Consider the following 144,179-nt stretch of genomic DNA (forward strand, 5'->3'; position numbering starts at 1 on the left):
TAGGGAGGAGGAGGAGGAGTTGGAGAACTGAGAGCAGACACATCCTTGGAGAGTCTGGGAACTCCCTCTCACCAGTCACTTAGAATTCAAGAGCAAAGAGCGTAACAACGTTTGACTCCTGAGACCTCCTGTAGGGACACAGCACAGGGTGTTGCTGGGGAATAAAAGGGAGGGGATCAGAGTGAGCAACGTCATCATGGCGTCCAGAACTAGATTCGTTGCCTTGCTCCACAATTGCTGAATAAAACCATAAATACAAACTTCCTTGTTTCTTCTTTGATCCTGGAGGCTACTGGGGGAGGAGAGAATCCATCGAGTCCAACATTCAAACTGCAACACCATTGATTCAACGTGTGCATGCTGCAACATGCCTGCAACCTGTATGATTTCTGCATGTGTTTGTCAGGTATTGGGTCTGGCTTTCATGTTCCCTTCCTCTCCCCTTCTAACAAAGCATTATATTACTATAGCAACACTGAGTATATATAGATGTTACAGTCAGTGTTAAGATGGTGTCAGTGTGCCACTTCACTTTACTGCTTACTGTAATGTGTGCACAGACAATCTGGCAGTGCAAAAACAGTCACATCTTCAAAGCGTAACTTCTTCCAGAAGAAGAATGGGGGTGGAGATATATAAACGTGGCACTAGCTTGCAAGTACAGCGCTGGGCTTTGTATTTAATCTGGAAATCAAGAAAGAGTCGTACATCTAAATAATGTATGGCTAATATAATTATTTTGAAAGCTCTGCAAGAGGGGATGTCAGACTCCTGATGGGTTCACATCAGGGTTTCCTTTCATTATTCGCCTCTCGTTCAATATTGCCCCTTCACTATGGATTGCATTGATTTTGTAATCAAGAAAAGTAGTCATGTGGTGATTTTTCTTCCTGGAAAAGAGGGGGAAATAACAAGGGTGCCACTCTAGGAGAAACTGTTTGGGGAAACTATCTGTAATCAGATGCTTGAGGCTGGAAATTAACATTAAGCTAATTTGTTTCCCGCTAGAAGGATCAAAATATTATATTTCCTTCTGCACAATGATCCAAATAGAAACATTGAGAATTTGGGCACAGTACATGGGGAAAAACCAAGTTTATACTGAAATTTCTCAGAAAAAGCAACACAAACCACTAAATATTAGGGGTCGTTCATACTTCCCCTTGTTCCCTGCCTGAAAAGCATGGGTCCAAGAAGTTTGGCCTCTGCCCTGCAACTTCCCCCCAGAAAACATATTTTCCTAAAAACGTTCCATAAAGAAGACCCCACCATTCAATAAGTATCTTGCATAACTCTAGCTTTAAAACCTGCTGGTCTTTATTGTGGGAGTTTATAGAAATAGTGGACATTTGCAGGGACTCACTGAGGGAGTGGGGGGGGGCACAGTTCTGGAGGAGTAAGGCAAATGCCACTAGAAAAACAACTAGTTAACTTGGCTGCTCTGGGACCGCAATCTTTTCCTGGTTTTCTGATCTAGACATTTACCTGCAAAGTTTGGGTAACTGTAACCTTAGCAGAGTTTGCAAGTTCTTGGTTGCTGGACAATGCACAAACTTCTTCCTGACAGGAAGCATTCCAGACAGGGATGTACCATGGGGCAGCTGCTGCGGTGATGGCCCTGGGTGTTTCTGGGGGATGCTGGGAGGGTGGTATGAGGAGAATGCAACAGACAGGTGCCCTTCAAATCAGCCTATGAAGACACACTCCCCCCCCCCAGTTCCAGATCACTTGTTTATTGAGCATCCATCCCAATTTGTTTGCACAAACTTTGTGGGAAGGTTAGATGATGCCACGCCAAGCAATTGTTATGCCATACTTTCCAGAACATTTCCTCATCACTTTCCTTATTGTAAAAAGTGTGATTTTGCCATTCAAACTGAAACAGGTTTGTTGCATAAGAGCATCATATCACCTTTAACTAAGCATCCTGAATTTGCCTGCATGTTACTGAATATCACCTGAAAATAGCAACAGTTTGGAAGCACTCATAAAGTGGTCAGTCATATGGGAGAGGTGAAGCACTGTGGGGAGCTATCTGCTCTTGCACTAGTCATGGAAATGGTCACATGACATAGCTGTCAACGTTTCCCTTTTTTAAAGGGAAATTCCCTTATTTCGAATAGGATTCCTCGCAAGAAAAGGGAAAAGTTGACAGCCATGTCACATGATTCTTCAGTAATCCAGGCATACCAGTCTCCAATTAAACTTCTAAAGGCAACAATTTGAGAATCCTAAAAGCAATTCCCTACTCTCAAACTAATAATTTCAAGGTTGCCAAGCCAGAATGTTCAGCCACTGGATGCCTGGGCAAACAGGAATGTTTTTAATTCTCTCCTGATGTCAATAGGCAGGGAGTTCCATAGTGTAGCTGCTGCCACGCCAAAATATTGATTTATTACATCATTCCAGTTATACAGGGTCACACACATTAGCTGCTGTTGAAAGCAGGGGAACACTGGCTACTTTGCTTTTAGCACCCAATCCTGTGACTCCTATTTGTAGACTTCATACCTGGTTGTTGCAGCGTGCAGAATCTCCTTGCAACAAGTTTCTCCCAATAACTTCTTCCTCCTACCAGCCTCATCGCCTCTTGATACTGTACTATGCTCCTTCCGTTCCTTCACCTGTCTGCATCTTGTGATCAGCCACCTTGGCATCAGCAAAGAAACATTTTCCTTCCATCCATCTAACTAGCTTGTGTAAAGGAGCTGCCTCACCATGCAAAGCACAACTTGCGAGCCTCCTGTCTTAACTTTGCACTTGATAGTCCACTGCCCCCCCCTCCAAAAAAAAACAACAACACCTGATTTCTGGGAGCTTTCACTCCAGCAGGCAAACATTCTGTAACAAAAGGCAAACACGATGACAATTTATTTAACCAACATGGCTTTTGACTCCCAGCACTCTCCATATTCCAGAGAAGATGAGCCAAGCTAATGTGACAAGGTCAGTGCTTTCACTTGAACTGTGAGGATCAAAACATTAGTCTTTTGGGAAGCTGCAGAAAATGTCAGAAAGGAGAAGAAAATCACTGCACCCTTTTCCTGACATTTCCATGCCAGATAAAAAAAAAAACCTCCATTTGTTTCCTCTACTGGCTAGTAAATATAATGGCTGGGGACTATAATCATTGGAATGAATTATTATATGCCTATGTTGTGTGTACATCATCACTATGTATGTTTTGTAGCATGTATTTATTTATTTGTTACATTTAGGGAAGTTTTTAATGTCTGATGCTGTATCGTTTTTAATATTCAGTTGGAAGCCACCCAGAGTGGCTGGGGAAACCCAGCCAGATGGGCAGGGTATAAATAATAAATTATTATTAATTATTATTATATTATATCTCACCTTTCCTCTAAGGAACTCAAGGGGGTATCCATGGTCCTCCCTCTCCCTGTTTTATCCTCACAACAACCCTGTGAGGTAGGATATGCTGAGGAACAGCAACTGACCCAAGGTTACCCAGTGAGCTTCATGGCTGAGTAGAGACTAGAACCCTGGTCTCCTAGGTCTTAATCCAACACTACACTACTGTGTGTGATGGATGGGAGATACTCAGGACATGATACAGTCCACTCAGGGTGCAGAGAATCCTGGGAGAATTCAGTAGGCTTATGTCTGTCCACCCCATTCAGTCCTCCATCTTGCCTCAAGTTGAAGTAGCTGTTGAAACCATCCAGAATGTGTAGGGCAACCTTCTCAGACCTGATGCATCAACCTCGTGTTTTGGATTTCATCTCCCATTATCCATGGCTATTGGTCATGGTTAGGGTTCCAGCCATTACTGGAAGGCACCAGGCTGGAGAGGATTTGAGCAGAAACTCTACTACATCAAACCAGTTGGGGGATGGGGATAAGTAGTGTCAAGTTATGTCTGCCTTCGCTTTTGACTGAGTTGTAAATTTTGAGCAGGTGTTGCTCATTTTTAACGAATCCAGCTATTCTCACTTGACTGTACCTTTGCATATTGGTTTTAGAAAGCTAATTTCGGTCACTGGCGCATAAACTGGGGAGATGGCTTGCCAAGAGTAACCCACAGATGCATCTTGACAGGTCCTTTGCCTGATGGGGAGGAAATGGACAGGCCTCTCCTCCCTGCACTCAGCCAATGGGCATTTTCAGCCTGTGGATCTTCCAAGTTCTGTCTTGTGTCACAACTTGCCAGAAGCGAGAATGGGGGAGGTCATCTGGTCTGCCTTCTCTCCTGCGATTCTACAACTCACTCAGCCTCATTCAATCTGGCAGAGCTTCATAATGGCCTTGTTCCAGCTACAGAGAAGCTGTCAAGCGGCCTCCCCACTCTCTTGAGCAGATATGGGAGATTCAGGCCATTGCATTCCATCTCTTCAACCATCCACAACCGTCAAGGAGAGATTCGTATGTTGTTAAGGCCAAAAGTGGGGGCCGCCGAGGTCGGTTATCTTGGTTACTCTTATTCCACATGCTGTGGAATGAAAGTCAGTCTCTTCCACTGTATGCTAGTGGAACTACTAATATCGGAATAATTGTTTCAAAGATGGGTGGGTCCTATCATAGACAACCCGATCACAACTGGGCTAGCCATTTGCATACAGAAAACTAAAATTCAAAAGCAAGTGGTTAGAAGTGGCCCAATCTGTACTATGAAATTCTAAAAGAAAGAGAGCCAGTGTGGTGTAGTGGTTAAGAGCGGTAGTCTCGTAATCTGGGGACCCGGGTTCGCGTCTCCGCTCCTCCACATGCAGCTGCTGGGTGACCTTGGGCCAGTCACACTTCTCTGAAGTCTCTCAGCCCCACTCACCTCACAGGGTGTTTGTTGTGGGGTAGGAAGGGAAAGGAGAATGTTAGCTGCTTTGAGACTCCTTAAAGGGAGTGAAAGGTGGGATATCAAATCCAAACTCTTCTTCTTCTTCTTCTAAAACAGGTTGTCATTTCCAATAATCAACCTCTCCTTTCCTTTCTTACTAGGTGGGTGATGGAGGGAAAGCCTCATAAGGGCAGCATTTGCCCCAGTATTCAAGATCACTGAACAATGGGGATCATAACCAAGTCCCAAGACACAGAGCCAAAACCTACAAACCAACATAGCTTTAGTCAGGTGGCTAGTCGAAGTATCTAATGAAAAAGAGACAGCATGATCCATGGGCGAAGACCTTCAGAACACACTCAGATTCACAATATGTTTTATAGGCATCAGAGGGCCTATTTATTCATTTAGTTAACAAAACTTGTATACTGCTTAATTGTAAATTAAATCTCTAAGCCAGGGGAAGGCAACCTGAGGCCTGGGGGCCGGATGCGACCCAATCACCTTCTCAATCCGGCCCGCGGATGGTCCAGGAATCAGCGTGTCTTTACATGAGTAGAATGTGTCCTTTTATTTAAAATGCATCTCTGGGTTATTTGTGGGACATAGGAATTCGTTCACTTTCCCCCCCCAAAAAATATAATCCAGCCCACCACACGGTCTGAGGGACGGTGGACCGGCCCCCTGCTGAAAAAGGTTGCTGACCCCTGCTCTAAGCAGTTTACAAATAATACAAAACGTACATTAGAATATGGGCCCAAGACCCCTTCCCACCTGCCCCCAAATCTTCAGTCTACATACCAGGGCGGTGTGTGAATCGGCTTGCAATCTGGAATCCCATGAAAACTGGTTATTCTGAGAATGAACAAATCACAGAGATATTATATTTAAATGAATCTTTAGAATCGCTTACTAGGCAATCTACAGAGAACTCCAAGAAACTGACTGAACTGACAACAAGATTGGATTTGAACACGACAATAATATCGACTAATACAGACTCTATAAACCGTTTAATTCAGGAAAGCGCAGAGACGAGGAAAATAGCCGAAAGCGCGAGGACCACGGCCGAGGAAACCAAAGGGAAATTTGTTCCTATTGCAAAGAAGGTACATGAGCATGATGAAGCCCTGGCCCTTATGGAACTCGAGAGGAAAGGCAAGAACTTGAAACTGAGACTGGTACCTGAGGAGGAGGAGGACAAGCTCGGGGAATTTCTTACAGACAAGTTCCAAGAATTCTGGAGTGAAGAGTTGGGAGAAGAGGAAGAGGATTTTACAATAACTACAGCCTTCCGGATTGGAAGAAAGCAAGGCAAGAAGCCAAGGGATTGTTTAATAACTTTTAGATCCAAGGAAGAGAGAGATAAAATATTGAACCTACATTTCCAGAGGGCATTGGTTATCAAAAATTCCCAAATACAGATCTTCAAAGATATTCCTAGATACTTTTTGGAGGTGAGAACACAATTTAAAGACCTAGTCGACATATTAAAACAAAACAACATTCAATTCAGGTGGGAATTCCCACAAGGACTGTCCTTCAACTTCAAAGGGAAGAAAACTAAAATAAAAACAATTCAAGATAAAGAACACTTTTTGGAGAGAAACTTTGAGGACTTTCAGAAAGGAACTGTAGAGGGGGGAACACTGGACATTACCAACCTATCGTTTGGATTGAACCAAGCACCGACGGACGAGGAACAAGAACTTGGAGCAGTGGGTGGGAAAAGTACCCAATAACAAAAATGTCTCTGCAACTTCTGAGTTGGAACTGTAATGGTCTAAACCATCCCCGAAAAAGAGATCAAGTTTTTCATATACTAAAGAAAGAACAGCTAGATATAATTTGCTTGCAAGAAACCCATATTGCCAGGATACACAGGAAACTTCTGATAAATAAGAGATTAGGATTGGAATTTGTTTCCTCGGACAAAGTTAAGAAAAGAGGGGTGGTGATTTATGCCAAGGAAAAATGGGAACCAAAAATGATCTTTAAAGATGATGAAGGAAGATACCTGGCAGTAGAAATCCAAATTCAAGGAGAAAAGATTTTAATTGTTGGAGTTTATGCACCTAACGAGGGGAAGGCAGAGTTCTTCAAGAAGTTGCATGAGACTTTAATGGACTTTATGGACCTTAAAATTATAATGATGGGAGATTTCAACGGAGTTGTCTCCACAAACATGGACAAGGCACAAAGGCAAGTAATATCCAAGGATGGGAGACTACCAAAGACTTTTTTTGAACTCACTGACACCATGGACTTGATCGACATTTGGAGAACTAGGAACCCTCTGGAAAGAGAGGGAACCTTTTTCTCAGAAGCAAAAATGACCTGGACTAGAATTGATCAAATTTGGATTTCTAGCAGTCTGGCACCAAGAGTGAAAAAAACAGAAATCTGCACAAAAACCTGCTCCGACCATAACGCAGTAAAGATGGAAATGAAATTAACAACGGCTGGAACCTTCAGATGGAGAATGAATGACACCCTATTTAGAGACGAAGAAATTTATCAGAAGGCCCAAAAAATATTGAAGGATTACTTTGAGATAAATTTGAGAACGGAGGTGGAAAAAAGAATAGTATGGGACGCAAGCAAGGCCGTGATGCGTGGATTCCTAATTCAGCAAAATTCAATAAAAAGGAAGAAACAAAATGAGAGGAAGGAAAAGATTTTGAACCAGATAAAGGAAGGAGAAAAGAAACTGAGATCTAAGCCGAAGTCTCAAGAGATCTTAAGAGAAATAAAGTACCATCAAATGCAATACATGGAGTTGATGAATCAGGAAATAGAATGGAAGATAAAGCAAATGAGACAAAGGACATTTGAATCGGCAGATAAATGCGGGAAACTGCTGTCATGGCAACTGAAAAAGAGGCAAAAATTAAACACGGTGACATCCCTGGAAATAGATGGGAAAATCATCAACAAACCAAATGAAATAAGTAATTGTTTTCAAAGTTTCTTCAAAAAACTTTATGCACAAGGGCCTACAAATGAACAAGAAATAGAAGAATTTGTTAAAAAATATGGACTACCAAAGATTTCAGAACAAAATAAAAGGATCTTGAATGAAAAAATTACAGAACAAGAAATAGAGGGTGCCATTCAGAACACAAAACTGGGGAAATCACCAGGACCAGATGGTTTGACTGCAAAATACTACAAAGATCTCAAAGAATGGCTAACACAGCCATTGAAGGAAGTATGCAACCAGATATTAGAGGGGGAAAAGGCTCCCGAATCGTGGAAAGACGCATTCATCTCACTTATACCGAAGACAGAAACTGAGAAACATCAAGTTAAAAACTACCGCCCTATATCACTCTTGAATGTGGATTACAAAATTTTTGCAGACGTTTTAGCAAAAAGATTTAAGAGAGTTTTGATGGAGGAGATTCATAAGAACCAAACAGGCTTTCTCCCAGGGAGACATATGGCAGAGAATGTGAGGAACATTATAGACATTTTGGAGATGCTAGAGGTGGACATCAATAGGAAGGCAGTGCTGATCTTTGTGGATGCGGAGAAAGCCTTTGACAACATTTCTTGGAAATTTATGAAGAAGAATCTCCATGGGATGGGGGTAGGTCAAGGGTTTGAAAACGGTATAGGTGCAATATATTTTGAACAAAGAGCGAAACTAATTGTGAACAATGTGGTAATGGATGAAATACCAATAGAGAAAGGTACACGACAGGGATGCCCTATATCCCCTTTACTGTTTATATCGGTCCTGGAGGTTTTGTTAAATATGATCAGTAGGGACCAGCTGGTAAAAGGAATACAGGTCGGATCTAAACAATATAAGTTAAGGGCATTTGCAGATGATTTAGTGCTAACTTTGCAACAGCCAGAAGCTAGTACCAAAAGAGTTTTAGAATTAATGGAGATATTCGGCCAGGTCGCAGGATTTAAATTGAACAAACGGAAAACAAAGGTGCTGGAAAAAAATCTAACAAAAGAGGAGAAAGATAGGTTTCAAAGTGAAACTGGGTTGGAAATAGAAAAAAAGGTCAAATACCTGGGGGTGAATCTGACATCAAAAAATGTGAATCTATTTAAAGATAACTATGAAAAATGTTGGACAGAAGTTAAGAAAGACCTAGACATATGGTCCAGGCTGAAACTTTCCTTGTTAGGCCGAATTGCTGTTATCAAGATGAATGTATTGCCAAGAATGTTGTTTTTATTTCAGACGCTGCAGATTCTAGACAAAATGGACTGTTTCAAGAAGTGGCAGAAAGACATATCTAAATTTGTCTGGCAGGGCAAAAAGCCCAGAATTAAATTTAAGATTTTAACCGATGCAAAAGATAGAGGGGGCTTCGCCCTGCCAGACTTAAGACTTTATTATGAATCAGCAGCCTTTTGCTGGTTGAAGCAATGGCTACTTCTTGAAGACACAGACATTCTTGATCTGGAAGGATATGACAATAGTTTTGGTTGGCATGCATATCTGTGGTACGACAAGGTAAAGGTTTATAAAAGTTTTAAAAACCATATTGTCAGGAAAGCATTGTACAATGTTTGGAATAGATATAAGGATTTATTGGAAAGTAAAACCCCTAGGTGGTTGTCACCAATGGAAGCGAAAGCAGTGAAAAAAATTAACATGGACTCTAATTGGCCTAAGTATTATGAAATTTTAGAATATGATGGCGAGAAACTGAAGCTACAAAGTTTTGAGAAGCTAAAGCATAAAGTTCGAGATTGGTTACACTACCGTCAGATAAATGAGATGTTTAAGCAGGACAGGAAACTTGGTTTTCAGAAGGAGAGGTCAAAGTTAGAAACAGAATTGTTAGAATCCAATACTAAAAATCTATCTAAAATGTATAATTTGCTGCTGAAATGGAACACACAGGATGAAACAGTGAAATCAGCTATGATTAAATGGGCACAGGATATTGGTCATGACATTATGTTTGATGACTGGGAACAGTTATGGACCACCGGTGTTAAATTTACGGCATGTAATGCCCTGAAAGAGAATATAATGAAAATGATCTATAGGTGGTACATGACCCCAGTCAAACTTGCAAAGATCTACCATCTGCCCAATAACAAATGCTGGAAATGTAATGAGGCTGAAGGTACCTTCTATCACCTTTGGTGGACTTGCCCAAAGATTAAAGCCTACTGGGAAATGATCTATAATGAAATTAAGAAAGTCCTTAAGTGGACATTTGTAAAGAAACCGGAGGCTTTTCTCTTGGGCATGGTCGGCCAATTGGTACCAAAGAAGGACAAGACATTTTTTATGTATGCAACCACAGCAGCAAGAATCTTGTTGGCAAAGTATTGGAAGATGCAAGAATTACCTACTCTGGAAGAATGGCAATCGAAGGTGATGGAATATATGGGACTGGCAGAGATGACCGGCAGAATCCGTGACCAGAGGAAAGAGACAGTGGAAGAGGACTGGGGGAAATTTAAAATATATTTAAAAAATTATTGTAAAATTGCGGACTGATAAGATGACAAGCGGTAAGAAACAAAGAATTACAGCTGTAAACCTTAAACTTCAAGAAAATGTAAAAGGGACTAGATTAAATACTGACTGATGAGTTGCTCGAAAAAATGGCAAAATAAGGATGTGGCGAAGGGAAGGCATGGGGAAGTCAAATTTTTGTTGTACGTCTTTGATGTTTGTGTTTTGTTTTGTATTGTCTTTAATATGTGTAAAAACCAATAAAAATATTATAAAAAAAAGATATTATATTTACAATACAGTCATACCTCAGGCTGAATGTGCTTCAGGTTGAGTCCTTTCGGGCTGCGCTCCACGGCAACCTGTAAGTAATGGAGCACGTTACTTCCAGGTTTCGCCACTCGCACAGATGCTCAAAATGATGTCACGCACATGCGCGGAAGCAGCAAAACGCGACCTGTACACGCGCAGACACACCATCACGTCTTACTTTCCATTCAGGATGCGAACGGGGCTCCGGAACGGATCCCGTTTGCATCCCGAGGTACCACTGTATAAACAATACATTATGTTACCATGAAAGACGTTTTCCCCACAGGATTCTCTTCTCTTCCCTGTGCTATGTAGCATCTACACAAAGCCGCTGGCAGAGATCATATGGGGCATTCTGTCTGAGACGTCATCAGTATTTGGGTGGCACCCACCTTTTTCTCTTATTTCATTAGATACAGGGGAAGCTGCTGATGTCCGGAATCAGTGTTTGTGCACAGTAATAGATGGGGGTGAACAAACTGAGATTCAATCTAGACAAGATGGCGGTTTATCCACCCAAATGAATGGTGTTCCACTCCTTCTGGATGGGCTTGTGCTACTGGATCAAGTTCACAGTCTGAAGGTGCTTATTCAACCAGGTGTTGTCGTCATAGAATTGCAGAGTTGGAAGGGACCACGAGGGGTCATCTAGTCCAATCCCATGCAGTGCAGGGATCTTTTGCTCCATGTGGGGCTGGAACCCACAACCCTGAGACTAAGAGTCTCATGCTCTACAAACTGAGCCATCTGCAGAACTGCCGCTCAAGTGGCCTCCATGACTTGAAGCACCTATTTAATCAGCTTGGGCTGATATACCAGCTGCAGCAGTACCTAAATGGAGATTAGTGGTGTCATGAAAATCGCTTGGCATGCCCATGAAATCATTTACCCCTCTCTGAAAAATATGGAGGGAAATTGTTGTTGCTTTGGGGGAATGTGGCAAAAAGAAATCCCCAAAGTTTTCCAGAGGTTGTGGCTTACTTTATTTCTAAATTATGTGCCTGAAGGGGAAAGTTTTGTCAACGTTGTTGTTTTTACTTTGTAAAAAGGGTTGCAGCAAACTTGCCTTTCCAGTGCCAGTTATAGAGACCTTCTGTTTTTACTGTATTTGTACGTCCACATTATTAACTGTTTTATTTATTCCTCTACTGGAAAAAGCCACAAATGTTTGCATTGCTTTCTGCTGCAATTTATATTATATTTTAATATTGAAATCTATTCTTTCTTCTACTTCTTTGTGATCAGCCCAGAGAACATATGTCATTGGGCAGTGTGGCAGATACAGTTAGCAAATAAGCAAACACCTAAAACCCTATTCAGATTCACCAGTAAGATTTCGCTTAGTCAAAAAGGGAACTCAGAGGCTGCCTTCTACCAAGTCAGACTATTGGTTTATTGGCCTCAGTATTGTCTCCACTGACTGGCAGCATAGGGGTTCAGATACTTCCCCCCAGCCCTCCTTGAACATGCTGGGGATTGTACCTTGGGCTTTCTGTATGCAAAGCAATTGCACCACCACTGAATTACAACCCTTGTCCATAAATTATCCCCCCAAATCATGGATCCAATTGAGGCTGTGCTTTTGCTCCCATGCTGTGTTTGTCAATTCCTAAAACTAGAAGCTAATGGTTTGCAAAAAAAAAACCCTTAACTTTAGAGGCAGCCAATTTCTATAGCTAGCAAAAACAAATTAAACATTATGGTTTTTGTATGGCATTATTCACTGAGATATTGTTCAAATGTGTCTTGCATCATCTTACAAGACTCTTTCTCAGCCCATGGGGTTTGCTGAACAGAGTGCAAGCAAACTGCATGGAAATTTCATCAGTGGGCTACATTAGATATTATCGCTTTTGTTCTCTCTGGATGATTAATTCCCACATCGCCTTTGTCTTGCTACTCACATCTCAGACTAATATGATTCCCCCACCACGATATAGCACGTGTCAATCTAACTAGGGCTTTCAGAGCTTAATGGCAGAAGACTGAAGCAAATCAAATGTATTATCGCTATTAAGAAGCTCTTGGGATGCATCTCATATGTTTTTAAACCATCACATATTTGGCTGGCTAGAAGCTGAAGCCACCCACCCACTACGGTGGGGGGTACATGTAGGGTCAGAAACAGAACGGGTTTATATATTGCTCTCTGACAATCTTCACCTTTTCCACAGTAGCCCAATGCAGAACAAGCTGAACACCACCTACCCAGTCTAGGGAATCACCCACTAACAGTGCCTCAGTTTCCTGGACTGAGCTTCAGTTTATTGGTTCTCTGCCAGTCCACTGCCAAGACCTGACACTGGTCTGGCACATCCACTGCCATGGATGCAAAGGAGAAATGGAGCTGTATTTTATCTTTATATTGTTGTACTCCATATCCCCAGATAACTCGTCTCAGTGGTTTCATGTAGATGTTCAACAGCATGGGGGATGAAACTGATTTATGTGGCACCCTACCTTGGGGGATCTACAGGACCAAACAGCATCACCCAAGCAACACCCCCTTCCCCAGAGATGGCCATACAAGTAGGACAGCTGCTCCAGAAGACTACTATGGTCAATGGTATTTTAAGTTTGTTTTGCATGCATTCAAGTTCTAATGGAATTGTCACGTTCTGTTCTTTGTGTGTTTCATTGTCATTTAACTCCGGCCTCTATACTTGTTGTCCCTTACACCCGTGCATTCTGAGAAATGCATCTTCATGCTCTGACTCTAGACCTCGAAGGCTTTTGCCACAATAAATTTGTCCGGGTTTATGCTGCCACAAGACAGTTGGTTCTCCTCTTCTACAAGGAGCCTATCTAGGTGACCGACAGACTCTGTATGGACCTGAGAAGAACCTGCTGGATCAGGCTAATGGCCCATCTAGTCCAGAATCCTGTTCTCGCAGCAGCCAACCAGATGCCTGTGGGAAACCAGCAAGCAGCATCCGAGCAGAAGAGCACTCTCCCCTCTTGTGGTCCACAGCAGCTAGTGTTCAGAAGCGTTACTGCTTCTAACAATGGAGGCAGAACACAGCCATCATGTCTAGTATGCAAGAAACTCATCTTCCAAAGATGAAATCTGTGTCTTCCCAATGGGCCCGTCATCATCAATGTGTTTCAGGTAGAAGAAAATGAGCCTGTTTGTCTATCATCCACCATTTCACTTGAAAACACTTTTCTGACCTTAAAAGGTAAAGGGGCCCCTGACAATTAGGTCCAGTTGCAGACGACTCTGGGGTCTCCCTTTATTGGCCGAGGGAGCCGGGGTACAGCTTCCGGGTCATGTGGCCAGCACGACTAAGCCGCTTCTGGTAAACCAGAGCAGCGCACGGAAACGCTGTTTACCTTCCCACCGGAGTGGTACCTATTTATCTACTTGCACTTTGAGGTGCTTTCTAACTGCTAGGTTGGCAGGAGCAGGGACCGAGCAACAGGAGCTCACCCCGTCGCAGGGATTCGAACCGCTGACCTTCTGATCGGCAAGTCCTAGGCTCTGTGGTTTAACCCACAGCACCAGAACTCCCCTATTTCCACACCAAGGGCTGCTGATGCTCTTGCCCATCCCATAATCTACATTAAGGGCATGTGCTGCCCACAACGTTCCAACATTGCTTGAACTCTATTTTATTATTCATACCACTGCTGTTTGTACGAGGCATTTCCTGTTACATCTGATGGCCACTAGGTGTCGCTAACTTCTTCTCCGCCGGCTTTCACGACTCTCGATGGCAACACAAAAGGAGCGTTCGTGCTCGCCTTAATATTTCTATTCCACGTATAACACTGCGTAGGCCACGGTCAAATGCCACATCTGGTTGTTCAGCAACGTGCCAGGCTCAATCGCAAAGGCAAAAAGCATGTTCGCTGTTCGTTTCCCCCTGGGACTGTTTGCGGAGGCATTTTTTCTAAAATGAATCACGACATCCCCTTTTCACATGGGCATCTCTCTCTGTGTGTGACTGCTAATGTGATGCAGAGAAAAGAAAACCAGAAGTATTTGTGCAAAGCCATCCAAAGACAAGCACTGCGTAAAAAATCCTGACTGTAATGCAGAGCTAAAGGTAAAGGGACCCCTGATCATTAGGTTCAGTCATGGACGACTCTGGGGTTGCGGCGCTCATCTCGCTTTACTGGCCGAGGGAGCCGGCGTACAGCTTCCGGGTCATGTGGTCGGCATGACTAAGCCGCTTCTGGCGAACCAGAGCAGTGCACGGAAATGCCGTTTACCTTCCCGCTGGACCGGTGCCTATTTATCTACTTGCACTTTGATGTGCTTTCAAATTGCTAGGTTGGCAGGAGCAGGGACCGAGCAACGGGAGCTCATCCCATCGTGGGGATTCAAACTGGCAACCTTCTGATCAGCAAGCCCTAGGCTCTGTGGTTTAGCCCACAGCGCCACCCATGTCCCCTAATGCAGCGTTACATCGGCATTAATAATCCTAAGCCAACCACCAGATCTGGGCAGATCTGATCCCTCCCCATGCAAGTACAGAGGGGCATGTGTAGAAGAAGTGGTGCGGGGGTCAGCAGAAGCTCCCATTCCTCCCCCAGCACAACCATGGGCTGAAATACTGCACACATCAAGGTGAATAGGAAGAACAGGACACCAAGTGAACCCTGTGTTGACTCATCCAGAAATGCTCCCAGACAGATTATATGCAAAGCTGAAAGAAATCCAATCAACGGGGCAGGACATTTAGAAAAGTCTAAATATGAAGCAAGAAACTGGAAGAAGTCAGCTTCCACTTCTGTTAACGGCCAGTGTGACGCAACGGTTAGAGTGTCAGACTTGGAGTAGGAAACCCTGGGTTCAAATCCCCACTTAGCTGTTAAGTTCACTTGGGCCAGTCACAATCTGTTCACCTAACCTACCTCCTCCCAGGTTTGTTGTAAGGACAAACATGGGATGTTGCATTATTCCACCAGTAACAAAGAATTCCCACTTCTGACATGGCTAGACTGAAGTTTTCCAAAATAGGGATTGTCATGCACATGGGCAACCAGCTGCCTGTCGCACATCATGATAAATCAGATATTATTTTGCACCAAAGTTCAGATACGTTTTCCTTCTATTCTTCTTACTATTTTTAATGTAATCATGAACTGAATGAGTGAATGTTTAAATGGATGTTAGCCATCAATAGCTTTCAGCAGTTTAGCTATCTCAAATAAACAGGACTTTGCCTCTGAGAAGATGAGCTACTTTCCTTGCAAGTTACGAATCAGCAAGGCATGGATTGGCGTCAATCAAGGCAGTAGTCTTACAAAAGCATCCTGATAGGGCCAGAGAGCCCTGTAATCATGATGCCAACTTGTCTCGTCAGAGTAAGCAGAGAAAGAGGCTCGGAGCAAATGTGTGGGGTTTTTTTGCTATCCCTGCCAAACATGTGTGCATGGATGAGAACTCCTCTTGAACAGATAGAACTAATAAATTATTGAAAACTGGCACCATTGCCTGGATCCCCTTCCAAACCCAGGCTACATTCATGACATGCTGAGAAGGACAGTGTTTTTGGTTTTTGTATGTGAAAGCACCTTTGCTATGGCTGCAAGTTGGTGTATAAGTCAACAATGGATACACGCATTGGAGCCCTGAAGGTATATTTACACTGCAAATGTACATCATGTTGTACCATCGTAACTGCCATGGCTTCCCTCAAACAATTCCAAGATTGTGTTCCTTAATGATGGTGTTGAGAATTCTCTGTCACCATCCCTCCTGCACACCCGCAGAGAACTACAAGTTCCCAGATATTCCCTGCTGTGCAGATATGCCAAGTGGCAGGAAAGTGAGTTGGCGCAACGTCTAGTCATCCTGATGCCAAAGGCACAAGTTACGCAGCCAAGGAAAAGCATCCCGTTGGGAGGTTCCCATGTTGTGGTCCACAACATGTTTTGGAAAGTTAATATTGGATAGAACAAGCACAGGATTTTTGCATTTAAATGAGTACAGCTCTGTTAGCGCATGACATCTCACGTTCCAAAAACTAACTTGACCCAACAATCTCTCCTTCCCCACTCCATGCAAACAAGTCTCACTGCAGCCAACTAAAGACAACCAACCATGCTCTGTCCTCCCCCGCACCTCTCTCACTGCCAAGGAAATATAATGAATGAATAGAAAGAGAATCTACCCAAGTGACGCTGACACAAAACCTCACACATACACTATGTAAAAGAATACAAGTTTGCCACCCACCTCTCTTCTCCCCCAACCTTATATTGTATACAACATCAATGTCTCACATAGGACATAACTGATTTGTAGAAAAGATACTATGACCTGAAAATAGACAATGCACGTGCTCTTGAAACCCCCAAAAATAAAAATTTTATGTGTGTGTGAGAGAGAGACTGCATTAACACTCCAACATATCTCACGTCTCCATTAAGTTCCTGGGGTGCTCCACAAACCATAGCTTTGGATTAAGCCCACAAAGAAAGTCAGCTTTGATCTCCCAGCATCAGCAAAACTCACCCACATATGCTAACCCTCCTGGCTATGGCTCTCCTTCCTAGGGTGGTAAGGCATCCATCCAGGTGAGGTAGGAAAAGGCCCACCCCACTCCTCCTGGGAGCATCTCCTGTTAGTCTCTATCACAACATGGCCATACCTCCAGTTACAGAGATAAGGATATTTAACTGGCCGTCAATCTGACAAAGAAACTAGCTTAACCAGTTCAGCAGTTCCTCGATCCTATGACAATATTTTCTCATTTAAAGCTGGATTTACTTTTTCCATGGAAAATCTGGTGTTTTTTTAAAAAACCAGTAACTAGTAATTGTAAATCTAGATGAAGGATGCAATCCTAACCCTGGTTTCAACTAGCCAACAAGGAGGACATGAGCACAACTGGCTTCTCCATCTTGTGACCCCCACCAACAGATAATGGTTCTGGAGATACTACATAGCCATCATAACTAGAAGCCACTAATGAGCTGGCCTCTGTGATAGATCTAGTAGTATTAATACTTTTGGGGGGGGAGGGGGTTGCTGAGGCCGAGAATTCCTGGCCTAGTTAGGCCACCTAATGATAACATGGCAGAAACGGTATTTAAACCAGGTACCTTCTCAGTTTATTGTTTCAGTTGCTTTCAGCCAGGGCCGGATTTAGGTTTGATGAGGCCCTAAGATAATGGGGCCCTTTGTATGTCCAGCTGTCCTTTGTCAACAACAAATTGTCACTGTTTTTTGTGTTGAACATATGCTATATGGCAATTTATGAACCTAATAGGTATCTAAAGCCATTTGCACATAACAAAATATGTACATCATAGGATCCTACACAATACAAAACACTGTTGCCATATGTAAGTTTTTTTTGTTTTTTATCTTATATTTTGCAAATGTACATCCAGGTGTTTTTCCCCCTCTAATTTTTTTTGGGGGGGAGCCCCAAGAGAGTGAGACCCTAAGCTATAGCTTGTTTAGCTTATACATAAATCCAGCACTGCTTTCAGCACATAGCAGTATCTCTGGCTTTCTTGTTTTTTAGTGCAAGGGCTATGTGTCCCCTCCACTCTCAGAGGCAGAGGCAGGATACTTCTGAATACCAGGTGCTGGGCCCTGCCAAGTGTGGCATGGGGTGCTGCGCTCAGATCGTGGGCTTCCCAGCGGCATCTGGCCGGCCAGATGTGAGAACAGGATGCTGCACTGACTAGGTGGGACCCGGCACGGCTCTTCTGGAGTCCTGGCGCGCAATACTAGCCCGCAACAACGATGCACTAAAGGCAAGAAGCGTAAGTGGGCGGAATGGATCTTTTCCTCCCATTAAGGAGGGGAAAAAAGATGGAGCGAAGGGTGGCCTGGATCAAATAGCAGCGCGTACACAGGGCAGGGATCTGGAATGCGCCGAGCTGGGAGCGGCGCGTGCCGCTCTTTGGCACCGATGATGGCTAGGGAAGCGCTAGCTTGGCTTTATTTGCGGAATAAAACCGCCGCGCCTCCCTTCTCAATCGTTGCTGGACGATCCCTCCAGCAAGCCCACGTGCAAACAGCCAGGGATCCCAAACGACTGAAGGAGCAGCGCGTCTAATGCCCCCTTAAGGTGCCGGCCCCCCCCAAACGCCTGCACCTTGTAAGTCCACCTTAAAAGCCAATTCATGGAGGGAACTGGGGCAGGACCGGACCATTTTCCTGAAGGAGGGGGGACCGCTCTTGCTGACCCCGATGCCAAAAAGACTGTCTCCGTCTCTCTCAGTCAGTCTTAAACAAACCCGTTCAGAAAAATAAATCCTGCCAATCGCTTTCTTCCCTCCCCGCCGCCTTCCCGCGCGCGTTTGAGCCCATTCTATTTGTAATCGTCCCGGTCGGCCTTTAAAGAACCCCACAGGGAGGTCGCTGTAGCTTTAAGAGGCTAGAGCTGGGCTGATTGGACGCGAACGGGGCGGGGGCTGGAGAAGGCGTGACTGACGGGGAGGGGGCGGTTTCATGACCATCTTCTCCTCGGAGTGCTTTTCCAAAGGGATGGATTTACTTTGAAGAGAAAGAAGCGCCAACTGGAGCCAGAAAGCGGCTTGTCCTGGACGGGCGAGGCTTGGGCCAAGCCGGGTGCTGACGGTGAGTGACTTCTGGGCTGCATAAAGCGCAATCGTTTTTGTTTTGTTTTCGCCCACCGAGAGGCGATGCATGTGAATCTTGATCAGAGTTCTGCTATCAAAGCTTGCGATTGTCAAACGCTGCACAACCTGTAACTTGCAGATCTCTCATTTCCAGAAATGTAGATCTCTCTTCGTATTAACTAGCCTGGCCAGTTATAATTCTACCCCTTCGAAGAGGTGCCAGTGAAGAACTTTGCCTGTGTAGTTCGCCTCTTTCCTGCAAACTATTTTCTGCTCTTTAAATGATTAAATATAGTTCTGTTCGGATGACCTAATTTGTTGGGCGATATAGGGAGAAGCCTCTTTTTTTGGTAACTGTTTAGCAGTACAGTTATTTGTGAGCAATAATAATTTATGCAGCATACTTAGGAATGCTCCCCCCCCCCCCGCGTCGGTTCTGTGTTTACTCAGAAGCATGTCCCATTGTACTAAGTGCGGTTTGTTTCCAAGCTAAATTTATACAGAACTGCAGCCTCAGTTGATCATAGTATATTTCACATGCCCGACCTTTATGCTTGGACTCTTCTCTGGCTGCTTTTGGAGATTCCTTTCAAGAATATACTTTTTTTTAAAAAGGGAAAATGCATGCACCTCTCTTTTCTAAAAGATCATTGGCTCAAAAACCGAAAGCCCCAGAACTGAAGCTATTGGCCTGAAAGGTACATAATAAAGAGCTGGAAACAAAAACAAAAAGCTGCTTCACAGCAGGGGAAGATGAAGGAAATGAATGAATAGCAAGCTTATACCACAGTAGCATGCACATTTACTCAGAAATAAGTCTCACTTTGTTCAATGGGACTTGCTCCCAAGTAAGTGGTTCTAGGGTTGCAGCCTCAACGAAGCTTTTTTTGTGTACACAAAGAACAACTAGCATACAGAATCTAATGTCCTGACTGAAAATCTGGTCTCTAGCTAGGTATGAAACAGATTTCATGCGGAAAAACCCAGTCAGTAGTTAAGCCAATTCATATAAGTAACAGATTGATTCTGTGTTGTGTAGTGTTGGGTTTGTCCAGAATCTGGCACTGTGGACTTGGCTAAGTGAAATATGAATAGTTGGAAAGTGGATTACCCCATCTCTGCCCAATTTCTTGTAGTTTACAGCCGAAGCCTCTGTTCTTCTGTTCTTAAAGCAAGCCCCTGTCAGTCTTATTTTCAGGAAAGTATGCATAGGATTGCAGCCTTAAGAAAGAAACTGATACTGGTCATTATTAATAGTTCAGAGGGGTATCTGTGCTTGACAATGTCAAAACAAGAAAAGAATAGTTTTTCAGTGCATCAGATGGAATCGACTCTCATCCTCAGAAGCTTTTGTCACAGTAAACTTTTCAGCCTTTTTAATGAGCTACTTTTTTTGTGTCACTCACAAAGTAATAGACTAATATGGTTATCCCTCTGAGGGTCAAAATGTGAAATGGATGAGGTAAAATAACCTTGTGATGAACTGCTTCTCTCAAAAAGTTGCATGTGACTTGACTCTTTGGCATGTAGCCATGTGACAGCATTGCCACACATCCAGCTTGCAACATTTAGGGCTTCTTTACACGTGATTTTCCTGCACAAATATGACTTGTACGTGGGGGGCGGGGGGAATTAGCACAATGTGTTATGCCTATTCTATGCATTTGCGTCTCCTGCACTGGTGTGCATGGAAACCGTCACCCCTTTGTCACAACAACGCTTCAGCCACATTGCAAGTGGAGCTGCAAACTTGAGCCTGTAAGAGGGGAAACTGTATGACTACATACGCCACATCACGGACATAGCCAGGATTTGGGGGGGGGGGCAGAACCAAGTTATCTGCGAGACAATTTTTTTATTTATTTACATGATTTAGGGGGGCAGCTGCCCTCCCTGCACCCCCATGCACCACATGCCATGTTTCTGCACTGCTTCCATATTCTCAGTTGGATCAGTTCAGAATGCAAATTATTGCTAGCCCATTTTGTCACAGGACTAAAAGGCACTTTTGAAACTCGTATTTGTGCCTTGCGTGAATGTCTCTGATGCATGGTGGAATATAGAAGAGATATGGAATGTTTGCAAGCATGTTTCCTTTTGTGCAGACAGGGGAGGAGGGCTGGTGAGAAGGCTAGAGAGGAGATGGATGGGAGGAACTATAGCCACCTCATTAAACTAGGAGACAGTTCTTGGACCGGTCACTATCCTTAGTTCCACAGTAGCCACTGGTACCCTCCAGGTGTGAGCTCTACTCCCATCAGCTAGCATGGCCAATAGTTGGGAATGATAGAAGTTGCCATCAGCAACATCTGGAGGGCACCATGTTGCTTTCCCTTGTCTTAGATTAATCTTTCTCAAGCGACTATTGTAAAATGAAGGAATGGATTTGGAAGAATGGCATAGTATAAGTAAATGAACTTTTAAACCAAGGCTTATTCATAATTTTAAATGCATTGCCTGTTTGTGGCTGGGTTTTTTGTGTTGTTGTTTTTTGTCTAGGAGTCTACATCACTTTCACAAGAAAGTAAAAGTATTTTGTGGTGGGGAGAGATTTCTCTGCAGTGATGTGGAATGCCCTCCACTAAGTGGAGCAACTTGAGCCAACACTGATTTAGTCCAAGGTTTTAAGACATATTTGTTTGCTCTGAGTATTCAGTCTGGATTCTTTAACCTGCTCTGCGATTGGCGGATTTTAGCTGCCTTAATTTGCTGTAGCTACATTTAGTCACTCTGTTGTATGGTTGCCTTATTTGTTAACTTAGTATCCATTGAGAGGAATGTGGGTATAAGTATTTTCAATAAATAAAACACAAAGACTTTAACACACTGGAGGATCAGAAGATACATATATCAAGTTGTTTGTATGCCACGTTTCCACAGTTTATCCATGTTCAGGGTGGCTTACAACATGAAAATAATAATAATAACTGCAACATAACAAAAGCAGTCATAATCAGTAAACCAAACATCAAAAATACGCAGCCAAACTGAATAATTTCCACATAACTCACAACAAGATCTAAAATAAAGATACAAAAAACCAACAAGAGTGCAACAGCTTCTGTTTTTGTCATTGGAGTCACTCAGGGCTCTGCCATCCCAGGCCAGGTGGGAAAAGGCCTGCAAGGCAAGGAGCAGGTCTTCCAGGACTCACAGCCAAGATGCCTCACACATGCACACAAGAGTATCAAGTCTTGGTGAAGAGTCGATTGATACAACTAAATAGATGGTTCATTTTCCCCAAAGACAAGAGATGTATGAAGGAATCCATTGTGAATGCAGTGTGTGACAATCAAGTCAAGCGTGCTGTAGTGAATAGAGTGCTTGACTGGGTTCAACTGCTGATTCAGCCACTAAGCCATACAGTATTTCACTAACCTGGGTCCTCCCAATGTTTTGGACTACAACTCCCATCATCCTTAATCATTGGCCATGCTTCCTGGGACTGATGGGAGTTGTAGTCCAAAATACCTGGTGGTCGCGAAAGGCTGCACTACACTCCTCGGACAGCCTTGGCCCATTTACTGTGTCCTAGCCTAACCAACTCACTGTGTTGCTGGGCGGATGAATTAGGATAACCTTCCATGGGCTGCCCTGATCTCCCTAAAAGTTAAATAGGACCATATGCCTCACTTGAGTCTTTCTGTTCCAAGCTTCCTGTGTTCCTATTACTCCCCCCCCCCCCACACACACACCTTTATCATTGGAACATTCTTGCATGGTAGGTTATTCTTAAGCAAGACCTCCTAGTGAGATTCATGACTTATATAGCTATTAGCTTTCTTGCTTTCACAGGCATTTATGCCTTCGTAGTATTGTATGGTGTGTGCTTTTATGTTTTCCTTTTTGGCAGCTTGCATTCTGCATGTTGCCACCTTTTATTGTTCATTGTGCTATGCCAAAAGCTGTAATCAAGTTTGTAATCTTCTAATATCTATTGTACTGCCCCACCAAACCAGTTGGACAAAATGTTTCAGATTAAGATATGAGCCCACTTGCCAAATGAGGTCTCCTCCTGATATCCTCCCGCAGGGGTGGGGACCCTGTGAACCTCCAGATCTTATTAGATGCTTACAAACTATGGATCTTCTTCCCTGAAGTTAGGACAACTCTTTGCTCTAAATATTTCCATCCTGCCTTTCTGTGAATTCTTCCCATCTGTTTGGAGGTGGTGTAAGACCCTCCTTATCCATTTAGCTCTGGATTTTTTAATTTAAAAAAAAAACTGTTTTCTATAGTTCTTTAAGAAATTATGTAGTGATGTTGTATTTTCAGTTTTAATTCGGTTTTTTAAAGACATTCACTATGAACAACTCTGAATTGCTGTGAAAGTGGTATAGAAGTATTTTAATTTTAATGAAACATATTTCCCTATTAGGAATCAGTCCCTTGATAATAATAATTTTTAAAAATGCATGTGTAGTGTTAGGGGGACTCTGTCAGCATCAAAAAGAAGCATTTATACCCTAAATATATTCAATACAACATGAAAGGTCCTGACCCTGAAACTGAATCTTCCCATAACATTTGCTGGAAATCGATGGACATTTTAAATGGCTGTAAAAATCCATTTGTGTGGGGCTGGGTTTTAGGATGGATGCAATTAAGAGAAATTAGCAAGGGAAAAGTTAACTGGCAAAGAAGTCCAATCTGCCCACGGCAGTGAAATACTCTCAGTATGGAATAAGGTGTGCTCTACAACTGCAGCTTCTGCTTGGGACTAATGAGTCAGGCAACTAATGAATAGTTACCATGGGTACACGCACAAAAAGTTGCCACCCCCTATTATAGGGGGTCATATTCATCAGCCCGGAGTTGAGACCGGGGAGGTGCCAGACCATTGTAATGGAGTGGATGAGGACCTATAAGCTGAAGCTGAATCTCAACAAGATGGAGATGCTGTGGGTAGGTGCTTCTCTCGTCTGGGAATTAGGTAGCCCATCTCTAAACATGGTTACACACACACACACATATGTAGTTCAGGAGCACTTTAGATCCTGCTTTGACCCTGGGTGCCCAGTGGTTTGCCAGCTATGGCCATTCTTGGACAGAGCCTGGCCATAGTAATCCACACTCTGATAATCTCTTGGTTAGATTACTGCAATGCACTGTACGTGGGGCTGCCCTTGAAAATGATTCAGCAGCTACTTCAGGTATGTTAGTATAGGAATGATGTTTCCTCTTTTTTCCTGCCTGCTGTCCTATGGAGGAAGAGCATCTCATCAGAATTGGCCCCCAGAACACTCTGCCTGCTGAAGGGGTGGCCTGCCAACTATTCTTAAATTTTGGAAAATACAGATAGGAGCTTATGAAATATATACTTTGTGGGTGTTCTAAATACTGAAGGTAGAATTCAACTTCACACTGTTCTAATCGTTCATGCCTGCAGAAGCATTCCACCTTCCAGACAGAACAATGCTCCCCCCCCCCCATATGCTGTTCTGGGCTTCTCCCAACCGTTGCCCCCAGGGCCAGTTGCAGGAGGGAGGAAAGCCTCATGATGCAAGTAGAAGTCATTGCACAGGGCTTTTGCTGATGGGGCTGGTTAGGTGAATCTTGCCCTCAAATTCTTTAGATATTACTAATTTGCCTGTCTCCTAACTTTGAATATTTTATTTTTCAATTCTGCTAAAGCCCACAAGAGTTGTCGGTTTTGCTATGTCTGGACAAAGAGGGTTGTGTCTTCAGCTTTGGATTGGTGTGACTTTTGCTGGTGGAGCTGCATTTGTTATAACCATAAAAATGGACAGAAACAGAAGGAAGTTCACTCCCTCAGATCTGGGTTCCAACCCACTGACTCATACTCTTAACAGCAAGGTCAGAGGTTATCACGCAGCCTATAGAAAGAAGATGGGAGTCTTGTATTACTAGGTTCACAAAGCAACCCTATGCATGCTTAGTTGGAACAAAGCTCTATAGCTATGGACTGGGTTTCTTGACTATGTGATTTGATCACCCCTGCCTGATCAAGGTAGGCCCTAGCCCATCAAGACAAGCTTCGCCCCTCAATTCTGCTTACGCTCCAAGTCCTCCTCTGCCTGCTAGCCTATGTCCCTTTCCCCAAAGAGGGATAACTCTGCACAGTTTTCCTCTCATTGCAAGTGGCAGGAGGGAGGGCTGTATTTGGGATTACAGGACAGGGAGAGGGGGGCAAAGGGTTAAAGCTCCCCACCCCAGTGCCATGCATCCCAATTCGCTCTGTGTGCAGGCTATAAACGATGCAAAGGCAAGCTACATGTAGTTTGACCTTAAGTAATAATGACTCTGATTGAACTTCCGTGTAATCTGTTGCAGAGTGAGATCTTGTCATTCTTATCATATCAAGAATAGCTTTGGTGACCACACACACACTCACGACTTTATTTGTCCAGGAAGGATGTGAAACCCAATTTCTGTTTACTAGCAGACTTGCGGGCTGATTTCACTTACTCACAGTTTTACAGAGGAAGTGAACATTGCATAAAATAAAACGCCTTTCCCCTTTTTTCCTTATGAGAGAGAGAGAGAGTGCGATTGATTCTTAAACTGGGTGGAATATCCCAAGAAAGCGAAAGGGGATGGATGAACAACTGATCCGCAATCTGAAACAGCAAAGGGGTTTTGCTTTTTGCTTTCTCTGCCTTTATCGGCCTGAGAAATGTTAACAGTGTGAGGGTGGGGCTGCCAAAGAGACACCAGAGAGACATGAAAAAAATCAAACCTGATGGGTTCCGTCTGCCCAAGCAGCTGGACGCCAGCCCCGGCCATACGCAGGCTTGTGCTTTTAATTGGCAGCGGTGCATCGTGATGTAAGTGGAGAGCATGGAGATGATGAATCACGCTCGTAACTGGCACAGAGCCTCGCGTGTGCTTCCTAGCAGAAGATGCAGCAACAGGAGGCTAGGACTGCATGGAGCAAGAACTGCTCTGTGTGTGCCTCGGAAACTTTGTGCTATTCCGTGTGGAACAAAAAAGTCATTATTGAATGTGTTGATGGCTGAATGTGGGGGTAGGGTGGGGAATGAGGTACTCAGCCATGTGCTCACCCCCTACCTGAGTTCTTGCAAATAGAATTGAGGCAGGCAAGTATGTGTGTATGTCCATAATTATTTTCCATCTATATATGTAATGCAAGAAGAATAATTCAGTTAAAAGCATCCATCACACACCATATATCAAAGGGGGCATCCATTAATAATATGATCAACTCATTATTCTGAGTTCTCCGGTGTTGTAGTTAAAATATGGAACTCGCTTTCACAGGAGGCAGTGATGACCTCCAGTTTGGATGGTATTTTATATATATATACATATACATACATATATATATATATATATATATATATATATATATATATATATATATATATAATCTGTCAGTGGCTGCTAGCCATTCTGGAGACTGTGCTCTGCTTCCACGGCTGGAGGTGAAATCCTTCTGAACACCAGTCGCTGGAAATCATGCTATTGTTCTCAGGTGCTGCTTGCTGTTTTCCATTTGGGGCATCTGTGAAAACAGGAAGGGACTACTGCATCTTTAGGGATGCGGGTGGCACTGTGGGTTAAACCGCAGAGCCTAGGGCTTGCCGATCAGAAGGTCGCTGGTTTGAATCCACACGACAGGGTGAGTTCCCATTGCTCAGTCCCTGCTCCTGCCAACCTAGCAGTTTGAAAGCACATTAAAGTGCAAGTAGATAAATAGGTTCTGCTCTGGCGGGAAGGTAAATGGCATTTCCGTGTGCAGCTCTGGTTATCCAGCAGCAGCTTAGTCATGCTGGCCACATGACCCGGAAGCTGTACGCCGGCTCCCTCAGCCAATAAAGCGAGATGAGCGCCGCAACCCCAGAGTCGGTCACGACTGGACCTAATGGTCAGGGGTCCCTTTACCTTACTGCATCTTAAAATACCATACCATAGCACCAAATACAATAAAGCCCTTATTTATAATTGATTCATTTTTCAAAATTCAAATCCTGTCTGTACTTGAGGAGTTCACTGCTGGATCAGACCCAAATCCCAAACTGGTCCAGCACCATCCTGTTTGTCTTTCACTTATATGGCAACATATAAAAAGCAGCTTCTTAGACTCTAGTCTTCCTCTAGTCTTCCTCTGAGTTGGTCATAGGCTGGATGGACCATAGGTATATTGCAAAGCTAGAAGGAACCCAAGATGTTATCTGGCCAACTCTCCATCCCAAGGCAGAAGTCTCCACATACCAGCCAGACACATACTTCCCACAGTCCGGTATAACAAATCCAGCTTTCCAACATTTCAGACACAAGTATTTCCCATATCTGAGATCCCTGCAGCAACACTGATAGTAATATGTCATGCCAGCAAAGTGCAGGATCTGCTCCACAATGGTGTTCAGTGGGGCTTACACAGGTTTGCAGACTGAAGTCGCTTGAGAAGGGTAGATGATTCCTGCTCTTCCAAAGCTGTGCAAAAATGACAAGCTGCCTCAGCGTGAATGCCCTTTCAGTTACTTAAAACAGTCATTTGTGACATTTCGGTGTGACACAACTCTGTGGAAATCTACATGTGAAAAAAGGAAAAGAAAAAAAGAACAGCTGAGTTTTCCTTATGCAGAGTTTTGGAATCCAATGTATTTCTACTTGATTTCTGAAGATTGGTATGAGCTGTGGAAATAATAAGAGTAGAAGGGTAGATGAAAGTGTTTTTCTAGTCTGTGCTATAATAACACACACATATACGTGTGTGTGTAAGGCAAATCTGATAAGTAATTCACTTTCAAGGCTACAAGGGGATCATATTATCCACAAGCTTGAGAAGGAACTTGAAAGGTTAAGGAAACACCACTCAGAACTATTGCTTTAAAGATCAAAGAGGCCGGACTCCTGTGAAATGCTGAGAAAGTAAAGAACACGAGGGACTGAGTCCCGATTTGAAACAGAACTTGTGCAAAAGCAGGAGATAAGAGAGCGGGCAAAAGCAGGATGGGTTTGGGGACAGCATTTGTTGCAGCAGTTTAGACTTGCTGTGGAAATCTGGCAGGCAATGGGAGAGGAGGGGGGAAAGATCAATCACGCAAAACATGTTCCTTGTCTTTCTTCCGGAGTATCTGCTATGGACTCTTGCAGAAAGACCATCATATCCAGGACCATATTTCAAGAGGTAAAAATGCGGACACAAAAAGTTGTTGAGCTTTTTTAGGGCAATCACTGCCAGAGCCCCAGTTGCCAGAGCCTGAACCCAAACCACCCATGCACACACACACAAAAAAAATGGAAAACCCAAAGTCCAGAGCATTTGCTTTAAAATGTAAAATTCCCCCCAAATGGGCATGTAGGGCCCCCAAAAGAGGACATGTCCAGGAATTCCCAGACGTATGGCAACCCTACTTGGAGTCTTACCTGTTTTGTGGAAGGCAGCATGACAGTTGAGGCCTTCTGAGCTGGCCACATTGCGTTCCTAAATATGACTGGCAGAGATGCTACCTCTGATATTACCAGCAGCTACTGCCCATGATAGCTATGTTTTACCTGCACTGCCAGAGGTATTATGTCTCTGAATACCAGTTGCTGGGAATCTCAGGTGGGCAGAGTGCTGTTGTGCAGATTGCAGGCTCCTCACAGACATCTCACCAGCCACTGTGAGAATAGGATTCTGGACTTGATGGACTACTGGCCTGTTCCAGCAAGCTCTGTTTTCCCCTATTCAGCTCCTTAGAATCATTGAGTTGGAAGGGACCTCGGTGGTCATCTAGTCCAAATCCACCCCTCACACAATGCAGGATCTGCATTGCAGGATGGAATCAGAGTTTCCCTAGCAGATGGTTGTCTGCCTTTGCTTTAGTACTTCAGTAATGTGGAGCCTGCCACTCACTGAGCAGTCTGTCCCACTCTCTAACAGTTTTTACCATTAGAAATTTTCTCCTGATGTTTAGATGAAGTCTGTTTTCCTAGTATTCTTATTATTATTTAATTTATATTCTGCTTATACCCGGAGGTCTCAGGACAGTTCACAGAAAAGATCAACATAAAACCCACAATATATTTAATCAAAACAACGACCCAATAACATCCCCCCCCAAAAAAAACACATTTTAAAAAGGAATAGGATGTCAACCAGATCAACCCAAGGTCTGTTTAAAAAGGAATGTTTTTGCCTAGCGCCGAAAGGTGTACAATGAAGGTGTCAGGTGAACTTCCCTGGGGAGAGCATTCCACAGATGGGGAGCCACAGCAGAGAAGGCCCGTTCTTGTGTTGCCACCCTCCGGACCTCTCAAGGAGGAGGCACATCAAGGAGGGCCTCAGAAGATGATCTCAGGGTCCGAGTAGGTTCATATGGAAAGAGACGGTCCTTGAGATATTGTGGTCCCGAGCCGTTTAAGACCTTATAGGTCAAAACCAGTACTTGAACTGGGCCCGGAAACTAATTGGTAGCCAGTGCAGACCTGCTCTCTACAACATCTTAAGTCTGTTCCATCTTCTCCGTTAAAGCAGATCAGATATTTGAAAACTCTTGTCACATCTCCCGGCTAAGCACACCCAACTCTTTCAACCATTCCTCATTCAGCTATTTCCAGAACACTGCCCTGGTCTTCCTCTGGACATGCTCCCGTGTCCGTAAGGATGTGGCTCCCAGATTTGAGCAAGGTGCACCATGTGCAGCAACATGCAGCATGACTCTGCAACCTCCTTTCCTTTTCCTGCCTTAGGACAGTGTTTCCCAACCGGTGTTCCGCGGCACACTACTGTGCCGCGAGACTTTGCCTGGTGTGCCGCGGGAAAAATTGGCGGGGGGGGGGAATAAAGGGGAAAAAATTTATTCCCCCACCGCCAGGCGTGGGGCTGGGGCGGGGGAAGCCCGAGCTTCCCCCTCCCCCAGAACGGGACCCAGAGCACAGCTTTGGCATCGCTCTGGGAGCTTGCGGGGCTGGGGGAGGAGGAAGCCCTCCGCCAGCCTCCAAACCATGTCGGGAGACAGCGGGATGGCGCGCTGCGCCTCTCCCGCTGTCCCCCGAGTTTGCGGGGCTGGCGATGGGGAGGAGCAGGCTTCTCCCCCCGCCAGCCTTCCAGCCAAGTCGGGGGACAGCGGGATGGCGCGCTGCGCCTCACGCTGTCCCCCGAGTTTGCGGGGCTGGCGATGGGGAGGAGCAGGCTTCTCCCCCCGCCAGCCTTCCAGCCAAGTCGGGGGACAGCGGGATGGCGCGCTGCGCCTCTCCCGCTGTCCCCCGAGTTTGCGGGGCTGGCGATGGGGAGGAGCAGGCTTCTCCCCCCGCCAGCCTTCCAGCCAAGTCGGGGGACAGCGGGATGGCGCGCTGCGCCTCTCCCGCTGTCCCCCGAGTTTGCGGGGCTGGCGACGGGAAGGAGCAGGCTTCTCCCCCCGCCAGCCTTCCAGCCAAGTCGGGGGACAGCGGGATGGCGCGCTGCGCCTCTCCCGCTGTCCCCCGAGTTTGCGGGGCTGGCGACGGGAAGGAGCAGGCTTCTCCCCCCGCCAGCCTTCCAGCCAAGTCGGGGGACAGCGGGATGGCGCGCTGCGCCTCTCCCGCTGTCCCCCGAGTTTGCGGGGCTGGCGATGGGGAGGAGCAGGCTTCTCCCCCCGCCAGCCTTCCAGCCAAGTCGGGGGACAGCGGGATGGCGCGCTGCGCCTCTCCCGCTGTCCCCCGAGTTTGCGGGGCTGGCGATGGGGAGGAGCAGGCTTCTCCCCCCGCCAGCCTTCCAGCCAAGTCGGGGGGCAGCGGCAAGGACGCGCTGCATTTCAAAAGCCTGCCTTCAAAAGCCGTCCGGGACAGCAGAGAAACGCGCTGCCTTTCTCCGCTCTCCCGGGAAGGCAGGCAGGGGGGAGCAAAGGCTTTCGCCCCCTCCCGCCTTCAGAAGAGGTCCAGGACCTCTTCTGAAGGCGGGTGGGGGGCGAAAATCTTTGTCCCCCCTGCCTGCCTTCCCAGGGGCTTTTAAATCGCCCCGGACAGCGGAGAAGTCCTCCGCTGTCCCGGGCGATTTTAAAATGCCGCCCGCCAGCATTTTAAGATTGCCCCGGACAGCGGAGAAGTCCTCCGCTGTCCCGGGGTTTTTTAAAATGCTGGGGGTCGGAAGAAAAGCCCTTGTCCCCCCCCCCAGCCTTCAGAAGAGGTCGGGGGACAGACTGCGGGGAGAAATCAGGGTGGGAGTCACGACCGTGAGGCAGGGCTGCCAAGTGTGGCAGAAGAGGACACGGCCGTCGCACCTGTCCTTAGGTAGGAGCTTCTTCCGTGTCGACCTGCTGCCCTAAAGTCTTGGCTTTTTTCTTGGCTTTTTGGCGGTTGGCACAGAAGGAAGGCAAGGGGGAGGGGAAAAAATTGAAACTTACACTTTCGTGCGTCCCTCCCGGCGTGACGCTGCGCGCTGACGTCACGGGGCTGTAATGGTGGTGTGCCTCGATATTTTTTTCATGAAACAAGTGTGCCTTTGCCCAAAAAAGGTTGGGAAACACTGCCTTAGGATGCCCAGAGAGTTCAGCTGCAGCTGAACTGTTCAACATTCCCTGATATCCAGGCTTGAAACCCTGAGAGGTCTGGGTTGTTGGTTTTTTTAAAAAAAATCCTAATAGTTGCGGTGTAACTCAATACAACATTGTAATACAATTTCTCCCTGCCCTCCCCATCAAACTGTGGCAGGATGGGGGTGGGATTTGCTGCAAATTCTTCACAGATGGCATACTTATGTGGGAGTCTGCATTTCAAATATGTTCATGTTCCAGGCTGTTTTAAAAAAAGAAATAGAAAAAAGTGGAGATTTTTTTTCTCTCTGTGGAAAATAGATCTGACTTTAAAATGCCTCTTCTCTTCCCCCCACCCCCATTCCAATTAAAACAACCATCCCCTTTCATTTCTTTAAATACTTAGCTCTAATCTATACTATAGCTATTCCGAAAGGCTGTGTTATAATGTCACTGCCAGATTCAGCTCAGAAATGGTACCTGGTGGAAGGCCAGTTAAAAAACCTTTTTGTGCTTTTTTCAAGAGGTCCAAGTGCACCCATGGGTGCTAAAATGGGGAGGGGCGCAGAAAGTGCTGCTAAGTTAGTCACTAGATGGACTTGGAAGTTTCTTCTTGCTGTTCTTCTTTAGGAGATACAATAATGTTCTTGCCTGTCTTCCCGAGTCAAGCATCCTCTAAGCCTTACATGACCGGAGGAAGGAACTTCGACTTGGTTGCATCGTCTCCTCCCAGTAATGAAAACGCATTATTAAATTTGTATACTGCCCTTCATCCGCCGATCTCAGGGCGGTTCGCAACATAAAATTGCAATATAAAACCCACAAAATACATAGGAAAAATAAAAGCAAACCAATAATTCCCCTCCCTCACAACGTATTTAAAAGGGCATTGGATGCTAATCATCCAAAGGTCTAGTTGAAGAGGAACATTTTTTCCTTGCGCCTAAAGATCTATAATCTATAGCTGAACTTCTCTGAGGAGAGCGTTCCACAAATGGAGAGCCACTGCCACCCTCTGGACTTCATGTGGAGGAGGCACACAAAGAAGGGCCTCCGAGGATGATCTCAGGGCCTGAGTAGGTTCATATGGGGAGAGGTGGTCCTTGAGGTATTGCAGTCCTGAGCCATTTAAGGATTTATAGGTCAAAACCAGCACTTTGAATTGGCCCCGGAAGCTAATTGGCAGCCACTGCAGTTGGGCCAGGATTGATGTAATATGCTCAAACTGTCCTGACCCTGTGAGCGACCTGTCTCCTGAATTCTGCCCTAGTTGAAGTTTCTGAACCATCTTCAGAGGCAGCCCTACATATAACACATTTCAGTAATCTAACCTAGAATATTAGAAGAGCCCTACTGGATCAAGCCAGCATCCTAGTCTCACAGTGTCCAGCCAGTTGTCTTCCCAAACTCATCCTTCCAAACTCAGTGCTTTCTTTTTGTTGATGTTCATCCCCTTGTGCGTGAGTGTGTGTTTGCTGCCTGTGGTAGCTGTTTAGTTCTAGCATTCATGGCACTTTTATCAAGCTAGGAGTACCAGCACCTTCTCTTTTTTTCAGCCAACCCTCCAACTCATACCCTTCACCAGAACTTCCCAGAGTAGGCTACAGAATAAGAAAACAAGGCAGTAGAACACAACTCATAAACAGTCAAAAGCAGTTTCTGGAAAGGAGGAGAGTGCTATTGCCCTCATTTCCCATCGGTGGTCTTCCCAGAGACATCTGGGCTGCATAGACCTTCCATCTGATCCCCCAGGAAACCACTTATGGGCTATTGGCCACACAACTCTTCTGTGAAATGTGCACTCTGTTCACTCTTGAGAGACTGTTCCATGAATGTCTATATAGTATATAATTTTAGGTGCTGTTGTCTACTGTCAATAAGCCAAACTTATTAATGAGCAGCATATTGCGTAGAAGGCAGACCCCAGACACTGGCCGTTTTCCAAGCTACCTGAAAGAATGGTGCAAATAGGCAACAAAGCAGCAGTAATCCTGTTCAAATTTATATTCTCCACAGGAAAAATAGGATGTGGGCTGGTGGAGAAGCAATTTACATTAATCATCATCCTAGAATTATTCTACTGAAGGGTCTTTACAGCTTATGCTATTCTGGCTGTGAATTTAACTTGGCACCGTGTTGTCTGAAGTATAAACTAAGGTTGCAGAAAGGTGCCACAAGAATACCAAGTGAGGAGTATTTTATTACACTCTTATTTTCCCTGAGAGGCCCCCCACATTCCCTCTCCCCAAATCATGCTCTGTGTTGTGTTGTAAAAAGAGGGAGGCAACTCTTTGATGCCAGTCAGCGGAGCCCATGAAGGAAGATGTGGTTTCTTACTCACTTTTTTCCCCATCTAGCAAAACTGTTTTTAATTAAGCATTTGGGATTTGAATTATTAAATAACAGAGCAGTTTCTGTCTGCTTTTGTTCCCTAGCTAATGCGCCTGCCAGACCATTATTGACCTATTTTTTAAGAGATTGGATAATGAAAGCAAAATGGGGATGTTTTACAAACATGTGGCAGAGCAACCCTATCCCATTCCATATTTTAAAAAACTGCATGTGCCGGTTGTTTCAGTCAGACCTCCCCACTCCATCTCAATTTCAGCAGGGATATAAATTGCACACTACTCAAGGGACAGCTCTGGTTGCTAAAATCTTTTGCCGTGACTATCAACAAGCTATTGTCCCAAATTTCCGAGGAATATTTAAACCCCCATTTTCTTTAGGAATTCGCTAGGATGTTACTTTAGAACGTTCAGATGTTCACTTCTTATGTGGGTTAAGGTCCCCAGGAGATATTACTACATCACAAAACTTAATGTGGGAATAATGCCTTTAAATGGTTGAGATGGAGTTGAACGCTAGAACCTGTGTGATAGCTGCATCTATCAGCACTGAATTTTTTGGGCTTTCCTCCAGATCAAAAGCAAGCTAAATCTTCCATAGTGCATGGCTTTGAGAAAAATCACACATTTGCCTCAGTTTTTCCAAGTTGTTCTACCAACTCTTATGGCTTTGCCAAACACTTGCCACTCACAGTGTGGTTGTGTTCACTTGGGTTCTCTTTGTTTTGTGGGTCATTTCCCTCATATTGATGAGTCCATATTTGTAAGATGTATACACAGTGCATACCGCTTCCTAGTTCCTGTGTGCCAAATGTGTCTTTTACATGCCAGCAAAATAACAGCTTAACTTCCAATCCAATAAAGATGAAAGGAATTAAATGAACTAATAAGATTGAATTAAACAAAACTGAGCTGTTTTTAATTGGGTTACTACACTTAGAGCCCAACATTCCTCCAAGGAGCTTAGGGTGATATATATACCATCATCATCATCCATGGTTTTTCCTCCAGCACCCATCCATTTAATCCATACAACAACCTGTGAGGTAGGATAAACTGGGATAGCATCTGGCCCAGTGTCACCTTGTGACAGAGTGGGGACTTGAACCCTGGTGTCCCACGTCTCTTTGCTGTAATCGCTACACTACCCTGTCATTACACTTCTTGTAACTGTCATGTTACAAGAAGGGTTGAAAAGTACTTGCACAAGCAATTCCCCTTTCCACACTTTCGTCTTCAAAATATATACATAAATGGTGTATCTTTTATTACAGGGAAATGCAGTTTCCTCCTTAGTCACTAAAGGTCCATGTTGTGTTATGGAATGCCTTTTACTGTACCTTGGGTTTAAGTTAGGGATGGGCACAGATGTCAATTTCCATTTCTCCCGGTTTTTCCAACCTTCAGTTCTCCACATTTCCAAATCAGTTGGTGATTTTTCAAAAGTCCTTATGAAAATTCATCAGCATTTTGTTGAGAATTCATTCCTGACATACACATTTTTGCATGCAGTTTTGCCTAATATACGCAATTTTACAAAACAATTCCCACTAATACAATGCATTTCCGTATATTCTTTCCACCAATATATGTGTGTTTATGCATGCTCTACCCTTCTATACACAGTTTTGTACACATTACTTGACTGGAGAAGTGCATTTCAATCTTTGGAGAAGGTTTGTCCGTTTCAGCTTGCTTATTGTGTTGGAAAGTTCAACTTTTTGAATTTCTCCTCCACCCCTAGTAACTTTGGATCCTTTTCTTTTCCTTCCCTTGTTTACTATATATTTTTCACAATCAGCCTCCAGGGACTGGAGTCCTTCCACAAATATAAAATTGTGTTTTTATTTCCATTGGTTAAAATAAATGTGTAGATAATGTTGTTCACTTGGTTTGACAGTGAGTACTTGGAGGTACAAAAACTGCTGAATGTGACTAGTGGCTAAATGAAAACATGTTGTGGTAGGCCAAGAGCAATTCCTTTCTTAATCATCCCCCAAGGAGGTTTTGTATAATTTCATGTGTTTGTTTTAAAGGAACTCTGTTTTAAAAGCAGTGGCACGCGTCTCTGTTTCCTTTTGTGCTTTTTTTTCAGCAGACAGGATTTTCTATCCAGGAGCTTGTCAAGAAAATGTCAAGAGTGGGCCTTCTTGGGTTGGTGGTCAAGGTAAAATACATTACACTGTCGACATCCATTAAGGCCGGGAGAAAATAAACCTCTGGAGGCAGATCTTAGCTGTGTTCTTGAAGTTTAGAAGTCTGTTGAAGCACAAAAAATTGAATATATGCAGTTTTAGAGTGGGAGGAGAAGTGGATGTCCTTTATACACCTTCATGTGTGCACAATTGTTGAAACAGTTCCACATGCTGGTCCTAAAGGAATCAAAGATTAGGACCTTTTGATGGGAAGAGTATTGTTTTGGTTGGCCCAAAACATTTGGATGCCTGAAGTGGATGAACACACCTATTCCAAGTTTAGAAGCTGACTGGACTAGGAGTTGAGTTTGTTTTCCACACTGGTAGGATTAGCAAGTAGCACACCTGAGGATAGTAGGTTTGCTTAGGAGTTGGGTATGCTGCTTTAGACCAAATCAGACCACTGGTCCATCTAACTCAGTACCGTCCATACTGACTGGCAACAACTCCCCAGCATTTCAGACAGGGGACATTCCCAGCCCAGATGTAGAGGACTGAACCTGGGATTTTTCTGTGTACAAGGCAGGTGCTCTGGCTGTCAAGGTGGTGACCTGGCTGTCATCCTTCCCCATCCAGCTTTGGAGAGATGTAGGGCAGTCTCCGTGACATGCAAAGAATCAACGCCTTGCTGCTGCCCCTCGTCTCTCTGCCAAATGGTGGCCCAGTCCTCTTTTAGCCCCAGAAGCTGCTGATGTTTGTCTGCTCAGGAACACACACACACACACATTTTTTCAGCCCCAGATCGACAGCAAAACAGAAAGCAAACGTTTATTGAGCTCTTGTGGGTCACAAGTTGCAGAGGCCTGCCTTTAGTACAGCAGTCTCTGCTTCCCCTTTAAATGATGGTTCTTAATATTTAATGCGACTCTCTGAGGGCATGTAAGCAGCCTGAAGCCACTTTTCTTTTGTGAACCAACCCCTCTTGCCAATTGGCAGAGGGACCTTGCATTCATAACAATAACAACTTACTGTTACAAAGTGTATCCACTGGCAGTGTGCATGAACTTGTCACGCAAATAAGTTTTTCCTCTATACGGAATCTTCCATGCTCATCCTCAACATGCTGCTTTGAGTCTAGATCCTTTCTACCACAGTGGTGGCTGCGGCTACACGACACTTATGTGAAAACCGACCACATACCGTATTTTTCCATGTATAAGATTTTTTTACCAAAAAAAATAGGTTTAAAATTGGGGCTCATCTTATACATGGGTAGTGCTAAGGGGTATTTTCTTAATTTGGAGCCCCCAAAAATAGGGGGCGTCTTATACACAGGAAAATATGGTAATTAGGTTATCCATGCCTTTTTTGTCCCTGCACATCCCCCAGGTGAATGAAGGAGGAGGAAAGTAATTGTGATCTTGTGGCAGGATTCAGCTCATGAGTCCCATGAGTGGAAGCCCTCCATGGTGCGATTTCACCTTTCCTCCTCCATGCCCATCTGAAATTGACTATGTGGGGGTCAGTAAAACTACCAGAGTTGGGGATCTGGCGAGCTAACATGCATGCCCAGACAGAACAATCGACAGCATGATGTTGAATTTCTCCCTTGGTATTTGCACCCACCCACAACATGGGTGTGGGGGTGCACCCCCGTTGCTGGAAGCACATCCACTCCTTCAGACACAATGGATTGTAATGTAGAATCAACCTGCATTGATATTTTATTTCTGGATTGAAACTAATTTGTGGGGGGGAAAGCTCTTTTTGGGGATGTAAAATATGCAGTAGGTCTAGATTGTATGTGTGCGCGAAGCAACAAAATCAAGATGGCAGTGTACACTGAAAGTTGAATATAATGTTGTGTGTGTGCAGCCCTGTGCTCCAACACCTACTGATAGAACAACAAGCAATCTGTAGTTCTGTTATCTGTGTTTACAGGTGGCTTTTGTTTTACGAAATGCAGCTGCTTAGATTGCAATTTCACAGGAAGGTGGCAATGGTGGCGGTGAAACACATTCACCCCCAGCCATTTTCCTGCCCTCAAATTGTCAGCTCCAGCTGCTTTTCCTCCACCTGCATCTTGGAGATGCAGAACTCTTGCCTTGCACCCGTGTAGCACTAGAGCATGTACCAACAAGCTTCCAACAGGATTTGTGATCCTAGACTGGCCTTTTCTGCGTAGTTCCAAAACTATATTGTGTGCAGACAAGTCCATATAGGCCTTTCTGACAACTTGGTGATTTGCTGTTTTTGTTTGCTTGTAGTCGACTAAGGCTAAAATGGATTGAAACTTCCTTTGCAACAAGTGTGAGATGCCCTTGAGAGTCTGAGAACAGATGGAAACAGGGAGTCTTGAGCTTAAATAAGAATTACTGCTCTCAGAGCTGAAGGCACCTTTCTCAGTTACAGTTTATGTAAGTGATCAAGCCTGGAGCTGTTGCTAGGCTTTGAAACCTTCCAAGCAGAGTACAGAATTTCAGAGCTTTGTGGCGTTAAAAATGATTGCGCTTTGTCCCAAAGTAGTGTCTAAATGTGCTCACCTACTATGTTAAAATCCATAATGCAGATCTCCTGCCAAACCACAAAGGGCTAATGAAAGTGTTAATAGATGCACATTTGAGAGCCTGAGTTCAGCTACCAGTCTAGCCGTGGGATCCTGGAGCCATTCCTGTAGAATGAAAGGGTAGCTTGGAGGAGGTGGGGAGGGAGTTTACATTTCTGAATCACCTTCCCCGCTTCACATCAAAAACTTCCTGCGTTCAGTAAAGCTAGCACAGCAAGGAAAAGCCTGTACTCAGCAATAATAAATAAAATAAAATAAAATAAATTCAAAAATACATTTTCCCTTTGCAGGTACAGCCTGGGGTGGGGGGATGAGTTCAGCAAAGTGGAATAAGAAGTTGTCTGTGCATGGTACTGATTGGCTGGTGTCTGTGACATCATTAAGAAATTTCCCCATCCTGGAGGAAGTTTGCATGGAGAAGGGAAGTTGTGTTTTTCGGTGAATACATGACAAGTTAATTAATAAGCCTTTGTGTGGCACTAAAAAATATATGAAATAATGGATGCTTGAATTGTATGGGAGAAGCGCTTAGCCGCTGCTCAGTTTGCTGCTTTGCGTGCCTGTCATTTTGGTTGTGACACCAGGTCTTGCTGCGTGAGCTCTTTTTAAAATATTGCAGCTTTACACTTTCCTCCCATAAAGATCAATAGACATACTACACATATCAAGTCTTCTTTTTTGTGAAGCATCCAAAAGAAATATCCAAAATAGAGACAGTTGTAACAGTGATCAAAGGCAATTAAAACGTTTCCCCTTGATTTCCTGGTGTTTTGAGGAAGTTTGATCTGGAACAGCCAAGGGTGGCGAACAGGAGGGATTACTAATTCATTTACTAGAAAGCTGTGATTTCCAAGAGGGAACTTGCCCATTTCCAGGGATTGTGCTAAAAGGAAGGGCAGGGGTATTTTGGAATTCCAAGCAATTTCCTCCTTGTGTGGATTAGCTTTCTTTCTGTTACGTCTACATAGGCAGGCATATGGACTTCTCGAGTATCTGATTTCTTTCTCCTGCCTAGTTAATTCAAATCCACTGTGTCGGTGATTACTACTGAAATGAGAATCGCTTCCTTTGCATTAAGTACTTTCATTGAAGGTGGTATTTTTTATTGTTTAAAAAAGGAACAATAATAATTTTCTCCAGGAGCAAAATGGAGAATAATATTTTTTTTAAAAAAAAAATAATAATACTAATAATAAAGGAAGAAAGAATAGGGCACAGTGCAGCCAAAGTTAAGCCCTTTTATGTGTCATTTATTTCTGCTGGGGGAGGCCTAAGTGCAAATTTCACCCTCTCATTGAGATGTAAGGGGATTTTAAAAGCGCTTAATAAGAAAAGCAATGTGCTGCAATGGCCTGAGTTCTAGAACTGCACGCAGGGAACAGTGGGGCCCTCAGGGAAGGACCTTGGGGCAGAGGTCTAGGGCCACACTCAACAGGTGGGCCCTGAAATAAGGCAGGGCTGGCTTTTGAAAGTTACCATCTAAAAGCGGGCGCAGTGCGGATGGAATATAAACGCCTACAGGCAATTACCCATTTATTCATGTGTACATGCGACTGCGGGACGCGGGTGGCACTGTGGTCTAAACCACTGAGTCTAGGGCTTGCCGATCAGAAGGTCAGTGGTTCGAATCCCCGTGACGGGGTGAGCTCCCGTCTTTCGGTCCCTGCTCCTGCCAACCTTGCTGTTCGAAAGCATGTTAAAGTGCAAGTAGATAAACAGGTACCGCTCAGGCGTGCACTGCTCTGGTTTCGCCAAAAGCGGCTTAGTCTGCGGACAAACATCGGCTCTCTCGGCCAGTAAAGCGAGATGAGTGCCGCAACCCCAGAGTCGTTTGCGACTGGACTTAACTGTCAGGGGTCCTTTACCTTTACCTTTTTACATGCGACTGCACACATCACCGCAAAACTGGAAGTGGCATGAAAAAGGGCAAAGAAGAGCATGAAAATGGCGTCTAGCCATCCCACAAGCTTTTGCAAGTGCAATCCCAGGAGTCTCTTCTGTCCTCACACTGCAGGTCTCCTGGGAAATCTACAGACACTTGTTAGTTTTGCTAATTAACCTGTAAGCAGGAGGGGGGGTGAAATTGCACTCTGCACTCAGCCCTTTAGCTGCCTGTCTTCTTGGAAAGTTTGCAGTGCCGTGACACTCTGATTCTGCCTACCACAGTAATTTATGGTGACGTGGGTTTTATCGCCGAAGCTATAATTTTGTGTTTCCCGAAATAACTGTTAAATGTTCATCAAGGAGCAAAGGCCTTTGGCTGTTCCTTTGTGCAATTCCAGGACTGTGTTTCTTCTTAAACGCACTCCACATAGATGGCGAAGCAAGCAAATGCTGCTCTTTCAGCATAGATGGAAAGGGCATCAGGTGAGGAGCTCTGGTTCCCTTATGTGAGATTTGGGAGGTAGCGGGGAGAGAACAGCTGGCAACCTTAAAATGAGGTTAAGAATTGCCAGCACCGTATGAATCAGCCTTGAAGGGTCATTCACTCTTCACAGGAAAATGTACAGAAGTGTTCTCATTTCAGCCACCAAGTTGACTTGTGAGAATTTTAGAAATGGCGGCAGTGAGAGAGTGGGGGCAGGAGTCATTGCCCTTGTTTCGAAAGTGGAAGGATAAACACATGCTCATTAGAGTTCTCCCCCCACACCCTTTCCCTCATATGCACCCAGGGCTTTGGGGAAAATAAAAGAGCAGATTTAGGGAGAGGAGAGAAGTTTGGGTGCACAAGTGTAAATTCTTACACTAATGGAATGGGGGACTTGGCACTACTTTGGATATAAGCCATAGGTTTTTTAAAAAAATAAACCAGCCGAACTTGAATAGTCATTCAAGCCATAGTTAGGGACGAACAGACCATGTCAGTTTTACACATGTTCACATGTCCATTCTGTCCCATTTTTGCAGTAATTTGTGATTACTTTTTTTAAAAAGTGAAACCTTACAGTTAATTATATATTCCTCACAATCTTAAAAACATATTTTTTTCTCTCAATGTACACAATTTGAAACAGATGTAATCCTAAAATATGTGTTTTAATGCACTTTGCCACCGCTTTGAGCCAAGATCTGCATCTCAAAATTCAGAGAAATCCAAAGGATTGTTGCGTTCCACCAATGTATTAGTCTAAGACATTTGAATTTGGTTGGTTCATTTAAATGCAGGCTTGAACAAAGTTTTCCACTGTACTTAGCAATGGTTTTCAAACCTTTTGTCCTCCAGGTACATTTTCCACATAGTTCTGTCCACCGTGGGTACCTTTATGTACTTAGCTTGAAACCGCTATGGATTACACCAGTGTTTCCCAACCGGTGTTCCGCGGCACACTACTGTGCCGCGAGACTTTGCCTGGTGTGCCGCGGGAAAAATTGGCGGGGGGGGGAATAAAGGGGAAAAAATTTATTCCCCCACCGCCAGGCGTGGGGCTGGGGCGGGGGAAGCCCGAGCTTCCCCCTCCCCCAGAACGGGACCCAGAGCGCAGCTTTGGCATCGCTCTGGGAGCTTGCGGGGCTGGGGGAGGAGGAAGCCCTCCGCCAGCCTCCAAACCATGTCGGGAGACAGCGGGATGGCGCGCTGCGCCTCTCCCGCTGTCCCCCGAGTTTGCGGGGCTGGCGATGGGGAGGAGCAGGCTTCTCCCCCCGCCAGCCTTCCAGCCAAGTCGGGGGACAGCGGGATGGCGCGCTGCGCCTCTCCCGCTGTCCCCCGAGTTTGCGGGACTGGCAATGGGGAGGAGCAGGCTTCTCCCCCCGCCAGCCTTCCAGCCAAGTCGGGGGACAGCGGGATGGCGCGCTGCGCCTCTCCCGCTGTCCCCCGAGTTTGCGGGGCTGGCGATGGGGAGGAGCAGGCTTCTCCCCCCGCCAGCCTTCCAGCCAAGTCGGGGGACAGCGGGATGGCGCGCTGCGCCTCTCCCGCTGTCCCCCGAGTTTGCGGGGCTGGCGATGGGGAGGAGCAGGCTTCTCCCCCCGCCAGCCTTCCAGCCAAGTCGGGGGACAGCGGGATGGCGCGCTGCGCCTCTCCCGCTGTCCCCCGAGTTTGCGGGGCTGGCGACGGGAAGGAGCAGGCTTCTCCCCCCGCCAGCCTTCCAGCCAAGTCGGGGGACAGCGGGATGGCGCGCTGCGCCTCTCCCGCTGTCCCCCGAGTTTGCGGGGCTGGCGATGGGGAGGAGCAGGCTTCTCCCCCCGCCAGCCTTCCAGCCAAGTCGGGGGGCAGCGGCAAGGACGCGCTGCATTTCAAAAGCCTGCCTTCAAAAGCCGTCCGGGACAGCGGAGAAACGCGCTGCCTTTCTCCGCTCTCCCGGGAAGGCAGGCAGGGGGGAGCAAAGGCTTTCGCCCCCTCCCGCCTTCAGAAGAGGTCCAGGACCTCTTCTGAAGGCGGGTGGGGGGCGAAAATCTTTGTCCCCCCTGCCTGCCTTCCCAGGGGCTTTTAAATCGCCCCGGACAGCGGAGAAGTCCTCCGCTGTCCCGGGCGATTTTAAAATGCCGCCCGCCAGCATTTTAAGATTGCCCCGGACAGCGGAGAAGTCCTCCGCTGTCCCGGGGTTTTTTAAAATGCTGGGGGTCGGAAGAAAAGCCCTTGTCCCCCCCCCCCAGCCTTCAGAAGAGGTCGGGGGACAGACTGCGGGGAGAAATCAGGGTGGGAGTCACGACCGTGAGGCAGGGCTGCCAAGTGTGGCAGAAGAGGACACGGCCGTCGCACCTGTCCTTAGGTAGGAGCTTCTTCCGTGTCGACCTGCTGCCCTAAAGTCTTGGCTTTTTTCTTGGCTTTTTGGCGGTTGGCACAGAAGGAAGGCAAGGGGGAGGGGAAAAAATTGAAACTTACACTTTCGTGCGTCCCTCCCGGCGTGACGCTGCGCGCTGACGTCACGGGGCTGTAATGGTGGTGTGCCTCGATATTTTTTTCATGAAACAAGTGTGCCTTTGCCCAAAAAAGGTTGGGAAACACTGGATTACACAGCAAGTTCTGGGGTGCATCTAGGACACATACTTAGTTAACAAATGGGTGTCATTGTCCATTCTTATTCTGAAAGGCAACTCTAAAGTGCCCATTTTCTTATTTCCCATTTATCACTGATACCATCCCTGTAGTTCCACTGATTGCTTTATCCTAGACATATGTTGAGCTGCTGGCAATAACTATAGAAGTAGATAGAGACTGTGCCTCTAGGTCTAATGAACAGCTTTCTCATTCACTCCAGCATTCATCCCTGGATCTGAAACCCTTCATTAATAAGGCTGAAACATCCAGAGAAGCAAAAACCAATATTGATAGTCCATCCCTTGGCCTCCTCTTTGCCCACCAGTCTGCTGCAGATGCACATTGCAAGGGCAGATTGACAATGAGAGAGCGAGAGCAAGCTCCATCTTTTGAGGAAGCTTGCCCCTCGCCATTATTTGTTGTTATTTATTTATTAAACATATAGTTTAGCCTGACTTTTGTTGTATGATCCCATGGAGAGTTTCAATGCCATTAAAAAAAAATCCATTCTAAACAATTAAGAACATTATTTTATTTTATTTTTTTAAAACCCACTAACATTCATTCATAAAAACTAGCGGTGTGCCAAAAATTGTCCTTTTTAAATAATAATAATTAAAAAATCCCCATCTATTAATGAGAAAAAAGATTTAATCTGAAAATTCTCAAAGGGTGGAGAGAAAATGCCAGTGACATTCTCATGGATGGGATGCAGAGCTGTGTTGAGCTGACCCTACTTTCAAGGTGGCTGAGGGAGGTCTGTGAGTGCTGTTTTGTTCTGCAAACTATCTCTCCAGGGGTCTGTACTCTTAAGTGCTCACCTTCCCTGAAGACCTCAGCTGGATGGTACACCTGACAGCTTTTTGTTGGTTGTTTTAAAATGAAGATGTTGGGTTTTTTACTTTTAAAAAAATGCAGGTGGAACATTTTTGGGGGGTACGTAAAATGCAAAAGGAAAGACTTCCGTTAAACAGTATTAGTGAGTGCACCAATCTTAGGCGTTTGGTAGCCATCCTCCTTGGCTTTCCACACTTCCATTAAAGCTCAGGAGAAGATGCCGCAAAGTAACTCCTCCCATGGTGATTTTTGAGATCAAGAAGGCTGCTGAAGTACACAAAAAAACCCCTCAAGTGGAGAGCATGTGTGCCACCGTGCAACAAGGCATAATTAAAAAAACCTCATACCCAGTGAATTCTAAAGTACCATTAGAACGAGACCAAAAAATAGAAGCCACTTTTGAACTGAAATAAATCTTTTGATAAACTGGAGGGCAGGTTTCATCCCAGCAACTAATAAAAATGCTCCTTACAGCTCCCAGTGGCAGCTGCAGCTAATGTCCCATAAATGGCCAGGCAAACAAGCAGGTCTTTTCCTGGTGCCAATATGCTGTAAGCTCTGGCACCAGAACTGCTTCCAGGAGAACAATCCACAATGGGGCACCACCACAGAGAAGACCCTACCCTGTGTCACCACCAGGCGAATCTCCCTCAATGGTGCGATAACAAGAAAGGCCTCCCTCTGCCATACCAGCTATAAGGGGTAGGCTGTTATGGGGAGAGACACCTGTTTAGCCATCAAGTCATGACTGACCCTCACCAGTTTTACTTCCATCTCTGAGTTCTCCTGAACTCCTCTGGAGCTTCCTGCTCCTGTATAAGTTCGCAACCTGAGCTGAAGCAACAAGATTTCCTAGGGCTCCAAGCAAAGTTGCCTTGAGCTAGGGAAATGGGCAATGGATGGTATGTAAGAACCAACCAGAATACGCTGGAGACTACAGAATTGCGGACTAGATGAACGTAGGTCTGATTTAGGAAGGAGACCATCCCCAGGGACCCTGGCAATTCCGAAACAGGGGCAGGAAGGTGATGGCTTCTCCTGATTGGTTTAACCCCGATGTTCAGAGGCTTAGTACATCTGGGGACATGTGTCATGAACAAACAAGGTTGCTCTAAAGGGCTCACTGGTGATAATTTATCATTTCCATCTCCTGTGCAGTTGGGCTGGGACAGAGAGCAGGTTGGGAGATACAGGTTCGCAATGATTGGGTGCACTGGGTGAGCTCCATGTCCCTAGGGAAAGCCATGCGCAGACCCACTACTGTTGTATTGTTGAGGGATTTGGCTCCTAGTCTGTAACACTGGACGTTTCTCTCTCTTTTTATTATCAGCTTCATAGCCACAATTAAACAGCAATAGCGTCCTGTATCTGTTGCTAAATATGAAAGCTGCAGATTTTGAGAGAACCATCTGGAAGAGAGGAGGAGGAACACCGAGGCAGCTCCAGCTGCTGTTGTTGTATCTAAGTGTGTCCCCCCCCCCCTCGCAGGTTTCATAACAGGATTAGGCAATTTCAACGTCACACAGGTTACCATGGATACTGTAAATCATTGTCATGAGCAGTTTCTCAGCCGAGGAGTTTATACATACTCAGAAAGGCTCCCCACCCCCCGATAACTTTTTATTTCTTTTTTTGGCAAGATGAGATGTTTTGGTTCTGAGCTTCATGCTCTCTTCTAAAAGGCATGGACTATGTATTGACTTTGACCAGAAGGGAAAAGAAGAATTGAGGTCTCCCACCATCTTTTGTCTCCTGTCTCCCCCACTTACAGACCTTGAATCAGGTTTGTCTTGCAAATGAAGCCAAGCTAATCCAAACCTGGGTTAGACGCTGAAAATTTAGGGGTAGTGCTAAATCCTGGATATGGTAATGGGTGAAGGCAAGTAAGCTGAGGTCCAAGTCAGAGAAGACAGAGATCTTTGTGAGAGGTTCATCCTGCCCCGAGTGAGTGGGGTTCCAGCTGTTCTGAAGGAGATTGTGGGATTATACTTCCCTTATAAGGATCAGGTTTGTAGTTTGCAGATGACAATGAGACACATGTGGTCTCTCTGGAATGGAGAACTCTCTTAGCAGCTTAGGATGGGGTGCCAACTATGATCTTTCCTGGCTTCAGTTGTGTATCCAAGTCCTGGTACCTCCAAGTTGGATTACAACAGTACATGATTCTGCATTGAAAAGGATCTGGAAACATCAGTTAGCCTAGAATGGAAGTGGCTAACCTGGTGTCTTCCAGATGTCCTTGGACCACAACTCCCATCAGGTGAAGTCGACATGTCCAGTGGCCAGGGATTATGGGAGTTGTGGTCAAAGAACTTCTGGAGAGAACCACATGGGCTACTCCTGGCCTAGAATAAGGCTGTGAGATCGCTAACTGGGACTGGATGATACAATACAACCCTATTAACACCAGTGCTTTATCAGGCAGGTTACTACAACATGTACCTACTCAGACCTGAAGATCATCTTGCCAGAGTCTTAAGACATAACATGGAAGGAGGTAGCAGACATATAAATGAGGCTTTGTAGAATGATAGGTGGGAGTAAGTTGCACCATGGCCTTTTGGAAAGGAGAAACATGTAGTGGCCATTTTCTCATCTCTGACTTTTACGCCATCCTTATGGCTTCCTTGATTCCTTCATAGTACCTGCAGAGTCTCATCTGCATGACTGCTACCTCCTTCTGTGTTTCATATTAGGCTCTTATGAGAGCCAGGTCCATAGCTTTACTACCAGCTACCCTTTTTCAATATTCACCCCCCAAGTTTCTTTGTTTACCATCATCTTGACAAAGAGTTTTGGAGAACTCGAAAGCTTGCATGCTGTTTTGTTGTGACACAAGAATTCTCTCTCTTTTCCAGTTCTAACCTATCGGTACCATGGCTACAAGTGCTGTTCCAAGTGAAAACCTTCCCACGTACAAGTTGGTGGTGGTCGGAGATGGGGGTGTGGGGAAGAGTGCCCTCACCATTCAGTTTTTCCAGAAGATCTTTGTGCCAGACTATGATCCAACTATTGAAGACTCTTACCTGAAGCATACGGAGATAGATGGGCAGTGGGCCATTCTAGATGGTGAGCCACCTATTTTGAATTGATGGGCTTTCATCTGATGCTGCTCAACTTTTGTGTGTGCATAAATTCCATATATCTTACTGATTGCATATGTTATATCTCAGTGTAGATAAATAAATGAGGTGCAAGAATCAAGTGGAGCTATTCCGATTTGCCCTTTATTCCATGCAGAGTATATTTATCAACCTGCCTTGGTCTTTCTTCTCCAAATGAAAGTTATTTTAATGATAATGATTTAAATCACTGAAGTTTTGGTTTGGGGGGTCATGGCCAGAACACACAGGCGTTTAGGTCTTTAATGGAGTGTTTTGCCCAGGTATTCAAAAATATGTTTATCTTGCTAGGCAGCGTGCTACAGAGAAAATACAAAAACCACTGAGAGAGAGAAAAAAAAAACAATACAACAGACAAAAAGGCACCAGGCAGAAGTCAAGCCAAGAACACACACAAAAAGAATGAAACACTGGGATAGAAGTAGATTTTGCTAGAGACAAGTATAATGTGTAGTTAAACTGTGGAACTCACTGCCACAAGGTGCAGTGGTGGTCACCAACTTTGATGACTTTAAAAAAGGATTGGACAAATTCATGGAGGAGAAGGCTATCAATGGCTACTAGGCATGATGGCTATGCTCTGCCTTCCCAGCTGGAAGCAGTGAAACTTCTGTGCTACACCCTCCCCTAGTTCAAATAAAGAAACTCGGAAGTTCTCTCCTACCTGTTGTTCCAGGAGCGAATTTCAGTATATTAGCACTGTACCGTATTTCTCTCAGTACTGGCTCCAAGGTATGAAGGTGAGATTGATGGTATTTATTTGTTTGCCATGCTGCGTTCCTGGTTTTTCTTCAAGGACCTGAGAGGGGATTCAATTCTCACAACTATGCTATGGAACAGGTGAGGCGAAGAGAGAAAGAGAGAATGTGGCTTGTTCTAGGTTACTCCATGAGCTTTGTGGCTAGGTGAAGATTTGAACCCGCGTCTCCTGAAACACCCTCTTTATCAATCCATTGCACCAGCCCTTCAAGGTGTTCCCGAATTTATTCCTGAAATCGACTCAGCTACAGATTCACATTTTGCATTGTTGTTGTCATTGCTGTTTTTGCTTCAGATGACATGTGCACTTGAAAAGCACTCTTATGGGTCTGAAAAGAAATCCGACCCCCTCTTGAACTTTTACTTTTACTAGAGAACAATGTAGGAAAATAAAGGTAACCAAGGCAGGCGCTATTCATAAACTTGTGAATTATTATGCAAGGGATGTTTTTTGATAACCACTACCACTTTCTCTGCACGTAGCTATTTTCATCATTTCTCTCCTGGGGCTGCTTGTCCAGTTGCTTACAAACTCATTGCATTTGTATACATGCAATGCTTATGCACACACGGCTGGAATCCAAGAATTAATCTTGCTACACTAAATTAATTCCACCTTTGTTTTGAGCAGTTTGGATCAAACAACTTGTTTTAGTCTCCTGTTTTCTCCCACCGCTGCTGCAACCACCCAACATCTTCTGTCTATTTGCTGCTGAATCTGATGCTTACAGAGTATTATTATTATTATTATTATTATTTATTTTGCTAGAGGCCAGTCTGGTGCTGGTGCTCCAAATCTGAAGCCAAAGAAAAATGCTTTAACAAGACAGGCGAACAGTAGTCTCCTGAGCATATTGGCTCACAAGAACCTGAACACTGGCCCCCACCCCTGCAGGCAACCTGTTCATTGAGCCTCCATCCTGATTTGCTGGCACAAAGCTTAAACAGAAGTTAGGCCAATTTTTATTGAGCATTCATTGTGATTTGTGTGCAAGGATGTTAGATGACAATGAGCATTCATCCTGACTTGCTTGCAAGGTGTTTTATATGTCTTCCCATTAATCCTTCATTTGTTCCACACTTTTCACTTTCGTAACTGCAAAAAGTTTTGGGGTTGTTTTGTTTGTTTTAAAAGGGGGCTTCAGGGTAGGATTTGTTGCACCAGGGTGACAAATCCATTTTATCAACTTCAACTGTGGAAATCTAAAGTTGCAGCCTGTACTTTGCATCCCTCCTTCAAACTACCGGCCAAGTACAGTGCTACCTTGGTACTGGTAGGTAAAATAATGGGAAGGAAGAGGTGTGGCTTTTATTTTGTTTTAAAGGATGCTTGGGAGGGACCTTCACAGTCTTTTGATTTCTGGCTGGCATTGTAAGCCTACTTGATTGGAAACAAATTCCATCAAAATCCTTGAGACTTGAGCAAATCTGGTTAAGAGAAGGCACTATGCCCACAACGCCATAGTCATCCAGGATATTTAGAATTACAATCTTATGCATTTATGCTCTGGTACTAACTGCACAAGTATGTATGCTTCTGTTGGCTCAGAAGTGAATTCCACTTGGGTCAATTTAGCCTTCCCTTAAACAAATACGTGTAAGCTGGTTGCCTAAATTCTTCCCATAAGTTCTGTCAGCGTTTCTTGCTGTGTTTGGCTTGGCTCACCTCCAGATGTGCTCTAGCTTCACACCAAGATCACGCTGGTTCGTCTGCCTGGCTTCTGCAAAGATCATAAAAACAGCTTGGGAATAATCTAACCAGAAGGTTAAAGGGCCAGCGATCATTCTGAAAGCATTCATGCTTGCATAGTCGCTGTCACTGAGAAGCTGGTGCCTGGGTTTCTTGTTTTGTTTTAAAATTTGACTTCTAAACAAGCTAAACGGTTAAGGTTTTTGCCTCTATTCTGCCAGCCCTTTTTGCACCAGGGTCAGTGAACAGGTTCCTAGTTGTGCCATCTCTTCTTAGCACTCCAAATCCATGCTTCATCAGAAGTGAAATTATTTCTTCCCTTACAGAGGAGAGGGATAGTTTTGAATCCTGGTGTTTGCTTTCTTTGTATTAGAATCAATCCCTCCCCTCTCCCCAAAATTAGATCCCTTTCTCTCTGTCTTTGAAGGGGGGAAAGTATTGGCTGTTTCACACCACCCTCACAAGTTGTAAATCTTCTAAGGATTTCTCGTATCATGTGGTATGCCATCACATCATGGCAAATGCAGAATCAGAGCAACAGATCACAAATCAGCATAGCAGCGATTCAGAAGTATTGCACGCTGCTCTGATATTTTATGATACAGAAATTGCAAAGTCTTCCAAATTGGTTTTTTGTGCGTGAGTGTATTCCATAACATGTCTTTGACACAACAATAGTGCAACAACAACAACAACAACAACAATAAAATAATAATAAAATAATAAAAAGCACAGCATAAATGGATGGATTTACACTGGACCGTCCACACATCATTTTGCTCTATTATTTGTTCTAAGATGCTTCCCCAATGCTGCGTCATTATTGCTGTCTTGAGGGACGAAAAGTAAACCAAGACATTTGTGGTACAAAAAAAAATTTGTGGGATTTCAGTAGGATATTATGGGGATATACACTAATTAGAAATGGAACAGTATTTCCACTTTGAAATTTTGTAGCCACAGAAAGTATTGAAAGCAAGAACATATATAACCACCCCAGTACCATCACGAGCACAAATCATCATGAATGCACAATAAAAATCATATCTGAGGAGCTCTAAATAGATAGTGTAAGCATATACCTTACATATTGCTTTTTTAATTTTTAAGGGGGGAAGAGCTAATATCTAGGCGCCTGAATCTGCCTTTACTTTTCACCAAGCAATGAATACAGTGGACCAGATTCAACTAAGCAGTTGTCCTGGCAGAAGCAAGCACAATGAGTTCTGCTCGCGCATCAGGACTTTTCCCGCTCTTCCCCTCATCCTCCCCAAATCGTATTGGGAGAATTGGGAAAACTCCTAGAACAGTATACAGTGGGAGGAAAAGGGAGGTCATTTTGTCTGGCAAGCTTGCACTGACGGAACAATCACCTTAGCGCAACTTGTTGAACTGTATATCTAGTCAAGTTAACTTTGAAAAACAGAGGTGTAAACTTGCCTGGAGGCCACAGTCTTTGACCTGGAGCCTCTGTGCTCCCTAATCCCAAATATACAGAGGCTGGCTGTGGCTCCATAGTTTGTAGTGGGGGAAAATGCATTCTGTACATGCTCTGAGGCATAAGAACCTCTTTAAGGTTACCAGATCTTTTTCAATGAATCTGGGGACACTTTTCAACTTCAATGGATTTTGTATGGGGACTGGTTTGTAAATCCGGAGACTGTCCCCAGGAAACGGGGACGTCTGGTAACCTTACTTTAGATATTAAGGAGAAAATGTGGTACACCCTTAAGTGTTGATATTCCTGCATTGCAGGGGGTTAGACTAGATGACCCTCACAGTCCCTTCCAGCTCTGCAGTAATATGATTCTAACTGTTCCATTTGAAGCTTCAGGGTCAAGTTCTAACATGTCAAAATCTCCCTGCATTTGCAAAGCATTTCAGGATAAAGGCCAAGCTTAGTGCCTTCTCTGGTGTGCTAGCTTTCCAAGTAACCTGCTAGCTTGACACGAGGCAGTTTCAAACAACTCCACTTGTATGCATTCAGAGATTGTCATTGTTCCATGAGAAGACTGTACCACGTGCCATCCCTCGGCACTTAAATCCACTCACAAGGTCTGCCGCTGAAACAAGGGCACGATATTAAAAGAAAGCAATTATAGCATAATTCCTTTTTTTTTCCTTCCTGGGCTTTTGCTTTGCTTTTGCTTAATGGCTTTAGAACAGTCATTCAGGAGTAGCCTTGAGGTCATGCCTTTCTCCGTCTGGCAACAAAGAGTTATGGAAAATAACTTTTATAAGAAGGAAAGAATGTACTCAACCATTTCCCCCCCCCCCAAGGGTGCCTCAGAATTGGACCCACGCAAACTGCAAATATATGGAGCAGGGTTCGCCTTCCCTCCTCCTAGCCAAGGAGAGAAGCTAATGTTTCAGAAGGGGCAGGGTAAAGAATACAAAGACGTCATAATCGTAACAGCAACATTTATTTCACCAAGCGTACACCAAACGTACAGTGGGACTGATGTTTTAAAAAGCAACAACAACTACAGGCCCGTTGAGTTCTCTAGACCAGTATCCTGTTTCTAACAGGGAGTAGCTAAATACTTCTATAAGAACATGAAAGAGCCAAACCTCTGTTGGTTCCCAGGATGGAGGTAGGTAGAAGTGGCCTCTGCTCTGCTCTTCACTACAGGTGTTTGAGCATAGTTTATTTTTCAGAAATATACTAGTGCATCTGCCAAAAGTGTACCATGTGAGGCTGCCCTAGGCTTGGACTCTATGGATTATTCCATGGTCCAGGGACTCCTTTGCTGCCTATGTGTTTAACAAAATGCAGTTACACAACATACGAGGTGCCAGAATGCCCTGTCTAGCTTGGTCCTCAAATGCTGAGGTTTGAGTTTTAATATATACAGTCGTATTTTGGTGGTCGAACGCCCTGGAATTCGGACGTTTTGGCTTCCGAACGCGCAAACCCGGAAGTGATTATTCCGGTTTGCAAACGTTCTTTGGGAACCCGAATGTATGACGGGGCTTCTGCAGCTTCTGATTGGCTGCAGGAGCTTCATGCAGCCAATCATAAGCTGCGATTTGGTTTTCAAATGTTTTGGAAGTAGAACGGACTTCCAGAACGGATTCCGTTCAACTTCCAAGGTACGGCTGTACATCCGTAATGCAAAGGGAGAAGATTGTCAGAAGGGAATCTTAACTATTGCAAGGCTCAAGCCCCCTTTCAGTCTAGTTCTTGGGTTACAATGGGGTGTTCATCATTGCTAAAACTAATAATCTGGGAGACTTCAGCTGCCATCCTAAGCACATCTGCCACCCTCTTTGCGTGTGACTTCACACATGCACTGAACATATGTAGAGGAGAGCTGGACCCTGCTGCCCTGGCTGCACCCTCCCAACATCCAAATGTTGAGCTGGGCATAGCCATAAGGAGCACCTACATGCATGCACCCTTAAACTCTTTTTGCCTTTCTTGTGTGCAGATGTAGGTAGGGTTGGAGGTGGGGCAGGGCTAGCCATGCACAGCCCCACCTTCCTCCAGCATAGACCTGGCAACGTGTACAAAGGAGGCTTAGCTCTCAAGCAGATATGTTTAGGGCAGGAGAGTCAGGATGGACACACAATTTGGGTGCAGGCCAACTGAGCATCTTCTACTTTCTCTTTTCCCTTGCCGTCCCTAGTTCTGGACACGGCAGGCCAAGAAGAATTCAGCGCAATGAGGGAGCAGTACATGAGGACGGGGGATGGATTCCTCATAGTCTACTCAGTCACAGATAAAGCCAGCTTCGAGCATGTGGACAGGTTCCACCAGCTCATCCTCCGAGTCAAAGACAGGTGAGTGCATTTGAGCAGCAAGTACTCTGAACTCCCATGGATTCTTTTGAGGAGTAAAAATGTCGGAGCCCTCCCTCGAGAGACTTAACTTTTTTGTATGGCTCTCGACTGAGTGGACATTGAATTGATTTGCATCCTTACCTCCTACATTTTTTATGACTTTATATTTTTATGACCCATCCTTTAACCCATTAGTTATATTTATCTGCATGTTGCCAGAATATTTAAAATATCTGCATGTTGCTCTATGGAGATTTTTTAATGAACAGCATTGGTGTTTCTGATGTGGTCATTCAAAACCAGATTTTCTCTAGCCCGGGTCTCTTGTAACAATAAGATGTCATACCCAGTTATAAAATCTTTGAAAGTGACATCCTCAGTTTTATGCTGCCAGCCTGTGTGTAAAGTATGCTTGTTGACATGTTACATTGAACACAGGTACATTTGGGGGTGTGGCAGAGCTGCTGGAGGGAGCAAGGGAGAGAAATGTTCCCTTCAGTGAGTTTCCTTAAGTTGCCTTTGAATCCACATTCCCCAGTCTCCCAGCAGGGACATGCCTCATCCCACATTGTTCAGGGGTGCCTACTCACCCTCCAGATAAGCTTTTGGGGGGGTTACGGGTGACTGCAAATGCAGGGAGGAAGAATGGAAACTATTTCCTCCTTGAATGTAAATTGCCGTCCCAGCATCCAGTCCACTGACTTGTTGTCCTATTTTCTGTGGATTGTTTTTATGTGTACTGCTTAGAAATTTGAATAATTAAGCGGTATATAAACATCATCAATAAATAACATTTATAACTTGAGCAGTCAGTCCATACATTCAGCTCCTAGTTGCTGACAATGACCAAGAAGAGTAATTAAGCAGTGTCCTTGCATGTGTGAACCAGGCCAAAGCTCAGATTTCTAGACTGGTTTTAGGTGTCCACTGCAAGTACATTTGCTATTAACATTTGCTATTTAATGCACCAGCAAAAGATAAGAAAAGCCTTGGTAGATCACCATGGCATTCATTCTTGATTTGACTCAAGCTCTGTTCTTCAGTTAAGCAGCAAGTGCTTTGGTTTGTGGTTTCTGTCTTCTTCAGATACTAGAAATAATGTGACACCCAAGAAGCAGGGAGTTTTTGTACTGATGTTCTCTCTTGATTCGCTTCTTCCAGGGAATCTTTTCCAATGATTCTGGTGGCCAACAAAGTAGACTTAATGCATTTGCGGAAAATCACCCGGGAGCAAGGAAAGGAAATGGCAGCAAAGCACAATGTAAGTATTTTGGTTTCTTTCCATGATGTTTTCTTTGACCATTCAGTGACCTGTAAGAGCCTATGGCCTATTGGAAGTACATAGGTTATAGTGGGCAAAAAACCCACTATATTTTGCATGACTAGGTTGACTGTTTGCATGTACATGTGCCCATTTGTACACCAAACCCACCAAGTATCTGTCTTTTCTGGAATATATGAATATATTTATTTCAGAAATTTCTATGGTGTCTTCACCAAAAATTTCCACAAGGTGGCTTTAAAAAAATAAGGTACAGTGGTACCTCGGGTTACAAATGCCTCAGGTTACAGACTCCTCTAACCCAGAAGTAGTACCTCGGGTTAAGAACTTTACCTCAGGAAATCGCTTGCCAGCAGCTCGGCAGCAGCAGGAGGCCCCATTAGCTAAAGTGGTACCTCGGGTTAAGAATGGTTTCAGGTTAAGAACGGACCTCCGGAACGAATTAAGTTCATAACCAGAGGTACCACTGTACTATAAAGACATTGTCTGTGTTCTAAAAATATACTATCATTGCTTGGGCTACATCAGCAGCAAATTTCTATATTTCATATGAATGCTTTTGAATATCCCTTTTCCATGGTCTTCTGTTCTGCTATGTGCTACTGTATTTTATTTGATTATGTTGTGACCCACACTGGGATGTTACAGGATGAAGTGTGGTTTAAAAATGAAGTAGTAATAATAATATGGATCTCCTTGTAAGTACATATGTATTTTGCAGACAGCCATTCCTTCTCCCCAGGAAACTCTGGGAACTGTAATTTTGAGAGGGACGGCAAAGCTCTCTCCAAACTACCCATTCCCAAGTTTCTTTACATGAGACTATGTCAGTTAAACTGGTATAAAACTGATGCAAGGTTATAGTGCAACTATGCCACTAGAGAGCACCTTTGTCAAGTCATTTTCTGCCATGGAATAGCGTACAAAATGTAGCAGAAGAAACCCTGGAACATGTAACCCACCCTCTTCTTGTCCTCATTATCAAGTATCAGTGTGACAAGCTCTTTAATCTTTCTGAGCTTCTAGTTATTCAAACTGTCTTCAGGCAGATTGGGAAAATAAAAATGAAACTCTATATTCGGTGCAAGCCACCTTCCCTCTTTGTTATAATGGAATCCCTACTATGCAATCAAATGTTTTCTTTCTTGTGAATCATTACATAAAACCATTTCCCCAATAATATACATATTTAAGAGTTACTGGGCCTTTATTTTCCAGATTCCATATATAGAAACCAGTGCAAAGGATCCCCCATTGAATGTTGACAAAGCCTTCCATGATCTTGTTCGAGTAATCAGGTGAGCCATCATCCTGTTGAGTTGGCCAAATACTGACATGGTTTGCAAGGGTTTAATGAATCTATCATCCACATGCTAGAAGCAAGAGCTAGTTCATATCTCACTGCCAGTTTTAATATAATGCAAGGTTTACATATATATTTCAGCACACAAATGACCATCTTGGTAGCATAATACTTATCCCAGATCAGTTGTGGAACCATTTGTTCTCTCTATCACAGATGGTCCACATGATCAACTCAAATGGCCCATGTGAGCTTGGTCAGCCTTGAGTTCTGATGACATGATGTCATCTAAGCTCAACATGCCCCTTCCAGCTCAGGCCATTGTATCACCTGATCCTTGAAGGTTGATGCCTTCTGAGATGGTCTATGGCGGTGACGTTCAAACTTTCTTCTCTTTGAAAACTGGGAGGGGAAAATTCTTTGCTAGGTAATTTGGGGCAGGTCCTAAGATCCATGCTTAGTGTTCATTGGGTATTATCCAATCATCTTAAGCCTCCAATCAAACTTACTTTGCTCCTGGAACATTCTTCTACAGCTGCACCCTGATGAGTAATGGTGGGCAAAGTGCCTTTCAAGGAAGAGGACTCTTATGCTTGAAACCGTAGAGAAGTTTCAAATAAGCTCCAGGTTTTTTCAGAACCCGGCTTAGAACCACTAGCTCAGGGTAATTGTCCATTTCTAAGACGAGAGGTGCTTAGCTCCAATCTAGCCTGAAAGCCCTCGGACTGGGTATGGGTGCTTAGCTGGGGGAATGAGAAACCAGCTAGGTAGTACAGCCCCTGAGAACGTTCTCTGGAATAGAAGAGACTCCTCAGAACTGGAAATACCTGCTTTGAATCTCATATGAATCTCATATGCAAGTGGTCCAATGTAACATGAACCCATATTCTGCCACATACAAAATTAGGAAAGTCCAGTTGGCTTTTATGTAAACAAAAGTCTAAAAGATGGGCTTAACGTGCCTCTCTTCTCAACTTTGCCAGTTAACTTGGAAGTTTCCATTACTCTTACTTGTATTACAGTGTCTGGTTTTCCTCTATATCTTATTTTGGCAAAAGTCCAAAAGCACTAGATGTCTTTGTCCATTTATTTAGCTGCCGAGTTGTTTTGCTCGCCCATCGAGTGGAAAAAGCACTGCCAGTTCAAGTTGAGAACCCACTGTGGTGGAATGGATGAACCATCAATCTGTCCTGTCTAAACTGGGATTATATTTCCAGTTTGGCTGCAGATTTTCTTCAAGGGGGTTTGTTTGCTGAATTTCTACACAACCTGCCTACTAAAGCTGCAATACTATAATACTTACCTGGGTATAAGCCCCACTGAACTGGCATGAGTATGAATCTGCTGAAAAATAACTCCACCTGGAAAATGTGCTTCCATGGAAATGGTCACTTTTACTAGATTTCATGTACAAGAGAGTTGGAAAACATGTTGTGTGATGCCTCTCCCCTCCCCCTGCCTCAGTTGAGCTGAGGATATAGGCCTGCAGAAACGCTGCCATTATCATGGCCATTTTTCCAAGCAGTGTAGAGAAAAGGAGAAATACGTGGCGCTTCCTTCTTCCTTGCAGTCATATCTTTTGCTGATTTATGCCTGTTTCTCAGGAAAGCAGGTGCCACTACCCACTCATCCTAGATCATCTCCTTTGGCAGCAGAAATAGGGAGTGGGTGGTGAGGAGAAGTCGCTTTGGGAGGACAGATGCAAGCTGGAATTGTGCCATGTTGTTTTCAAATCATTTTCCTCATTAGTAAAGCTGGCACTGAGAAGAATCCCTCAGAGCTGAGCTGGTGCAGCCCCCGTGGTTTAAATCTTGCGTCAAGGACAGGCGCACGCACGGCACTGTGGCAAATTGGGCAACATCTGGTTCTGCCCAAAGAATCTTCATCTTTGGCGAAGCATCTGGTTGCTCTGGTTTTCCATTTGCTAATTGTCTTCTAGGGGTCGGCAAAATTTTCAGCAGAGGGCCAGTCCACTGTCCCTCAGACTTTGTGGGGGGCTGGACTATATTGGGGGGGTGGGAATGAATGAATTACTATGCACACTAGGCAGGCCCCACAAATAACCCACAGGTGCATTTTAAAAGGACACATTCCATGCAAGAGCACCAGGCAAGGCCATACAGTATTGTAGTTGATAAAAATTAAAATTATTATTTTTTCTTACCTGAACTGATGATTGTCATTGTTTGGATGGGGGGGGGGTCCTTGCCTGGGTTTGGTGCTGCATTGCAGCCTGCTGGGTCTCCTGCTGCTGGCACCTCTTCCGCACTTTAGGGGTGGGATGGGGGCCCTCCCGCTAGCAGCGGAGGCCAAATTGCAGCAGCCGCAGCAGCGGCGGAGTGAGCTCTGAACTGTGGGATGGTCTCCAGAGGCCTTTCCCACAGTCCAGAGCTTTCCCGCCAGCAGCGGAGGCCAGATCACTGCCACACAGCCAGCGGGGAGAGCTCTGGACTGCCCACAGGAGCACCAGGGCGGCGGCTGGAAGTTGAGTGGCGCGCAAGGGCTGGCTCTGCAGAGGGGCTGCTTAAAATGGTGCCCAGCCAGCTCAACCCAGCTCCCTTCCTCCTCTAGGCAGGGGGGGGGGGGAAGCCAGGAGGAGGGAGGGAGGAGGCACCACCGTGGTGTGTGTGAGGGTGGGGGGGAAATGGCGCAGCCCAAACAGAATCCCCACGGACAGTCTGCAAGCAATTGGGCCTGATCCGGTCCTCAGGCCTTAGTTCTAGGGCATCACTGCTGTTGGAGTTGATCTGGTGGAGAATGGATCTATGATGCATTTTCATGAGGATCTTTAAAAAAAATGGCAAACTGCTGAAGAAATTAAGATTGAATCTAAGACTGGAATAATGGTAAACCAAGAGAGACCGAAATGGACAGATTCATCCATTCCTAACTTGTGAGTGAGAATGCCATCAGTGCCAGATTTACATTCATATAGTAAACCTGAAGCAAGCATCGCTTTTGATCTCCTTGTATGAAAATACCTGTGACAGTTCTGCCCCATTTTGCCACAATGCTGTGTGTGTTTCTGTGTCTGATACAGAACTGAAAGCCTTCCTGTTTTACCATTCCACCTTTGTATTTTTACAGGTAGAATCCACACTACTTAACCCTTATACAATGATGGTACCTGCTTACCTTATTCCTTTGAATTCTGCTGCCACCATTAAATAAATTCTAAATACTCCCCTGTTCACATATCACTGCACACCCACACACAGTAGCTGGGTCCAGGCACAGGACTGAGGGCACTTCCAGAGGACCTGCTTATTGAGCAATCAGCTTGATTTGCTAGCAGGGAGATTAGGTGACATTGCGTCAAAGCAAGTATTATCCCACAATTTCCACTCCGTTTTCCCGACACTTACTTTATTGCCAAAAGTCTGACATTCTGGGGAAGCAGGCGTATTGCACAAGACTTCTCAGTCAACTATAACTTTGCAACAGGAATTTCTGCTATGTGCTTGAATCCTACCCAAAATTAGTAGCAGTCTGGGAGCACCCTAACAGACTGGGAGACTTAGAATCATAGAATTTTAGAGTTGGGAGGGACCCAATGGTCATCTAGTCCAACCCCCTGCAATGCAGGAATCTCAGCTAAAGCATCCCTGACACATGGCCATCCAACCTCTGCTTAAAAACCTCCAAGGAAGGAGAGTCCACAACCTCTCATAAGTGGCTGTTCCACTGCTGAACAGCTCTTACTGTCAGAAAGTTTTTTCGAATGTTTAGTCTGAATCTCCTTTCTTGCAACTTGAAGCCATTGGTTTGAGTCCTACCCTCCAGAATTTTAAATTTTAATTTAAAATTCAAACAAGTTATTAAAACTTGTTTAGAATGTCATATAACAGGCTTGTCTGCAAGTTAGGTGTTTAACGATACTTTGAAATTATCTTCAAAATAAGACCAACTAAGTTAGTTCTTGGTATGAGCTTTCGTGTGCATGCACACTTCTTCAGATACACGTGCATGCACACAAAAGCTCATACCAAGAACTAACTTAGTTGGTCTTTAAGGTGCTACTGGAAGGATTTTTTTTTTTGTTTTGACTATGGCAGACCAACACGGCTACCTATCTGTAATTCAAAATAAGAGTGACTTCTAAAGGAATCTATTTCTTTGTCCTTTTTCCATTTGTTTGTTTTTACTAATACCCCTTTTGTTCACAGGCTTTCCAGAGGGCTTTAACCTAAAAGTCTTCCTTCTGGTTAGGGTTCTCTTACACACACACACACACACACACACACACACACCCCAAACTCACAAGACACAGTTACTAAAGAGGTGACTATGTGTCAGACAGTTTCTTTGCACACTGGCAACTCAAGATCACCTATACATTTTATTTCTCAGGCCTTGAGAGTAAACTGCAATTCTTTTCTTCTCATGCAGTTAACCAGTTACAAGCCAAACCATTTTTATAGCAGCACAACATAAACTTGCTTAACTTGGGCATCATAAGGGTTGCGTACACACTATTCAAAGCGCATGTCCTCCCCGCCTAGAAGAATTCTTGGCATTCTGGTTTGTGAATGGTTGCTAGGAGTTGCAACTCAGTAAACTACAGGGCCCATAATTCGTGGGGGGGGGGAGAGAGAATGTGCTTCAAATGAGCTTTAAAGGTATAGTGTGTATACAGCCAATATTTCTGCAAAAAAGGACTGGGAGCCTCCCAGCCCATATGTGAATGACGTTGTGCAGATTTCATGGAATCAGAATGTGGGTGACCATTAATTCCATTCTGCACTGAAAATAAAATGCTATAAATATTATCTTCCTCATTTTCATTGTGACTCATAAGAAATTCTGCACATTCAATTGGAATTTCATAGGGATGATGTGGCACCTGTCACTAACATGCTCTGCCGTGTCCTTAAAGACAGGTAGCTGATTTTATCCAGTGAGGAAAAAACACGTTGACAAAGAAGTAAGTTCCATTAGGTCCAATAGGACATGCTTCCTAATAAGTATGTTTTAAATAGAAAGATCGGTTGCAAACTTAGGTAATAAGGAGACCTGCTGTTCTTTGTTTATTTCTTTGCTTTCTGTGAAGCAATGCTGATTTTTAAGCCTCTCTCTTTCTTTGAATATCCCTGAAGCTGGCAGTCTCCCTAACTGCCCATCAGAGCAGTTTAAAAGGGCAACCTTTTCTTTTTAATGCTGTGTTTTGCAGTGTCCTCAACTCTGAGCTGGCCAAGTCACTTTGCACCCTATGTTGTGCATGACCCATTCCCCATCCATCCATGTAGCATTAGCTATAAAGTAAGATCCTTTCCCTCAACTGCCTTCCTATCCATTAATCCAGGGGTGGCGAACTCCCAAGAGACTGTGATCTACTCACAGAATTAAAAACTGGCAGTGATCTACCCCCTTTTGGAGGGTTCAGGGCAAAGATGTTGAGCTTTTTTTAGGTAGAAAGGGGGACAGCCACTCACCAACAGATCGCTGGGGAAACAAACAGCCTTGCTGAGTAAACTCAGTCTTCAGTTCTGCAGAATTCTATTTTACTCTAAGGAAAGGGACCCAGCAATCAACCACAACCAACCAAACAGCATGGGGATCTACCAGTAGACTGTGATCAACCTGTTGGGCATCCCTTCATTAATCCATCTAAAAATGGATTTCTGTGCTGCCTTCCCGTCTTCATTAACTGTAGGCCGTTAACTGGAATGGGACATCTGGCATTTGTATATGTCCATTATGCCACACTGACCCATTCAGCCAGGAAAGATAACCCAGCCTTGCCTTGCAGTTGTGTTCTCTAGGAAGCTCTGCTAGAATGGAGGCTTTATATGCCTGCCAGCCCCAGTTTTGCACAGAGGAGGCAGCATAGACTCTGCTTCTCCAGCATACAAGCTTTTCAGTCATTGCAAGACTCTTCCGGCTTTTCCTGGCTGGCAGAGAAGGGATGTGAGATAGAAGGGAGGATTCAGTGGAAGGGAAAAGCTTGAGAAATGCTGCTGCTCTTGGTGTTACACCTAAACGACATGACACACACTTCAGAACCAGAGCCACAGCCATGCCACACCATAGTGACATTTTCTTCTGCCCTTTCAACAAAATTCTATGCAGAAAATACTTACGTTGGCACCTTTCTGCATTCACTGATTTGTACCAAGTCCTATGGGAGGAAATGGCAAAGGTCTACCTTGAGCTGGAAATGGAGGGGGCTATAGATCAGCGACAGAGGGCATCCTTGGAATGGGTGAAGCAAAGAAACCTGTAGCCCTCCAGAAGCTGTTGAACTTCCATCAACTCCAGCCCAATGTTCAAGGATGAGGAGAGCAACATTCAGTGGCCTGCTGGTTCCCCATCCTGGGGCCAAAGTCTCTTGTTCTTGAGACCAGGGCTGGGTAGAGGAGCCCATCTCTCAACTCACCACATTAGATGCTGTGGGCTTGCAGCCACTAGATGAGACTACCAGCTCCTTTATTTTAAGAACACACCTTTTCTATGACATGAATTTTCTCGGCTGTCAGAGTTCAAGACTAGGGACAGAAAATAGTTTTTGAGGGAAATGAAAGTAGTGTGACACCTCTGCTCACAACAGGTTTTGAAAGAATAGCAGGAAGGGTGGTGCAACATAACTATGGCAACCCCATAACTCCTGACCCCAGCATAGCTGCAGCTTACCTGAATGGAGAGCTGCAGGCCACGAATGCCAGATTGGCTCTGTTGGTATGTCCATGCAGCCCCACCCAAACCACTGCTCTGCCCCACCCGAGTTCTGTTCAAGTAAGCTGTTGAGAGGGTAGCTCCTCTGTTGGACATCAGTCACTATTGCATACAGGTCATGTGCCTCTTTCTACCAACTTTAAAATAAAAATAAAAATCCAAAGCCACTTCAGAAGGTTGTGAGATCTAGGGGAGAAACAGTGAAGGGGAAGAAGGGATTGATCCACCATCCTCTTCTTTTTTTCACTCTAGGAAATCCATCTCTGTTCCTTGGGAGAAGGAGAGCGAAATAGCTGGGGTCAGAAGGTGGTGCTCAAATACAAAAGATTAAGCAGATGCTATGACAATTTTTCTTTTTCAAGAGACCAAGTGCACAGAGCAAGCCATGCCCACTTTTTACACCGAGCGAATTTAGCCACAGCAAGGTCCCCAGTTCAGTCAGGCTCTAATTAGTAGAGTACTTAGCATAATGATTAAAATCTGCTCTCCCTTCAGGGCACAACTCTGTACCAGCTGTTAGGGAGGGAAGTCTGCTTCGCTCCAAGGGCCTCGGAATGCTGGAGACAGAGGAAAGAATTCAGCATCGCACTCTTATGATCATTCCATCAGCTCAAGTATTTCTGCTTGCCAGATGTAAAGATCTCCCCCGCTGTGCAGTTCTGGGGGTTCTCCTTGTGGAGGTGGAAAATAGATCTGACCCACGTGTGGGTAATTAACAAAAAGAATTGGCTGGGCATCTAGATTCAAAACAGAGGGCCCCAGAGCCCCCAGCATAGTTAAAAACACTATTAGAATTAACCCTCAACATAGTGTGTAATGTAGGTCATCAAACCCTTTTGCATATCCCACTTAGTCTTCCTTAAAATGCTTGCCCCCTCTCTCTACCACTCTAGCAATGAACACACCACACCTTGTTAAGTAAGTTTAAAATTTTTACTTACTAAATCCAAGGGTCTGATTCAAGCATTGTTCCATGCTGCAGCAAGAAGAACATTGGTAGATTGCTCTTGGGTGCAAAATACACACTATAGATTCAAACATGTGGTCTGAACGTTGATTGATTACATGGCACAGAGAAAGAAAGTAAAGGAAGAGAAGCAGCTTTACTTCCTCCTTCATGGAGGTAAGGGGGCATGACCTAGTAGTTGTGTCTAGGAAGAGGCTCCTCTATGTTAACTGCACTTGCGCATAGTTATGTTTGACTGCAATTACCCACACTCCTGACCCTTCAGAGTGGATTTGGAGGAGAAGGAAAGTGCTATTGGACTAGTGGGAGCCCTACTGTTTGCACACCCTGTTAATTGAAAGCTCAAGACCTAACTCAATGTACACACACATACAGGTATGCGTAGCAAAACCCTGTCTACCATTTTTTTTAAAGAGGGGGAAAGCTGCTGCTGTGACCACACCATACATCTAAAGTGCATTCAAGGCACATTCTGCCCTTCAAACAAAGAATCCCTGGGAGCTGTAGTTTACATCTCACAGAACTACAGCTCCCAGCATCTTTAGCAAACTACCATTCCCAGGATTCTTAGGCTGGGGAGTTGGAAGTATTCTTTAAATATATGATCTGCATGTACCCTTCTTCAAGAGAGATCAGGGAAGCAGGAGGGATGTGTGAGTTGCTTATCTTTTTCTACATTCACCACTTCTTCTTATCATCATCATTAGGACCAATAAGTCTTTTTGATGAACTGTAAACTCAAAGAAACTTACAATTCACTGATCTAAACCCACACCCACTTGCTATGCCAATGGCGCAGATCCAAACACATGTTACTTTGTGTGAAAGAAATCCTTCTGTCCTGAAAGCCTGTTTCTTTTCTTTCCTGTCCAGGCAACAGGTCCCAGAGAAAAGTCAGAAGAAGAAGAGGAAGACCAAGTGGCGTGGGGACCGAGCAACCACCTCCCACAAACTGCAGTGTGTGATTTTGTGACTGTCTCTTCTATCTTTCTCTCAATCCATTCCAACTTGAACCTAATTTGAAATTCAAAAAGAGGAAGCGGGGAGAAGAATCCAGCCTTGAAGCCCTGTGCCACCTAACTGCAACGTAATGTTTCGAGAACGGCAATCCTTGCACGGAAGGACTCGACGGGGAGCAGAATCTCAAAGGCATTTTTGAAGCTCAGCCAAAAGGCTGCTTGAAAAACGGCACAGGGTGGTTTTATTAAGAAAAAGGAAGGAAAAAAAGCACCCCCAAAGCAGGGGGCAAACTACTAGGACTTGGGAGTATTTGTGAACATTCACCATCACGGCAATCTTTTGTTTTGTAATGGAGACACAGTGTTCTCGGTTATACTTGCACACATTTCTGGGCACAGCCCGTTTCTATACAGTCATGAATGATTCCATTTTGTACAGTTGTTTGGGGTGGGGGGAGGTGACTGGCAGTCAGAACTTCCTTGCTCAGCAAGTGTGGAGTGAGGAAGAAACAGCAGGCTCTGTGTGTGTGTGTGTGTGTGTGTGTGTGTTCTTGCACTGTACACTCCCAGAAGTACTTGGCTATGCAGCCAAACTGCAGTTTCATATGAAATTGCATAGATTTGAAGGGAGAAAATGAATTCCAGCTGCTCTGGGGACTCCAGACATTGTGTCAGATCCTGGAGGGCAGCCAGCTCTCCGTCTGTAAAATGCCAGCGAAAGAGGACGTAGGGGTTTGTTTGTTTGTTGTCATTGTCCTCCTTGTTAATCCCAGTTTGGGGAGGGGGGCTGCATTTCTGTTAGCAAACTGCCATGAGGGGGGGGGGAGGAGAAAAGCAGTCGTTTTGCTAATCCTGACAATATTTAAATTAAAACGTTATTTACAAAATAATAAGAGTACGATTGGTTTTAAGAGAGAAACTTTATACTGATGCAAATTGAATACAGTTGTGTGCCTATGCATTTTGGTGTTGAAAGGTGAGGGGTGAGGCTCAGTTCAGATTATTAATTCCTTTGCCTTGCCTTTCATTGATGAAGTCAAATAGTTTTGAGTTTTATTAATTGATCAATGTTTACATACCAGCGTTCCTCCAAGGAGGTCCAAGTAACACACAGGGTTCTTCTCCTTCCTATTTTTATCTTCCCAAGAACCCTGTAGGGTAAGATTGAGAGACAGTGGCTTTGTTTACACTCCCATTAACTGCATTTCCAGTGCTGAGTTTTTAATCTGTGGTCACACGATGCTATCCCAAATGCGTATGTATCTTGGTACAAACTACTGCTGTTCTGCACATTGTTTTTTATTCCAACTTCACACCAACTGGAGCCCTTTAAGCAGTTCCTAATTTGTCTTTAGCCAAGGTGTGAACAGCTTTGCATAGGATAGAGACATCCCTGTCCTGTCAACCCCCAAAGTGCAGAAACGAACAGGAACAAATCTGAGAATGATGAGGCCCTGCTCATGTGAACAAGCTAGGAGTGAAAGTGTTCAAGCTTGCAACAGAGGTTCTGTGTGTGTGTGTGTGTGTGTGTGTGTGTGTGTGTGTGTGTGTGTGTGTTTATTTGGCTATGTTCGGAGCAAGAGGAAGAACAAGCAAGTGGTAGTTCCTTCGTGTGGAGAAGACAGAGAAATGCTGTTGGGTGGCAGGGAAAAAAAAGGTGAAACTGCTCAATACCTACTTTGCCTCTGTCTTCACCCAAAGGGAAAGCAATGCCCAACCTGGTGATAACAGAATAAATGATGCAAGGAGGGAGCTGCTGCCCAATATAGGAAAAGAGATAGTAAGGGAATACCTAGCTACATTAAATAAATTCAAATCTCCAGGGCCTGATGAGCTACACCCAAGGGAGGAACTTAGAACCTCTGTCTAAAATCTTTGAGAATTCTTGGAGAACAGGTGAGGTCCCTGTGGATTGGAGGTGGGCAAATGTTGTCCCTATCTTCAAAAATGGGGGGGGGGGGGAGACCCAGGTAGCTACTAGCCAGTCAGCTTGACATCAGTACGAGGAAAGGTCCTAGAACAGATAATTAACAGTCAATGAGCACTTAGAAAAGGATGCTGTGATTACAAAGTCCCAGCATGGGTTTCTCAAAAACAATTCATGCCTGACTAAGTTAATTTCTTATTTTATAGAGTAACAAGCTTGGTGGATCAGGGGAATGCTGTGGACATAGTGTATCTTAATTTCAGTAAGACTTTTGACAAAGTCCTCCATGATATTCTTAGGTGGATTTGTAGCGGGTTGATGTGACCCGAAGAATCCTGGGAACTGTTGTTTGTTCAGGGTACTGGGAATTGTAGCTCAGTGGCAGATAAAGTACAGTTCCCAAGAGGAAAACCATGTGCTTTAAAGGTGTGCAAAATATACGGTGTGGATGTGACCCATTCCAGGTTTCCTTCTCTTGCTGCCCAGTTAAAACCGCTAATCCTCCAGCCAAAAGAGCAATTAACATGCAGTGGCTATATGGAAGCCACCGTTTTTGGTCTTTGACAATTAGGGCAAGGCATTTCTAAGAGTGAGGGTCTCCTGTGCACATTTTGCATCTTAATAGCATGAGTGCCTTTTCTGCTCTCGGCAGCCCCAGCCCCTGAGCTGTGGGAACCAGCCAAAGAGTCTGGGCATACGCTTCTGGCACAGCACACCTCTTTTCTTGCCTACTTTAGACTTAAAACTGACTTTTTCCAAACAAAGACGGTGTTAAGGATGCAACACAACACCAGCAGCAACAAAAAGCAGGAAATCCAAAATGAGGGCCACTGCAACCTGTTCCAGCTCACACCATTGTAAAGAGGGAAGAAAACACAATGGTGTGAATTGGGCACCCAGCAGGATCCTCCCTTTCCTTTCTGAACTTCCTGCCTTCCATCACTGCTGACTTCCAAGACCTAGTTTCAGAGCTGAATGCTCCTCACTGCTATACATTCAAGGTTGATGCTCTCATATATATGCGCCCACAATTCCTGGTTTGACTTTGTCCCCAGAGGCGCACTCCATTGTCTTTTGAGATAGATGGATGCCAACAAAAATTCCTGGAGAAGGGTATTTTCATTTCTGACCATCCTCTTGTTCAGTTAAAAGAATCCCGAGTCCTGTGCAAAGATACTTGGTTGAGAGATAGACAGATCTGTAACAAATGGACTCTAGAATAAAATATAGGTAGGCATTTAATAACCTAATAGGCAAAGGAGAGAGCAGAGGTGAGGAGCCTGTGATCCTTCAGATGGTGCTGGACTTCAGCTGCCACCAAACCCAGCACAGCCAAGAGTCAGGGATAATGAAAATTGTGTCAAACAGCATGTAGAGAGCCACAGGTTGCCCATTCCTGAAAGGGTGTGTCTGTAGCAGCAATTTATTTACTGCTGATATTTATAATGGGGAAAGTAGTTTATGCAGCATCCCAGATAGAACTGGCTATTTCTTCATTCCCTGGTTTTCTTGCTGAAAAGTGATTCTCAGTATGTTTGCACACTAGGGATGGGTAACTTTTATTACTACTACTACTACTACTACTACTATAATTGTTATTATTATTTATATTGTGCCATCCATGTGTATTGACAACACAGAAAAGCACCCCGTTGTTGCCTGATTCCAGAATAAATCAGAATCTGTTGGCACATTTAGGGACTTGGTCAGATCAGCTGCCAGAGTCTGTGGCCTACCCAACAACTGTATAAAGATGTCAGGTATTGACACCAGTTCCGAGTATTCCTCTGCTTTACTTTATTGGTTGCTGCTTGCAGAGTTCGGGGAAATGTGAGGATGTCACATCTTGCTTCCCCTCAGTGGCGTAGCATGAGGAGACCACGGGGGCAGTTTTCCTGGGTGCAGAATTTCAGCACCCAGTGCTGCGTGCTTCCGTCGCTGGTCTCTGTTGAAAACGGCTTCTCCATGCAAACCAGGAGGCGACCTCTCCAGACAATGGAGCGACTCTTCTGCAGACACCATTAGGCAGTGCATGCATGCTCTGTCCATTTCCCACCCACTCTCCACACGGCCCCAGGCACTGGCAAACCACGCTACGCCACTGCTTCCCCCTGCCCATAAACTCCACAACTTCATGGCAGAGCAAATGCAGATCAGCAGCATCTGTGTGTCTCCACCTAGCTTGATGTTTGGATTTGAGTGGATCAGGACTGAACTCTGAAACAGTGCATGTGTGGTGTCCACAGTGAAACTGGGTATCCACTAGTATGCCTGGATTGTCCCTCCCTCAAACCCATATGCAACAGAGCATGTTGGAATGCCCATGTTTCCTTTTATGGTAGGCCATAAAGCTCCACAAATGCAAGGGCGAAGTTGTGCTGGCTCTAAGTTACTAAAGCAGTTGGGCAGTGTGTCCCTGTAAAACAGGCTTCCTCAAACTCGGCCCTCCATATGTTTTGAGACTACAATTCCCATCATCCCTGACCACTGGTCCTGCTAGCTAGGGATCATGGGAGTTGTGGGCCAAAAACATCTGGCAGCCAAGTTTGAGGAAGCCTGCTGTAAAAGAATGACATGTCTTCTGCCTAAATTGAGTTTGAATTATAAATTGGAGTCAGCGAGCGAAAGAGAGAATGTCTTTTTGGCTGCTTGAGCCAAACATTTCAAAAAACGAAGCTCCTTTTATCACATGCCCCATTCTTCACTGAACATGATCTGGATGCAGGAAGCACTCTGGAATTTCAAATAAGATGCTAACATTTTCTTTTTATTTTTGTCTGGAGATGGAAATATTGCTGGATGTGCTTTTTCACAGCAGCCCTGCTGAAAGAGTGGGTGTATTATCAAGAGCGGGTGTGGCACGTGACAAATCCTGCTGCAGCCATAAGAAAATTCCTCCTACAAGAACATTATGCACACATTGTTTACCTACATAGTCCTCTTCAGCTTTTTGCCATCTCTCTCTCTCTCTCTCTCTCTCTCTGCCTGCTCTTCTTCACCCACCTCAACTGCAATTATTAATTAATTAATTAATTAAATTCCTAGAGCACCCTTCATCCAAAGAGCACAGGGCAATTTGCAATATAAAAGCAGAAAAATACATAACATAGCAACATGCCACAAACAACAACAACCCAACCCCACCCCCAGTTTAAAAGGCCGTAGATGGTTTAATTTGCCTGGGAGAAGAGCAAAGTTTTTGCCTGGCACCTAAAGATATGTAATGAAGGCGCCAAGTGAGTCTCCCTGGTGAGAGCATTCCACAAATGGGGAGCCATAAAAGGCCCACTCTCGTGTTGCTGGCTTCCAGACCTCTCACATAGGAAGCACATGAAGAAGGGCTCAGATTAAGGTTGCAGGGTCTGGGTTGGCTCATACATACAGGGAGAGACGGTCCCTGAGGCAATGAGTGTGTCCTCCTCCTCTCCTCTCCTCTCCTCTCCTCTCCTCTCCTCTCCACCCACCCGGATGAAAAGGCTCTATAATGAGGGCTATGACATGTACCACAGCCAGCATCTATGGTTTTCTTTGTGCTATATGTGTGTGTGTGTTGCAGGCTATCTATTGCAGTGCTGGGCTTCTGTTGCATGAAGGCAAAAATAACCTAATGGAAAGGTTGCAAAGGTCACATTAACATTCTTGTAGATTGACTGAGAGTGCCGAGGTGCATCAGTCTTCTTGCTTTGGCTTTTATACACGAAAAGCCCACCTCCGCTGTTGTTTTTTTCTAAATGTTTCCTTCTGCTTTGTACTTTCTCCTCCAGCTCATCTATTTTTCCTCCCTAGTCTGCTTTTTAAGACTCCAGAAACTGCGCAGTCCCACCCCCGGTTTGCCCAAAGGGCACAAGAAAATTCAGTTCTGCTTTAATTCAGGGAGGAAAACAGGAGATTATCGGCTTGACCTCATGCCATAATAAAACCACTATATACGCAGGCACATCCTTCACATGCAGTTAAGTGTGCATTCATTTGTACTTAAGAGGATTAGTTGCTGGCATTAAATAAATAACCCATCATGAACACCCAATACATGAAATGTTAAGCATGCATCAGCTTGACATTAGCAGCAAAATTAGCAGAAGTAGTATACACAAATAATATTTCAGTTAGGTTTTATGAACTCGTGAGCAGGAGGAACTTACACTGCACACTGTACTCAACTCCAGGAGCCATTTCCATTAGCATATGCTTGAAAGCGATTTTTTAAAAATACGTATACTCAAGAGGGCATCAAGGTTAAGTGCAACCTGACACACGCTCAGCCCTAATGACAGACTGTGATGGCGTAATCGTATTTTTCCACTGGAAACAAAGGCTGCGATGCCAATGAAAAGGCCATGTGGGATAACTTTGTGTCATTAAAAGCATGGGGGAGGCAGGAGAAGGTTCCTATATGCCATTTGCCTCCTGCTGAAACACAACAGGGACATTCTTCATTTATTCCCCATTTTCTCCATGGAAAGCAAGGATGGAGAGACCTGTGAACCTTCAGATGTTGCTGGACTACAAATCCCATCATCCATAACATCTGGCCATGTTGGCTGGGGCTTGTGGGAATTAGAGTATCATGAGAGCTGGAGGGGGCCACAGAGAAGGAGTCTCAGATATTTGGGGCCTGAGTCACTTAGATATTTAAACACTAATGTGCAGACTTTGAATCAGGTCCAGAAATGAACGGACAACAAATGCAGCTGTTTTAAAACAGGAGCTAAATGGAACCCTGACCAGCAATCTGGCTGCTGCATTTTGAAACAACTGAAGTTTGTGAGTCATATTCAAGAGAAACCCAAAGTAGTGCTTTTTTTTTCAGGGTACGCAGTACCAGCGCCTCTTTTTTTGTTGTTGTTAAAAGGTGTTACACTTACCGTAACAACTTTTTGGTGAGTACAGGCACCTGTTTTCCTAGGAAAAAAGCACTGGCCCTAAGCATGGTGCATTGTAATGATCCAATCTGGAAGTTACCAGAGCATGGAATACAATGGCCAGCTCATCTCTCTCCAAAAAGGGGCATAGCTAGTGAACCAGTTGTAGCTAGAGAAAGGCATTCCTAGCCACAGAGACCACCTGACCGTGCCGAATCCAGAAGCAACCCCCAAGCTGTGAACCTTCTCCTTCCAGAGGAGTGCAAACCCACCATGAGAAGCCATCTCCCCACCTCCTGGATGTGAGACTGAGGCACACGAGTTGTGTGTTATAACACCTCTTCGTTTCACCACCTCCAAGCACTAACACCTCAATCACCTCTCCCAGGTCAAAGCTGGGTGTTCTCTGCCTATTGATGACACTTTACTCCAGATCATGGGTAGGCAAACTAAGGCCCGGAGGCCGGATCCGGCCCAATTGCCTTCTAAATCCGGCCTGCAGTCGGTCCGGGAATCAGCATGTTTTTACATGAGTAGAATGTGTGCTTTTATTTAAAATTCATCTCTGGGTTATTTGTGGGGCATAGAAATTTGTTCTTTTTCCCCCCTTCAAAATATAGTCCATCCCCCACAAGGTCTGAGGGACAGTGGACCTGCCCCCTGCTGAAAAAGTTTGCTGACCCCTGTCAGAGACCAAGCTGGAAAAGCTCATCCTTTGGAATCGCCTCTGACGATGATTAACAACCTGAGCCTCTGATAAGGCTCCAGGCACATTCCCTCATTACGCAGAGTATCCAGCAGCAGGGAAGGACAAGAAATATGAGCTACATTGCAAAGAGTTTTATTTCTAACTATGCAGACAGAAAATAAATATACATGCTCTCTCTGTGAAAGCAGAGAGCAGCTGGAACAAAGGAACAGGAAACCAGTAAACATCGTATCCGTCTCCCGTCTTCCGTGAGACTTCCAACAGTCTGGAATGTCTCTGGAATGTAAACAGAGTCTTGTGACTCCAAGCACTGCACAGTGGTATAAACAGAAACCAACAACCCCTGCTCCAGATCGACAGTTCCAGAGGCTTCATACAGCAAGGGGAACAAGACAGAACCCTGTGATAGCTCCCATGGTGCCAAACAGTAGCCTTGCACAACTGCTTACCGGAAAAGGCCCCAGAGATGGACATGGAAGCACAGAAGCACAGTGTTCCCGCCTCTCTGAGATGCTCCAGAATGATATTGTTGTCACCAGTATTGAAAGCTGCCGAGGTATCAAGGAGAATGAGCAGGCTCATGCTCCCCCTATCTCTTCTGGCAAATGTTATCAACCAGGACAACAACCAAGGCAGTTTCAATGTCATGGCCAGACCTGAAGCTGGACTGGAATGGATGCAAACAATCAGTTCCTCTGAGCATACCTAAAGCTCAACTTCTCAAGAACCTTGAGCACACAGAAAAAAGATATTTGCCACTGGACAATAGTTGTTTAAGACCCCACCATCATCAGCCTGCCCTTAGCCAGCCTCTGTGTCTGCTTTCGTATTGACAACCAGTCCAATGGCTGGAATTGCCTGCCAGCTTCTTTAGTGTTGCTCTTGCATAGAACTCTGCCGGGGAGGAAGATAGGGCAAAACTAAAATTAGCTCTGGCTGTCATTGGCTCTGCTTACTGTCTGTTTCATTGTCTTCCATCCTCCCAGTCCCAGTGGGCATCAGCCAACAGTGGGAGCCACTGTCAGATAAGGACTTCCAGGTGGAACTTCACTGTGGTTTATAATTCAGAGAGATTCCTTTCTATGAGACACTAAGTAACCATATTAAGTAAAGGGTAATGCAGGGAATCGCCTAAAGTCACATGAGACTGCTAGGAGGCAGGAAGGCTTGAGTCTTCTGGACCAATGTACAGATTACAGTTTTCTTTTTTATCAGTCCTTGTTTATAGAAACACCCCACAAAAACCCACACTCAGCAGTTTTTGTTTTAGAAATTAAGGGTATCATACATAAACACACACCCACACAACCCTCAAGAGGACTTTGTGTTATCCATGTGTAAATATGGAAAGAGAAAAAAGTGGATTGCATTCTGGCAAAGTCAAGCTGCAGATAACCAGAATGATAAGTTCAAACTGGGAGTTTTTCTGTTCCTGCCAGACGTTTTGTACAACTGGATCTTTTTGCTGGAACATTGGATTTGGCAGCCTCACCTCTCAGTCATGTACTCTCAAGCTGCGTGGACGCACTGACCAAGGAAATTGCAGCCTCAAATTACCAAGAAAACACCTGCAGGACAAGCAAATCCTATCAAACATCTCTGTAAGAGTCATGGATCTGTATATGCCATTCAATAGTACCATTAGCCACTCTGGGCCAAGCAGAACAGAATAGAATACAAATCTGCATATGTGCACAAAAAGATCTATGTAATGCCCAATCATACCCAAATCACTAAAAGGGAGGGGAAACCTCTCAGTGATTTTAAGTGGTTTATTACTAAATGAACACATCAAGATTGTTGTTGGTTTTTGTCCTTACTCAATGTCTGCCTGCCAGTTCATCTCATTTACCCAGAAGTCATCATTCCACCAGCTCCTTATCCTGTATTGCCTCCAGGACCCACTTCTAGTAGCCAGGCGTGCATCAACCTACCTTTGGCCGATTAATTGTGGCTACCCATCTTCCTGATCGATCACTGTCAATTGCCATGGGGTTCACCAGTCCTTTAGCTGTAGAGCCATCCCAGAGCCATGAATAATTCACACTGCTATAGAGCTAATTCAGCACAAAGTCTCCCCATTTCACGGGGTCTTTTCCTGCTTCTGCCAGCTAATAATGCTGGAGGGTTCAAAATAAAGAGCAGGGACCGGGACGTAAATCAAAGAGGCCATTACAGGCAACGTATATCTCATTGTGATTAAGTGGTCCCCTGATTTCTAGAGAAAGATAAGGGCCAAAGAAAAGTAGGTCCCTTGACAGCACTGGGTAATTCTTAAAGATATTCCCCAGTAACTAAAGCATTACTCAGGATAAACCTGACGTACAGATTTTAGGAGCAAAGCCATAGATCCGCCTTTATAAATGAGCTCTGCACAGTGACATCTATTTACAGTGGTTATGAGTGATGAGCTGGAGTCCAAAGATCCATCTGCAGAGTATCATATTGAAGCCAGGCCTCCCTATGGAAGCAAGGAGAGAGGGAGAATTGTTCTTCAAGTAAGCACAGGGCTGAGACTTGGACAATCTGCAGGCCCAGACTCAGCCTTGCTCTGCTTGATTTTCTGCAGCAGCCAAGCAAGAGGATGATGACTAAAGCTGACATTAAAAAAGTGTAAACACACACTAGAGGAGGATGTCTAGTGCCTCAACGGGGCCAGCCTAATTATTTTCCAGTAATAGGCATTCCCTTAAATTACAAATTGTATTCCAAATAAGTATACAAAGCCCTCTCATTTCTTTCTCGAGTGTGTTCATGGCTTATTAGCAATGTAAAAGAGCTCTCTGGAGTACTCCTTGCTCTTTAAAAGAAAATGTAAGCAAATGTGAAATTCCAGAGGACAGAACTGCAAATAAAACACAGAGCAGCAGTATAGGAAAGTTGTAACTTTACACCTGAAAACTGGTCAAGGTAAAGGTACCCCTGCCCGTACGGGCCAGCCGTGTCCGACTCTAGGGTTGTGCGCCCATCTCACTTAAGAGGCCGGGGGCCAGCGCTGTCCGGAGACACTTCTGGGTCACGTGGCCAGCGTGACGAAGCTGCTCTGGCGAGCCAGCACCAGTGCAGCACACGGAAACGCCGTTTACCTTCCCGCTAGAAAGCGGTACCTATTTATCTACTTGCACTTAGGGGTGCTTTCGAACTGCTAGGTGGGCAGGAGCTGGGACCGCAGACGGGAGCTCACCCCGCCGCGGGGATTCGAACCGCCGACCATGCGATCGGCAAGCCCTAGGCGCTGAGGATTTACCCACAGCGCCACCCGCGTCCCACTAAAACTGGTAGATATATACTAATCTACTATATAAGACCCTATCTTTGAACTTGATGGTGTTCGCTGTGCTTCAGGAACCTCAGAAACAATCTGAGACTTGGAAAAACAGGAAGCCATTATTAGCTCATCAAGCTGAGGGTTGTCAACACTGACTGACAGGAGCTGTCCAGGGTTTCAGACAAGGGACTTCCCCAGCCCTGCCAGGAGATAACAGGGATTCTTCTCTGAAATGACCTGACAAAAGGCCTTCCTCTGTGCTTTACAAAGAACTTGTTTCATTTCTTTCTTTAGAGCAATCTAAAGCAGAAATTAAAAAATTACTGTTAAAAAGAAACATGAAAAGCAAGTTAATGCAAATCTTTTAAATGTAAATAAAACCAGCAATTTCAAAACAATTCCACATAATCAAATTATATATCAAAAATTCCATGCCTGGGTAGGCTTACCATAACAAAAAGGTTTTTTAGCGAATGCTGAAAACAGTATAGTAAAGGTACTTGCCTAATATTAATGTGTAGGGCATTCCAATGAGCAGGTGCTGTATATATTTATGTTCTAATGCATTTATCTGCCAACTGTAGAAAACACAAGATGTGTATTGACAAAGTGTCCTCTAGCCTACAGAGGTTTATGTCACAATAAATCTGCCTGTTTTTAAGTTGCCACAATATTTTTGAAAATAACAATAAAAATTAAAGGTAATGTTATATGCACACAAGCACTTTTTTTCATACTCATTCTTCTTTGGAACCCTTAGAGAAGATCCACTGGTCTTTTATGAATGCTGGTTTCATCGTTTAATAGTTTGACTACTTGGCTGATCAGTATCAAGTGTACAGCTTTTCTCATGTGTTTATGCTTTCTCTTAAAGTTTCTCTTGCTGCATTGCATACAGTAACTAAAATATGCAGTGTGATTATCTAGGTTGTGGGTGTCAGAGGGGGGAAAATGTCAGCTGCCTGTATTGTACTATATATGAAACTGAACAAAAGCCCTTTTTTTCTTTCTCAATCTGCCAGCCTGTCAATCTGCAGTAAAGAAATAACTAACCACCCACTCTCCTCCACCTCCTTCTTACACATTGTCTTTTTCTTAAAGGAATACATTGTTCAGTTTAAATTTACAAAAGTTGATCTATGTGGAAATGTGCAAGTTAAAGATCTATATGTCTATATGTTGGGTTGTTTACTGGTGCCCTTACACAGATGGTTGCAGGATCTAAGGAAGCCATTCAGTTTTGACAAAACATATGTCATGGTTTGTATTTAAAGGTCAGCGCCAACACTTTGAATTGCGCTCAGAAACATACTGGGAGCCAATGTAGATCTCTTAGGACCGGTGTTATATGATCTCGGCAGCCCCTCCCAAGTCACCTTTAAAGTTTCCAAGTCACCTTTAAAGTTAGCCCCATGTAGAGCACATTGCAGTAGTCTAAGCGGGAGGTAACCAAAGCATGTACCACCTTGGTGCAACCGTGTGCAGGCTCATAGGGTCTCAGCCGTTGTACCAGATGGAGCTGGTAGACAGCTGCCTTGGACACAGAATTGACCTGTGCCTCCATGGACAGCTGTGAGTCCAAAATGACTCCCAGGCTGCACACCTGGTCCTTCAGGGGCACAGTTACCCCATTCAGGACCAGAGAATCCTCCACACCTGCCTACCACTTGTCCCCCAAAAATAGTACTTCTGTCTTGTCAGGATTCAACCTCAATCCATTGACTGCCATTCCCCCCAACCACTTCCAGACATAGGACATTCACATTTCACTGGTTCTGATTTAAACAAGAGCTAGAGCTGGGTATCATCTGCATATTGGTGAACACCCAACCCAAACCCGCTGATGATCTCTCCTGGTGCTTTCATATAGATGTTAAAAAGCAGAATTGAGTCCAAAATGGGCTCTTCATATCACAATAGAATGATGCGGATAGGCTGTAAGTATGTATGTGTGTGTGTGTGTATATATATATATATATATTTGCTTTCGTAGATTTTCACGGGTACAGGAATGCAGGTTTTGGTGTCCTCGGGTGTCTTCCCGTGTAAAAGTTGGGGTGTCTAGGCGACGTTTCGACAAGGTCTCACTCGTCATCTTCAGGTTGGTGCTTTCGGCTTCTTGTTCCAGTAACAAGAAGCCGAAAGCACCAACCTGAAGATGACGAGTGAGACCTCGTCGAAACGTCGCCTAGACACCCCAACTTTTACACGGGAAGACACCCGAGGACACCAAAACCTGCATATATATATATATATATATATATATATATATATATATATATATGAATAAACAAACAAACAAATGCAAAGCTCTCAGTTGTCACAGATGCATCTCAAGCATGTTTTCCAAAGATACGAGGTTTTATTCAGGCTACTTTAAACAAAGTCAGGAAAATCTAGTGCATGAAACTGCCTCAGGTAGTATTTCACTTCAAGCAGGAGTGTTTGTACCAGCTGCCACTGTGCCCCTGGGTCTCTGTGAAGTGGGAGCATTGCTTAACTTGAAAGCTTTTCTCTTCCCCCCACTCTCCTTAAATACATATTTCCTTTCATTTCAGAAACTGCCTTCTGGGCTCACATTTGCAGTGACAACGCTGTGCTCAGAGGGAATGTGTAGCAGCCGATCGTCTCTAGTAAGAGTTGGCAGATGGGAAGGTAGCAGTATTCTTTTGCTTGACAGAAAAGGGAGTTTAAGTAAAGGAAAACAGATAAATGGTGGGGTCTGGAGAGGGAGGAATCGAAGGCATCCTCTTTTCTAAATTCTCTGAGTTTGCTAGGCATGTGAATAGCTGCCAGAACACAAGTGGGAGAACGCAATGAGATGAAGAAAAAGAAGCAGTTTAAAGCCCATATTTGTTATGCATACAGATGTACATAATTTCAGCAATGGAAAGCACACGTCCTCCATTTTGTTCACATGACAAATCTTCCCTTTGTCCTTTCAAGACTTAGAGGGCACCTCTGCCAAAAGGTTAGACAGGAACTATCTCAAGAACAGAATAGCAACATGAAACTCACCCATTTGAAGTACAGTACATTTCTGAACACACCCCAAGAATCAAGGGAACTGTAGTTTTCCTCAAAGGGCTCTAGATATTCACATCCTTATCAAACTGCAGTTCCCAAAACTCAGTGAGTGGTGTGTGTGATTTGACTGTGCTTTAAATGTATAGTGCTTTAAAGAGGCATCGCAGGGGGTCGATGACCCTTGGGACCCCACCCAACTCTGCAATTCTATGACTCTTAAGTCAAGTGCCACCTAGTATACTATTAGTTTTACTTTTACTCAGGGTGGACCTATTGAAAGTAATTACCATAACTAATGAAGGTTCATTCATTTCAATGGCTGTATTCTTCATAAAAGTGAGTACAACGCTATCGTGAGCCTATCCATAGAGAGGAGAACCTAGCTGTATCCAGTGCAAAACTGATTGGATAGTACAGTGGCACCTCGGGTTACAGATGCTTCAGGTTACAGACGCTTCAGGTTACAGACTCCGCTAACCCAGAAATATTACCTCGGGTTAAGATCTTTGCTTCAGGATGAGAACAGAAATTGTGCGGGGGTGGCAGCGGCAGCAGGAGGCCCCATTAGCTAAAGTGGTGCTTCAGGTTAAGAACAGCTGCAGGTTAAGAACTGACCTCCGGAACAAATTAAGTTCTTAACCCGAGGTACCACTGTACTGGTAATATCATGAACCACCCTGGCAGTTTTTCAATATTCAAAAAACAAATTGGGCCTTTATTTTTCAAAAAAAGAAGGCAGGGGTGAATATATGTTTAATTGAATTAAGCATTCAGTGCTTTAAAACATTGTACAGCAAAGGTCCACAATCTTCCTGAGTGACAGGAACTGCAGCATTGTGAAGACACAACACTCAGCAGCCTTAACAAAATACAGTTCTCAGGATTCTTGGTGCGGGGGGGGGGGCGTTAAAGTGATAGGAGTGCTTTAAGTGGATTTGAGCTGGACCTTCAGCGAAATGTTGCAGCATGGAATGCTCCTGTTCTGTGCTCCACACAACCATGCCTTTTTCCAGGACAATTGTCCTATCTCACCCCTCTAACAGTCAGCATTTTAACTGAGCATGCACAGTCCTCATTGGACTAGTTTGGATTTCTCACCACCACCCATTTAAAGCCCCCCTCCCATCTTTTGTACATCTGCAAATATTTGTGTTCCCCCAATCCTGCGGATCTCTTCCTCTTGTGCATGAATCATGCCTGTTCAGCTACCTAAGGATTGGCGTTCAGAGAATTGAGTTTGCTGATTGTTTATGATGGTCTTGTCAATATACCATGTGTACACTTCTTTCTCAAAGAATCAATCAGCAGCCTTTAATAACTGTTCTCTGAGTTGATAGTTTGTCTCCTGCGAGCTTAATGGTATAATGTTAATATTTAACCTGAAAGATAATTTATGTATTCAATACCAGGATATTACCAATGTCAGAAGCACATAAACCTCTGCATCATCTTTCTCTACAATTATGTTGCCCAGTATATCTTCCTGAACTCCTTTGGGTGGAAGGGTGGTATTTACATTTAGCAAACAAATAAATTAGCCACATTTATCTGTACCATCTGAAATCTCAATGCATCTGTCTATATGTAGACCTTCCTTATGGAGGAAACTCCATTGCTGAGTAGAGTAGCTGCTCATCCTTTTCTATCATGACTAAGTTCATGAAACTGGTTGGATACAGAGGAGTGGTGAGAGGCATCAGCTGGGGAATCCCGAAGGGAAATCCCAAGGGAAGAAGGCTCAGAGCCAGGAGATTGGAGGTGGGACAAATATATGTGATCAGAGGGAGAAGAGGGAGCAGACTGGGAGGAGAAGGTGTTGGAAACTGAAGAGGTAACAGGGTTTAGTGAGCAGGAAGAGACTGTGGTAGAGAGCAGTCCAGAAGCAGAAGTGGAGGCTGGAGAAGAGCGGGGCCGAGAGGCAGCAATGAGTCAGGCTGCTGAAGAAGCCAGGGAGTCTCCTGCTCCTGCTCCGACCAGCTCCCCTGCCCCCTGGTCTTCCAGAACCTGAAGAGGTATGAAGAGGGTGGAGCAAAGACAGACAAGATGAAGGAGCCTCCAACTGCTTGGGAAGGAACTGGGGAGGAGGAGACTTAGAGAACTGTGGAAAGGTGGTGTAATGGTTAAGAGCGGTAGACTCGTAATCTGGTGAACCGGGTTTGCGTCTCCGCTCTCCACATGCAGCTGCAGTAAAGTTTTTTTATTTATTTATTTTTGTTATATCCCACCTTTCCTCCAAGGAGCACAAGGTGGTGTACATGGCTCTCTCCCTCTCCATATTATCCTCACAACAATGCTGGGAAGTAGTTTAGGCTGGGAGATAGTGACTGGCCCAAGGATACCCAGTGAACAGCATGGCTGAGTGGGCATTTGAACCCTGGTCTCCCAGGTCCCAGTCTAGGACCCTAACCACTATATCACACTGGCTCCCTACAGATACATTAGAAAGGATGTAAAGCTGGAATCCTAATCATGTATACTCAGAAGTCCTATGGAATTCTGTGGTGCTTACACACAGGAAAGTGAGGCTCAGATTGCAGCCTTAGTAAATTAATAAGCAAATAGTTAAGGTGAGCCATTTTGACTGTCATGTGAAGGGAATTATTTTTTTAATGCGAAAAAATAAAATTCAGTCAGATTTTACTCTTTACATCTGACCAGAAACCCAATCAGTTAGTAACATTCTAACATGCTCTTCCTGGGAGGCGTGCCATGCGTCTGAGGGTGTATGGTGCGCATCCCGAGGGGCATGGCGCGTGTCCCGGGGGGTGCCGCCAATAGGAGAGGAGCATTTTGTGTCGTCCCCCCTTTTGGAATGGTACCTGGGGCAGACCACCGCCCCGCCCCCCGCCTTGGAACACCCCTGCATACTCATAATCCAAAAAAATGGATTGAAAAATCCAGCCGTTGAAGAAAGGCTCTCTGCTCATGCCAGCATTCTCTTCTATATTTCATATGTTCTAAGGCAAGCATTCAAAGTAAATGCTGGAGCTGAGCTCTGGCTCATATTAACCTCTGAATGCCGTCCATTTCAATCAGAAACATGCACATCTCTAGCAAATGCATCATGACTAAGAGATGCAAAGAAACCGAATCGTATTTGCATGTAAAGATAGGACTGTAATCTCATTTGCTGGTTCTGTTCTCCAGCACTATTAAGATAAAACGGCATAATCTCTGGCTCCACTTCTCCCTTCGCTAGCCGCATCCATCTCTTTCTGAGCTATCCATAAATTAATTCTCTTCTGACTCCTTCTTTTCTTTATTGCAGCAATGAAATCATGCACACATGTGTCATGCCTCCAGACAGCCAGAATATGAATTTAAAAAACCAATAGATGGCTCTTCATCAAAACCATTGCACAGACAGGCTAGAAAGGCATCAGCTTTGTATTAGACAACTTGTAGGGGCTCTATTTTCAAGGATACTGCTTTACAACAGAAAACTAGGCCATAGATTAATCTATGGGTATATTAGTACCACAGATTTAAAACAGTTTAATATAGTAATATATAGGAAGCATGCTCATTCCATTGGTCATGTAGCTTAGTATGCTCAACACTGACTGACTGGGAGAGGCTCTCCATTGTTTCAGGCAGGAGGAGTTGAATCTGGAAACTTCTGCAAGCAAAGAATGAGCCTTCCTACTGAGCTATGGCCCTTTTGCTCTACTCTGCCTTCTCCTCAGGAAATATTATAAGTGGGGTAAAAAGGTAAAGGACCCCTGACAGTTAAGTCTAGTCACAAACGACTCTGGGTTTGTGGCGCTCATCTCACTTTACTGGCCGAGGGAGCCGGCATACAGCTCATGCGGCCAGCATGACTAAGCTGCTTCTGGCAAAACCAGAGCAGCGCACGGAAACGGCGTTTACCTTCCCGCCGCAGCAGTACCTATTTATCTACTTTCACTTTGACGTGCTTTCGAACTGCTAGGTTGGCAGGAGCAGGGACCAAGCAACGGGAGCTCACCCCATCACGGGGATTCGAAGCACTGACCTGATCGGAAAGCCCAAGGCTCAGTGGTTTACACCACAGTGCCAATGAGTGGGGCAGAGATCACTAACAAACATTTTCAGAGATTTCAGTTTCATAAACATACATTTTGCATGTGAGTCAATTGATTTTTTTAAGGGAGTTTGGATTAGGAAGTGGGTTCAATTATTTCTTCCAATAAAAGCCAGAAATTCATCACTGATGCATTCTTCCTGCTGGTGAAAGTCAGGCGGTTTGTTGTGTCAGTCTCCTACTTTGTTTTTTTTTATATATAATATTTTATTGAGTTTTTTTCATACAAATGCATATTTAACAAACAGAATAAGTTTCATAACATCCTTTCATTCTATTGTGGACTCCCTCACGTCTCCCGCTTCCACTTTCATCATTACAAACAGATTTTTCCAAGCAAATTATCATCTTGTTTATGATCTTAAATCCAATATTTAGGTTAAACTCAGATATGAAATTGTAATTTAATGGTAGATATTTCTACTCTGACTTCCTTGTTAAGATTCAACCAAATTACAATACTTTTGTAAATAAATCTTGAATTTCTTCCAGTCTTCTTCAACCCTCTCCTCTCCCAGGTCACGGATTCTGCCCGTCATCTCAGCTAATTGCATATAGTCCATCAGCTGCATCTGCCATTCTTCCAGTGTGGGTAGATCTTGGGTTTTCCAGTTCTTAGCAATAAATATCCTTGCCGCCGTTGTAGCATACATAAAAAATGTTCTGTCCTTCTTTAACACGTTCTGGCCGACCATGCCCAGAAGGAAGGCCTCTGGTTTCTTGGTGAAGGTATACTTAAACACCTTTTTTAACTCATTATATATCATTTCCCAGAAGGCCTTCACTCTAGGACAGGTCCACCAGAGGTGAAAGAATGTTCCTTCATTTTCCTTACACTTCCAACATTTATTATCAGACGAATGGTATATTTTAGCCAATTTCACTGGGGTCATGTACCATCTATATATCATTTTCATTACATTTTCCTTCAGAGCATTACATGCTGTGAAGTTCAGCCCAGTGGTCCATAACCTTTCCCAGTCCTCAAACATAATGTTATGCCCAATATCCTGGGCCCACTTTATCATAGCCGATTTAACCATTTCGTCTTGTGTGTTCCATTTCAGCAGCAAGTTATACATTTTTGAAAGTACCTTGGTCTTAGGTTCTAACAATTCTGTTTCCAATTTCGATTTCTCCACCTGGAATCCTAACTTTTTATCATTCTTAAACACTTCTTTGATCTGAGCATAGTGTAACCAGTCTCGCACTTTATCTTTCATTTTCTCTAAACTCTGCAGTTTCCAATTGTCTCCGTCTCTTTCTAGTATTTCCCAATATTTTGGCCAATTGGCCTCCATATTAGGTCTTTTTCGGGCCTTAGCCTCCAAGGGTGACAGCCACCTCGGTGTTTTGTTCTCTAATAAGTCTTTGTATCTTGTCCAGACATTAAATATTGCTTTTCTGACAATATGGTTCTTAAAGACCTTGTTAATCTTAACCTTATCATACCATAAGTATGCATGCCATCCAAATGCATTGTTAAAACCTTCCAAATCCAGCACGTCCGTGTCCTCAAGAAGTAGCCAATCTTTTAGCCAGCAGAAAGCTGCGGCTTCATAGTACAACTTTAAGTCTGGCAGGGCAAAGCCCCCTCTTTCTTTTGCGTCCGTTAGTATCTTAAACTTAATTCTGGGTTTTTTGCCCTGCCAGACAAACAGTCTCCTACTTTGAATCAGCTCAGGAAAATTGTCACTTTTGGATGCATTGGAGAGATAAAATTAAGGGAAAGGACTGTGCAGCTCTCTCACAAGTGCTTCTCTCAATGGATTTTCTCTGTAGTTATGTCCTACCCTAATGGAATTCAGAATTTGACCCTGGGAAGTGACAGTGATTACAGGCTGAATCCAGTGCCAAAGGGAGGGATTAGTCTTTCCCTTAGTATTTCAGACAGAGGACCTGACTGATTGCTTTTCAAAGCTGAAAGATAACCAGCCCTAGTTCATTGTGTTTGGAAATTAAAATGGAAGGTTTGGGAGTGACTGATGAGTTACAGGCAGCCATTTTGCATTTGGAATGAATGGAAAAGGTGACCAGCAGATGACAGATGATGTATGAGGTAAACACAAATGTCAGAAAGAACATAAAATGATAACGTCTTTTGGGGAACTGTCCCAAATTTATCTATCTATCTGCCAATCTATTTAACTATCTTTCATTCCATCTATCTATCCATGACAATAGATAAATTAAACATTGGGTATGGGGTATAAGTACAGTAGTACCTCGGGTTAAGTACTTAATTCATTCCGGAGGTCCATTCTTAACTTGAAACTGTTCTTAACCTGAAGCACCACTTTAGCTAATGGGGCCTCCTGCTGCTGCCACGCCGCCGGAGCACGATTTCTGTTCTCATCCTGAAGCAAAGTTCTTAACCTGAAGCACTATTTCTGGGTTAGCGGAGTCTGTAGCCTGAAGCATATGTAACCTGAGATACAACTGTACTACTATACGCACTGATATTTTATGTAATATTGATCTGTGAAGAGTTTTTTTGTTCTCTTCTGGATTTTGTGATATATTTTTAAATGATAAATAAAATGTCTTTATTTTTATTTTTAAAAATCCAGTGGTTTCTCTGCAAGATGGCATTCGGCAGGCACTCTGGTACTACAAACTTGCTGAAGGTGCGTTGCTGCAAGAAGTGAATGGAATCTTGGAGTGCTTCCACACTGTCACTGTTTTTTCAGGTGGGATTCAGTCACACCTGGCAAATTCAAGTTATTAACGTCAATTGGACGGCCCTGCACAACAAATCTGCTTCACCAAAAGACTGGACATTTTGAGATAGGAAGACTAAAGGGGAAATGCACTGGAAAGTGTGACGTAACACTTGCTGTGGTGCAACATCATTTAATCTCCCTGCAAACAAAACAGGATGAATACTCAATAAGCAGGTCATCTGGAAATGCCCAATCAGATTAAAGCACAGAAGTGTTGGTGATAGAGCCAGTAGTTGTTAAACAAAGAAAAGGAAGGGATGCAAAACAAGTTAGGGTAAATAGCTCCCTGTGAACATTTTTTTAGCTAATATATTTTCCAAAAGGAGTTCTGAGGATTTACAGACAGATTCTGATTGGTCTCATTTTAGGGTAGCTGGTGCACAATTTTCCAGCACTGCTGACAGGGCATTCAGGCTTCCTCCATGACCGCCTGCTTCTCTCAGAGGGCTTCTTAAGGTGATCATGCAGCGTGTGAAATGTCACAAAACCAGGAGCTGTACCATTCAGCCAACCTCATAAAAACCTCCACAGTGCTGCAGCACAACTGTACTCAGGTTTAGGGTTTGAAGTGGAAGGGTTTAAACCAGGGGTGGGGAACCTGTGGCCCTCCAGGTGTTGCTGGGCTCCAGCTCCCATCTGCCCCAGCCAGCAATTCTGGTTTCAATTCTTTCTCTTACACTGCACTGTTCAAGCTGAGGGCTACAATTCTCCACCAGTTCTAACCATAACTTTAGGTCCCTGTGGGCCCCTAGCTTGTGCCCACGTATAAAAAATTCCATTTTTGACCCAAGGGTCTATTCCACTTGGCTGCATGAATACCATTAACCTTATGAGACAATACCTCAGAAAAGCATCCTCACCCCCAAAGCACGGGGGGGGGGGCGAGGTGTAGGCCTAAGAGACGCTTCTTTCCACAGTATACTGAATCCACCAGTGTTTGCCATGGTGTGGAGAGGGAAATTTCCTCACACATAATGGGCACGCCAATAGGGAGATGCATGTGATTGTTTTCTTATGCACAGCTGCCACAGGCTATTTGGGAAAGGATGCTTCCTCCTCCCTCAGGAAACAAGTGTCAGAACACAGAACACAGACTCAGATTGCCGTGAGAAATGTGTATGAGATCAATACCATGTGAGGGTCAGGACTGCTGCTGATGGTGTTACAATGACTCATAACAGCATGGTGAACTGCAGATGGCAAGCGGCGCAGCACATTGGGGACTGTAATACCCATGGCTTGCATCACAAGTGACCTGTATTCAGGAAACATTACAGGTCCTCGCTCTTGTCTGTTTATATACATTATTCCTGGGAAGGGTTGAGCGAAAGGGTCTTTTCTTTAATTCTTTACTGGCGTTTATTACAACTGCCACTTTACTAGATGGGCTCCTGTGGTGGCAAATGGTACATCTACAAATTAAACATATTTATGTGCTCCAACGTAGTTTTATTTCTGATTTTTATGGGCATTAATTCATTCTCTGAAAACCAGCTGGAATGAGAAACAGGAATAAGGAGCTTCTTAATTTAGACTCGGGGCTGTTTTTCTTCTAATACTTAACGCATAATACTCAAAACAACAGCTTTATTATACACGCTACATTTCAAGAAGGCCTATGGAATCAAATAAAACATAAGCCGGGGGTGGAAGAGGAATGCCATCTTAGAAGGAAAAAGACAGCTAAGCTTATGCTGCCAAGGCAGGAATTTGCAGTGGGTTCTACACTGCTGAGACATAATGAAATGTATACTCTATTTGAAGTATGTGACTTCCCCTAAACTGTAGTTTGTTAAGGTGTAGGGAGCTGTAGCTCTGTGAGGGGGGTAGGCTATGGTTCCCAATATTTTCTCCTATGTACTTTAAATGTATGGTGTGTTCACAGCCTAAACAGTGCTGCAGATCAGTTGCCTAATCCCTGAAGGCAGATGTGCAACTGCAGGGTACTATATATGAACTGCGGGAAGCTGACACACTTACTAATTCAGTAGGTTTGCCAGCCATTGCATTGCATTTCTGATTTTAAAACCTTTCTGCACTCTCCTGGAGTGCCACCACCAGTCAGTGTAGACAATACTAAATGGACCAGGTGTCTGACAGCTTTCTATGTTCCCATGTTCGGACCCTTGTGATATGTGGTCAGGCATCACAAGGATCATTGAGCTTTCTGACAAATAGGAATGCATGATGTGTTGACATGTCTTAAATAGCATGCTAGAGTTTGTGACTTGCTATTCATAAGCAAATGAAACTTGTCGCCTAGCTATTGTTTTACACTACAACCTCCCTACACAAAGCATCTCCATGTATGAAAAATAAGCATTTACCATATTATGTGAATGGCAGGACAAATTTCTCTTCATATTTTGTGTACCATGTTCTGGCTTCGTGCTAGCAATGACCCTGAACTCTTCCATCAAACAGCCAATGCATTACAGCAGCTGCTCAATCTATAGATTTGTCGGTTTTCAAACATCAAGGTTTGGCACAGGTGGTTTTTATTCCTTAGTAAATAGGGAAGGTGGGAAGAAAAGAACCATGTGGGGAGGTGTTTGGGGGTACGTTCAAAAAATAGAACAAATAAATGTCTCCATAAAGAGCACCAAGTGCTTAACAGTGAAAACTATTCCAAATAAACAAATGGAGTTCACTATCCAAAAAGGGACTCATGCAGCCAGAGTTTTCATACATCATCATTCATAAGAGCCAACACTTTAATTAATGTGGCAGCAGTCAACAAAGCCTTATGCAGAATAGTGCAGACAGAAGAGCAGGCATAATCCTACATGGACTTCGCTTTCAATTTATAGATTTTTTTCACCCCACTAAATGACTAGCTTAGAGCATGTCCTCTAGCACCACCTAGCAGACTGACTGAAAAAGTTACGCCAGTCTGAACAAAAATCAGTACAGTACCGTTAAGAAGCACTGTTAGATTTAACATATCACAGTTTGTTTATGTACATCTATGGTACAGCTGCATTTGGAAGACTGTGCATAGTTTATTTATTTCATTTCAGTGATTACCTCACTTTTCCATCCAAATGGAAGTCCAAAGCAGCTGGCAACAGCAAATAATATCAAACTGCAATCCAACAGTATGAAATAACCTATAAAGTTTAAAATCAGTACCTATGTTTTTATCAGCCCATCTAAAAAGAGAGCTTAAAAAAAGTGATACTGCTGGGGGTTGTATCAAACCTCAGGACAGAACTTTGATACATGTTTGGAGGTAATCTGAGAGTGTTGTGTTTAAGGTGTTAACTATGAAATTACATTATTGTATCAATACACACTGTGTGGAAGCAAAAAAAAGGGATTTGTGACACAAAACAAACACAAAGCTTTAGTAATAACTTTAGAAGCAATCTGAAAGTTAACACAGCATGGAACATAGTGGCCAAGTAATCTCTCCAAAGGGTGCCATACTTAGCAAACCAGCTATAGCTGGAAATACAATACATTAATTTTTTATTTGCAAATTTAACTAAGTGAGGGAGGGAAAATATTAAGGGACTATAAACCCCTTTTTTGAAAGAAAAATAAATAATATATGAAAAATTTCTTAAAATCCACCAACGGCTCATATTAAGGATACAATAACCACCACCAATACATCCATCTGAATTTAAACATTGATACAGTGGTATCTCAGGTTAAGAACTTAATTTGTTCTGGAGGTCCGTTCTTAACCTGAAACTGTTCTTAATCTGAGGTACCACTTCAGCTAATGAGGCCTCCCGCTGCAGCCGCGCGATTTCTGTTCTCATCCTGAAGCAAAGTTCTTAACCCGAGGTACTATTTCTGGGTTAGCTGAGTCTGTAACCTGAAGAGTCTGTAACCAGAGGCACCACTGTACATGGGGAGTCAATATGATGCCCTACAGATGTTTTTGCACTCCAACTCCCATCAGCCCCAGCCAGCATGGTAAATGGTAAGGGATGATGGGAGTTGCAGGCCAACAATAGCAGGTGGTTACCACATTAGCTACTTCTGGTTTAATATAAGCCCTCCAGTTGTTTATATGGGTATCCACATGAAACAGATGTCTATGAGTATGTTCCAATATAGCTAGGATGGTCCTCAAGGCATTGTGTCATAGACGATGGGTGTTTATCCTTCCAGGCTCAAAGTGCAAGTCTCGTAATGACCATAAAAGGCTAGCATGATCCACGTTAGAGAAATCATAAACTCTATCACAGAAGAGAGGACGAGATGGTTGGGCAGTGTTCTCGAAGCTACGAACATGAGTTTGACCAAGCTGTGGGAGGCAGAGGAAGACATGAATGCCTGGCGTGCTCTGGTCCATGGGGGTCACAAAGAGTCAGACACGACAAATCATAGAAGAGTGCATACAATTTGTAAACAATTTAATATATATTTATTCTAAAAGAAGATCTACAAAAGAGTGGGTGAGAGAGAGGTGGGTATATTTTGCTGCTCTTGTGCTGTGTGTATCACACCAACAGGTTTTTTGTTTCATTTTCACGGCTAATATTATACAACGGAAGTTTGCAAATCAGTGTAGCTTTCCCAGACATTAGCGCGCTTCATAGCTCTCTCCAAAAACCAGTGCATTCCTGGGGAGGAAAGTTAGTTGTAACACACTCGGCCACATCATCATGGCAACAGAAGCACAAGCTCCAAGAAAATTGCATGGCCCAAGAAATAACAAGCGTGCATTTGTTGTGCAAAAGAAAAGGGGGGGGGAGAAGCCCCCAACAACGACCCTCTTGACTGCGATTAAGGGAACGTAATTGCGATTATTTTGCGAGGCGAGCAGCCTTTATCACCCCCGCCTACCCGCCACACACATATACACACTTCCTTTTAAAAACCTTAACCCCCTAACAAGGCGGTGCATCAAAGCAGAAGGGCTTGAGAGAGGCGGGGGCCCCTTCTCGCAGAATGCCTCTCCTGTGAGAGATCTCTTCCAGCCCTGCCATGATCAATGGCTGCTCTGTTCCTCCGAGGCTCCTGGCGGGCTGCGCAGCTGTCCGCGGTAGTAGGCGAGGGCAGCAGGCATGGCAAGCCAGCTCGGCAGCTGCCCCGTCTGCGCCTTTCTCTGGGGCGGCAGCGCGAAGCCAAACGCTACCTATATGCCTGCAGCTTGGCAGAAACGAGAGGGGTCGGGGCGGGGGGGCTATGAGTCAGGCAGGCCCTCCTCTCCAAGAGCTGCAGGGAGGAGATAAGCAGCGCAGCCCTGCTCGCAAAGGAGGAGCTGGCTCGTGGGTAACTGGCCCGAGCAACGCACCCTTCCGAAGGAAGGGCGGCCTCCAATGATTTGCACATATATATTACTTCGAGGGCACCCCCTTTCTTTTCTCCCCCCGTTTCATTTCATGTGTTTACATTTCAGTTTGCATTTGCAAACTCCCCGTATTTGCATTTCAGCTTTGCTCAATAAACCTCTTCGTGTTGGCTGCCTTGTGGGATATATTATATGCGTCTTCCTCCCCGCTCCATCCTCCTGGACAGGAAAACGGGCTAAGGCACAATCGAGAACCACAAGAAGAAGACACGGGAAAGGTCCAATTATAGCCCGCAATTCCTTTTGCAACAGCAGGGGTTCCTCGTTGCCAAGGCAACCCGGAACTCCCGCCGGCTATTTTCTCTTGCTAAGCTTGAGCACGCCGCTTTCTCAGCAGCTGACTTTCTTTACGGCACCCACGTGCGTTTTCCCTTTCCGGTATATTAATTCAAGCTGCTGCTGCTGCGGGGGGAGTGTGGGTAGGTAGAAATGAGTTGGGATTTAACACCGCGTTGCCACCGTATTGGCCCTTTCTGCTGGTAGGAGATCAGGTCCTTAGCGCGTGCCCATTTCCAGTGCTTAAAAACGGTAGGGGAGCGTTGTAGTTTTTTGATGCCTTTATTCGCGTTTAATTGTGTTTCAGAATTGCCTCTGTAAATGGAAGGGGTACAAAACAGAACGAAGCATGGATACAAGCAGTTGCAGTTAGATGCAAAATTAGTTAAAATTAGAGGGGTTCTTTCAGCCTCCCCCCCCCCCCGGCTAAATTCTGCGATCTGCAATTAGTATAGGTTGACTTGTTATCTTGCTGCATGACCTGCTATTTTGGCAAATTAGTGTTTAGGGTGGCATCTGTTTTATGCTATGTCTGGTACGCTATAAAAAGCATGACATTTATAGTTACACTGCAAGGACATAATACTGGCCTTGTAGGCAAGGCTTTTTTTCAGCTGGAACTCACCAGAACTCAGTTCCGGCACCATTCAGATGGGCACCATTGCCATTTTAAGAGAACAAGGGAAGTATTAATTACAAGTTCCAGCACCTCTTTTTCTAGAAAAAAAATAGCACTGCTTGTAAGCATGTATTATTGTCACTTAGGTTGCTTCCAGATGACCAGTCGTGGGCATTCAAAATGATTTGTTTGCAGGTGTTTCCACAGTGTCACATTATTCTAACTTCCTGTCACTTCCCTTATTGCAAAAAGTCTGAGTGGGGTGGGGTAGGGTGGTGAGTAGTGCAATAGTGCCAGATTGACAAACACTGTAACCCAAATTTGTATGTGATTGAATCCCACCCCCCAAAACAGAAGCAGTCCAGAAGCACCCTTAACATATTATGCATATGTCATAGCTGTCTCTCTGTCATTTTTATCTTCATAAGAACCCTGCATGGTAGATTAGGCTGAGATATAATCACTAACCCAAAGTAAACCAGTGAGCTGAATAGAGATTTGAACCTGGGTCTCGCAAGTCCTAGCTTGATATCCACTCTCTTTATATCTACTGCCTGAGACTAACTAGCAACAAAGTATTTAGTTATATACACTACGCCAGAACATCTGGGACCAAGAAGATAAATACTAATGCTGATTTTTGTGAGTGCTCACATCCCTACCTGTGAAATGGGAACTCGGATTTCAGGACAAAAAGTTAACCTTGGAAAATGTATTTAGCATCCAAACACTCGGTTTTGTGTTCTGGGCTCCAGCTTTGCCCTGTTCACAATTTACTGGACAAGTTTTATTTCACCTTTACCACCTTTAAAATGGCTTTTTGGTTTGCAGCAGAAAATTCTGGGATCAAAGGAGTGGTTTCGAACCCAAACTCTGCCTTGTACTCAGCTTCCTGAGCAAGTTACTCTGTCCTTTCTGATTAGCCAGGCTCCCACTGCCACCATTTTGTGATTAACCAGTCATGGTTCCCCCCAAAGATTCCTGGGAACTGTCTGAGTGTTGTTAGGAGACCCCATTACCCTCACAATTCTCAGAGGCATTGACTGTTAAACCACTCGGGGAACTGTAGCTCTGTGAGGGGAATAGGGGTGTGCTAACAACTCTTAGCTCCCCTAAGAAACTATACTTCCCAGCACTATTTGGGAGGGAAAAGCCAAGACCGTTTAAAGTGGCATGATACTGTTTTAAATGTATAGCGTAGATGGAGCTTATGTGTAAGTATGATAATTCATCACTTGTCTTGAAATTGAACAGGCTAGCAGCTGAATATGGCTGTTCGGTTCCTTTGGAAGACAGTGGCCATGGTGGAGAGGCACAGGACTGGTTTCCTGGCAGTTTCCTGTGCTGGACTCTTTGGTGCTAACCTGACTTTTCACATCTTTCCTGGGGAGACATTCAGACCATTGTATCAGGCTTGGGCCAAGGGGAAACCAATGGAGCTCTCGGGAAAATTACAGATCCTGTTCCATGACATCATCAGCGACGTCGGAGTAAAAACAGCAAATCGTTACCAAGCTTTTGTGGCCTACAGCTTCCACCCGGTGAGTGCTGGGCTTCCATGGTTGCCTGCAGGCTGTGTCGTGGGCATTCCTGCCCATTTCAGTGGTGCAGCCAGTGATGATAACAGGACTGCCAGCCACGTTGTCATGATTGAAGGCAAAGAAGTGGACTGGGACAGCACAGAAGGCCTGGCCTTGAAGGAAGCCCTGACCCTTTCTCCGGAGGCTCAGAAGTTTGCCATTGCAAGAGAGCTCATGTACTTGCAAAGCAACGGACCCTTCATATGTGCTGCTGTTGCCCCCGTTTGTTTAGCTGGGACTTGGATTTCTGGGGTAGCCATAAAGCAGCTCCTGGGCTTGTATTCGGGTCCAGTGCTCTTACGAGGCCTTTACAACGTGGCTGTAATGGCGATTGGATTTGTGGGCTATTGTCTCTCGTACGACGCTGTAAGCCAGGCAATGGATTACAGGACAGACAGAAATACAGCCACCATTTCCACCAGCTTTGCTAGAGGTGGAGTGGAGTTCTATAATAAAATTCTGTCCCAGAACAAGATTTTCCGCACGCTCATGGGCAAGCGAGGAGAGCGGATATATGCCCCAAGTGGCAATCTTTTCCCAAGATACTGGTTCAGATTAAAGCACGCATCATACACTTCCAGAAGAGACTTGATTATCAATATTTTAAGCATGCCCCAGGCATAGGAGTAGAGGCACTGTTGAATTTTGAGCTTGTAGGTTATATATTCTCTTTGGAACACTGCAGTCTGGTTTCACTTTTCATATGATTTCATTAGCATTTCCATTATTATTATTTGGTGGGCGGGGAGGAGAAGGGGCTTGATTTTATTTTTCCTCCCTGTCCTGGATGCACTGGTTGTCTTTAAAAATTAAAGCCTCGCTTCAAAGGTTCTGTGTCCTACATGCCTCTAAATTCCTTCTTAAAACTCTGAGGGAGTGTTACTTGCCAAGCACTGAGCTGGAAGAGCTAGCATTTTCTTTATTTTGCATATTATTTTGAATGAACATAAAATGCAGAGGGCAGCATGATGTGCTCTTGTTAATGTAAAGTGCGGGTGGTGTGCAGAGCTGTGGGCAGGTGCAGAACTGCCATGTAACTTGGTATCTTTAGGAACATCTAAAGAAAAGATGGAGGAAGCAAGTCTCTAGTCCTTGTGGATTATGGAGGAAAGTTTAGCTAAATATTGGATCCATGTGTTGAGAACGCTGAAACTTACAGCAGAGCCTATGAGGCTACTGGTGCCCTGTATGGTTCCATGTTATTCCCCAGTGTAAACCTGCATCTAGTCTAAATGCTGTTCCCCCATTCTGATTCCTTAATGCCAGTTGTTATCCTAACCACAATCTTAACATTAACAGCCAGATGCACTGACCCATTGCACTGTTAGGATCGTCCTACTCTCGTGTAGAGCCCTGGCAGAGACACATACCCGACTGGCGTGTTCTCTCCCTCCTGGTCGGTTGTTCAGGAGCTTCAAAAGCTTTCTTCAGCCCAAACATCACAGCAACTGATACCAAGAAGCATCAGCAGACTTAGGGATCCGCAGACTAGTCGCAGTTTGCATAACAGAACTCAGTAGGTCAGCATTTTGGCTAATCTACATTTATTTACATATAATACACTCAGAGCATTCTGACTTAGTTCCTTCCTCTTTCTCATCAGACAGCAGAGAGAAAGAACAAAGGACAATAGTCCCACTTTCCGGAACACAGTAATACCAAAACATCCTGTCTCTGTCACTTCCCACTCTGTGGAATGAAAACATACACCATCAAGTGATAGACAACAATCCCATGACTGCACCCAGAAATAGTACCTCAGGTTAAGAACATTGCTTCAGGATAAGAACAGAAATCGTGCTCCGGCGGCAGCAGGAGGCCCCATTAGCTAAAGTGGTGCTTCAGGTTAAGAACAGTTTTAGGTTAAGAACGGACCTCCGGAACGAATTAAGTACTTAACCCAAGGTACCACTGTACTTGGCCTTTCCTGTGAGTCTTTGATTGATGTGAGAATAAAATTAAGGGTTGTGGTTTTTTGTTCTTAAAAAAAGACACCTCTCTGTTGCGGCTGAAAAACTATTTTAATAAAGAACTGGAAGACTTCACAGTGTTGCAATCAGTGAAAAAGTTATACAGGAATATTGGCTTGCAATTCTGTCAGAAATACATTCCCATGTCACTGAGAGGTAGCAAAAGAAACCACTATTAATTTATTTATATAGAAAGGTCTGGAAGCAAAGGAATTTGCAGTTTTGTTGCACTCCCTGCATCCCATTATAGCAGTTCGCGACATGAGAGGCTGAGTGCATTTCTACACCCTGCTGCAATACATGTGGATGGGCTTCAGCATTATAACTGAGCTCCTGCAATTCTCATCGCATAATGTGCCCCAGTGAAGCCCACCTTTGCGGTTGAGCTGTGCATCAAAGCAGGAGTCGTACCACCAGCCCCCACCATGGATGTCTGCACAGTTTTGTTTGGTAGATCTGTCATTGTCCTTGTCTTTACAAGAAAACCTCATGTTGTCATGCATGTTTTTGGCCTTGGAAGAAGTGAGAGAGTCCCCTGCATTACCCTCGTAGGTCCCTAACTTGAGCATATATTCATCGTTCTCATTTCTCAGGACAAAGCTATCGTATTCTGCGTATCTATGGTGTCCACCTGCATCTACTAAATTTATTCTGACTTTGTACCATTTCTGCTGGCTTATTAAGGAAATGTACTCGGTGCCCAACCAGTGATCTCCCACCAAGTTACCAAACCCATATTTATAAGTTGTCCAGGTCTCTGACCAGGTGAGTTCAGTGTTGTGGGTGTTGTGTTGGATAACTGTCCACCCATTGCATCCATCCATGTGGCACCAGGCTACGAGCTTGATGGCGTTCTCGGGACGTAATATATAGAGGCCGCTCTCTGTGTGGCCTGCCTGGAACATTTCGTCACAGTCCCGCATGTAAGGGATCGCTAGGGAACAAAAGATTGATTGGATGGTGAGTTTCAACACGCAGCCAAGTTCTCTGCAGCATCCTTGTAGAAATGTGTGCAGGTCTTGTGAGTTTGAATTCCTAGCCAAACAAACATCTGATATGTTGAAATATTTTATCGCCCTCATAAAGGTAAAGGGAGCGCTGACCATTAAGTCCAGTCATGACCGGCTCTGGGCTTGTGCGCTCATCTCGCTCTATAGGCCGAGGGAGCCGGCGTTTGTCCGCAGACAGCTTCCGGGTCATGTGGCCAGCATGACTAAGCCACTTCTGGCGAACCAGAGCAGCACACGGAAACACCATTTACCTTCCCACCAGAGCGGCACTTTGACGTGCTTTCGAACTGCTAGGTTGGCAGGAGCAGAGACTGAGCAATGGGAGCTCACCCGTCACGGGGATTTGAACCGCCGACCTTCTGATCGGCAAGTCCTAGGCTCTGTGGTTTAACCCACAGTGCCACCCGCGTCCCGATCGCCCTCATAATAATTGCTAATCTGTGATAGATGGAAGTTATATAAGACATTGGGATTGGGATTGGTTTTTCTTCTCCAGTCCAGCAACGTGTTCTCACAGCAGCCAAGCAGGTGCCTTTTGGGAAATGTGCAAACGCCCCCTGCCCACAAGGGCACTCTTCCCTCCTGTGGATTCCAGCAACCAGTATTATGAAGCATTACTGACAATGGAGGTAGAGTGTAGCTGTATGTTGTTGTTTTATGTAGAAAATCAGCAGTATAAGAAAGCGTACTTGCACTAAAGGGTCTTAGTTATAAAGGGTTATGGGGAAAGAGTGAAGGGCGGTTGTGAGAATGAGGTAAGGCAGGGGGATTAGCAAACTGAGTTAGGCAGCAGAGGGTCTTGAAGTGAGGTGAAGTGAAAACGCAGCCAGTGTGCGACTGAGTTGCCAAAACTGCCAGCGAAGCAGCAGCTATTACTCATCTGCATTTATTCATGTATCTAAAAATGTGACAAATCCCATTGTTCGCTGCCTGTTATAGCAGCAAAAACCAATGAACTGAATGCACACAGCGTTTTCTATCCGCCGTGAGAAGGGCAAATAATTAAGGCTGATGGTATAAGGATGTCTTTAATGACTCTCTAGTGCTGGATTTCCAGAGAAGCATTCCTTCGCATGGGCCCGATGCCTCCTGCCAACGTGCATTCTTATCATCTGTCAGAGTGGCTCACCGGTGGGAATGGCAAAGCTGTTCTCGTGCTTCCTTCGCATCACTTCTTACTGTACTGTGCAAATCACCTCCACTCTCTACTGACTTGTGCCGCTTAGGCCATTCTAACAAGGCTCAAGCTTCCCTCCTGCAGCTAACTTGGCCTCCTAAATACAAGCTCTTGAAATCCATGCTGCACCTTCAGAGGATCTCTTTGGCAGGGGTACTCGCTACTCACTTCAATGGTGCACCTAATTTTCCAGAAACTCCATGACAGGGACAAAGGGCACTGTGAACACTCTTTAACAAAGTGTGGTACCAGCTCCTTAGGACTGAGCCGTATTTGCTAAGCAAGCCTCAGTTTCATTCAGATTTACACTATTGCATGTGAATTGCCTCACTCTGCATTTAAAGGGGAGAAATGCAAATGTCACACAAAGACAACCATTCCAACAGGGTGAGCATAGAATGACCCCCCCTTTTCTCCCTCTGCATGCTGATTTCTGGGGGGGGGGGGTCTTCTGATCTGCCCCGCAGCCAATTTCAGGGAGTGCAAAGGGAAAGAGGCGAAGGACCACAACAAAGACCTGTTGTATAAGTGAAAGCTTCCACTGATCGGGTTCAGTTGAATGCCACCCATAAACATTGCAAAGAAATCTGTAGTATGTAAGGTGTGTGTGTGTGTGTGTGTGTGTGTGTGTGAGTGAGTCAAGGAAAAACCTACCATGAACACTCAATGTACATAAATTAAGCAAATAATAACAATGTTCATAGCTTCTCTCAGTGAACATATATTTGTAACAGTATCCCAGCACCATTTCTGAGACTACCTCTGCCAGGGAAGCTGCTGGGCAGTGGGGTGGGCGTTGCGCCAACCGGATCCCTGTTCTGTTTCTTTGGCCCAACTCCTATAATCCCAGATCATTCACCATACTAGCAGGTGTAGGATTGGTGGGAGTTGTAGCCCAAACTATCTGGAGGGCACCAGGTTGAGGAAGGCTGTCATAATCCGTCAATTCTCCCTCTGCCTCTACTCCTAACTACATGAGAGGCTATTCGATGGTGCCTTATTTTAATCATAATAGCTTTGGAATGCTTTTTCATCCAGTCACAAAACCAGAGACCTATATAAATATTTTAAAACAAGAATAGAGGAAGAATTTTTCTTTAGAAAGAGTAGTTTGTAACCTCATAACTCTTGATCTTCAGTGACATGAACCTCTCTGTGATGATGTTATAAAACGCGTTATATAATTCTCAGTGGATACCAACGAAGTATGGAGTATTTTATACAGTGAAGCTGCTGAAATCTGAGTGTACCTTTAAAGTGTGCCTTATAACTCCTCGTTAATGAAGGTCAACAATTTTATCCATTTAAAACATTGCCACACATTCTAATATTTGGACATTTGTTAGATACTCAGGAGTTAGCAGGGAAATGGAAGACCAATAATCCAATAGGTTATTTAAATGTTTCTTCAGAGATTGTATTTTCAAGTGGCTCAGAAAACGTGAATTCAAGCAACATCATTTGGAAACTAAGAATAAAATTAAGAAAAAAACCAAACTGAAATTTAAACACAGCATCTTGAAAATAATTATTGGAAGACCTGCTTTTGATGGGGGCATGGAAAACACTTTTGTGAGGATGAATCCAACACAACTGAGACTGGGTGTTCAAAGTGATCCCCGTATTCAGTCTACATTCACTGGAATTCACCAGTTTAGAAAGGAGGAAGAAATAAATCTAGTAGAATTATTATGGGGAAAGAATTATCTCTCATGTTAGCCAGTCAGTGAGATATTTAGAACAACATGATGAAAATGTGTCCATCCAAATGTTGCTGGACTCCAAATCTCATCAGCCAAAGCCAGCCTGGCCAACGGTCACGAATGATAGGAGCTGGAGTCTAATAACATCTGAAGGTCCACAAATTACCTGCTTTTGCTTTCCAGAATCCTAATTATATCAGAAATGAGTGATTTTCTTGTCTGTTCTTTCCATAGATGCTAGAGTTCAGAATGCTGGAGTTGTTCTTAATCTTTTTTCTTTTTTAAAAAAGTTATTTTACATCTCAAACACATACTCCTTAATACTTAACAGCAACACATATGCGCAATAAACAACAGTGTGACTTCACAAATCATTAAACATAAATTACCTTTTCTTTGCACAATAATTCTCCAGTTCCGAATTTGAGTGACATTCTTGACCAAGTCTAGGTTGACAATTTCGCTGAGTTGTTTCCTCAGTTTTTCCTCATTCAGGGAGATTGTCACAGGGATCAGAAAGAGAAGAGCAACTGTAGCCAGCAGGACATTAGGGGGATGCATTGTGCAGACAGATATCTGAAAGAGGCCACACGCAAATTAGTAATAGGCATGAGGCTCCAACACCTCAGATGTAACAGACTGCTTGACAAACTTACAGCACTTTTTGGAGCTAAATTCAAATGGAGAAAGTGCTGCGGCAGATTCCCCATTTATGTTTTATAAGTGCAGATAAGATCCTGGATGACTAAGCTTGTTACTAGTTAACTTTAGTATGCAATATTTGCCATAACAGCTGCTACGCTCCTCAGTGCTGTTGACTTTGCTGCCTTTCCTAAATTGAAGTTTATTTGATTGTCCTTTGTAAAGTCAATATAACATGTTCCTCAGTAGCAGCAGGTGCATCTTTAAGAGGAGACATTCTCTAAGAATTAAATGATAAACGCTGGGTCTTTGTAATACTGTATTGGTGTGTGAGACAGAAAATCTTTTGCAGAGAAATGATAGGTTGCCAATGAGTATAAATTTGGATATGGGCATGGCTCAGTGCTAATAGGGGAAGGGATCAGGATTCTGCCTGACCAGATCCTGCAGAGATCTTTTTGGAGGAAGAGGTCACCTGGGAGTGGCCAATGACTGCTAGTCATATATAGCAACCTTCAACCACGTTATAGGAGAGGGATCTCCATCCACTCTGCTGAAAGAGCAGCAACTTTTGGCTCCTCTCTCTCTGAAAACTTTCCATTCCTTCTGTCATTACATAAACTGTGTAACTGAGAAAAGGTGCCTAGTTTGCTTCCTTTTCCTCCTCCCTCCCAATCATTTTTCCTTTTGTGTTGTGTCTTTTTGATTGTAAGGCTGAGGGCAAGGGGCTTCCTTATTGTTCACATTTGAAAGCCTCTGCAGGAACCTTTTTCAGCTGACGAGTGAGATAAAAATTGCTTCAGATAAAGTAGTAAGAATAATGGGTGCCAGTAGCCAAGTGGCTAAGATAGCTGCATAGCTCTTGGAATCTGACTCCTTCCACCTCTTTGAACAATAGACATCCCTAACTTTTAATAAGCAATCCATCTGAAAAATAGAAACTCAAAGGATCCTTATATGTGTATGCTGTGTCTGTATCCCAGCCTGGATATTTTTAGAGGGTTCTTTCAGATTTGTACTGTGTGTGTGAACATGCCAAACCTCCTGGACCACAACTCTCTGTTTGTGGCATACTTTGGGGCTGGATTCTGTGTGTTGATCTACTTGAGACTGATGGATAGACTTTCCCGACAGATTCAGTGGCTGTGTCTTGAGCTTCTGCCTCAAGCGATCCAGTTGCACTTTAGAAAATCCATGCTCTTTTTTTAGCTCTCTGTAGACCGTACTCTACTGGGTGAGCTATGATTGATTGATTGATTGATTGATTGATTAAAAAGTAAAACAAAATACAGGTCAAGGAGCATCAAATGCAAGTGACAACTGAGCTGCTTGTTCTGCACAATCAATATGCCAAAGCAATATGCCATCTGGGCGGGGAATGCCTGAGCTGCTCTCAGGAAATGTACATAAAATTCATTGTATGGGCCCCTCCAGACATCCTTTTTATTCTGCATTCATGATGACTTGTGCTCATCATGAGGGATTCAGGGTAGTTATACGGGATCCAGTTTTCAATACTGTTTATCCCTGCAAAGATTTTGGTGCAGACATAGAGCTTGCTTTCCAAATACTGCATGCCCCATAACTTCCTGCTCAATTCGTGCAACTTTTTACACCATAAATGTTCTCTCTCTGTGTGTGTCCTGCTTTTGTTGTGATATATAGCATAAAAGTGCTCTTTCAGATGGCAATAATGCAGTAGCATCATGGAAGCACCACAAAACAATTAACAGAGCAGAATGATGTGTGGATGATGCAGTATAAATAAATCCACGACTATATTGCACCAGTGACATGTTGCAGAATGCACTTGCCAAAAAAAGCACCAGTCTGGAAGGGCCCTATGTAAATTTCTTGCTGTGATCTCTGATCCATTGGAAGTTTCAGTTCCTATTCAGTTCCTATTCAGTGCCTATTCAGTTCCCTCTCCATTGCTTCTTCTCTCCCCTGCTGTTCAGTGCCTCCTTATGGCTACATTTCAGACATAATGTTTTTACTTATGGCATAAGAATAATGGATTGGCACTGTTTCATTTGTAAAGCATCAGTCACATAGCCTAGGTCCAGATAGTTTAATTAAACATCTAATGTAGCTATTTCAAAATGCAGACCAAAACTTGTTAGAGCCGTTTTTGCAACACACACCTGAGAGGACTGGAAAAAGACGAGCACAACTTGTGCATCAGATAAGGCAAATGTAAAACCTGAGCTCAACACACACTCCCAAGAGGAACGCTGGCGCTCAGACGAGAGAGTTTTCCTGTCAGCTTGCATTCCAGGTTTGCTTACACATAATGCTCACTGACTTTTGGATCTGTATTCTTCTGATTATTGTGAGCATCTCTCTCCCTCCCTCCCTCTCTCTCTCTCTCCTGGCAACCTTGCCTCCAGAGATGAAATATGCCCAAGATAGTGGAGAGGAGAAATTTTATCCCAGAAGTTGTGTATAGTGCTGCACACTGATTGCTAGCTAAAGGTTTAGCATGCCATAGGTAAAGGTAAAGGGACCCCTGACCATTAGGTCCAGTCGCAGACGACTCTGGGGTTGCGGTGCTCATCTCGCTTTATTGGTACAGCTTCCGGGTCATGTGGCCAGCATGACTGAGCCGCTTCTGGCGAACCAGAGCAGCGCACGGAAACACCGTTTACCTTCCCGCTGGAGCGGTACCTATTTATCTACTTTCACTTTGATGTGCTTTCGAACTGCTAGGTTGGCAGGAGCAGGGACCGAGCAACGAGAGCTCACTCCGTCGTGGGGATTCGAACCACCGACCTTCTGATCGACAAATCCTAGGCTCTGTGGTTTAACCCACAGCGCCACCCACGTCCCTTTAGCACACCATGTCTGTTGCCTATTCATGATTACAATGACAAGACCCATAATAAAATTCTCAGAATGTTCACCCCAGAGCTAAAATGAAGCTGAAATGGTAAGAAGTGACAAAGGAGGGCGTCCCACAAGGAGGACTGCTTCATGGAGCATTAACTAGTCTGGAGAAGAGCTCATTGTGGGCAAAGGGACATTTTAAAAATTGAGTGCCCTGCCAGATCAAACAAAAGGTCCCATCATTTTCAGTAGTAAGGGCCAGATTCAGCAAAATTGTTACACTATTGGAAGCCAATGCAATGAGTCCTGCCAATGCAATGTGACTCTCCCCCTTCTTGTCCCCCTGCTGCATCCTCCCCAAATCTTCTTGGGAGGGTTGGTGAACCTCCAGAACAACACACAGAGTGGGGGGGGGGGAGAGAGAGATCATTCCATCGGGCAAGCAGATGTTGAATTTCAACAATGGCCAGCCAGTTGTTTTCAGGGAATGAAGACAATATTGTAGCTTGGATTCAGAAATGCACTTTTGGGGGTGATCCTGCCACTTCCTCTACATCTATATGATGTACAGTGGTACCTCGGGTTACATACGCTTCAAGTTACAGACTCCACTAACCCAGAAATAGTGCTTCAGGTTAAGAACTTTGCTTCAGGATGAGAACAGAAATTGTGCTCCGGTGGCACAGCAGCAGCAGGAGGCCCCATTAGCTAAAGTGGTGCTTCAGGTTAAGAACAGTTTCAGGTTAAGTACGGACCTCCGGAACGAATTAAGTACTTAACCCGAGGCACCACTGTATAGAGCTATATCAGGACCCTAGCAGGGACAAAAGGCTAAATAGTCTTTTGAATACCACAACCCAGACCTTGCATGGATCCTTCTGTATCTACTACTTGTTTTGGGGTTTTTTCCAAAAAGACCCAGAATCACATAAAGTCAAATGACATGGAAAACACAACTCTTCACCTAAGCATAACAGAACAATGCATCAATGCTACAATCACTATCGTAATGCAAATTTGCCATTATTAGATCCTCTTTTCCATTCATCAGTGACTTTGGTTTGGTTAAATTTGACGGTCAGGATGATAAAAAAGCATTTTTATGTCTATAGACTGTACCTGCCCCCCCCCAAAATTTAAATTTAAAAATCTCAAATGTGGCTTAGTTTCTTTTAGCAACTGTGAACATGTTTTATTTGTTAACTCTGCAAGTATATTAGGTCACACCCATGCCAGGATACAGGACTAAATTAACAAACAAAAAAGCAGTAAAATTCCCTCCATCATAATTCTCATGAAAAATCAGCACCTACATCTATGATTAGTTTGTTCTGCTTAGCTTTTGCTACACTCCCATCATAAATCCAGAGCAAGCAAATAACTCAGCAATTAACATTCCAGCTGCACCTGGACACCGGGAAATTGCCTATAGAAAGTTTTGCATTCAGTATATTAATTGCCATGTCTTGTTATCAGTGAAACCATATAGCATAGCTCTTCTGGGATGTACCACTTCACCCTGTGGGTGGAAAATGGAAATTTTGATTGCTTCACATATAAAAAATGAATATGTAGAAAATAGGCATATCTTTAAAAATGGGACTAGCATCCTTCTGACTTGCTAGCTTTCCATGTTCAGAAACTTCTCCATACTGGGAGGCATTAAAAGTAAAATTACTTCACACTATTCAAAAGGTATAATTTCAAATATTTATAAAATTTTGCTCAAATATGAGCGTGGACACCAAATGGGTTTAAGAATGTCATGGAACACAGAATGTGACATAACTACTTGGTTGGCCATGTTGCGGCGGCGGGGGGGGACCTCCTTTTCATCAGCTTAACACAAATAACTGCCATTAAGTTGATTCACAAGTGGTACATGACTCCTAGTAAATTATTGTTACTATTATTCATAATAATAAAATTTATATACTACGCTTCATCTGAAGATCTTTGGGTGGTTCATAAGATAAAAATACAGGATTAAAGCACAAAATAAATGGCTAAAACAAGCAAGCAAACAAAACCAATAACCCCCCTCCCACAAACACATTTAAAAGGCCATAGAATATTAATAACATGCATAAGTTCATCTGCATCAAGATGCTGGAGGGGATGTTTAGAAATTGGACCATACCTCCACCTATGGTGGGGTTGTACTAGAGTGCAAGAATTTTCGGAAACAGTATTCAGAGAAATACTGCCACTTTATCCCAACAGCTCTATTAGTCCTTTTGTCTATATTTGATGAGAGCAATCAAAATTTGCACAATAAATACTTGATAGTGCACCATTATGTCTGTGCTATAAATAGTTCCATTTGCTACCTTTCATGCATTCACATACCTGTGGTTTATTTCTTCTGACTTTATGTTTGTTTTTGCTCAACAGTGATCTATAATCATATATGGTTTATGAAGAATGTCAACAACTCCTTTTTGATAACACTAATTTGTAGAAATTTGTAGAATCTTTTTAAAAGTTTGAAAAATAATGCAAATTGTTTGTTTGTTTTTAAATGAACTGATTAAAGGTGAGGACTTGTATTTATGCCATTGCAGTACCATTGACTATGATTAAAAACAATAAGCCAGCTTAAATGCAAAAATCAGGCTTTGCACATAAACTCATAACTCTTTTGCACTAGATTCCATACTACCATCTTCCACAATTTTTTGGTTTAATTTCACAGCATATTCCTTACTCCAGGAGAATAACAAGACTTGATTTTCTCTATGGATTAGGGTCTTGGCCCAGTGGTACAGCAGCTGCTCTACATGCAGAAGGTCCCAGGTTCAATCCCAGGAATTTCCAGGTAGTCCTGGGAGGGACCCCTGCTTGAAACCCTAGAGCAGGCATGGTCAAACTTGGCCCTCCAGATGTTTTGGGACTACAATTCCCACCATCCCTGACCACTGGTCCTGTTAGCTAGGGATGATGGGAGTTGTAGTCCCAAAACATCTGGAGGGCCAAGTTTGGCCATGCCTGCCCTAGAGAGTCACTCTCAGTCAGTATGGACAATGCTAGATAGACCAATGGTCTGAGTCAGTTCTACGTAGCTTCATGCCTTCCTAAGGTATTTGATTTCAACTGCTGCCATCCACAGTGGAAACTTTGAGCTGTATATTTAATGAGTGGGGCACTACCAGGAGCAACACACAGCATGTGCGTGCATGCCATCTGTTTGTTCTTAAGACGTTATCTTTACTAGAGACCTCAAGTTCTAGAAAGATAGCAGACTTGCGTGGACATATAGACTGTCTGACGGGCCACCTCCTGGTGGCAAACACTGTAAATGAAGATTAACTCAAGACTGGAGGAAGAAGGAAGCTGAACAGCAGATCTGGAAAGTACAGAAAGTCATTCTGTACTTTCTGTTTTATACATTGGAACTGGCAAGTGACTAGGCTGCTAACACATTCACACACATTCCTCTAAAAGTGGTGTCACAAGGAAGAACATCTTTCTGCTTTTCATATTGTTGAGGGAATGTGAGGGAGGCAGATGAGATTGTGTGTAGGGTTTCTGCTCTTTAAGTCTTTTAATCAAGGATGGCTAACCTCCAGGTGTTGTTGGACTCCTATCAGTCTCAGCCAGCAGGGCCAATGGTCAGGGGTGATGGGAATTGTGTGTGTGTGTGTGTGTGTGTGTGTGTGTAAGTGTGTAATTTTATATAATTTTTCTCCAGTTTTCTGTTTTACAATTTAAAATACTCATTTTATTTCCTTAAAATATCAGTGACTTCCCTTCTTCTCTTTCCATGGTTTTTTATGTATCAAAAATCCCTGCATATTTTACAAGAACTATACCAATCAGTATTCAAATTATTGCATCCATCAAAACTGTTGAATTTATCTTAATGCTGCCAGCATTTTCAGCTGTACACAATTATTTTCCATATATTCAATAAACATTTTCCAATCTTCTTTAAATGTATGTTCTTCTTGTTCTCTTATTCTATATGTTAAGTCTGCACGTTGTGCCTATTCTGTCAACTTAAGTTGCCACTCTTCTTTGGCTGGGACCTTGCTCGTTTTCCATTTTGGGGCTAACAAAACATGGGCTGCAGTTGCAGTATACATAAACAACCTTTTCTGATACCTGAGAATTTCAGTCTGAATCAGGTTAAAGGTAAAGATAAAGGGACCCCTGACCATTAGGTCCAGTCATGGCCAACTCTGGGGTTGCGGCGCTCATATCGCTTTATTGGCCGAGGGAGCCTGCGTACAGCTTCCGGGTCATGTGGCCAGCATGATTAAGCCATTTCTGGCGAACCAGAGCAGTGCACGGAAATGCCATTTACCTTCCCGCCAGAGTGGTACCTATTTATCTACTTGCACTTTGACGTGCTTTTGAACTGCTAGGTTGGGAGCTCACCCTGTTGCAGGGGTTTGAACTGCCAACCTTCTGATCGGCGAGCCCTAGGCTAGATCACATATTGGTGTGGGGAAAGTGCTGGCTAGATTAAGATAGTTATAGAAAATAAAGGACAACGAGTGTGACAAGTGCAACTGGGTTTCTGGGTCCAGAATAAAATAATAATAATCCAAGAACATTAGAACATAAGAAGAGCATGCTGGATCAAGCCAAGGGCCCATCTAGTCCAGCATCCATTTCTCAGAGTGGCCAACCAGATGCCTGTGGGAAACTCACAAGCAGGACTCAAGCATAAGAAAACTCATCACTCCTGTGGTTTCCAGCAAGTGGTATTCAAAAGCAAGACTGCTTCTAACCATGGAGGCAGAGTACAGCCATCATGGCTAGTGACCATGGCCTTATCATTACATCACTTTCATTAATCCCCATTTGAAGCCATCCAAGTTGGTGGCCATCACTGCCTTCTGTGTGAGTGAATTCCATAGTTTATTATGCTATTACTATCAGTGCTTAGCCATATCTGATTCAGAGTTTGGACATGCATCTATTCTTACATATTGTAGTTCTGTTCAACATCCTGTACTGTCACTAACAGGCTTTAAGGGCTGGAATATGTTGATTATAATAACATAGAAAAACAGAGTTACAGGGTCTCACTTCACCATTCTTTTTTTCTTATAGAAAATGACACTATTTGGTTTACTAATTTGTGGTTGAATTAGAGCATATGTTTTGATTGATTCAGAAATAAGCAAGAACTTTGACAATAATACACAGAGTTCAAAACTATTTTTTTGCTTTAAATGTTCATATCTACATTTTCTTGTGTCAATGAGGTAAGGGAGAGACATAAAAAGTGTGTTGAAATGTACATCCATTATTTGCTTATTTCATTTATGAATCACTTCCTATGAAGTACCACAAAGTGATTTCATAATACAATAAATACACACAAATATTTGTGTGTGAGAGAAAGCCCTGCTGAAAACTGGGCTGACGGCAGCAGAAGGCCGGTAGTGAAGTAAGTGTGGGGGTCCAAGGGGTGCCATTTTGCCAAACCTTCTCCTCGAGACAGTTGCCCCAGTTTGCCTCATCCTAGCACCAGCCCTGTTATTACCCTGGTAGATCAGGGGAATCCTCTTAACATAATATATCTTAATTTTAGCAAGACTTTTAATAAGATGCCCCATTATATTTTTGTTGGCCAATTGGTAAAATGTGGACAAGATGGTGTTACTGTTTATAGTTGACTAATAGAAACTGAAAGAGTGCTAATTAATGGCTGGTGTTTAACATCTTTATAAGTAACTTGGATGAAGGAGTGGAGGGGATGCTCTTTAAACTTGCAGATGACACTAAACTCGGTGTGGTGGTTAAGAGATATCTTAAGAGATAGAAACAGGATACAGGATCTTGACATGATGACGTGGGAAAGGCTCTAAGGGTTTAAGTAAACTGCAAGTTAAACATGATGCAGCAGTGTGATGCGTTGGCAAGGGGGGGGGTTGTGATATTCTAGAATGTATTGACAGAAGACATCACAGTTTAAGAAGTAATTTGATAAACTGGAATGTGTCCAGAGGAAAGTTGATGGACTATGCCGAAATGGCAAAAATGGCCGGAAGAATCAGAACTCAGGAAGAGCAAAATCTTAATAAGGAATGGGGGAAATTTACAATCTACCGTATCTTTCAAACCATGGTAAACAGCTAAAATCATTAGTGGGACTGGAATAGCACTTGTAGTTTAATGGTGAATATGAGACATAATGGAGATGCAAAATATTTGGATTATTGTAAAAGATGCAGGAGGAAAGGACCAACAATAGGACTCACAAAGGGGAGGAGGGAAGTCCAGGAGATTATGTGTAACCTTGTTTCTATATTATATGTTATTATAAAGTTTTAATTTGAAAAACCCAAATAAATAAATTTACCAAAAAAAAAGAGAGGAATGTGTCCAGAGGACAGTGACAAAGATTGTGGAGCATCTGGAGCAAGCAAACCAGAATGAATGCTCAATAAATAGGTTGCCTAGAGGGGAGGACCATAAAGAAGGCTGATCGCCGAAGAATTAATGTTTTTGAATTATGGTGCTGGAGGAGACTCTTGAGAGTTCCATGGACTGCAAGAAGATCAAACCTATCCATTCTTAAGGAAATCAGCCCTGAGTGCTCACTGGAAGGACAGATCCTGAAGCTGAGGCTCCAAGACTTTGGCCACCTCATGAGAAGAGAAGACTCCCTGGAAAAGACCCTGATGTTGGGAAAGATTGAGGGCACAAGAAGAAGGGGATGACAGAGGACGAGATGGTTGGACAGTGTTCTTGAAGCTACCAGCATGGGTTTGACCAAAGTGCAAGTCTCATAATAACCATAAAAGGCTAGCATGATCCACGTGTACAGAAATCATAAACTCTATCACAGAAGAGAGGACGAGATGGTTGAACAGTGTTCTCGAAGCTACCAACATGAGTTTGACCAAACTGCGGGAGGCAGTGGAAGACAGGAGTGCCTGGTGTGCTCTGGTCCATGGGGTCACAAAGAGTCAGACACGACTAAACGGCTAAACAACAACAGAGGGGAGGAGCTGAGTCAGAACACTGGTCCATGTAGCTCAGTATTTTCTATGCTGACTGGCAGTAGCTCTCCAGGATTTCAGAGAGGAATCTTTCCCAGCATGACTTAGAGATACCATGGGTTGATGCTGGGACATTCTGTGTGCAAAGCAGAGGCACTACCCACTGAACTACAGCTCTTTCCCATTCTTGCAGAGTAGAGAGGCAATGTTCTTCATACTCTGGAAGCCAAACCTGTCCTGGCTAACATTTCCCTGTAACTCTGAGGAGGCTACACTTTCCTTCTGCAGACCCAGGATTCCTGCTCATAGTTTATGAGGGGAAGGAAAGAGAGGGAAAGTTCAGCCAGAGAGCCCGTATAACGTAGTTACTTTCCTCTCTTTTTATGGACTGGCTATATACCAGTAATTCTGTCCCTATTAAGTTAAAAATGTGCTACTGAAAGAGTCCGATAAAGGTTTCTTAAGAGGAACAAAAGTCCGTGGACAGCAGTTAATTTTGCATGATTGATGAACCACACATAGCTGATAGAGCACATTTTCTATAATGAATATACCAATATGACTTCTGTCAATGTAGGACAGTTCACATTGCACCTATTCTTTACATTTGTGCAATATCACTAGAACAAAAAGTTCTCCTTGGCACATGAAAGTTTGACATACCTTTATGGAAGGTGCAGGAGGAAATTTTCCTGGGAAAGCCCCCCCCCCCATTGCATGGAAATGTGTCTGTTTTTCCTCAAGTGCCATTATATATTGCATTAACATATAGTGCATTAACTTAATGCAGGAGTGGCTAACATTTTTAGACCTGGAGCCTGTGTTACCACTTTACAAGCCCTCTGGGGCCCATATGCCAGCATGCCCAAAACATGGGCACAGCCACCACAACTGCACACATCACATGCATATAGTGACTGGCCTAGGATCCCACAGTGAGGTTCATAGTTGAAGGGGGATTTAGTTTAGTGTAGTCCAGCCATCTAACCACTTAGACCACACTGGAGTTTTCTTTAAGCTTTAGTGTGGTGCAGTTTGTATAGACCCAGGTGGAAATCCCCACTCAGCTATAAATTTTACTGGATGATCTTAGGCTAGTCACTATCTGTCAGTCTAACCTACTTCACGATGTTGTTGAGAGGACACAAGGGGAGAGAGAGGAGAAACAGCCATTGCACACCACTTTTAGCTCCATTTAGGAAGCAAGCGGGATGGGCAGAACTAGGATGAATAAAAAATGTGAGACTGTAAGCCTTCTGGTATGCTAGCTATCGTGCACCACTGAGGTAGTAAGGGGCTGGACTATCTATAATTTTCAGGTTCAGAAGGTGGCAAACCATAACCCTCAAGAATATTTTTACACCTCTAATTTTAAGAGAAATACAGTTAAATCTCATACAAGCTTATGCAAATCCAATAGGACCTACTCTCAGGTAAATGTGCATATAAAGGATTCTATTCTTAATATCACATTTGAGAAACAACTTCAAAATCATTCTCCATTTATGCTTGCATAGAGTTTATTTGACAATGAAACAATAGCCATTTCTCTCTCTTTTATTGCAGGTATTTGTAAATCACAAATGAATTTTTGTATTTTTCATTAGAAGCACAGAGATAAAGACATTTCAACTCTATATGGGTCTTCTCTTTTAAATAAGCTACTACTTTTTCAAACTCAGAAATGTGCAATAGAGTATTGTAATTCTCTTGACATCAGCACTGCGATACATAGACTAGATTTTGGCCAAACAGTTGTTTCAGGTAGGTGGAAAAGAAAGCAGATACCACTGGGAAGTTCTCCTGATAAGCCCCACTGAAAGGAATGGGAGTTGCTTAAGAACACAGCTACTGTGCACTTATGTAGCTCTCATTCCTTTCAATGAGGGTTTACAACAAATTCCGGGAGAACTACTGTGTCCTAAATCTTGGGGCCTTATAAAAACTACATATTGGTGGTTGGTTTTTGGAGCTGATCTAAAATGAGAGGAAGCCTCTTATAGTGGTAGGAAACGATTCATTAATATCTCGGAGGTATGTGGCAATTTTTCCCATTGGGTCGAATTATGATGTATGCTGATGTACAGGGCATGGCCTCTGAGCACAACCCCCTCCAGCGAATGTCGCCTGTTAGAAGGGCTGAGTAACAGTTATCGTACCACCAGCCGCCACCATTATCTAGTGCACAGTTTGTACTGGCCCTCCGGTCATTATCATTGTCTTCGGTAGAAAACCTCATGTTGTCATGGGTTCCCCATTCGCCTATAGTGGTCAGTGAATCCCCAGCATCCCCTGTATAGTTCCCTAGCCTCAAAGCATAACCACTGTCTTCATCATCCACTTTAAAACTCTGGTATTCAGCATACTTGGTTTGCCCTTGACTATCAGTTATGACAAATCGTACAGAGAAGGCGTTCTGGTTGGTTAAGAGGTGCATGTATTCATTGCCAAGCCAGTGGTTTCCCTGCAGGTCCCCAAAGCCATGCTTATAAGACTGCCATGGGTATGACCAGGTTGTCTTTGAGTTGACATTGTTTCTGTGCAGGACTGTCCAGCCGCCCCCATCATACTCCATGTCACAGTAGACCGCCAGCAAGGGAGAGTATTTGGGACGGATGACATACAGGCCGCTTTGCTTCCTGCCACGGAGGTGAGCAGCTCTGCAGTCCCTTGCAATGTATTCTGAAACAGAAGAACCAGACTCCTTGTAAGTACCTTGCAGGCAGAAATAAATAAAACCCACAAGCAATTCAACAAGCTGAGATTTTTGGACTGGTGCTGTGGACCCTTTAATAAGGAATTTATCACCACTTGAGATAAGACATGCTCCAACAATCTGCTCTTTCCGAAGCACGCTTAAGGCCTTTTCCGAATGCATTTTTAAATTGATGACTTGCTGAACATCTTCTGGTGTTACTTTAACTGTATTATTTCTGATGTACATTTCATACATTGCTGGTTTTCTGTGTACCCCGCTCTGATTTTTTAATTACATGAGCAGTTTATAAATCTTTTTAATACCCCTCACTGGCAGTGGCGCCATCACTTGGAGAAAGAGGTCCAGGGCCCCGCTCTGTGGAATAGGCAAGAGGGCTGACTTACAACATACATGAAGTAATAAATCCACCATTAAGACCAGAGTCTAAAATGATCTGAGAGCACCATTGCCAGCTGGCCTCAGTTCAGCTCTATTAGGGCTTTGCTACATAACCCCTCCTTTAGCAGACACACCTTAAGCCCTATGGAGACCAGAAGAGATTTGCAATGAGTATCACCAGTGATCATTAGCAGTAGATGGGGGACTTTTCTAGATGCCTAGGCCTACAACTCCCATCAGCTTCCAAGCCAACATGGCCAATGAACTGGGCTGACAGGAGTTGTTTTCCATCCCTACAGGTTCTCCATCCCTGCATCAGGTAGCAATGGCACCTTACCAAATTTCCCCTCTTCTTACATTTTCATTTCATTTGAGTAGCATTTCAGGGCTTTTTGTTACCTTCATAAACGTTTTTTCCAGCATTAATCAGGGAAGCAGTGTCCTTGGTTGACAGCATATGTTTATTGGCAATTTTTGATATCAGCTCATCCTTGGTTAAAGATGATGAAATGGAAATGAGAACGCAGAAACAAAGAGAAGAGTAAAGTAGCATCTTGGGAACCTGGAGAGGAAAAAGACCAGGCCATGAACAAATAGGTTCAACACCACCATCTTCCTCAGGTTACATACACTTCAGATTACAGACTCCTCTAACCCAGAAATAGTATCTTGGGTTAAGAACTTTGCTTCAGGATGAGAACAGAAATTGTGCTCCTGTGGCGCGGCAGCAGCAGGAGGCCCCATTAGCTAAAGTGGTGTTTCAGGTTAAGAACAGTTTCAGGTTAAGTACAGACCTCTGGAATGAATTAAGTACTTAACCCGAGGTACCACTGTACTGTAAATGACTGCCTGCTGACAAAAGGTCTCTTCCAGTCCACCACTTGTTTTGGGAAGCCTTGTGCACACAGTCTACAGCTATCCTGTAGCTTTTTGTGTGTGTGAGGCACTGTTTTGATGCATTCCCTCCCCCACAAAAAAACCCCAACTTCAACCAAATTCAGAACCGCTCATCAGATGAAGACATCCCACTAGCGTGGACTTAGGTGGCAGACTTGGGTAAACATCGAATCATTCTGATACTTACAGCAATGTGTAAATGCTGTTTCAAACACAGTGAAACAGGACAACCTTGCTGCATTGTAAGGCAGTAATGTGTACACAGCCCCAGATGTACAGGATCACATCTATCCTTAGGTCCCCTTGGAGATTTGATGGAATTTTTCTTTTTTGAACCCCAAAATTAATAAAATAAACTGTTAATGCTGGGGACTTTTCCTGAATGCCTAGAAATGGAGTGGTCTGTTACTGTGTGCAAATGATTGTTTCTGCTTAGCATCAGAGATCCAATGAAGCCTTTGCACTTTGATAACTATACAGATGTATCGGTTGAGATTAAAGCCTGGCTTTAGGACTGAAAGCCTGTTTATTTCTGTTTCCTAATTCAAAACTTAATTCCTTTCCTAAATTCTGTACAGGGCAACAGAATAATAAAACTGGCTTGGCTAATAGAAGGAGACACTGCTTTTTTGGAGAGGGGAGCCACATATATATTGTGCACACAAAAAAGAATTCCTCTTGAAAAACTTTAAAATGATTATTGCAACCACCACTCCAAAATGTAGTTGAATTAAGTTAGTTGCGATTAATCGCCACTGAAATCAATGGGAGTTGAGCGAAGTCCCGAACCCATTTCATTTCAGCAGGACCTAGGTTCAATTAACCTCCGGTGCATTCCTATACATTTCTACTCAGAAGTATGTCCCATTTAGTTCTATGGGGCTTAGTTCCAGGTAAGTGGCTATAGGTCTAACTCTGCAGCCAATGTATTGGGGGCGGGTGTTATCGTTTTGTTTGTTACTATGTTGTGTCTTTTGGTGCTTTTATATTGTAAACCATCCTGTAATCCTTGGATAAAGGGCAGCATGGAATGAAATGAATAAATTCATTTATTGTTCCAGATCTGAACACATTTCTGGAGACCAGTTTTAGTTTTCTCAGGGTAAAACCTGAAGTGCTGCTGATGCCTTCACACCAATTCAATGGGATATCATGGTGGGACAGAAAAACACGAGGATATCCACTTCAAGCAACAACCATACCATGTCACCTTTCCCCCAATAAAACTTAACTGTGTTCTTGCTCCAGAATTTAGCCAAAGGTACCAACACTCTTGCCTTGTCATTGTAACAGATTAAGTAAGCCAGACACAGGCTGGAGCTTAGTTACCCAACCACTGCTGACTATCTGATGAAAATGGTTGCATACTCTGAATGCAGCACTATTTATATGGACACAGTTCATTTTAAATCTTAAATCTTTGCTTCTTGTTTCTTTGTTTCCATTATCTTTACCTGTTGTCTAACTTTGGGTTGCAGGATCCTTAGGCTAGAGACTATCTACCCAAGGTCCCTATTATTTGTATTAATATTGATATACATAATATATTGTATTTGATGCCCAATATGGGTCTCTTCTGACTAGCTGGCATGCTGGGGTTTTTGAACTTCTCCAAGAATTTGAAAAGTGGCACATAAACCCCACAATTATATTTTAGAACTTGGGACATAATTTTGACAGTCAACATGTGATTGATCTTAAACTTGGCAATTATGTTCTTTTCAAAGAACAATAGGGGGAGTGAGGTCGTACGTTGTGCCGAAGTTTAACAGCCTGTTTTGAATAAGAAGAACTAAATCTAGTAAGGAGAGAAAATGGAGGTTAGAGCTTACCTTTCTTACTGATGCTTCTTAGAGGCAAGATTGCATGATCTGAAGAAGGCTCCTTCAGACAACACAAATGATTTTTATTTTGCTTAAATGCTCATACTTTATACTGGGATGGGTAAGCAAAGTAAATAGCTAATTATAGATGTTTGCATAAAATGTCATTGGGTGCCCAGTCACGCAGGAACAGCTTGTAAATGGGTTACAGAAAAGTAGGAGATATAATCTTAAACAGTTCCTGCTGCTTTGGGGTGTGCCCTACAAACTCTTAAGTACCATAAATGATGTGCAATGGATGAATTATGTTTGCCAAGTAATTTCAACTTTCTGTCAACACAGCCAATGGCAACAGGGAAACTTCCTGAAAGACTGAGTGCCCACCTATGGCTTTAGCTTGAATGATCCACCTAAAAGTTTGCTGTCTGGGTGGAGGGAAATTTAGCACTGTAGCACCGTAGTTGGCACAGTTTGGCAACAAACAGCTATTTTAAGCAAATCTTCAGATGCTTTCCATCTGCCACACCATTCACCAACCGGAATATAATTAAGGGGCTCCCTCATGCTCTTCGGGGATAATTTATTTTGAAATCAGTCCCCTACAATAAATGGGTGGACGGGCATGTGTGTGCCCATGTGTGTGTGCGCACAGGGTAAACCTCAGATCATATAGAGATCGTTTCTGTGCAAATCAAAACACTTACACACATCCAATAGCTTTTCTCACCTCTGAACATTTTTGCGACAGTTTTGGGGAAACATTTATGAAGAGCAAGAGCGAGGGTGGACATTCTAGTTCGAGTTGCCTGAAAACAAACCACATGCAACAATGCAATGGCATCTTCACCTGGGAGGGTACATCTCTCAGGGAGTGGTAGTGCAGATATTGTGCACAGAAAAGGTCCCTGATCTAGGTAGGGATAAAAAATACCTCCTACCCCTGTTTGAAATGGTGGAGAGCTACTGCCAGTCAGTGTAAATAGATAAAAAGGAGCAGACCACACCAGTGGTCTAACTTGAGATAAGGCAACTTCATATACTCTTGTATGGCAATGATCTACTCCAGGTATGTCTACACCGCAGCCTTAAATTGCTTTAATACCTTTTCGCTTCTGTCCCATCTTTGCGGGAACTGCAGTTTGGACTGGGGTGGGAGGAGGCACAAAAGGGATGAGAAGAATTCTTGGCATCTTACCAAGTACAGTTAAGGTGTTCTTTGAAGGAAGTGATATAACACAAAAGTAGTTATAGCAGAACAGAAATTGATTTAAATCAGCACTGCAATCTTCCCCTCACTCCATCTTGGTTCTAAGGTGATGCAGACTTCATGGCTACAACACAAAGCCATTTTTGGCACACATCCTCCTTTGGTCTACCCCCTGCTTTGTGCAACATCCATCCATCCTGATAATTCTGAAGAGCTCAGAAGTGTGTTTACTATTTTGGGAACCTGTAGATGATCCTTTTAAGATGTTGCCCAACTGTGGATTGTAGCATTTTTCTTATGGACCTATACAGCTTCCTTTGCCTTTTTTTTACAAAAAAGAATTAAATAATCTTTCTCATAAGTACTTCATATATTTCTTAATAGAGATGTGGGTGAGGCTGTGGTCTAAACCGCTGAGCCTCTTGGGCTTACCGATTGGAAGGACTTAACCACACAGTGGTCCTTTTCCTTTCCCTTTCCCTTTCCCTTACCCTTACCGTACATATTTCTTAAACAATGATACATACTAAATGATTAATTCAACCACCAAAAGTTCATTTACAATTAAATGGACTATTTACTCCGCCTAGGATATTGTTTCTCTTTCTGCATCATGCTTTATTTACTATTTTTGTACTTTTATGCTGCTTTAACTTTTAGCTTTACTGTATTTTACATTTTGTATATTTTATTGTCACATGGTCTTGTTTTTTACTGGAGATTATAAGCTCCTTTGTGGAGGAAGTTCCTCAAAAAGTGGAATATATATGGTTTATGCAACAAACAAACAAACAAATAATAGGAGGGTATACATGTTTTATAAGTTCATTGGTATTTTGACTGATTTTACAGTATACATAGTTTATTTAAATGTGTATGTTCACTCTGTGTCAAGCTGCAGTGAATTAAGAATGCTAATTAGAAGCAGGATACACCCAAGAAAAACAGCACAAAATTGCATTAAATGAAGGATGCAATCCCAGACACACTTTCATGGGAGTAAGTCCCACTGAACACAGTAGGACTGATGAGACATAACCAAATTTCAACATTTTTGCTTACAGCATGTATCTGTTTCTTTTAGAGACAACAATGGCTCAGAACGTTCCAGCTGCATGGTTGGAAGATACTGGGCAGATGCAGAGCTGTCTTTCCCATAGGGCTTAGCGGTGCGTTGCGCCAGGGCGCTAGCCTCTCAGGGGCACCCCAGAGAGTGGGGGAACTGTGCGGCTTTGCCAGCAGCCTCCCCTTTACCTGCACACCTGCCAGTTGCGCCCCGCCAACCATATGGCTGGCGGGTGTGCAGCTCCTTTCCCAAGCCTCCATGGGGATTGCTCTCCCACAGCGGCATGAGGGAGAGTTGCAACCCCCCCCCCCCATGGCTGGCAGTGCACGGCTTCGCGCTCCCCACCCCCATCCATAGTAATTTGTGGGCACTGGGCGGATATTTGCACCCTGGCGTCGCATCTGCTAAAGACAGTCCTGGGCTTTTCTAGGACGAAAAGGAAGTGTCCCTAATTCAAGCAAATTTGTAGCAAATTACAAAGCTCACAGTGAAGGGTGTGAAGCGGTGAATTGTCTGCCCTGATCTCCACATTTTAAAAATTCCACTCCTTGGTTCTAATGCAGTGGATATTAGTTTTACTAATAGCTCCAAGCCTAGATGAGGGAGTCCATTGCTTCCCCCCCCCCAAAAAAAAAAAGAATAAAGGGACTTTGGATTCAATGGATTTGTTTTGCAGCCTAACACCAACTACTACTGCAAAAACCACCACCAGTTGTATCCTTATGCCCTTGGAACTATCCGCAGGTATACTGGGGGCCTCTGCAGCAGACATGCCCATGTGCTTGCAAAACCCTTCTCTGCTGGACACACATCTAATCACTCCTAACCCCTTCAAACTAGGGAATTGGGGAGTTAGAATTGCTTCCCCCCCTTTAGTTTTATAAAAATAGAAATGCACCAGTTTGCTAAAATGGGTAAAGTGAATTATCTTTATTGTGAAGACCAAGAGCTGGATTCCAAAATCTGTGGTGACTTCCTAATTCTTGGCCCCACTTTTAAATCTGCACTAACAATATAGTACAAAACCAATTGTGCCAGAGTTATAGTTCTTGTCCAGAAAAAAATCCATGTTGTCCTTCACTGACACACATAAAGTTGCCTTTAATTCAGTGCATGATGGAGAGCTGCTCGTTCAGTTTTAAGCAATTATAATCATAGGTTTAACAGGGGTTTTATCCAGTTGATTTAAAACAAGCCGTGTGTACATTTTTAATAAATAATAATAATAATAATAATAATAGTACCACTTGGTTTACATTTTTAAAACTCAGTTTAAATTTTTATTCAAAATTTCATTTGTAATTTTATTCAAGTAAAAGGGGGTCTGGTTTTAGTTCCCTTCCCAAGAGCTTATTGAAAGTGACAAAGTAGGTAATCCTACTGATCCTTTGATTCAAGAGACATGGGCAGACCCGGTTCATCAAATGCTGTGTCTTGCAAGTGCTTTCCCTTCATCTCTGAATCATAAACAGGCATCCCACTCACTCCTTGGAGGAATTCCTTGGAAAAGCATATTTTTTCCATCTATGCTACAGCACCATAGGCCAAACCCAAGGGCATCCTACAGAGCCATGTTCTGCACCTCCATTTCTTTAATTTCTTTCTCTTTCTTTTTGGAAAAAATGGTGGTAAGTTAGATAGGAGCCACAGAATTGGGTGAGGGGTTAACACTTTCTCCAAGCCATTGTGGTGTAATGGTTAAGAGCGGTGGACTCGTAATCTGGTGAACCGGGTTCACTTCCCTGCTCCTCCACATGCAGCTGCTGGGTGACCTTGGGATAGTCACACTTCCCTAAGCCTCTCAGCCTCACTCACCTCACAAAGTGTTTGTTGTGGGGGAGGAAGGGAAAGGAAATTGTTAGCTGCTTTGAGACTCCTTAGGGTAGGTAGTCCTTTGGGATGCGGGTGGTGCTGTGGGTTAAACCACAGAGCCTAGGACTTGCCGATCAGAAGGTCAGCGGTTCGAATCCCCGCGACGGGGTGAGCTCCTGTTGCTCGGTCCCTGCTCCTGCCAATCTAGCAGTTCGAAAGCATGTCAAATGCAAGTAGATAAGTAGGTAGTGCTCCGGTGGGAAGGTAAACAGCGTTTCCGTGTGCTGCTCTGGTTCACCAAAAGTGGCTTAGTCATGCTGGCCACATGACCCGGAAGCTATACGCCGGCTCCCTCGGCCAATAAAGCAAGATGAGCACCGCAACCCCAGAGTCGGTCACAACTGGACCTAATGGTCAGGGGTCCCTTTACCTTTACCTTTACCTTTAGGGTAGTGATAAAGTGGGATATCAAATCCAAACTCTTTTTCTTCTCTTCTCTTCAAGTCATCAGGTGGGAAAATGAATGAGATTGGAACCATGGCATTTAGAGAATGGGATTAACCTTCCTCCCCACGAAGCAATTTCCCTCCATCTAGAATCCAATCACAGATTTTCAGTGTCTCTTCCCAGTTTTGGCCTTACAAACTAAGCACTTTGCCGAGTCCTGGCTCCTCGACCTGATGAGCTTCTGTTTTTCAGAAGGAATTCTCTGGACCACACTGCCTCCTAGAGGTACTCTTAAAATAGTGCACCACAGCCTAGTGCTAGGATCAAACGGCATCAAGTTTTCCAACTATGGCATAAGGAATACAATGCAGGCTTTGCCACGGATGGCAGAAGCCTTGTTTTTCCAGGGCTTATAAATGCAGCAGACAAATGCATCATCATGGTCTAACAGCCAGACCATCTGCATGAACGCTGAGTGCCAAATCTCACCCAGCACCATTAGCGAGGCTGTGCTCTTTCGTTAAAAAAGAAAATGCTGTAAGATCCCGACCCACTAATTGCATCTGACAGAACATTTTCCCTGGTTGAAGGAAAGCAAGCACAGCCCTTTGTTTCTGTGTGGGAGCAAAAATAATCGTCTTATGGCAGCATCTGATGGATTCTGTAGGTTTTTCAAAACCTGTTGCAAATGCAGAAAGAATAATAGAAGGGGATAAGATTAAAAGGGGACACAAGTAATTAATCTTACAGGGGAATGAGCAGTATATTCCTAATACTTGATTCCTCCATTGATTTTTCTATTAGGCTAGGGTATCAAGTGTGTGAACAATTAATGAATCTGCACACAATGTATTTTTCAATCTGTGGTGGTCATGGTTAGATTTCTTTGTTTAGACATCCTGTGTTGTTCAGTCTGATCCTGGGAGAAGTTGGTAGCAGTTTGCTTCACACACACACACACACGCACACACACATATATATATTTGTGACAGAACCATATTTCTCCCTAATCATATTGGGAGATAATCTCATCTAGCCTCGTGTATCCAAGCAGGGCTTTCTAAAGAAAATCCATGTTGCCTAAAGATTTATTTGGCTTCTCATGGGAAGCCTCCAGTAGAGGTGGGGGTGGGGAGTCTGTCCTACTCTTGTGGCCAATTTATTCCCTTGACCTTTTATGGTCTGGTGTTTTTCCCTGTATATTAAATATATGGCGATGTCAAGGGAATGATGCTCTATAGAGAGTACGAGAAGGCAGTGAGTCTACAAGCTAAAATTCTACATGGGGATGAAACAGAAGAAGTGGAGGCAAGGCTTAACAGTCAATAGGAGAAAATGCATTAATTATTATTATTAATTATTTATTGCATTTCTATCCCAAATTGTCTGCAAGGAGCTCAACGTTTAATTGACATAACCACCCAGTGAGGTAGATTAGGTGGCCCAACATCAGCTAATGAGCTTCATGGCTGAGTGGAGATTTGAACCCTGGTCTCCCAGCTCCTGGTCTAAACCTACATGTCTGACTGACAGGTGCCAGGGCAAGAGAAGGAGGAAGAGCCAGGGTTTTCCAAGACAGAGGAAGGCACATAGGTTGAGGCAGAAGAAGAAGAGGCTGTTCAGGCAACAGATGGGTCAGTAGATTCCCCACCTTGTCGTCTCAGAACCAGGATGGGCTTGAAGCAGGAAAAGCAGCGGCAACTTCCATGCAGAATAAGTCTCAGGTTGCAGAAATACAACCCAGCAGGGGACACTATATAAGCGGGCAGAAGGGCAGGGTCTCACTGTGGCTGCAACTTCTCTGCAGGTGTCATGGGCCAGGAGTCCATTTCACCTGCTGAGCAGCAGCCTGAAGGGGTAGAAGGCAGAATCTCTCCACTGCAGCTGATCAGCTTTCAAGGACAGGAGAAGAAGGCACTGGTGGGAATCAGCTGGCTCCAGCCTTCTTAAACAGAGCTCTCAGCAGCACTCAGATGCTAGAAATAGTGTCTATGGTTCCTGGTCCAACCTTCCTGCTTTCCATCTGGTCCCTTGTCTCTGTGATCACCTGGATAACCTGACCTCTGGATCCCCTGACTATATGAATGCTGCTCTCAGACAAGGGTACCTCAGAGACTCCTAGCCCATGCTTGCTCAGCAATGGGGCTACGACAGCAGGGCACATATCTGGGGGACAGCTGCCTAATGCTAGAGGCATGTGTGTGCATATTAATCCAGAGCACTGTGGGAGTTGCTGTAAGTGCTTCTTTTGTCAATAAATATTTAAATATCAGATTTGTGGCTTTCTTAGCTGGGGTGGGCCAGGACAGAAGGTCACAAGCACATTCATAGTGGGATATGAGAAATGAGGGGAAAGAAAAGGCCAGGGAAGGTTTTGAAGGCAAGCATGAATAGTTGGTTCTGGAGCTGGGAGCAGACCAGAAGGCAGTGTAGGAATATATGAAGGAACTGGTTGGGAGAGGTTCCCAAATGGAAAAAAATGAACCAGGCATCAATTACAGCAGGCTTCCTCAAACTCGGCCCTCCAGATGTTTTGAGACTACAATTCCCATCATCCCTGACCACTGGTCCTGCTAGCTAGGGATCATGGGACTTGTAGGCCAAAAACATCTGGAGGGCTGAGTTTAAGGAAGCCTGAATTACAGTAACTCTCTGCTTGCTTGTACTACTGTCTCCAATAATATAGCGGACAATTTCTGCATCCATCTTGTTTGTGGCATTTTAATATCTACTGTGTCCTTTCTTGAGCTTCTTTTCAAACTAAACAAAGGTGATGTCTTGGACTTGTCTTCCAGTGATGCACTTGCAAAACCTTCTGCCATCTTTGCCAGTCGCTTTTGAATTTTCTTCAGTTTGTCTGCACTTGTCCTAGAACATGGGAATAGAAAATGGGTTTTGATAGTATATATCTACATATGCTATGGATGCCCATGACACAGTTAAACTACACTGTTGAATCACAAACAGTTTATCGTCCATTATAGCAGTCAATTCCTCTCGGCAATGATGTTATCTAACAAAATATCCCATTTTTGAATGTAACACTTTATTGTCAAATGCACATACAAAGCACATTTCTTGCCAAAGGCTTGCAATATTTTTTTAAAAAACCACAATTGAGGGACAGGGACAGGAAGAGGAAAAGCTGATTTAAAAGCAATAACAATAACAATTAAAAGAAACCTAGTATGTTAACTTCCTTTTCATTCTTTACAGGATAAAATATAGTTAACAATTATATCTGGAATCCAAAACTTAGCCTCCAAAGTGCTTGTCACCCCTTCATTTTATTTTCACCTGCAATTTCTATGAGCACAGTGGGGCTAAGTCACAAATAAATAAAAGAAACAAACAAGAATACAGCCAAACCTACGGTAATCTTTTTTTAGGATCCTATTTGATGCCTCCACCTCAGAGTGGCTGTGAAGTGGCTCCTGGGTCATAAGAAAAGGATTGTTGACCTCTACATCCATACCTCTCCCCTTGAACAGAATCGCAGGCTCCTGTTTGCTCATTTGGTCCGTGTTGCACATCCCAGGCCATTGCATTTGTCCTGGTGGTCTGTGTTGCAGTAGAGAGGTGAAATCTTGTTGGCATAAACCACCGATTTGGAACGACTAGGCCATTGTATTTTCATAGGCACTGGTGTGCTTTCCCAGGGTACTGCTGCCAGTTGGCACCCTCAGTGATGACATGATAGAAGAAAGCAGACAAAGGACAACAGCTGCAGCAAAATCCACATCAGCAACCATTTGGTCAGGCTTCTGTAGTAGCCACTCTACTCTCTGAGTAAGAGGCAACTCATCATGGCCTGACACAAAGTCAGATGGTGGTTGGCATTTGTTGCCACCCATCATAAATTCACAGGATGCACACTGCATAGAACCCTTTTTTTTTAAGAGTACTGGAATTATTTATGGTGCAAAAATATTCAGGCTGCATTCCAAAGGCACATTTTAAAATAAATTTATTTGAAATCCACGGGATTTAGTTGTCGCAAGTAACAGGGCTTAGAATTTGGAGCACCGTGCTAAAATATCCAGACCATTTAACTCAAAGGGAGTCCTGTCCAAGTAGTCATACAACTGCTGCTACAAAACCTTTTGTGAAGCCTCTTTGACAGCGGCCTGTCCAGATCTCGAAGGGCAGAAGGGAGATTGGCATCTGCTGGTAGATCTCACTGTGATCTGAAGTAGATCAGCGATGCTTTAGGACTCCCACTTGTTTTAAGAATGGCTGCAACAAAATGACTCACCCACCCCACCTTGATATACTCTGAAATGAAGAAATCTGGGTGGGCGGGTGTCAGGGAACTGCCATCAGAACAAGAGACGGAGGCAGGGCCACCCAGCGATGCCGGAGAGGGAACGAGCAGGGGGGAAGGATTTCAACGTAACACCCATAGAGAAGAGAGGGAGATGGAGGAATTGGGGACAGGGCTCCAAGACCCTTCCCCTGACGATAGTGGAGAGAGCGCTGGGATGCCCCTGCCTTCCCCTTACTTGCGCAGACGCGTTCCGCGCAGAGAACATAGGAGGAGACTCGGGGTCAAACAGCTTTTATGCTGGAAGAGGTTCAAGAGACGCCCACTCTCGGATTCTGCAAGTGACTAACAGGTCACGGAGGGCGAGCTCCGACCGTGGGCATGGTTGGGGCAAGCCAGCTAACTGAACTGAAGTAAGGTTACACACAAGTAACCCCTAACAACCATTACAGCGGGTAACCACAGGTGGCTTTTTTGTATGGAAGGACTGTGAGCTCAGTTCAGCTGTCATACTCAAATCCCTGTGCTCAGAATTCTTAAATTCTAAGTGAATGTCTTTTGCACTAGTGCCTTCTATTCAATCACTTCATTTTTGAGATTTTTTTGAGTGGTGGTGATGTCTCATCAGTTGAAACAGTGTGTGTGTGTGTGTGTGTGTGTGTAACCATGCCACTACATGCAGTTTTAATGACTTCCCAACACACTCCACTAAGAGTAAGATCAAAGCTAGGAAATGACATGTTATATATACACTTGGGTAATTCTGCCCAGTGAATCTGGAATTCTGCAATCACCCAATCCAAAATGTAGTACTACTACATAGGTATACTATGCAGTATACTATATAGGGCTTGCACCCACCACCCCAGTTGATGTTTTGTTCTTTGTGATTCTCCAGTGGTTTGACTTCACCCCTGAAAGTGCACTCCAGTGTCATTTCAGACAGATGGAAGCCAGCAATTATCCTCAGAGTGAAACTTTGTATTTGTAAAGATGCAACCTCAGAATTTTGTGCAACTGAGAGTGGGCACAGGCAAACATATTTTTCAAGTAGTAACTGACCATTGTGTAATTGTAATCACGAAATAAGGAGGATAAGAAAATGGGTCGGGGAGTGGGGGGAGTTGAATGAATTATTTGCATCTGTCTTTACTACAGAATATCTAGGGCTGATATCTATGCCTGAACTGACTTACTCCGTAAGAGACTCTAAAGAACTAAGGTTAATGGTGGTGACAAGAGTTGATGAGCTAGACCTTATTGATAGATTTAAAATTAACATCAGGTCCAGGTGGGATCCACCTAAGGATTCCAAGTGTGAAATTACTGGTCTTCTAAGAAAAACATGTAACTTGTCCCTAAGGTTGGTCTCTGTACTAGAGGACTGGAAAGCAGCCAATGGAATATAAATTTTTAAAGGGGGATGCAGGAAATTACAGGCTCGTTAGCTTAATATACTCCGCTTAAATTGATGGAATATATTATTAAAGATGAAATTATCAAGCATTCAGAACAGGGGTTGACAGCCTGTGACCCTCCAGCTGTTGGCCTCTGAATCTATCAGCCCCAGCCAGTATGGCCAATGGTGGAGGATAATGGCTGTCCACTATCATCTGGAAGGCTACATGTTGCTCACTACAAAGATAGAATAATAAGTCTTGTTAAAGAACAATGCTGGCTTCCAAAGATTTTTGAGAGTGTCAGTAAACATATGGACAGGGGTAATCTGTTAGACATTGCATACTTCCACTTTTGAAAAGCTTTGACATAGTCCTTCACAGTGTAGTAAATTTTGGTAAATGTTTGCCCACATCAACCTTGCTTTTGTTGTTGTTTAGTCGTTTAGCCGTGTCCGACTCTTCGTGACCCCATGGACCAGAGCACGCCAGGCACTCCTGTCTTCCACTGCCTCCCGCAGTTTGGTCAAACTCATGCTAGTAGCTTCAAGAACACTGTCCAGCCATCTTGTCCTCTGTCATCCCCTTCTCCTTGTGCCCTCAGTCTTTCCCAACATCAGGGTCTTTTCCAGGGAGTCTTCTCTTCTCATGAGGTGGCCAAAGTATTGGAGCCTCAGCTTCACAATCTGTCCTTCCAGTGAGCATTCAGGGCTGATTTCCTTAAGAATGGATAGGTTTGATCTTCTTGCCATCCATGGGACTCTCAAGAGTCTCCTCCGGCACCATAATTCAAAAACATCAATTCTCCGGCTATCAACCTTGCTTTTAGGGTATGTTGTTTTTGTCCTTAAGTATGAATATGAGTACTGTACTCATAGGTAAAGGTAAAGGACCCCTGGACAATTGACAAAGGCGACTATGGGGAGTGGTGCTCATCTCCCTTTCATGCCGAGGGAGCCGGTGTTTGTCCATAGACAGCTTTCCGGGTCATGTGACCAGCATGACTAAACCGCTTCTGGCACAATGGGACACCGTGATGGAAACCAGAGTGCACGGAAATGCCATTTACCTTCCCACTGCTGCGGTACCCATTTATCTACTTGCACTGGCGTGCTTTCAAACTGCTAGGTAGGCAGGAGCTGGGACAGAGCAATGGGAGTTAATTCCATCACAGGGATTCGAACTGCCAACCTTCCAGTCGGCAAGCCCAAGAGGTTCAGGGGTTTAGACCACAGCACCACCGATGCCTCCACCGTACTGATGAGCAACCATCATTCAAGTATTGTGTACAGCAGAGCTAAAAGTGCTCTCATGCAGCTTTCCTATTCAATCCACAAGGCAATTGTTTTTGTACTCAAGTATTCAAATTAGAATACAGTACAAAACTTGTCATGAGAACCAGCCCTTAGAGGTAAGACTTCACCAAACAAATGGGTTCATGCAGATTTCTTCCTCCATTTTTACTGTTGCAAAATCCAGCCAACAAAATCAAGGCTATTGTAATAATAGTGTCTTTAGGCAAGATATATAATAGTATTTTGTTTTTCATTTTAAAAATTGAGTCCTTGCTGCTCTTTCCATTCATTGCTTATTACATTGCATATACTGTAAGGTGGATGGAATTGTAAGCATTTGCCATAGATGACAGAGACTAATACCACATCTGTTAAGAATGCTTAATTTCCTTATACAGGACAAAACTGTACCTATGTGTCTCCTATAAAGGGGTGAGCATTGGGTTCCTGTCAGCTCCCTGCCAATTAGCACTGTATTCAATTGGTTAGCAGGTACACATTCATTCGTAATGATTTCTCTGACTCCACTCCCACCCTGCCCATGGCACTCTAAAGCTCACAGAGCACATCAGAGGTTTTGCAGTCAATACTAAGCGAGGTTAGTTCTTAAAAATTAGTTCAGGAGAAAATCCTATATATTCCATTCCAAGCCCCCTGAGGCACTTGCATCCCCTTTTACACAACACAGGGCAGGTTCACTGATTCCCAGCCATCAGAGTGAAACAAACTGCCCTTTGAGTCATGACCTCCAGAAACCAAATGATGTGTAATTTGGGTGTGAAGATGGGATAGCACACATCAGATACTTGCTGGCAGACAGGTGAAGCCTGGAAGGCTTTTTGTGGGGGACAGGTTTCCTGTGCCTTTAATGCATGCATGGAAAAGTACATATTGGGCAAGTGCCTCTGCAGCCGATGTAATTATTATAGGCTGAGGGGGCTGGTTGCCACATTTAAGTTTGCAATCTACCACCCTGTTGTGCAGATGACCTCCTCATAATAAGAGCAGGAAGAGAGTCCTTCCCCCAGTAACCCTGGATATAAGGGGAAAGATTAAACACAGAACACTGAAGAATTAGAACGTGTGCAGAATGCCCTTCATCCCCTATACTTGGCCACCCAGCAGAGATCAGCTAGTCCTTAGTTCATTCTGCATCCCCACAGAGTTCAGGCTATGGCAGCCAAAATAATTCATTCACGTAACTATAAGTCACCATAAGTCTTGTGATTGCTGCTCTAAAAGAACTGAATCTCCCAGTGTGATTCCATGGGGATGCAGTTGGCTGGCAGTGGTATTAAAAGGTTACATCTGATGGCACCCTAAGCAAATTTAGCCAAATACTGAAGGCCTGCCAAAGCAGCATCTGCCCAGTAGCCAATAAAGCATTTGTTCTCTGCTCCATTTAATAGAGCAGTGCTTTCAGCTCCGTGAAACAAACGTCTCAAAAGATGGCCCACAATCGCCTTATGGTTTCTGCTGTACAACTTAACAATCGAGGCAATTATCTCTAAGATACCACAGCTTACACCCACAATAACTTTCTTATGTAGAGAAATGAGAGTGTAGCAAATAAAATATTTACTCAAATACAGTACAGTGGTACCTCAGGTTAAGAACTTAATTCGTTCCAGAGGTCCGTTCTTAACCTAAAACTGTTCTTAACCTGAAGCACCATTTTAGCTAATGGGGCCTCCTTCTGCCACTGCGCCGCCAGAGCACGATTTCTGTTCTCAGCCTGAAGCAAAGTTCTTAACCCAAGGTACTATTTCTGGGTTAGTGGAGTCTGTAACCTGAAGTGTCTGTAACCTGAAGCGTCTGTAACCCGAGGTACCACTGTATTTATTAAAATAGGCTACTTGGAGTAACATCAGCTCCAAGGAACATCACTGGATACTTGCTCCTCAGTTATGAGAACAAGGAATTAGAAGGGAGGGGAGGATTCCCTCCCCTTTACTTGTTCTTTGCAATGTTGCAACTGGTTCCCCTTTACCAAAAAGCACCTGTGCATAAAACCATACTCCCAATAAGAGTTTGATCTCCCCTGCATCTCCCCCTCCAACCCCCACTGAGCTTTGCATTTGGAATCTGGACCAGGCTCTGGGCCACTACAGCATCTCTACAAAAAGGACTGATGACCCTCCCCATACTATAACCAAAGACATGGCCATTCAACTGTGATCACCTTTAGACCGTACACTAAATACTGTGTCATTATACATGCAGAAATGCTACACAGGGGGGCAGAAAGTCTCCGCTGAAGAACTCTGGAATCCAGATCTGTTTTTCTAAAGCACAAAGCACTTACCGTATCTCCTGAAAATCTCTAGCAAGGCCACACCCTGAAACATTTCCCTAAGTGGCAGTGTAGGCAAAATTATGCAACACTAGAGAACATAGTTTTCCTTGATCATTTGTTTAATGCTAGTGACACAGGAGATTTCATTGAATGCAACCTACACTTAGTCATATGTAGGTTGCTTTCTGATATGGGTATAGGAGTGGCTGAATGAGTAAATCCTTTGAACTGAGGAATGTCACATTCCATTGTAGTTACAGATATGGAGAAATTGGTCTTCTTGGTGGATTATTCCACACGTTTGAGACTGGCATACAATAGACTTCCATCTGACCTCCTCTCAGTAGTATCATGAAATTTATAACAGCTAATTTGTTCCAGGCATCTGGCCGTTGTTCTACACAGCAGAATAAGTGACCTTGTAGTAATCAGACCGTTGGTATATCTAGTTTAATCCTTTCTCCTCTGTTTCAGGAAGAGATTTTCCCCAGCCCTGCTACCCAAGAATCTTCATGGGAGAGGTCAGGAACTGAAGCTTGGATTTTATTCATGTGCCCTACACACTCAAGCACAGGGGGAACAAACTCCTGCTTCCCCACTCACATTTTATCCAGTCAGCATCATCTCCTGAATCCTTTCCAGTCTTCTATCCTTCTCGCCTGTTTTCTGCATCTTTTCCATGGTTATAAAAAGTATCCTCCCCATTCTATGTAATATTAGAACAACAGGAAGGGACAGTATATTATGTGATAAAAACTAATGGAAGTATTCTATGCCCTTTTTTCATCTGGTTGTATGTACGGCTTGGAGGAAAGCTTTTATTTCTCTTCAGCCGTCTTTAGTACAAAGTGAAGTGTGCGACGCTGAAGTCAGAAAGGAATAATCCAGTGAAGCCCAGCAGGGCTCACCTCTGAGTAAACTAGCATAAGTTTGGTATTTCTCATCGGAGGCAATAAATGCAAAAATGGAAACAGCTCTCTGTAGCTCTTGACTAATCGACACACCCAGTTTTGTGCACTGCCACAAAAATATGCAGGACTGAATTAATCACTCTGATGTTGCAGCAATTGATCTGACTGACAGACATATGGGAACCAGATCTACTGGAACACTGAATGCTTCTGTGGCTCTTAGAACCAGATAGTAATTAACAATGGCGGCTGCAATTTGCTAACAAGAACCGTCCTTCAGATTACACAGCCATTAATAGTAACTTGTATTTTTGTGAGAGTTCAGGTAGCGATTTTGGTCTTTCCAGTGCACCTGTATGTATGCTACATCATATTATGCTCCTTACCTGGAATTCAAACCTCTTGTGAGACTGTCTTTTGCTATCTCCTTAAGCCTGTGTTCTTAGGTGCTTCTCTTATCCATTCATCTTCCATGGTATGCTCTTTTACGTAACAATGATCCAGAAGATGTTAGGTGTACAGAGTAGCTAGCATTGTGACCAGGCCAGTAAATGTGTGCAGAGATAGGAATAGGGTGTCTAATATATTTCTTGACAGAGATGATATTATTATTATTATTATTATTATTATTATTATTATTATTATTATGCTTCAGAACCATTTGAGTGATTTAAATCTGCACATATTACTTATCACCATGCTATACTTCTGCACTGGAACCACATAAAAGCTCATAGAGTTTGTGAGGCTACGGTTGTGGTATATGGAAAGTCATTACAATTTGCCTCATATATTTTTGACTGTATGCGTGCAGGCTTTAACATACCAAGCACAAACGTAATACATGGACCACTGTGATTTCTGCCCTTAGTGTCCAGTCCCAAAGAATAATTCCAAAGCAAATGTTGGTGCTTACGTTATTCAATTGAATTTTGATGTTAGTCCTTACTGTCATAAGGAGCATATGAACGTAGTATGTGAAATGCTATCTTAAACTGAAGATTCAAATTCTGAATTATGTTGGCAAAAAAATAAATACCGTATTTTTCGCTCTATAACACGCACCTGACCATAATACGCACATAGTTTTTAGAGGAGGAAAATCTGTAGGCATGCCACCCGCAGGCATTCCCTCCATAACACGCACAGACATTTCCCCTTACTTTCTAGGAGGAAAAAAGTGAGTGTTATGGTGCAAAAAATACGGTAAATCTCTAATAGCTGAAGGTCACTTTCAAGCTCTGCAAGAGGATTATAGGCTGAAACGATGGCTAATTTAGCTCAAGAAGAACCATCGCTAGTTTGAAGGTAAAGACATTATTCAACCCTCTTCATTATTCTCTTTCCTCTCCTGTGGATTGACATGTGTTGCCATCTTGGCTTGCAACCAGCTTCCCTCGATTTCCTGACTAAACTGCAACAGCAGAGCAACTAACATCGGGGGGAAAGGAACACATTTTCTTTCATGCTGTCTGCAGTTTCCTACTGATGTCAATGATGCCTCACTAAGCCCTGCATGAGAAATACAGTGGAAGACAGATCACAGGATTTGGCTTGGATTCCTTCTGGCAGAAGACCAGCACTGTACTGCGTTCACTTCCACCAAACCTACCAAAAGGAATTTAAAAAGGCTGGTGCATGAGAATGCGCAATAGATTTTTTAGTGTATCTCTTAACTTTAAAGGAGAAAAAAGTTGAGCTTTTAAAAGATAGCTCCACCCTGAGGGTGATTCCCTGCAGTGTGGTCAGTGCCAGATTTATGTATAAGCTAAACAAGCTATAGCTTAGGGCCCCACTCTCTTGGGGGCCCCAAAAAAATTTAAAGGGGGGAAAAACTTGGGTGTACATTTCTGAAATATAAGACAAAAAACAAATAAAATAAAACCTACATACAGCAACAGTGTTTTGTGTTGTGTAGGCTCCCATGATGTAAGTAATGCCCCCCGCCTGCTAGCCTGCTCCCTAAAATATCACTGATATTAGATACCTATTAGGTCCATAAATTACCATATAGCATATATTCAACACAAAAAAACAGTGTCAATTTGTTGTTGATAAAGGACAGCTGGACATATAAAGGGCCCCATTACCTTCAGCGGCTTAGGGCCTCATCAAACCTAAATCCGGTGTGGTCCACAGGTATGACTGAAATGAATAATATTAGGGTATGCTGTCCAATCACCTGTCTCCCTTAAAAATTGTAGCTGGTTCTGATTATCAAAATCACATGACCAGGGCATTCCCCTTACTAAATGGTACCCGCAAATCAATGTACTCCAAAGTTGAAAATCTTGCACTACAAGGGGTTAGGCTAAATGATCCTTCCAACCCTACAATTCTGTGATTCTATGATAAAGAGTTTGATCTCTCTTCCATATCTTCATATTTTCCTGGCCTTCGCCTTTTTGAGCTGCCACAGTTGAGCTGCTTCCAGTCTCGTAACAAAGACATGGTCATTCACCTATTTCCCATAGTAGCCTTTTGAAAAGGAGTGTAAGTGCACAAATAGTATGCTGGGGACTGAAGCAATTAACTGAGAATTGGCAGCACGTGTTTTATCTACAAGGCTGTCTTCCTGGAGGTATGCAAAGCCATTCGATTTTGTTTAGAAGGAATAAACCACATTTCAGATGGGAATCAAGAGTTGCATTGCTATAAAATCATAAAGACAAACATTTATTGTTACAGTGCAGGTAATTATTGCTTATAAAAATTGTCTTCTGCCACATAATCAAAGCTCTCTTGCTTTTATTATTCTGAAGATTATTCTAACTTAAAAAAAGAAATCAATTCAGTATCATTTCTTCCAAATCAATGATCATCAGAAAAGAAAGAAACATATAGGGGTTTTTTTGTTTTTTGTTTGCAAAACCTTTGAAAAACAGTATCGAATACAAAACTGTACCGAATTAACTTGGTGTTCTTTGCATACTTATTGGGGTTTGACAGTATATAGCAGGTTGCACCCAAATCACCTTTGCCTATACGTTTCTCAGGTATCTAGCTAGAAACTGACTCTTTTGAGGTTTCATGAAGTGGAGAACTCTAATGCATACTCTGGGATCCTGTGGCCCTTCTGTGTGCAGACCAGCTTTCGGTCCAGCATAGGGCTCCCGATGGCAGAAGGGGAGAATGAATGTGAGTTTAATCAAATCGCAATTTTCCCGTGTCCCTGCACTATTCTCATTGAGTCCTCTCAATGCCCAAGAGCAGATTTTCAAGGGTGCAAGAAAGAGGCTGCAGCGGGAAGGAGCCATCAGTGAAACCCTCCTCTGCTTTAAAGCTGCAAGTGCATCTGTTCAAGAGACACTCAGGATTCAAAAACCATTATGTGAAATGGGGGAGGGGGCAGCTGAAGCACCAGGTGGATGGGGCCCCTCCACATCACAGGATCATTCACCATCATGAAAAGAATCCCAGGAGATTCTTGCATGGAAGCACGCGAAGTTTGGTCCTGCTCCAGCATATCTGGTATTGCTTTGTTTTATGTGCATAGGTGTGAACTGATTTGCTTCATTTTATTAATATTATGGCTGCACTGTTCATTAAACAAAACATCTTCTGCAGCTTGCTGCCAACACATGCATACTTTCACCACTGATCTAGTGGTATTTTCATATGCCTCCTGACAATATAAGCAAATGGTGTTACAGTGGTACCTCGGGTTACATACGCTTCAGGTTACATATGCTTCAGGTTACACACTCTGCTAACCCAGAAATAGTGCTTCAGGTTAAGAACTTTGCTTCAGGATAAGAACAGAAATTGGGCTCCGGCGGCACGGCAGCAGCAGGAGGCCCCATTAGCTAAAGTGGTGCTTCAAGTTAAGAACAGTTTCAGGTTAAGAACGGACCTCCGGAACGAATTAAGTACTTAACCTGAGGTACCACTGTATTTGAAAATGAAGTTCGACAAAAGCCATTTTAGAGCCCTGGCTATTATTATTATTTATTAAATTTGGAGTGTTTCATGTGAGACAACAGGGTTCCAGTGCTACGTGTTGGACCTCCTTCATGTGCACTGCAACTCTGTATATCCCTCAGTTGCTCCAAGGATCTCAAGATGGCATGCATTATTCTCCCCCTCCTCACTTTATCTTCACAACAACCCTGTGAGGTGAGTTATGTCAAAAGACAATGACTGGACCAAGGTGAGCTTCATGGCTAGGTTGGAATTTAAACCCAGACTCTAACCACTAACCACTCTACCATGTTGTTATTGGGCCTAAGTTCAACGAGGCAGGTATCTATAAGGCAGCTTGCATGCAGAGATGCTGTTTAAGATATCATCACCTCAAAAAAGTCCACATTTTGCAATCATTTTGGGACAAAACCAATACTATCTCTTTGATTATGAAACACCAGGTGCAAGCTATAAAGGATGACTCATGCTAAAGGTAAGTATTGCCATTATAACAGAGCATACTATGGGCTAATTTCTTACCAGGAAATTATGCTTCATTTAGTTCCTTAAACTGTGGCTTTCACTGATGCCTGTAATATTCCTTCCTACTTCACACAATAAAAACAAGCCATCCCCATCATCCTACATGAGTTGGAGGAATACCTTCTTCAGCAAGGAGTCTGTTCTTATTGTGCGAATTCCCTGTACAAATTACAATCCTGGAAAATCAGAGTTCCATGTTGCACAGGGAACCAAAATTAGGGTTTTGGTTTTTTGTTTTTTAAAAAGGAGACAGAGCTAGCACATTCATCTTTGCATGTTGATTTAACTCAGAACTAGAGTGCTATAGCTTCATTATTTATTTACCGTATTTTTTTTTTGCTCTATAAGACTCACTTTTTCCCTCCTAAAAAGTAAGGGGAAATGTGTGTGCGTCTTATGGAGCGAATGCAGGCTGTGCAGCTATCTCAGAAGCCAGAACAGCAAGAGGGATCGCTGCTTTCACTGCGCAGCGATCCCTCTTGTTGTTCTGGCTTCTGAGATTCATAATATTTTTTTCCTTTTTTTCCTCCTCCAAAAACTAGGTGTGTCTTATGGTCTGGTGCGTCTTATAGAGCGAAAAATATGGGACTTACTACAGTTATATCCCACCTTTCCTTCAAGGTGATGTACATACTCGTTGTCCCCATTTTCTCCTCACAACAACCCTGTGAGGTTGGTTAGACTGACTTAGTGACTGGCCCAGGGACACCCAGTGAGTTTCATAGCTGAGATTGCTTGATTGATAAATTAATTTTGTAAACCAGCCTGGGAACCACCAAGCGAATTCCCTTTAGCCTCTGGCTGCACACAGTCTGCAAAACCAGTTCGCACAAGGTGAACAGAGAACCATTAGCAGAGACTGACCTGCTGTGGTAAGAAAGAGAAAAATATAAGAATTGATAGTTGTGCTCAGAGCACAGCCTAGCCACCTGTCTCCAACAACAGCAAACCCTAGTAGTAGGAAGAAACATGCAAGAGTGATTCATCCCCCATTTCCCTTGCAGCTGTCAAACTTCGAAGGTTGAAAGGGGCCCTAAGCACAATAACCACATTTCATGGTCACATTGTTTAGGCCAGCCATGGAGAACCTGTGGCTGTCCAGTTGCTGGTTATACTTACCATCCCTGATGGCCAAGCTGTGCAGAGCTAATGGGTCTTCTGAGTCCAAAATATCTGGAGAACCACAAGTACCCCATCCTGGCTTATATTCTTCACATATCTTTTGAGGCTGCAATCTATTTTAGCAAAGCAAATTAGGAATTTCAGCATGCATAACTGCAAGCTAAATATATAACTGATTGTAACTAAGCTTACTCAGAAGTAAGTCCCACTGATTTTATTGGGAGTTCCATCCAAGTTAGTTTTAGGCACTGCAACTGTAAGATTGGTACTGGCCACCCCAATCTCTGCTGAGCTGGTGCACAAGATTCCAAGGGGCCTGGGTTCCTTTGGGGGAAATGAGGTGTGGAGGAGTCTGCAGTGTCTTTGATATATGATTTATTGACACATATTTGTACAAGAAGCTTTCAATGGAAAAGAGATTTCGCAGCATTCACATCTCAGCAGGAGCCCGTCCTTCACAACAGCTCAGCATTGGTTTCCCAGACACCTCTGTGCCTCTCTCCCAGCCTGCCCAAACGGTTACAGAGACAGATTTAGGGGATCAGAACCAGTTCGGTCGCATTGGAGCCTCAGCAGAGCCTATGGGGTGCTGCAACTATAATACAGAATGGAAGGTGAGAGGAGAGGGGTCTCTGAATTTTGGCATCACACAGGGTGCTGCTGAAATGAGACTCAAAGGTCCACCACTGATGGTTCTGGCCTTCACAGCAGCTCATGAGAGCTCTCCTCCTTCTTCCCCAACTTCTAAATTTCAAAAGGACACATTTTTCCTGTGTGACATCATGACCCCTGCCTCCTTGGCAACCTCCTCCTCCCACCGGAAGAGCCTCCTGTCATTGATGAGTTAATGACTTGCTTCCAACACATTTTGGCAATGACTTCTTTCTCAGGTGAGGCCCTGGCATCTTCCCTTCAATACTCATATTACTAAATTCTGCAATTTATTAATTTCTAACATTCACAGACTCTAGCAGTTATGGGTGCCTTTGCACCCCCAAACTCTGCTACCTCAAATGTGTAAGAATATTTTAAGGAAACATGATACAATATTGTATCCTACATACGGGCATTGGGGGGGGGGCGGAATCTCACATGTGCCTAGTGTGAGACCTGTTGGCTCCCCAGCACTCTTACACAACACCTGCCTTGGGAACTGTTTTTTGATCCAAAGGTAACCAAATATTAGCTTTAGAAATAAACTGTAACAATGACATGTCATGGAAATCCTAAAGTACCATAACTGTAGCTAATGTTAACAATGTTTTGTTTCTGAAGACTGTTCCAGAAAAGTCATAGCTAATATTAACTACAGTGTGTCAAGTTCAGATGACAAACTAAGCAAGACTGGAAGTTAAAATTTCTGTTCTTCTTGCAGCTGCACCAGAGTAGGAGGCAAAGCACATGAACCTAAGGCTCACTGTGGCTTGTTCTCATCATGCTAAATTATTGCCATCCCAACCAGACAAGTCTCTATAAAGTATAGAGAGGCAAGGCAGTATTTTACCTGTTTTATTGTGATCTGCACTTCCCAGCCCAATTTAAGGTGCTGAGTGGCCCTAAGTGATTTGGGGGCAAAATATCTCTCGTTATGTATGCTGACCTGGTTGCATTTTTGTACATTATTTTCAGTTATACATGCATTTTCATGCACACTTCCCTTCAAATTATGCATTTTGGTACTCATGACTTGACCAAAGCACTGCACTGCAAAATTCAGAGAAGTGTGAATTTCAAAGAATTTCTGCATTTCAATTCATGGATTGTTTGGGCGGGTTCACCCTCAGAGGCAAACTGAATTGAATCTGCCCCACCATCCTTAACAATAGTAACAACACAGTCTGCTCCAATTCCCCACATCTGTCCACCCAGCATTTGTGGGGAACTGCAAGCTGAGCATCGCACAAATAGTGCTGTTGCCACAAGACCCTAAACGTATCACAATATATTCCTGTCCAATGCAGCAAAATACAGGCAATCCTGCTGAGCTCTCTGAACCTTCATTTTAAGGCAGCTGAGTATTTCAAAACCAACACACATAAATATGGAACTAAAGCACCCTTGTCTGTTTAATTTAAATCACTATTCATTGCATAAAGGTAAAGGTAAAGGTACCCCTGCCCGTACGGGCCAGTCTTGACAGACTCTGGGGTTGTGCGCCCATCTCACTTAAGAGGCCAGGGGCCAGCGCTGTCCGGAGACACTTCCGGGTCACGTGGCCAGTGTGACATCGCTGCTCTGGTGAGCCAGAGCTGCACACGGAAACGCCGTTTACCTTCCCGCTGGTAAGCGGTCCCTATTTATCTACTTGCACCCGGAGGTGCTTTCGAACTGCTAGGTTGGCAGGCGCTGGGACCGAGCAGCGGGAGCGCACCCCGCAGCAGGGATTCGAACCGCTGACCTTTCGATCAGCAAGTCCTAGGCGCTGAGGCTTTAACCCACAGCGCCACCTGTGTCCTCATTCATTGCATAGCACACCGCTGTTCCTGGGTTCAAGTTAAATCATGAAGTCCTCATAATTTTACCAAGGATTCTCACATGGCTCCAGAGTCACAATCCTAAGATTTGGATATTGGACATAGGTGCAACTTGGAAATTCTTAAATCAATACTTCTGCACAGTTGAGCCTATCTTTAGGATGTTCAACATGTAGGCTACCTTTGAACTACAACTAATCCAGAATGTGGCAACTAGACTGGTGACTGGGAGTGGCCGCCAAGATCACATAACACCAGTCTTGAAAGACCTACATTGGCTCCCAGTATGTTTCTGAGAACAATTCAAAGTGTTGGTGCTGACCTTTAAAGCCCTAACCAGCCTTGGTCCAGTATACCTGAAGGAGCATCTTCACACCCATCGTTCTGCCCGGACACTGAGGTCCAGCGCCGAGGGCCTTCTGGCGGTTCCCTCGCTGCAAGAAGCCAAGTTACACAGGGAACCAGGCATAGGGCCTTCTCGGTAGTGGTGCCCGCCCTGTGGAACACCCTCCCATCAGATGTCAAAGAAATAAACAACTACCAGACTTTTAGAAGACATCTGAAGGCAGCCCTGTTTAGGGAAGCTTTTAATGTTTAACAGACTATGGTATTTTAATATTTTGTTGGAAGCTGCCCAGAGTGGCTGGGGAAACCCAGCCAGATGGGTGGGGTGTAAATAATAAATTTTATTATTATTATTATTATTATTATTATTATTATTATTATTATTATTATTATTATTGGCAAGGACATAATGTGTGATAGAATAAAGTACCAGGATTTATATATTATTATTATTATTGTTGTTGTTATTATTCTATTGGTGGGGAACCTATGGATCCACTTTCACTGTGTTTTACATAAAAGAGTTTCCCTTCCTATACCTGCTTCCTCAAAAGTCTTAGTGAGCTGAATAGGGCTTATTTCCCTACCAGCATGAGCATCATTACAGCGTAAGAGCGCAGTCCTTCAGATGTTTACTCATAAGTGAATCCCTTCGTGGTTTTTACAGCGTTATGCTTGGAAGGAAGAGTTGCAGCTTTACCGCTTAACCCTATGCATGTCTACTCAGAACTCACTCCCAGGGAAGTGTGTCTGCAGGGTGGCAGCCTCAACAGCTTTACGCAAGAATATATTATGGCGATGTTGTAAACACGTCCCGCAAAACAGGCACACACTCAGCTCGCCCGCCTTTGCAATGCACCGTGCCGCTTTTTTACACGCGATTCTGACTACAAGAAGAAGAAATAATGAGGTTATGCGAGTTCTGCAGCGATTGCACATCACACAAAAAATGAAAATTGTGGACAAAACGCAAAAAAAGAAGGAAAGCTACGACGATCCAAAAAAGCACAGCCGTAACGAAGGACAATGATCACAAGAAAAGAAGGGCGGGCGAGAGAACTGCGCTAGATCCAATAAAACGCTGGTGAAATGCACAAACTGCGCTTCCAAAAAGAAAAAGAAAAAACACCCGCGACCCGCAAAATAAAAAAGCCCAGGATGAAATTGCCAGCAGGTGTCACTACAACTCTCATTCAAGCAGCCGCTCTCCGTCCCCGGCCTTTTGTAAGAGCCTCGCGAAATACTGCAAAAATCCACCCTTGGTTGCTCTGAATGAAGCCTCAACTTCGGAGAGGCTTACGGCCGTGACGGGCGCAGTCGCTGCCCTTGCAGCGACGGACGTCCCGGCCAGCCAACCGCCTGCCTCGGAAAGGGAGACGGGCGGGGCTTTGGCCGGCGCAGCCAACCCCGTCGCGTGATTCGAGCCAGAAGCTAGGCAGCGACAGAGGAGAGGCGAAGGGGCGGGGGCGCGAGAGCGGGCAGAGTTCGGGCGCTTCTCGCGAGAGCTTGCCCCCTTCCCACTTTCCGCTGGGTGACTGCGCAGCTGCCATGTTGGTTGCTATGCTGCTGCCTGTCTAAAGGCAGGCTGGAGGAGAGGAAGGAGGGAGGCAGGCTCTGGGGTGGAGGAGGGGGAGGAAGACGGAGGAGGCGGCGGCAGCTGCTGCTCGTTCTCGGCCCCCCGCTCAGTGCAGGCAGGCAGAGCCCCGGTGTTTAGCTACCGCCTCTCCCCCCCCCCCAGCCTCGGCCCCACGGCTGCAGGAGAAGGAAGAGAGGGGGAAGCCTCCTTGCGGGGCGGGCGGGAGGAAAAGGTCCGGGGGTGCCTTTCCCTCAGGCAGAGGGGGTGACTGCTTGAGACCCCTTCCCCCCTCTCCCCCTCCCTCTATTGGAGGGGGTGCCCAGTGGGTGGGGAGGGGGGGAGGCTGCATTGCCTTCCCCCCTCCCTCCACCTGCTCACCCACCCACCCTTGCCTTTCTGTCTGCGGCAGGAATGTGGGGGGGCTTTGAGTTGAGAGGGGGCGCTCACTGCAACGGTTGCTGGAGACCCCCATCCTATTCGCTTGCTGCTGCTGCTCCTCGCGGGGTGCAAGAACTCGACTGAACTGAGCCTTTTCTGCGGGTTAATTTGAGCCTTTTGTGTGTGAGGTGTGTGTGTGTTGGGGGGCAAGACCCCCCTTCCCACCTCCACTTTACCTATTGGCTTCCCTTTTCTGGGTTGCTCCCTTGCTCCATTATCATCCTCTGGAAGGACGTGGCTGTTATATGAAGGTAAGAGGATATTGCTGGGGTTTCAGTTTTAAGTTTTCAAGTTAAAATGGGGGACTCCCTCTCTTCCAACATTTTTAAAAATAATAATAAAATTGTTACATGCTCTCATTTCAAATGTTGGCGATGTGATATCCCTTAGGTTAAGGATGTAGAGTTAAAAATTACCAGCCCACCCCCTAGATCGCTGTGGGTCTGAGTCCTAAATGTTGGACGACCCAATAGATGCAGAGGAATGTGTGGCAACAGGAAAGGAGGTGGGTGGGTGAATGACTGTTAAGAGTTGCCAAATCATAATTATCCAAAGTATTGATCTGGGGAGTGTAACATTTATTTACAGTTGTGGATTTGTTGAATTATATAGTGTATATGGTGCTCCTTAAAAATGCAATATGCCTTCTTTGAGTGTGCTGTTTGCGCTAGAAAGGGAGTTAAAGAGATGGTAATGTTATTTTAGGTCAAGCTATTTTTCAGTTCAGTATTGGTTCATTGAAGATTGGGAAGGTCCTGAAGTAAAGAGGGTCTTTCCCCGCTACCTTTGTTAGTCAAGCTGATGTATTTACAGTAGATGCAGACTGGTAACATTTGTATAAATGGTTTCCTAAACCCAAAGGTTGTGCATGGTTGACTGGGTTGTGTTAGTGTTCTATTATGTTAGCTGAAGAAGCAGCAGGATTACGTTATTCTTAGGGGGAGTGGAGCCATGACAAAATTAGGTTGCGTGAAGGTGTGTAAGGGTCCTGTCTGGGTTCTTGATTGCATCGGTATTTGAAGAAATGCTTTTCTATCACCAAGGCATTCAAATAGGTTCTGAGATCAAAATGTTGCTCTGTTGTATTCCATTAATTTTTTTGCAGAATTATGATGTATGAAGTGTTACGTTACATTTGTGTATTTTAAAAAACTGAAAAGGCCAGGCATCAGTTACTTTGAGGTATATTTCCAAAAGACATTTTGTAAGATCAAAAGTCAAGCTAGAATGTGTTGCATTGTATTTTCAATGGGTAGTTGCCTGTATAAAAGGTAAAGGGACCCCTGACCGTTAAGTCCAGTCGCGGACGACTCTGGGTTTTGCAGTGCTCATCTGTATATATATGTACAAAAACCGAGGTTCCACTGTAGTATGAATGATCTTGTATCTATCATGCTTCTAGCAGCACAGTTAAGGGTGCATTACTGTGTGTCAATCTCAAATCAGCCATTCCTATAACTGTATGCATATACTAAATATGCAAGATAGTAACTTTGAAAATTAAGAAATTATAATTAAAGGCTATTGCAGCTTTCTTTTCATTTTGATGTAGTTCCAGATGATCTTAAGAACCCTAGGGTTACACTTCTTTGGGGGGATATGACACCTGACATATCTCATGTAAAACTCTCATTTGTCATCTTCCCTTTGAAAAAGCTGTCATGCCAAATCAGATGCCAAGGTTTAAAATGCCATTCAGAAGAACAATAAGGATAGTGGTAGTGTTTTCTATTTATGGCCCTAATTGATTTTGCAACTTGATTTTGCTTTCTGAAATTACTTTTAAAAGTTTATAGCATAGATTCACACTGATGAATTGGACCAGGGTTTCATATCAATAAGGTGGAGGAGAGCTCAATTGCAAGTTACTTTGTTTCTAAATTAGTGTATACAATTATCTTATTGAAGGGGTTTATGTTATAATAAGCAATTGTTACCAATATGCTCTTGTATGTCACCTGCAGAGGAAAGAATGTTCATGAAGGTTTTTCTACTGGCTAGTTTTTAAATGAAATATAGTTTGACGTTATCGAATAAAGTAGCACTATTCATGTAGAAATAAAAACAATAGAGTTATATGCATGTAATAAATTAATAAAATTTGCAAAATTAGTATACTTAACATTTCTCTTGCTTTTTATGCTTCTGAAATCTTAGGCTTCAGCATCATTCCAGATTCAAAATAATTCTTTAGGCATTTCCTCATCTCATGAATTACCCAGTCTAGAATACTGTAGTAGATCTTTTTTTCTTCACCTTTGTTTTGTCAATGGTTAAGTAATGCTTTGTAATGTTGGAGTCAATATTTTCTGATACTGTCAGATGTTTTGTAAGCCAGTAAATCACCAGTGTATTACAATGATATGACTTTGTCAAATGAACATTTCTGGAGCAGCATAGCTTTACTAGCTAGCACGCTGCATAAAGATAACATAGCACTTACTATAATTCTTCTGTCCAATGTACTTTTGGCATCCTTATGCTTAATTTACTTTAGTTTTTCCCCCCTTCATACATTTTAATGGAATAACAGATGGTAGGCCTATTCAGAAGTAAGTAAGTGTGCAAAGGACTGCACCCTAAATCCAGAATCTGGTACAGTATGTTATACCATCCCTTATGATGGTATGCATATTTAGAATGTCTCACTTTTTGATTGAAATTCTGTCCTGACTACTTCATTTAGGACCTATCCTGGGTCTTGCATGCCAATCAATAAATGTTTAGTATGGGCTAAATTAATTTTTGGAAATGCACAGTAGTACAGGCCATTTAAAAAGAACATAAAGACATTGAAAGCAGATATGTTGGTTGCATGTGTTTAAGTTCAGTTATGTGCTACTTCGATCCATTAAGGGGTAATTCATATGTGCAAGCAAGTTTCCATGTACAGGATGCCTCCATTGCATACTCAAATGGTTGTTGTGGTCAGTGTTAGAAACTCTGGTAGACAAGTTTGGTGCCACATGACACCTGAAAACTAGGTTACGGGTGCACTAACAGAATGTCTAGGTGATTTTGTTGTTGTTGTTGTTGTTGTTGTTGTTGTTGTTGTTGTTGTTGTATAACAAGATTACAAAGCTGCAAATGAATGAACTCCAGCCAAAATCTTATGTTAATTTTTCATATGATCTAGCCCTCATCTGAAGACCGCAGAAAGCTCCCCTAATATTCTTATGTGGGTCCCTTCTCTAGTCTTCAGAGAGTGGTTGTAAGTGGGAAGGCAGAAAAAGGTACTCCATTCCTTCCACTCTGCAAACAAGCTCTTGACTGTCCCTAAACCCCCTTTCCTTCATATTATGTAATCTTTCTGGCACAACAACTAACACTTATTGCAGGCCTACACAACTGATGGCAGAGACATCCACCTTGAGTGACCAGTTTGCACAACCTAAGACTTCAGTGTCCCTCAATGACCCCACTCCAAATTTTATTTAGATTTTAAACACTACTGTGATAGTCTGAGGTAAATAACACTTTAAAATGCACAACTTAAACCGTCATAAACTAACCAGATAGTATATTTCAAATTAAAAGCATATCATACATTATGCCCCACGTACATTAAACAAGGCAACTAAAACTTAACCAAAACATGTTGGGTTTAAAACACAAACAAAAAGTTCTGGAAAGCACAAGCTCAAGGAATGAAGTTTAATCCCCAAATACCTTTCCTTCTCAGCAGATGTTATCTGGTACA

The 144,179-nt window shown here is 43.8% G+C and overlaps 5 protein-coding genes and 1 long non-coding RNA gene across 10 annotated transcripts in view; 3 read left to right on the forward strand and 3 right to left on the reverse strand.

The window, feature by feature from the left end:
- Window positions 1–18,938: 18,938 nt before the first annotated feature.
- On the forward strand, window positions 18,939–65,154 carry MRAS (muscle RAS oncogene homolog). Of its 3 annotated transcripts, none has more exons than XM_081886012.1 (6): window positions 18,939–19,092; window positions 47,236–47,446; window positions 53,578–53,731; window positions 54,893–54,992; window positions 56,232–56,311; window positions 64,829–65,154. In XM_081886012.1, the coding sequence occupies exons 2-6, from the start codon at window positions 47,254–47,256 to the stop codon at window positions 64,926–64,928; spliced, it is 627 nt and encodes a 208-aa protein (XP_081742138.1). In that variant the 5' UTR covers window positions 18,939–19,092; window positions 47,236–47,253; the 3' UTR covers window positions 64,929–65,154. The 3 variants fall into 3 exon arrangements, with proteins under 3 accessions (XP_081742138.1, XP_081742140.1, XP_081742139.1); XM_081886013.1 differs by lacking the exon at window positions 18,939–19,092 and adding an exon at window positions 36,008–36,031; XM_081886014.1 differs by lacking the exon at window positions 47,236–47,446 and having other exon boundaries at window positions 18,970–19,092.
- On the reverse strand, window positions 65,155–69,178 carry LOC309355394. The gene is made up of 2 exons (XR_014162529.1): window positions 66,415–69,178; window positions 65,155–66,368 (listed from the first exon to the last, which is right to left on the reverse strand). It is a non-coding gene; the product is annotated as an uncharacterized lncRNA (long non-coding RNA).
- Window positions 69,179–92,747: 23,569 nt separating this feature from the next.
- Window positions 92,748–94,109, forward strand: TMEM177 (transmembrane protein 177). Its single transcript, XM_081924252.1, has one exon. It carries the CDS (start codon window positions 92,968–92,970, stop codon window positions 93,901–93,903), a length of 936 nt encoding a protein of 311 aa, XP_081780378.1. The 5' UTR covers window positions 92,748–92,967; the 3' UTR covers window positions 93,904–94,109.
- Window positions 94,110–95,476: 1,367 nt separating this feature from the next.
- On the reverse strand, window positions 95,477–99,861 carry LOC309377276 (fibrinogen-like protein 1-like protein). Its single transcript, XM_081924260.1, has 3 exons — window positions 99,796–99,861; window positions 99,529–99,715; window positions 95,477–96,183 (listed from the first exon to the last, which is right to left on the reverse strand). Exons 1-3 carry the CDS (start codon window positions 99,847–99,849, stop codon window positions 95,531–95,533), a joined length of 894 nt encoding a protein of 297 aa, XP_081780386.1. The 5' UTR covers window positions 99,850–99,861; the 3' UTR covers window positions 95,477–95,530.
- Window positions 99,862–111,068: 11,207 nt separating this feature from the next.
- Window positions 111,069–115,497, reverse strand: LOC309355272 (fibrinogen-like protein 1-like protein). Its single transcript, XM_081885985.1, has 3 exons — window positions 115,393–115,497; window positions 113,063–113,225; window positions 111,069–112,248 (listed from the first exon to the last, which is right to left on the reverse strand). Exons 2-3 carry the CDS (start codon window positions 113,214–113,216, stop codon window positions 111,587–111,589), a joined length of 816 nt encoding a protein of 271 aa, XP_081742111.1. The 5' UTR covers window positions 113,217–113,225; window positions 115,393–115,497; the 3' UTR covers window positions 111,069–111,586.
- A 24,502-nt stretch (window positions 115,498–139,999) lies between these two features.
- The window catches only part of PTPN4 (protein tyrosine phosphatase non-receptor type 4), an 86,877-nt gene continuing 82,697 nt past the window's right edge, over window positions 140,000–144,179 (forward strand). The window contains exon 1 of one of the 3 annotated variants that reach the window (XM_081885597.1): window positions 140,000–140,730. The gene's annotated coding sequence lies outside the window, so the exon portion shown is untranslated. The remainder of the gene's footprint in view (window positions 140,731–144,179) is intronic. The other 2 variants (XM_081885598.1, XM_081885596.1) reach the window with 2 other exon arrangements.

The sequence above is a fragment of the Podarcis melisellensis genome (assembly GCF_964234715.1).
Source record: "Podarcis melisellensis genome assembly, chromosome: 1".
Lineage (NCBI taxonomy): Eukaryota > Metazoa > Chordata > Lepidosauria > Squamata > Lacertidae > Podarcis > Podarcis melisellensis.

Coding starts and splice junctions, on each gene's coding strand:
- MRAS (XM_081886012.1), top strand. CDS start 47,254: ATGGCTACAAGTGCTGTTCCAAGTGAAAACCTTCCCACGTACAAGTTG. Junction 47,447..53,577: donor GCAGTGGGCCATTCTAGATG/GTGAGCCACCTA, acceptor TGCCGTCCCTAG/TTCTGGACACGGCAGGCCAA. Junction 54,993..56,231: donor AAATGGCAGCAAAGCACAAT/GTAAGTATTTTG, acceptor TTTATTTTCCAG/ATTCCATATATAGAAACCAG.
- TMEM177 (XM_081924252.1), top strand. CDS start 92,968: ATGGCTGTTCGGTTCCTTTGGAAGACAGTGGCCATGGTGGAGAGGCAC.
- LOC309377276 (XM_081924260.1), bottom strand. CDS start 99,849: ATGGGGAATCTGCCGCAGCACTTTCTCCATTTGAATTTAGCTCCAAAA. Junction 99,716..99,795: donor ATTTAGCTCCAAAAAGTGCT/GTAAGTTTGTCA, acceptor GGCCTCTTTCAG/ATATCTGTCTGCACAATGCA. Junction 96,184..99,528: donor AATTATTGTGCAAAGAAAAG/GTAATTTATGTT, acceptor TTTGTTCCCTAG/CGATCCCTTACATGCGGGAC.
- LOC309355272 (XM_081885985.1), bottom strand. CDS start 113,216: ATGCTACTTTACTCTTCTCTTTGTTTCTGCGTTCTCATTTCCATTTCA. Junction 112,249..113,062: donor TGGAAAAAACGTTTATGAAG/GTAACAAAAAGC, acceptor CTTCTGTTTCAG/AATACATTGCAAGGGACTGC.